Source organism: Lissotriton vulgaris, chromosome 3_1 (assembly GCF_964263255.1).
Source record: "Lissotriton vulgaris chromosome 3_1, aLisVul1.2, whole genome shotgun sequence".
Lineage (NCBI taxonomy): Eukaryota > Metazoa > Chordata > Amphibia > Caudata > Salamandridae > Lissotriton > Lissotriton vulgaris.
In genome coordinates this window covers 1,921,621,926-1,921,746,339 of record NC_141689.1, presented here as the reverse complement: position 1 = coordinate 1,921,746,339, position 124,414 = coordinate 1,921,621,926, and the positions used below count along the sequence as shown (strand labels likewise).

Here is a 124,414-nt window from a genome sequence, read left to right as displayed (position 1 = left end):
GATTAAAACAAGAGCGGCAGGGAAACTGAAAGTACGGCCGGCCACCGGCCAGCCATGAATAATTAGGGGAGGAGAAGCCGCAGAGCACACGCTGGGAGAAGCCCTTTGATGTGGTGGCGGCCGTGAAAAAATACAATTAGGAGGGAGGGAGGGAGGCTGATGCGCGTTTGGCAAACAAGTATGTCACAAATCGTCGCTTAAAAAAAATTACAGGAAGGAGTTTGTAGAGTCCCATGTATTATATTTTTCTAATGATTTTGATCTGCAATAAATTCTTATAAAGGTCTCTTTCCAATTCATTGATGCCTTTGAAAAGGCATGTATCTGCGTGCGTGACCATATCTGTTCTCACACATTCCTGACCCAACTCATGCTTAATGAAGAACTGTTGTATCTGTACCACGAGTACGACATATATGAAGCATGTCCCTGAACAACATCCACTAAGCCCAATGCTTCTTGCAAAGACCATACAATGACACCACAACTTTCCAACCCTACATTCGAAATGGCTTCACGGTTAGCCAGTCACCATCAAAGTGCGTTCTGGCCTCGTCAGGAGTAGGAAGCGCTATGTAAAAGCTGAAACACAGTATCAGTGGTTGGCCTTATTGTTAGGATGTCTCGGCTAGAATGAAAACACTCTAGCTGAAGTCACCGCTGAAGCTCTGCAGAATCTTTACAAAGACAGCCTTTGACATGCAATGGGAACGCGGTAGCAGTAAAGGGGCCTCTGTGGGAAGACAGCCCACAGTGCTTAGAAGACGAGGGAAATCCACTGCGCTGCACGCAACAGCTTCTGATTCAAACCATATGTTGCCTATTGAAAAAATGCGTGATTTAACAAACTGTTTCCAAAATATCACAATCACAGCACTAAGAAGCAAACGTTTGCAAATTCAAAAGTAAGGGGAAATGAAATTCCAATTCATTCTGCATCGTCGTGCGTGGCGTGGGCGAGTGTGCACGCCTTATCCTGCAACTGCATATTTTGTTTACATTATATTGACCCACAATATGCACACTCAAACACACTACATACAAATGAAGGGAATCGCCTCTGGGGAGGCCAAATGTGCAGATAAGGACCGAGGCAAAAGGAGATAAAGGGATGTATCCAGTGATTTGACCCCGCATCTTTGATGTAAGAGGTCAGCATGATTGCTTCTACAGCGCTTCTCAGTCACACAGCACATATAGACACACCCACCGTGCACACACACAAACATACATCGTCACACCTAACCCCGTGGCCTAGTCAACGTGCCGACATGCACGTCGTTGCTCGATATGGTATCTCAAAACACGGATTTAACTCCGGAAACTCTAGGTATGCTAATTAATGACCAATCAGCAGCAATGTTAGTGCATGCAACCAGCAACACAAAAACGTGTTTTTCTTAAACATCTTAAACAGGCACAGGCACAAATATGCATAAGTACACTAGCATACTAATTCAAGCATGAAGGGGTACACAGATTTACACACAGGGATGTGAGCTCCATTACCTTACACACACACACGCCCTGGTTAAATCTAGCACACATCCCTCCCTCTCCTATTCCTCGACGTCACTAAGAACCCTGGGGTGGCAGCAGCTATGCTGGATGAGAGGCGCCCAGGGTCTCCTCATCAGCAAGTGACGTGCCCAGCTGACATCGGAGTCTGGCTGGCCCAGGGGTGCTAACCACTATCTGATAGGACGGTCTGCACAGAGCCTGATCCTTTCTGACAGGAATCCAAGCTGCACGCCCTGTGGAATAAAGTGTTTACGAGTGGGTTTCTACATTTTTTTTCAAGTTTATCCAGTCTATGGGGTGCTAAGATGTCGGCTGCATAAACTGGATGCTTACGGTTTTATCCTAGCTTGCCAATTTGAGAACAGTGTGTGATCGTGAGCAAATCGTTGTGTCAGTTTCCATATCTGCAAAAAGCGCGTGCAAACAAACAGACCCTCGGTATGAATAGCTGCCTTAAAAACGTGATGTACCTCCTATTAAGTATACCGACTCGCCTAAGTACTTCTAAAACTTGAAGGGTATTAAAATGAGAGGGTCTTGACTTTGATTAAAACAAGAGCGGCAGGGAAACTGAAAGTACGGCCGGCCAGCCATGGATAATTAGGGGAGGAGAAGCCGCAGACCGCACGCTGGGAGAAGCCCTTTGATGTGGTGGCGGCCGTGAAAAAATGCAATTAGGAGGGAGGGAGGGAGGCTGATGCGCGTGCTTGTTTGGTCATGTGATTCACGTGAACTCGAAGAAAACCGCACGAAAAAACCCGTGGTTTCACGAGTATTTTGAGCACTTGAATTCTCGCCATTTCCCATTCCTTCGGAATGGAAAAGGCGAGACCTAAAAAACCAGAACAGTGCAAAAGAGACAGTAACAAATATCTGCCTAGAAATGGGCCAACATGTTTCTGCCTGACGGGTATTAAATCCCTTGGCATTCATCAGGGGCTCTGCTCTTCTAATAGTTGCACTCCTAGTAATGGAAAAAACAATCACCACCATCTCCAAAGGGATAAAGTATAATAAAACTAGTTGAATACGGTACAACCTGTAACAACCATGGACATTACCCCTCCATATCACGTTAGCTGCCGTGAATTCTGTGGAGGAAAATGTTACATCATTAATGCTGTGTTAGATGTGTCAGTCACATGTGCAAAGTGTAACACCCAGATACAATTTTATGTGGAAAGGTAAGTGAATAGATTGCTCACCCTTATTGGTAGGGGAAAGGATCTCACCTCACCTGGACCATGCTCAGGTATATAAGAGGCCCCACACTACAAAGACACAAGGAGGAAAACAGAAATGTAGCACAATAAAGCACCAAAATATGAGCTTTTAATAATGCCATTCCTGTAAAAGAATTTCCCTATATCTAGAGGCAAATATATGAGGAAGGTCAACCTAAGATTGAATGGGCTAGACCTCAAAACAACTCAGAAAAATGACTCTGACACCAAACTCTTGGAGGTACAGAATATCCTATGCCACCTAGTTTAGAACACCTTGAAAAAAGCACAAAGGCTAACAAATTAGTACCTATGTAGTATTCATACTATACATGTTCTTGTTAACTCACCTTTCCGTCTGTACCTCTAGCTACCTTCTGAGGCTCGGGGGAGGCACTGACGTCTGTCTGTCTTGTTTTTGTCTGTCAGATTCCTTCTATTTTATAGTCCTGTGGGGGTTTATTAGACTAGTAACCCTCCGCTCAATTAATCTATGCTGCCACCTAGCAATACTGTATCTATATGTTTTAAATCATCCCACTCCTTGTGTTGTGAAAAAAGGAAGGGGGGTATACAAGAAACAGCTCATAAGTATACTAAGAAAGTGTGTTTTGATAGAGAAACCAAGCGCACTACTTTGCGCTCGAAAAAACGCAAAAAAACGCAAGATCCCGCGTTTTAAACTACTAAATGATGTAATCGCTGCCATTTTAGTAGTTCGAAAAACTCTGTATTGTTATTCTACCTGGCAACACACTCCGCTGGTCTTATATGTGAGGCACAGGTTATTTGTAGATTAACACAGAGGTCTGCCTTGCAAACCTCTCCTAGATACTACCGGTCCAAGCGTGTGGTTCCGCGCTCGAAATCGCGCTCAAAATAGCGCGAGACTCGGTGTTTAAAACTACTGTGTGATGTCATATCGGCCATGTTAGTAGTTCAGTCGTCGGCCTATTTATAATAAAGCCCATAGAGCTGACTGCCATTATATTATCGAGGAAGTCAGAAATTTTGTAAAAAGATGTCTCTTGGGGATTGTTAGTATTATGGGGTATCGCGAGATACATTCAGAGCGTGCTGATCAGTGTTCAGAGACAACACTCGAAATAGCGCAAGACCATGATTAAAAAACTACCTAATGAGATCATAACGGCCATATTGGTAGTTCAGCCATCGGTCTGTAGCTAATGTAGCCCGGGGGATTACATACAGATATATTTTAAGAAAGACAGAAGTTTTTATTGAAACGATGTGCCTTAAGTATTGCTCGCATTCTAGGACAGCGCAAGAAACATCCACTGAAAAGCACTCTCTGATTGACAAAAAGGACCCATGCATGTTATACTATAAGTTGGATTAACATCGTTCTCACTGGCTATAATTCGAAGAATCTTGTAGGAACAACACCGTGATATTTGTTATTTACTATGTTATATCATAGTCCCAAGCCTAGCGTGTTCAATAAGTGAAATCGATAACAACAATTTATAAGCACATCCCTTATCGTAGTTGATATACAATAGGGGTAATCTTAATGGAGCATCCTCAGAGCTTGCTATCAGATATTAGTATACACCAGTGGTTCTATCTCCAGTCACAAATATAGTGACCATGTGGAGTAAGACTGTGATGATACACTCAACTGTTAAATGCCTAGCCAGATCGCTTTATAGAAGGGTCCAGGGAATATCATCATTTAATCCCCCCTTGTCAGACTGAAGCTTATAAATCCACTTTTGTTCCTTGGAAAAGAGGTAACCTGACACATCACTGATGTGACCAGGGATGTATGGCTTCTCCAAGACAGTCCATTGAAAATCGGTTTCAAGGTGTGCCTGTTCCAAGAAATGTCTGGTGAGTTTGGTGCGACTTTTTTTGCACCGGAAAGAGCTCTTATGCTCTAACATTCTTGTCCGGACTTTTCGAGTGGTCATACCCACATATCGTATAGAGCAAGGGCATGTCAGCATGTAAATTAAGTTGGTACTATTGCAATTGCTAAAATTGCGCTGTAGCCAAGGTCTATTTGTGCCTATGTCTATCTCCCTAGTGTGTTTAGTCTGTGGACAAATCGAGCAGGTTCCACACGGGTGGTGCCCAACCACAGGAGGAAGATTCCATAGGGTTTCGCCAAGTTTCTTGGGGATCTCTTTTGGCCGTGTATGTACAAGCCGATCTCGGATATTGCTGGACCTTTTGAACGCAAACAAAGGTTGCGCTATTTTTTCTTTAACATGGTTCAGGAGGCGCCAGTGTCTTCTTACAATTTTTTGAATGGCGTTGCTTCTGGTGTTGAAGGTACTCTCGAATGTGAGTCTTTCCAACGGTGGTTTAGAAATGGGGGCTTCAAGGAGAGCCTCCCTGTTATTGTTTAAGGCTCTTTTTCTTGATCTTTTGATAAGTGTGTTGGGGTAATGCCTATCCCTTAACTGTGCACAAAGATTGCTCGCATGCATATCAAAGTCCTCTCTACTGGAACAGTTTCTACGAACACGTAGGAACTGGTCGTAGGGTAGATTTTGGCGCAGAGACTTAGGATGATAACTGTCATACAAGAGGAGCGAGTTACGGGCCATCGGTTTCTTGTATAGCTCACTCTGCAAGCCTACAGGAGTGACATAAATTGATAGATCCAGGAATGCAATTCTATCTTTATGCGCTTCCATGGTGAATCTAAGAAACTGGTTTCTACTATTTAGCCATTGATGGAATTCTTTGACTGAATCTAGCGTGCCTCTCCACACCACCAACACGTCGTCAATATAACGCTTCCACCACCTAATAGAGGTGTGGAAGGGGTTGGTGGGTGTCAGTACGTGTTGTTGTTCGAACTGGTGCACGTATAAATTCGCCAAGCTCTGCGCGAAAACACTGCCCATGCTTGTTCCAGAGATCTGAAGAAACAGCTTGTCTTTGTACCTAAAATAGTTCATCTTCATGGCCATGGTGGCTAAAGCCATTATGAACGGTACTGGAGTGATGGTTTCACCTATATTATCCCTCAGGATGGATGTTACAACTTCCAAAGTCTCATCCTGAGGGATAGAGGTGTACAAAGATTCTACATCGAAAGAGACCAATAGGTCTCTTTCAATATCAAAATCATTTCAGGTAGGACCCGCAGCACATCTGCCATGCAATGAGTCAGCCAAATCCTAATCCAATGCAACACCTGAATGCAGCAGGCCCGGTCTCTCTTTCAGTCCCAGCAATTCTGATATCTGTAATGCCCCATGAAAAAGCCATCCCATTCATAATTTAAAAAAAGCTACCTCCCACACAGAAAAACATCATGTTCAATTGCCCTACAATATAACAGAGCAACGTACCGTATATAGGTCTCCTGTCACAACGAGCACCACCTTCTCTAGCCTTAGTTCCCCCACTACTGCACTAAAAGAATCAATGTAAGAAAGTACTGAACATCTCAAACAAAGAACAAGATACATCCCATAGGTAACAACCTGTCCATGGAATTCTGGTACTCAAACTACAGTCCCAATGAGGAAAAATACTCTGGATGAACAGCCAAAAGACAAAAGGATGACTTAATATCTGATTTCGCCATGTCTGCAAAGACCCCACACGACCGGCCAAAGCTATGGCTTCGTCCACAGAGGCATGCTGCCCAGCTGAATTCTCACCTGCAATAAAGTTATTCACCGGCACACCTAGCGGCCATGACAAATGATGAAATAATCAAAAATCCCCTTGCTGCTTCTTAGGCACCACACCTTATGGGGAAAAGATGAAATCCACCAAAGGCCAATGCTGAAATGGTCTGACAATCCTCCCTTCTTTCACCTCCTTTTGCAGCTTACTCTGAACTACTTCCAGATTATCCAAAGCGGAACGCTAGTTGTTTGCCCAACGCTTAATCCTAGGACCTTGATAGCATAACCAAAAATCTTCCAAAAAACCCCAAAAACAAAGATTTTGACACCTCCCCCTGGGGATAGAATTGCAACCAATAGCTAAGAACCTGAAAATCAATTGGTGTAGGACCCTTTTCCCACCACTTTTTTGCATTTGCCCTCTGCTCCTGTCGCCACCTCTAAATTGGGCCCCTGGCGGTCCCATTTGTATGCCACCAAAACTTTGGACCACTTGGTGTCTCCCCTAGCCATGCTGGAACCTCCACTGACGTTGTGTACAGGCACCTCTATTGAAGGACCAGTAAGCCCCATTCTGCAGCAATTGCCCTCGCCCTGTAGTGCCCACCCCGAACTGGGGTGGTGGGGTGGGGCGACCACCTCGAAAGGACTTATTGTACAGATAGACTACTAGCGGTATCTCCCCACTCCTTAACTGCCAAACATGCTCTAAATTCTTCCTCATATAAAAACCAACTAAATCCATCGTAATTCATTTGCACTCTTCTCACCACATCCATATACTTAAAGAAAGTGATGCATTGCTCCGGAGGGTGCACACAAAAAATACTAGCATAAATCACAAATGTGGAGGTCAAATTCTCAATTTTTGTCTGTTCCTTGGCCTACGTGCCAAATCCCAATCATCCTCCTTGGAGCCTTCTTTGGGCTGCACTTCTCTTTGTAACAATTTAAACACATCCACAAATTCCCACTTCAATTTTTTTCCTTAACATTCTGCTGTATTAGATGTGCCCCCAAAGGCATCGAAATACCCATGTAAGGTAACTTTTTATCATTGACACTGCCCCCAGTCCCACGCTCTGCAGTGGAGCTACCAGCCGTCTCACCTGCTCCAGTAGCTGTATTATCCTTTGAATTCGGTATGACAGTCTTCGCACCCTTTTTGTACCCTGTCCACCATTTCTACCAATTGAACGGTCATGTCCTTGCCTACCCCGCTGCGAGCTTCGTTGCTGCACTTTTGACTGGACTACTCCCATCTTCTACTATCTGGGTACCTGGGTACTACCCAGATACCCCTAAGAGTAACAGTGTTGTGCTTTACAAATGCTATTTGATTGATTGAATGATTAATACCAACCTCACAATGGATCTGTCCTGACCCCTAACTTTAACACCAGCATAGTGACAGAACATCCTACCTGTTGTCAACGCAGGACGTGCCGACAAACATTTCCCCCTGCACTTCTTCTCCACCCCTCTCCCCCCCCCGGTCCCATACTGTCAATTCCTCTGCGCTCTGCAAAACACTAATGCTCCTCCTGCCCCTAGCATTATACCCCTATGCTCCTTCTTTTCCACCATTATGATTGCCACAATCATTTCATCCAGAATCTCACCTTCCTCCAAAGATACATAGTCACCATAATCCAACAGATCACCTTCCACATCCAAACCAAATACCCAATAATCCCCAGCAGTCGTGTTTGGCCATTACACATCCCCAAAACAAGAAAAATCCCAAACCAATATAGAAAAATAAAATACATTTTAATGAAAAAATGATACTAAAATAAATTAAATCCAATCAGTTGAACCGGTGTTATGAAATGTTTATATTTTAGTGCAAACTACCACCTAAAACATTAAAGCGTCAACCGCGGGATCTGTTGTGTGACACCTGGGCAAAGTCCAAAGTAAAGGCCAACAGCGATGGAGCACGGGGCAGATATACAAGGTGGATTGGACCCAGTATTGGCTTACCTTTGGACTTGGAAAACATTTTGGAGAAAAGTTCCTGAGAAGGTGGAGTTTAGCTGGGCAAGTCCTAATACAGTGTCCGAGGAGAAGGCGTCGTCGTCAGGGGGCTGCTGGACAGAGTCCAAGTGAAGATTTTTACTTTTGAACTTAGTCATATTTTTGGTAGCCAAACAACTACAGTGTGACGAAGCTGCAGACAATAACCGACGAGGGCACCACAAGGATTTGCTGAACAGGATAGGATGCGGCAGATAATGTAGCGGGAGCCACTGTTAAGAAAGCCAACCGGCAATGCACCTTGGATGGAACAGCTGGAAAGTAGGCCCCAGTCTTCTGTGGTTCTCAGGGTATTTTTTCGATCTGAAGAGAGACTATTAGTTATAAATTCCTTACCTTTAAATTACTCCCAGGCGTCAAACTGGATCCAGAGAATTTTTTCATCAGCAGTCCCCCTGCGCGTCGGTAGGTGGCGTTGGTCGACTCTGCGCCCGTCTCTGGCGTCGTGGTTGCTGGGATGACGTTGCGGTGCCTACTTAGACACTGCTCCTGCATGCTGACATCTGTTCTTTTTTTTTTTCGCGCCAGCCTCGGCAGAGAGCTTGCCCCTTAGTCACTTTTTGATGAAACTTTTTTTGACTTCTTTTTTCGAGTCTTTAACTCCTGGTGCGCGAGGTATGTCCCATTGTTGGACCGGCTTCTAGCCCTGCTAGATCTGTCACAAACTGATGTCTGTGACGGACCTGGAACTTGTGTGCCTCTGGTACCTGGAGCACGACCATAACCCAAAGTTGTGCTCTGACTGTCGTGCCATGAATCCGAAGTCTTTGCGGGAGCAGTCCCGAAAGCTTTTGGGGGCCCAACAGTCAGCTCTGCATCTCTCCATGTCCCGCTCAAGGGGAAGGCCTCAATACTGGTTGGGGAGCCACCACACCTCGTCCACATCTTCGCACTCCTCAGGTAAGTCGAAGCACAAGAAAAAGGCGAAGAAGCACCGTCGCTCTTCGCCTTCACTCCGTCAGTCTTCTGACGAGACGCAGGATCCTGAGCATCGTCGTGATAAGGCATCTTTACCGGTGCCTGATTCAGGGATGACTCCACACCTCCCCCGTTCCCAGGAGCCAGGCTGTACCCTGCCCAGCGTCATACGTTCTACGAAGCCCTCCACCGTGTATTTGGGCAGCCCAACCCCGCTGGCCCACCTTTGGGCCTCGTGGAGCCATTTGGGGGCCCTGGGCCTTCAATGACCCTTCAGCAGGCCCCTGTGGAACCAGGCCTGGGCCCGGATCAACGCTGGTCGATCTTACTCACCCTTCCCCAGCTCTGATCCGAGTGACGATGCCCCCTGCGTCAGCCATGTCCCCAAGCCGGTGCCGCCCCCATTGTCATCCCAGTGATGGACCCGGAGCAGAACCGACATCGGCCGACGTCAGATCCGACGCCAGAGGGTACTGTTGTTCCCTTTTGCTTCCCATGTGTTCCCTATCACCCTAAGGGTGGTGATGAGGACTGGGAGGGGTCGTTGGACCCTTTGACAGACTAGCTGGAAGAACAGGACTAGAGAGACGAATTGGGTGACACCAGTGGTCTGGAAACCTCCCCAGACCTTGGTATGCTTTCTCCCCCTACTGTGGCTAAGGAGGAGGGAGCGTCCAATGCAGTGGTGGTGCGTAGTGCAGCCGAGGCCTTGGGCCTGGAGCTACCTACAGTGGCAGTCAGGACTAACATTCTGAAGAGATGCTTCAACCAGCGGCAACTTCCTTTGAACCCCTCTTGCCCTTCAATGAAGCCCTCATGGATGTCCTTCTGGGCACTTGGTCCAAGCCCTTCACATGGGTTCCTGTGTAAAGGACGATTTGAGAAGCACATGTTTTCTTCCTGGAGCTTGGCACTGCAGTCCGCAAATACTGCGTGCCTCTTGGGTGATACACCCATACTGTCTGGGATACGGTTGCGCAAGTGCTGCCCCAGTGCCCGGAGGAAGCCCGGACCGTCCTCTCCCAAGCCGTGGCAGATAGGAGAGACATAGCAAAATTCACAATTCGCTATGAACTGTATACCACCGACTCACTAGGCAGAACGATTGCCATGTCAGTAGCCCTTCGGGGCTACGCCTGGTTAAGGACGTCTGGTTTTTCGGGGGATGTTCAGCCAACTTCGATGGACATGCCCTTCGATGGCCTTCGCCTTTTTGATGACAAGGCAGACTTGACGCTGGAGCGGTTTAAGGATTCTCAGGCTACGGCCACATCCTTAGGGCTCGGTGGGTCTTCTTGTCCACCAGTCTGCCTTGCGCCTCTTTCGTGGCTACAGAAGGGGCACTCCACCATGTCCGACCCAGTCCAGCCATCTATTCATGCAAGGTGCCCAGCGGTATGCAGGATCCGGCGCTGCGGTCTGGGAACCAGCTGGTGGGCCAGTCCACCCTTTCCCACTCTGCAGCAGCCTACAAACCCTCCTAGTCTGACCTTTCAGGCCCATCAGCGGCCAGTGAGTGGCAGAATGTGTCATCACCTCCCCCACTGGAAATCCATCACGTCAGACAGCTGGGATTTGCAGATAGTCCGAAGGGGCTACTCCCTCCCCTTCAAAAGTACCCCAACCTCCATGCCACCGTCTTTCGATCACATGTCAGAGGATCATTTGGCGCTTCTCCGCCAGGAAGTTTCAGCTCTCTTGGCCAAGGGAGCTATCAAAAGGGTCCGTGCGCCACTAGTAGATTGTGGTTGCTATTCCCGCTACTTTCTTGTGCCCAAGAAGGTCAAGGGCCTGCGTCCTATGCTAGACCGCTTCAGAGCCCTCAACCGATTCCTCCGGAAGGAGAACTTCAAAATTCTAACCTTGGCTCAGGTCCTAGCTGTCCTCGACCCTGGAGGCTGGAGTGTGGAGTTGGACTTGCAGGATGCCTATTTTCACATCCCGACCTGCCCGCCCACAGACGTTACCTTCGGTTCACGGTAGGCCACGAGCATTTTTTGTTTACTGTGCTCCCCTTCAGCCTAACCAGTGCTCCTCAGGTGAAGTGAAGGTGGTGGTCACAGCTCATCTGCGTCTTCCCCTATCTAGATGACTGGCTGTTAAAAACGGGCTCGCCCCAGACTGTTGTCTCCCACCTCCAGACTATGGCGGATCTCCTGCATACGCTGTGGTTTACTACCAATGTGCCAAAGTCACACCTGACTCACTCTCAGTCACTCCCTTTCATCTGTGCTCTTCTAGACACAGTACAGTGTCAGGCCTATCCTCCCGAGCAGCGAGTCTGTAGTGGTGGTTAACAAGCCAGGATTGGGTCAGAGGCAGTTCCTACTTGCTTCCCCAACCAGACCTCAAGGTGGTGACCAATGCATCACTCCTGGGATGGGGCGGCCACCTGGGAAAGGCGGAGATCAGAGGGGTTTGGTCTCCCTTGGAGTCCGGGCTCCATATCAACCTGTTGGAGCTTTGAGTGATTCGCTTGGAACTGAAGGCATTCCTTTCCCTTCCTCAAGGGGAAAGCAGTGCAGGTATTCACAGACAACACCAACGCCATGTGGTACTGCAACAAACAGGTTGGGGTGGGGTCGTGGACACTTTGTCAAGAGGCTCCTTGCCTTTGGACATGGCTAGAATATCAAGGCATGACCCTGGCAGTGCAACATTAGGCAGGTTCTCTGAATGCCAGAGTGGACAAACTCAGCCGTGGGTGCCTGGTGGATCACAAATGGCATCTTCACTCAGAGGTGGTGCAAGGTCTCTTTAAGCAGTGGGGAGAGCCTTGGTTAGATCCGTTTGCCCCCAAAGCCCAATGTCAGCAGTTTTGCTGGTTGTAGTTTCCAAGGCGGCACTTGCTCTGCAATCCTTTTCATCACGAGTGGAGCTGCGACCTCCTGTGCAACTTTCCGCCTGTACTACTTCTGCCCTGAGTGTTGAAGAAGATCAAGAGCAACCGGGCGTAGGTCATTCTTGTGGCACTGGACTGGGCACGAAGAGTCGATCCTCCGATCAGACTGTCCCTTTGTAAGGATCTTATGTCACAGCAGCAGGGTACAATCCTCTACCTGAACCTGTCCAGCTTCCAGGGCCAGACTAGCAGTAGCGAGCACCAGGCATTGCCCAGTAGGACCACCAGGGTGGGGGCTGGTTTTGGGCCCCTGGGGGCTTTTTTCATTACCGGGGGCCAGCAATATCAGCCCCCTGTAACAAAATTAGCTGGCACACGCCCTAGCAAACAACTCGGCCAAGCAATTTGCCAGGGCCGGTTTCGGTTCCCAGTCCGGCCCTGTCAGCCTCCACATCCTTGTGTGGAGATTGAGCGGCAACAGTTGGCAGCTTTTGACCTTCCTCCCGAAGTGTGTAATGTCATCTTGGCAGCCACGCATCCCTCCACTGAGACGGTATACGCCTGTCAAAGGAACAATTTTATGGCATGGTGCACAGAAAAAGGCTGGAGATCCTCTTGTTGAAGTTCTTTTGTTCCTTCTCTCTTTGGCCCAGTAGGGTTTGGCTCTGGGCACTCTTAAAGGCTATCTGGCAGCCATTTCTGCTTTTCTTCGGCTACCAGATCAGCCCTCTTTGTTCAAGTCCCCTATAGTATGTGGGTTCTTTAAAGGCATTATTCCTCTTTCCTCCATCTCCTTTCTAATGTCTCAGTGGGACTCAAACCTTTTTTTTACTTACCTTATGTGCGCTCCCTTCAAGCCTCTTCACAACTATCCTCTTAGGCTTCTCACTCAGAAGACTGCTTTACTTGTTGCCATCAAGTATGCTCTCAGAGTGAGTGAGCTTCACGCTCTTTCTTCTAAGCCCCTTTTCTTCTCGGTGTATTTGGACAAAGTGGTGCTTCGAACGAGACCCTTGTTACTACCTAAAGTTGTCACTCCCTTTCACATCGGACAGACTATCACTTTCCTGCCTCTGCACCCTTCCAAGGAGGCGGAGAGACTGTGCAAAGTCTTTCTAACATGAACGCACAAAGGATTTCTGAGTGGCTGCCGAACTCTTTATAGGCAATGTCGGGGTGCCAAGAAAGGTCGGGCTGTGCAAAAGCGTACCATCTCTCGATGGGGCTTCCTTTGTAGAAAGATTTTTTACGCTTTAGCTAAAAAAGAACCTCCAATGGGGCTGCAAGCTCATTCCACTAGAACTACTGCAGCACCTACTGTTTTGTCACGTGGCATCCCACTCATTGAAATCTGCCAGGGGCGGCCACTTGGCTTCAATGCACAGGTTCACCAGACATTGCTGCCTGGATAGTCAAGTCTGGAGGGATGGCTACTTTGCCTATTCTGTCCTCCAGGACTTTCTGGTGTGAACTTGGTTTGCAGTCCCTCTTTTGGGGTTGGTATTGCTGAGGTATCTATTCTAAGGTAAGGAATCTATAACTAATAGCCTCTTTCAGATGAACAAGTTACTTACCTTCGGTAAGAGACATATATTAGTTATAATTCCTTACTGCCCCACCTATCCTCCCTTCACTCCAAACTGACTTCTAGGGATAGTGACTCCCTTGCAGGGCCCTAGTGGGGTGCACCAGCGGTCAGTGTCTTTCATGGCTCTGCACTTCTGGCATGGAAATTCCTGTCAGAACTGACACCTCACACTCGTCATGTTGCACAGTGGAGCTGTGCTCATGACAAGCTGAGCTATGTAAACTCCGCCCACTCCTGTAGAACACCCGCACAGGAGGGGAATTAGCCCCGCGTGTCATGAGCACAGCTCCACTGTGCCACTTGACGAGCTGAGCTCGTCATGAGTGTCGAAGGGGTTAATAAGAGGTATGCCAATTCTACCATGTTTCAAGAATTCAGAAAACAGGAGGGGGCAGGCAAAAAGGAAGTCAATTCTAACACCATGTGAAGCTGCATACCATAGTATAATGAATGTCCTGCAAAGTCAAGACATCTCTGCCTTTTTTTTAGAGGAACTGTGCTAGACACTGTAGAGTTTTACCATAATTATTCGAAATTTACCTAGGGATAGAATCAATCAATCAATCAGTGACACTTATAAAGCGCGCTACATACCCGTAGGGTCTCAAGGCGCTGGGGGGGGGGCGAGGGGGGGGAGCCGCTACTGCTCGAACAGCCAGGTCTTCACCTTCTTCCTGAAGGAGAGGTGGTCTTGGGTCAGGCGCAGGTCGGTCGGGAGGGAGTTCCAGGTCTTGGCGGCCAGGTAGGAAAAGGACCTTCCTCCTGTAGTCGCTCTTCGGATGCGGGGGACGGTGGCGAGGGCGTGGTTGGCTGATCGGAGGTGGCGTTTGGGAGCGTAGAAGTTGACTCGGCTGTTGAGGTAGCTCGGGCCTTGGTCGTGTAGGGCTTTGTGTGCGTGGGTGAAGAGGCGGAAGGTGATTCTTTTGTTGACGGGGAGCCAGTGAAGGTCTCTCAGATGTCCGGAGATGTGGCTGGTTCGTGGGATGTCGAGGATGAGTCTGGCTGAGGCGTTCTGGATCCGCTGGAGTCTCTTCTGGAGCTTGGCGGTGGTACCGGCGTAGAGGGCGTTGCCGTAGTCCAGTCGGCTGGTGACGAGGGCCTGGGTGACGGTCTTCCTGGTCTCGGTGGGGATCCACCAGAAGATCTTCCGTAGCATGCGTAGGATGTTGAAGCATGCCGAGGAGACGTTGTTGACTTGCCTGGTCATGGAGAGGGAGGAGTCCAGGATGAAGCCCAGGTTGCGTGCATGGTCTGTCGGTTTGGGTGCGGTGCCCAGGGCGGGAGGCCACCAGGAGTCGTCCCAGGCGGAGGGAGAGGAGCCCAGGATGAGGACCTCCGTCTTGTCCGAGTTCAGTTTCAGGCGGCTGGTCGTCATCCACTCGGCTACCTCTTTCATCCCTTCGTGCAGGTTGGCTCTGGCGGCGGCGGGGTCGTTGGTCAGGGAGAGGATCAGCTGGGTGTCGTCGGCGTAGGAGATTATGCTGAGGTTGTGTTTGCGTACGATGGCCGCGAGGGGGCTCATGTAGACGTTGAAGAGGGTGGGGCTCAGAGATGATCCTTGGGGGACGCCGCAGATGACTTCGGTGGCCTCTGACTTGTACGGTGGTAGGCGGACTCTCTGTGTTCTTCCGTCGAGGAAGGAGATGATCCATTCCAGCGCCTTGTCCTGGATTCCGACGTTGCTGAGGCGCCGTACTAGGGTGCGGTTGCAGACCGTGTCGAATGCCGCGGAGAGGTCTAGGAGGATGAGGGCCGCTGTTTCTCCGTTGTCCATCAGGGCTCGGATGTCATCGGTGGCGGCGATGAGGGCGGTCTCGGTGCTGTGGTTGGCTCGGAAGCCGGACTGTGAGGGGTCGAGGGATCCGTTCGTCTCGAGGAAAGCGGCCATCTGCTTGTTGACGGTCTTCTCGATGACTTTGGCTGGAAACGGGAGGAGCGAGATGGGGCGGTAATTCTTGAGGTCGGTGGGGTCCGCTGTTGGTTTCTTGAGTAGAGCGCTGAGTTCGGCGTGTTTCCAGCTCTCAGGGAAGATGGTGGTGTCGAAGGATGTGTTGATGATGTCTCGCAGGTGGGGTGCGATGACAGCGTCGGCCTTGTTGAAGACGTGGTGAGGGCAGGGGTCGGTCGGTGATCCGGAGTGGATGGAGTTCATCGTGCGGATGGTGTCTTCGGTGCTGATCGGGGTCCAGGCGTGGAGGGTGGTGGTGGGGGGTGGTTGTTCGGTCATGGTGTGCGTTGGTTGGTTGTTGAAGCTGTTGTGTATGTCCGCGATCTTGTTGTGGAAGTATGAAGCGAGGGAGTTGCAGAGGTCTTGCGATGGGGTGATGTCGTTGTTTCCTGCGCTGGGGTTGGAAAGCTCTTTCACGATGTTGAAGAGTTCCTTGCAGTTGTGTGCGTTGTTGTCCAACCGGTCCTTGAATGCTGTTTTCTTGGCGGCGCGGATCAGCTGGTGGTGTTTCCGGGTGGCAAGTTTGAAGGAGGTCCTGTTGTCCGGTGTCGGTTCCCTTCTCCAGACTTTCTCGAGGGCTCGGCAGTTCTTCTTGGAGCTCTTGAGTTCGTCGGTGAACCATGGGGCTTTCTTGCTGCCGGGTCTGCTGGACGGGGTCCTCAGTGGGGCGAGTTCGTCCGCGCAGTTGCTGATCCACTTCGTGAGGTTGTCGGCGGCCTGGCTGGGGTTCGCTGAGCTGGCAGGAGGGTGCTGGCTCAGGGAGGTGGCGAGCTGGTCTGCTGTGATCTTGTTCCAGCTTCTGCGGGCGGCCTGTTGCTGGTGGTGGTGGGTCGTTGTTTTCTTGAAAGTGAAGTGGACGCAGCTGTGGTCCGTCCATTGAAGCTCTGTGGCGTGGCTGAAGTCGATGTCCTTGCTGGATGAGAAGACAGCGTCGAGTGTGTGTCCGGCGAGGTGGGTGGGGGTGGACACCAGTTGCTTGAGTCCCAGGTTGTCGAGGTTGTCGAGCAGGGTGCTGGTGTTGCGGTCGTTGTTGTTCTCCAGATGGAAGTTGAGGTCTCCCAGGAGGATGTAGTCAGCGGAGGGGAGGGCATGTGGGCTGACGAAGTCGGCGATGTCCTCGCTGAATTGTGTGCGTGGTCCAGGGGGTCGGTAGATCAGGGTGCCTCTGAGGGTGGTGTTCGGGTTGGTGTGGATCTGGAAATGCAGGTGTTCGGCGGTGGTCAGGGAGTTGTCGGTGCTGGTCGTGAGACGGATGGTGCTCCTGTGGATGATGGCGATGCCTCCTCCCATCTGGTTGGCGTTTCGGTCCCTCCGGACGATCTTGTAGCCCTCTGGGATGGCGATGGCGATGTCGGGAGCTGAAGAGGCGTTCATCCAGGTCTCCGTGAGGAAGGCAACGTCTGGAGCTGTGGTGTCGAGGAGGTTCCAGAGTTCGATGGCATGTCTGTGGACGGAGCGGGTGTTGAGCAGGATGCACTTGAGGTGGGTGCAGCTGGTGTTCGGCTTGGTGGGTGCTGGTGCGAGGCAGGTCCGGATGCAGGTGAACTTGCAGGTAGAAAGCTCCTACCACCCCTGGGGAAACCCAGACGTGCTTGGCACACACATTATTTCACTATCTCATGACTGGCCCTTCATAACCTACAGCTATTTAGCATATTTAGGTGCATACAGCGCCCTAAGATCCACTCATTTGACCACATGTTTACACAATGTTCTCAGGCAGGGAAATCTCCACCTGGAGCAATTACAGCTCCCATGGTTCCCTCATTTGGTCTGTGCAGTTCGTACTGAGGGTGGAGGTATTCACAAGCTGCCACTCTGCATGGCTGCTTCTATGTCTTCCCCACTGTCCCGTCTGAAATTGAAGCACCCGTGGAGGAGTATATTGACCCTCCAGTACAAAAGTCTTCGCCACTTGTGTGATCCAAGATCTTTTAGTTCAAATGGTATGACCCCAGCTTTGAATTACTCATTGACAAAATGTAGCAAGAAAGGGTACCGTTCTACTTTCTTTGTTTCCTGACTTTCTTTTACCGGGGACCATCTAATGAAGGATGTCACAATTAGCCTCAGGACCAAACTTTTTTTCCTGGAGTGAATGGTTCCTTTGATGGCCTCGCCAGCGCTCAACCCGAATACCGACCTAAAAATGATATTGTGGTCTTTCACAGCACAAATAGTATCAAGGATCAGTCTTTACCAGTATACTTAACCAGAAAATAAGTATTATAAAACTAATTATGAATGAATGAATGAAAATGTACTTGGTATAGCGCATGGCTACCCTAAGGCATCCCAGCACTTTGACCCAGGTAACATCACCATCCCTCATCGGAAAAGAAAGGTTTTTAGTTGTTTCCGGAACATGAGATGGTTCGGTAGGAGTCGGATGCTCTCAGGAAGATTATTCCAGAAATTGGCCGCTTGCAAAGAAAACCGCTGACCCCCCGTACGGGATCTTTTGATCCTAGGGACTGTCAGAAGATTGAGTTCACTAGACCTAAGGGTTCTGGAGGGTCGGTATGGACAGAAGAGAGGGTAAAGAATATCTAGACCGTTGTTTGTGATGGATTTGTGAACCATACACATGGCCTTGAAACCTATCCTCTCCTGAATCGGTAGCCAGTGAAGAGCACGCAGAGCAGGCTTAACCGAGCTGTAACTAGGGACTTTGACCAGAAGTCGAGCAGCGCAGTTCTGGACTGACTGCAGAATTTTGATAGTGCCTATTGGGGCACCAAGATAGAGTGCATTGGAGTAATCCAATCGGGAGATGATCAAAGACTGGACCAGGAGCTGTCTGGAATCGGGAGGAAGGAGGTTAATAACCTTCCTTAATGTCCTAATCAGGCCAAAGCATGTTGCGGCTACCTTCTTTGCCTGCACTTGAAAACCGAGGGAGGGGTCAAGCCAGACTCCCAAACTCTTGATTTGTTTCTTTGGGGTCGGAGGGGAGCCCAGGCAGCTCGGCCACCATGGATTAAGGTTCAGAGGAGCCTTGTAACCCATGATCATGATCTCGGTTTTAGTCCCATTTAGTTTCAAAAATGATGCTTCCATCCATTTACAGACCTTAGTGAGACAGGGGGACAGATTGTTTGGTCCAGAGGTCCCGTCTTCAGACCTCGTGAGTGAGACCACCAGCTGGGTGTCATCGGCGTAGGTGACCAGTTTTATTCCCCAGGGAAGAACCACCTCGGCCAAGGGCCTCATATAGATATTAAATAAGGTGGGGCTTAATGAGGATCCCTGGGGAACACCGTAGTGAAGGGGGAACTGTCTTGAAGTGTGCTCCCCTTCAAAAACAGAGAATGTTATCTCGACTAGAAGGCTAATCGTGCATGTTTCTTGCCAATTAGGAGAAATAGACTTATTTTTCAAACCCTAAATACATGACATATTGAAACAGTGCATTTGCAAGTTTCACAGAGCCCAAGTCTTACCAGGGCCAACTTTTATTTCACCAGCCTAGGAACACACAGTAGCAGGTTGTGCAAATGACACTAAGGTGACCTGGAATACAAATTCAGTGGTACCTAAAAGACGTAGTGTCTAATTTAGTTATTGGCGATTGAACCGCTGCTCTGCCAGGGCGAAGGAGAAAATTCCTTCATTGCCATGGGCAAGGTCCTGACCGCCAGATTTATGAATGGTCACGGCAGTTCCTGTCAATGCATTTTGCTGTTTGTGCAAGGCTGTCAAAATGACAAAGCCTTGCACCACACTGTTTTCTTTTATTATTTTCAAAAAAAAAAATCCGAAACAGGATTTTCTTTTTGAAAAGTAAAAAGATAATGCTCACTTTAGAGGGGGGCCATGATTGTTTTTTAGTGTCCCTCACAGTCATGGTTTGCCTGGCGGCGACTTACAGTTTTGCTGTATGGCCACCCATCCTAATTGGGCGGATGAACATATAGACAATTCTCCGAAAGCCGTAACTTAGTTGGGCCATTGGAGGGGTCTAACCGTTGGTATAACCTCTGCCCGCATACAAATTGGGTGGGCGGCCCTTCATCTTGGCCGTAAAGATACTCTGTTGCTGCAGACAAGGAGTATTCTTACTGCCAGGATATAAATTGGGCCCTAAATGCCAGTTCAAAAGTGGACATTTTATAATACTTTCCAAACACAATAATTAAACTTGTAAATGTTTTATTTACAATGCAATCACAGCATGAATGTTTTAAACAGATAATAACAAGATAAAATAATGCACGTAGAAATGTCTCTATTTACAATGCAAGATATTCTGGACTTTAATGGGTTAACAGTTGGAAGAGTATGATATCTAATCGATAATCATACAATAGTGCCCAACTGTGTGCTTAATTTGTTCGTTTTTTTCATCATGCATGTTTTAAAAATGATGTATTCACACTGTACAACAATCATGCACCACTTATATCTGATAATGTTATTTTCTTGTCAACATTAAACAATGTAACAAAATATAAGCGCATGTGTATAAAACATCATCATGAAGAAACTCCTGCAGTGACATTAGTCCATACGCTTGCAAAATGAAAGTTGTTACTTCAGAGGTAGCATAGATAGCCCCAAAGGAGAATGGCGTAGCCACACTGTGTGCTAGCCTCTGCGAAGTGAGCTGGGTCAGGCCTGGAACACATCTCCATATCAGCTCATAGAAAGCAGCCTACCCACTGACCATGTTGGAATGACTATTCTTGGAATTGCGCTTCGGGCCATTGACAGTCCAGTCCCTCTCATTATAGTCTCATCAGAATAAATTCAGAGTCTGAAAGCAGGAGATGCTGCAGTAGGAGAACAGTAAATTAGTCCAACAAGCACCCGGCATCAAGCGCAACAGTTGACATGCTTCTTTTATTGTGAAGCACACCATCGCTTTAATGTGGGATGGCGAGCGACTTCATTTCTGGAACATTGTATTACTGCATGGACCCCTGTCTCTTGGTACGAGTGAGAGAAGTGCAAACGTCCAGAAAAAGTCACTTTATTCTGCCTTCTTTTCCTTCACCAGTGCCTGGTCCTTCACTTTGTGCTTGTAGGTGTTGTACTGCGAATCTGTTGAAAAGAGTCTGTCCCACCACGTAAAGGTTGAACCATAGTTTCCCACGAAGTTCATATGATGGAAGTCATGGAAGCGAGAACCAGCGTAGAAGGGCAGCAGATGAAGTGGGTTGAGCGGAACGTCATAGCCACTGCAAGAGAATGAGATTTTGTGAAATACTTGTATTATAGGCGGAAAACCCACCAAACAACTTCAGTTTATACGTGCTCAATAGAGGCCGGCACTCATTCAAAACAATGTTTCAATCCAATTTTTATCAAACACAAGGTGTACATTTATATATTTGTTTCTGATTACAAATAGTATTGCAGCCTATGTTCATATGTTGTTTCATTTGAATTTACTGGTTACGTTCAATAGAGATGTAATCAGTGTTCAGCTAAAATTACTCGTGAACTCCAACATTTCCTCTTTACTCTGTCACCAGCATCCTGAACAATGTAATTCTGCACTAAGAGTGATATCCCTCCACTCCAACAAATTCTGACAGGATTAGTGTAAAGGTGTGGGGGGGATGGGTCACTCAAGATTCCATTCATCAAGCTTCTTGACATATAACTAGACTTGTGTATGCATTAGTCGTTAGAAATCTCCAATTCTGGCAACATTCTCACTTCCGTTCACGTATTACTCAAGGTATCAAACTGACAAACTAATTATTTTACTGTTGTGCTGAGTCACAATCGAGACTTCTCTCCAGAGTGACAGTCAGTGAGTGTCCAAGCAGTGCTGCATGGCTACCTTGTTATTTTAGCAAAAATGAGCATTCTCATAAAATGCTTTTTAGCATTCTAATTTAGGGCCCTCAAATGCAACACTTCCTTTGTATTCGAATAATCGGCTCCAGTAACATTTACTGAAGTACGAATTGTGTGTGGGATCATTTTCTACTAACAAGCACACATCCTGAAAGACAATATGGTGACCAATGGAATATCTCTGGTCAGATTATGGAATAGGAAACCCACATCTTACCACACTGAGGCAATTATTTAAAATATAAGTGTTCAATTTGCATAGTAAAACAAGCACTAGCGTTGCCAATAGGTCTCGCAGTAGGAACGTTGGAGCTATTACAATTGCAAATAACAATGCCTTTTATTTTGCATGTTAAAAACATAAAGGGCTTTGTCATTTAAAAAACCAATATCTCCAACTTTCCTACTGCGAGACCTATTGTGCACTGCACAGTGTGTGTGAAAGTGGCACTGCGTGGCTGAGTGGCGTTGCGTGGCTGAGTGGCGTTGCGTGGCTGAGTGGCGTTGCGTGGCTGAGTGGTGTTGCATGGCTGAGTGGCGTTGCGTAGTTGCGCGGCGTTGCGTAGTTGCGTGGCGTTGCGTAGTTGCGTGGCGTCGCGTAGTTGAGTGGCGTTGCGTAGTTGAGTGGCGTTGCGTAGTTGAGTGGTGTTGCGTGGCGTTGCGTAGTTGAGTGGCGTTGCGTAGTTGAGTGGCGTTGCGTAGTTGAGTGGCGTTGCGTAGTTGCGTGGCGTTGCGTAGTTGCGTGGCGTTGCGTAGTTGCGTGGCCTTGCGTAGTTGAGTGGCGTTGCGTAGTTGCGTGGCGTTGCGTAGTTGAGTGGCGTTGCGTAGTTGAGTGGCGTTGCGTAGTTGCATGGCGTTGCGTGGTTGAGTGGCGTTGCATGTGTGCGTAGTTGAGTGGCGTTGCGTAGTTGAGTGGCGTTGCGTAGTTGAGTGGTGTTGCGTGGCGTTGCGTAGTTGAGTGGCGTTGCGTAGTTGAGTGGCGTTGCATGTGTGAGTGGCGTTGCATAGTTGAGTGGCGTTGCGTAGTTGCGTGGCGTTGCGTAGTTGAGTGGCGTTGCGTAGTTGAGTGGCGTTGCGTAGTTGAGTGGTGTTGCGTGGCGTTGCGTAGTTGAGTGGCGTTGCGTAGTTGAGTGGCGTTGCATGTGTGAGTGGCGTTGCATAGTTGAGTGGCGTTGCGTAGTTGCGTGGCGTTGCGTAGTTGAGTGGTGTTGCGTGGCGTTGCGTAGTTGAGTGGCGTTGCGTAGTTGAGTGGCGTTGCGTAGTTGAGTGGCGTTGCGTAGTTGCGTGGCGTTGCGTAGTTGCGTGGCGTTGCGTAGTTGCGTGGCCTTGCGTAGTTGAGTGGCGTTGCGTAGTTGCGTGGCGTTGCGTAGTTGAGTGGCGTTGCGTAGTTGAGTGGCGTTGCGTAGTTGCATGGCGTTGCGTGGTTGAGTGGCGTTGCATGTGTGCGTAGTTGAGTGGCGTTGCGTAGTTGAGTGGCGTTGCGTAGTTGAGTGGCGTTGCGTAGTTGAGTGGTGTTGCGTGGCGTTGCGTAGTTGAGTGGCGTTGCGTAGTTGAGTGGCGTTGCATGTGTGAGTGGCGTTGCATAGTTGAGTGGCGTTGCGTAGTTGCGTGGCGTTGCGTAGTTGAGTGGCGTTGCGTAGTTGAGTGGCGTTGCGTAGTTGAGTGGCGTTGCGTAGTTGAGTGGTGTTGCGTGGCGTTGCGTAGTTGAGTGGCGTTGCGTAGTTGAGTGGCGTTGCGTAGTTGAGTGGCGTTGCGTAGTTGCGTGGCAATGCGTAGTTGCGTGGCGTTGCGTAGTTGCGTGGCCTTGCGTAGTTGAGTGGCGTTGCGTAGTTGCGTGGCGTTGCGTAGTTGAGTGGCGTTGCGTAGTTGAGTGGCGTTGCGTAGTTGCATGGCGTTGCGTGGTTGAGTGGCGTTGCATGTGTGCGTAGTTGAGTGGCGTTGCGTAGTTGAGTGGTGTTGCGTGGCGTTGCGTAGTTGCGTGGGGTTGCGTAGTTGAGTGGCGTTGCGTAGTTGCGTGGCGTTGCGTAGTTGAGTGGCGTTGCGTAGTTGAGTGGCGTTGCGTAGTTGCATGGCGTTGCGTGGTTGAGTGGCGTTGCATGTGTGCGTAGTTGAGTGGCGTTGCGTAGTTGAGTGGCGGTGCGTGGTTGAGTGGCGTTGCATGTGTGAGTGGCGTTGCATGCGTGAGTGGCGTTGCATGTGTGAGTGGCGTTGCATGTGTGAGTGGCGTTGCATGTGTGAGTGTGCGTTGCATGTGTGAGTGTGCGTTGCGTAGTTGCGTGGCGTTGCGTAGTTGAGTGGCGTTGCGTAGTTGAGTGGCGTTGCGTAGTTGCGTGGCGTTGCGTAGTTGCGTGGCGTTGCGTAGTTGCGTGGCGTTGCGTAGTTGCGTGGCGTTGCGTAGTTGCGTGGCGTTGCGTAGTTGCGTGGCGTTGCGTAGTTGAGTGGCGTTGCGTGGTTGAGTGGCGTTGCGTGGTTGAGTGGCGTTGCGTGGTTGAGTGGCGTTGCGTGGTTGAGTGGCGTTGCGTAGTTGAGTGGCGTTGCGTAGTTGCGTGGCGTTGCGTGGTTGCGTGGCGTTGTGTGGTTGAGTGGCGTTGCGTGGTTGAGTGGCGTTGCGTGGTTGAGTGGCGTTGCGTGGTTGAGTGGCGTTGCATGTGTGAGTGGCGTTGCGTGGTTGAGTGGCGTTGCATGTGTGAGTGGCGTTGCATGTGTGCGTAGTTGAGTGGCGTTGAGTGGCGTTGCGTGGTTGAGTGGCGTTGCATGTGCGAGTGGCGTTGCATGTGTGAGTGGCGTTGCATGTGCGAGTGGCGTTGCATGTGTGAGTGGCGTTGCATGTGTGAGTGGCGTTGCATGTGTGAGTGGCGTTGCATGCTTCTAGAGGTGGTGTTGTACACTTCATGGATCTTCAAGAAGGGCACTCAACCTCGGGTGCATCCACACAGCAGTACATGTTGTGTGCGCAGATAGGTCACCTTGACCCCTACCAGTTGAATGTGGTGAAAGTTCACCCAGGCTTACAGCTGCTAACACCCTTCACCACCTCCTCAGCTCCCTTACTCTCACCCATTTCTAAGCAGGGTCTTCTTTCTGCAAACACACCTTCAGTGTCCCTCATCAGTGGATTAGGTCTTTCACTCCACAGTACGGTTCAAAGCAGTTTCTCCTAATGGGCTGTCAAACGTCTCCTGGTTCTGGACTGGCGTTGCGTGGTTGAGTGGCGTTGCATGTGTGAGTGGCGTTGCATGTGCGAGTGGCGTTGCATGTGCGAGTGGCGTTGCATGTGCGAGTGGCGTTGCATGTGCGAGTGGCGTTGCATGTGTGAGTGGCGTTGCATGTGTGAGTGGCGTTGCATGTGTGAGTGGCGTTGCATGTGTGAGTGGCGTTGCATGTGTGAGTGGCGTTGCATGCTTCTAGAGGTGGTGTTGTACACTTCATGGATCTTCAAGAAGGGCACTCAACCTCGGGTGCATCCACACAGCAGTACATGTTGTGTGCGCAGATAGGTCACCTTGACCCCTACCAGTTGAATGTGGTGAAAGTTCACCCAGGCTTACAGCTGCTAACACCCTTCACCACCTCCTCAGCTCCCTTACTCTCACCCATTTCTAAGCAGGGTCTTCTTTCTGCAAACACACCTTCAGTGTCCCTCATCAGTGGATTAGGTCTTTCACTCCACAGTACGGTTCAAAGCAGTTTCTCCTAATGGGCTGTCAAACGTCTCCTGGTTCTGGACTGGCGTTGCGTGGTTGAGTGGCGTTGCATGTGTGAGTGGCGTTGCATGTGCGAGTGGCGTTGCATGTGCGAGTGGCGTTGCATGTGTGAGTGGCGTTGCATGTGTGAGTGGCGTTGCATGTGTGAGTGGCGTTGCATGTGTGAGTGGCGTTGCATGTGTGAGTGGCGTTGCATGTGTGAGTGGCGTTGCATGTGTGGCGTTGCGTAGATGAGTGGCGTTGCGTAGATGAGTGGCGTTGCGTAGATGAGTGGCGTTGCATAGTTGAGTGGAGTGGCGTTGTGTGAGTGGCGTGGCATGTGTGAGTGGCGTTGCATGTGTGAGTGGCGTTGCATGTGTGAGTGGCGTTGCATGTGTGAGTGGCGTTGCATGTGTGAGTAGTTGAGTGGCGTTGAGTGGCGTTGCGTGGTTGAGTGGCGTTGCATGTGTGAGTGGCGTTGCATGTGCGAGTAGCGTTGCATGTGTGAGTGGCGTTGCATGTGCGAGTGGCGTTGCATGTGCGAGTGGCGTTGCATGTGTGAGTGGCGTTGCATGTGCGAGTGGCGTTGCATGTGTGAGTGGCGTTGCATGTGTGAGTGGCGTTGCATGTGTGAGTGGCGTTGCATGCTTCTAGAGGTGGTGTTGTACACTTCATGGATCTTCAAGAAGGGCACTCAACCTCGGGTGCATCCACACAGCAGTACATGTTGTGTGCGCAGATAGGTCACCTTGACCCCTACCAGTTGAATGTGGTGAAAGTTCACCCAGGCTTACAGCTGCTAACACCCTTCACCACCTCCTCAGCTCCCTTACTCTCACCCATTTCTAAGCAGGGTCTTCTTTCTGCAAACACACCTTCAGTGTCCCTCATCAGTGGATTAGGTCTTTCACTCCACAGTACGGTTCAAAGCAGTTTCTCCTAATGGGCTGTCAAACGTCTCCTGGTTCTGGACTGGCGTTGCGTGGTTGAGTGGCGTTGCATGTGTGAGTGGCGTTGCATGTGCGAGTGGCGTTGCATGTGCGAGTGGCGTTGCATGTGCGAGTGGCGTTGCATGTGTGAGTGGCGTTGCATGTGTGAGTGGCGTTGCATGTGTGAGTGGCGTTGCATGTGTGAGTGGCGTTGCATGCTTCTAGAGGTGGTGTTGTACACTTCATGGATCTTCAAGAAGGGCACTCAACCTCGGGTGCATCCACACAGCAGTACATGTTGTGTGTGCAGATAGGTCACCTTGACCCCTACCAGTTGAATGTGGTGAAAGTTCACCCAGGCTTACAGCTGCTAACACCCTTCACCACCTCCTCAGCTCCCTTACTCTCACCCATTTCTAAGCAGGGTCTTCTTTCTGCAAACACACCTTCAGTGTCCCTCATCAGTGGATTAGGTCTTTCACTCCACAGTACGGTTCAAAGCAGTTTCTCCTAATGGGCTGTCAAACGTCTCCTGGTTCTGGACTGGCGTTGCGTGGTTGAGTGGCGTTGCATGTGTGAGTGGCGTTGCATGTGCGAGTGGCGTTGCATGTGCGAGTGGCGTTGCATGTGTGAGTGGCATTGCATGTGTGAGTGGCGTTGCATGTGTGAGTGGCGTTGCATGTGTGAGTGGCGTTGCATGTGTGAGTGGCGTTGCATAGATGAGTGGCGTTGCGTAGATGAGTGGCGTTGCATAGTTGAGTGGCGTTGCATAGTTGAGTGGCGTGGCGTTGTGTGAGTGGCGTGGCATGTGTGAGTGGCGTTGCATGTGTGAGTGGCGTTGCATGTGTGAGTGGCGTTGCATGTGTGAGTGGCGTTGCATGTGTGAGTGGCGTTGCATGTGTGAGTGGCGTTGCGTAGATGAGTGGCGTTGCGTAGATGAGTGGCGTTGCGTAGATGAGTGGCGTTGCGTAGATGAGTGGCGTTGCGTAGATGAGTGGCGTTGCGTAGATGAGTGGCGTTGCGTAGATGAGTGGCGTTGCGTAGATGAGTGGCGTTGCGTAGATGAGTGGCGTTGCGTAGATGAGTGGCGTTGCGTAAATGAGTGGCGTTGCGTAAATGAGTGGCGTTGCATAGATGAGTGGCGTTGCATAGATGAGTGGCGTTGCATAGATGAGTGGCGTTGCATAGATGAGTGGCGTTGCGTAGTTGAGTGGCGTTGCGTAGTTGAGTGGCGTTGCGTAGATGAGTGGCGTTGCGTAGTTGAGTGGCGTTGCGTAGTTGAGTGGCGTTGCGTAGTTGAGTGGCGTTGCGTAGTTGCGTGGCGTTGCGTAGTTGCGTGGCGTTGCGTAGTTGCGTGGCGTTGCGTAGTTGAGTGGCGTTGCGTAGTTGAGTGGCGTTGCGTAGTTGAGTGGCGTTGCGTAGTTGAGTGGCGTTGCGTAGTGGAGTGGTGTTGCGTAGATGAGTGGCGTTGCGTAGATGAGTGGCGTTGCGTAGTTGAGTGGCGTTGCGTAGTTGAGTGGCGTTGCGTAGTTGAGTGGCGTTGCGTAGTTGCGTGGCGTTGCGTGGCGTTGCGTAGTTGAGTGGCGTTGCGTAGTTGCGTGGCGTTGCGTAGTTGCGTTGCGTAGTTGAGTGGCGTTGCATGTGTGAGTGGCGTTGCATGTGTGAGTGGCGTTGCATGTGTGAGTGGCGTTGCATGTGTGAGTGGCGTTGCATGTGTGAGTGGCGTTGCATGTGTGTGTGAGTGGCGTTGCATGTGTGTGTGAGTGGCGTTGCATGGTTGAGTGGCGTTGCATGGTTGAGTGGCGTTGCATGGTTGAGTGGCGTTGCGTGGTTGAGTGGCATTGCGTGGTTGAGTGGCGTTTCATGGTTGAGTGGCGTTGCGTGGTTGAATGGCGTTGCGTGGTTGCGTGGCGTTGCATGTGTCAGAGGCTAAATGTAGCACAGGGAGACCTCCAGCGGTAAGACAATCAAAAACAACTTAGAAAACATTTCACAGTATGAAGAGATCAAACTCATGAACGAGCGTGATACACCTCAGCTAAAAATCATGATAAATAACAACACACATTAGAAGTGAAACTGCAAGTACAGAAGGACCAGCTTTGCTTGTTTAAAACTCCCACTTCAGGCAGATGAGTGTAATGTGTAAAGCTTCTTGTGCACATGAGCAGATCGGAGTCTGGAAGCAAATACAAACAAGAGGAATGACTGAGGCGCATTGGTGTGAAGCACATCAAAGGGCTTCTCCTCCCCTAATTAGGTGAGGAGAAGCCTTCCGGGAAACTGAAAGTACAGCCGGCCTGCTGCCGGCCATGAATAATTAGGGGAGGAGAAGCCCTTTGATGTGCTGGGCTGGCTGGCCCTGAATGCGTGTGCATGTTATCACGTGGTTCACGTGAACAGCATGAAAACCGCGGGGCTGAAAGCCCTTTGGTTTGAAGCTGTTTTTGCCACATGAATTCTCGCTCCGCTCGATGCGCTTGCGCACATCGATAGGTCACGAGACCTAAAAAATAGTAAATAATGTTTAGAACTGAATTTTCTAAAATATCAGTGTAGCAACAGTTAGGTGCACTGTGCATCTATACATTCATTTAGTTAGCAATACGCATTTAATATAAGAAGTCTTTTCAGATCTGGTCTAGAGACCGCTTTAGCCGATTTCCAGCCTCATGCAATAAAAATAACCTAAATAAAAATGCATATATATACAGAGGGGCTTTGGCTCAGCACTCATATGTTGACCTGAATAAATGACATTCAAATGTTGCTTCCACCTTCCACAGCATACAGCATGGCCCAATGGGTCAACCCACTTAAGGCACTGGTTCTCCTGCACTGTTTGTGATGGGCAGTTATTTTTAGGTTTGGAATTAGCCAATACCTTTTGATCCTACTAAAATCCTAGGTATAATGTGTTTAAAAGGCTTTTCAGACAGGCCTTTTCATCTGTTGGTTTGTTACAGTGTCATTCACATTTTGCTTCCACCTACTACAGCATACAGCATGGAGAAATTGATCAGTCACTTCAGTCACTGGCTAACTTCACTTTGAGGAGTATCATTTTGCCCTTTCACTAGGAGAAAGTCCACACAAACGATATCTACCTTTGGTATCAAGGACTACTATGGAATGAAAGTTTTTACCCCCAAAACATGTTTGCATTTAGGCAGTTTTTTTCCCTTTTAGATGGAAGAGGGACCGGCATCTTTCCCCAACAATAAGGTCTTGCAAAAACCATGGCAAAACAAAACGAGCACTGATAAAGACAAAAGGCTGGCAGCCAACACCAGACTCATTGGTTTTGCAAATGCATGTTTTTCTTTCCATTCTTTATCCTTATGTTTTTTTTGTCATCCTTGTATGTTTCAACTATGCCTTCAGGTTACAAATAATTAAAGCGAACAGAATCTTTTCTTAATATCAATAAAAATCACATTTTGCTTTTAAGTGCATTAGGATTTAAATGGGGTTCTATATCAGTTTTGAGTACATCTGCCAACTGGAAAGCACCTGAACCTTTCTAATGAAATCATAAGCAATAATTAATTTATTTTTATCTTTACATTTTTAATTGCAAGAATATAGCCGCCGTGTTTAGGTGGTGGCAGAGTACATCTGCCAACTGGAAAGCACCTGAACCTTTCTAATGAAATCATAAGCAACAATTAATTCAGTTTTATCTTTACATTTTTAATTGCAAGAATATAGCCGCCGGGTTTAGGTGGTGGCATATTTTTTTTTCTTTTATTTTTTTTCTGGAATATGCTTGTTTGGGAACGTTTTCAGAAGTTCCAGGGCAATCAGGGGTTACTTGGCTCAAATTCTAACAATCAGAACCCTTCACCACTGGTGTCCTGGGGCTTAATCTTACTGTTAAACCCCAAACTGATCACTAAATATACTCTTTTAGCACTTGTGCCTCAGGGTAGTGGAGAGGAGCAGTCAAAGAGTTACTTAGGGATGTGGCGCGGCGTAAGAGACACAGCATGCAATCAAACATCCAATAACAAATAATAAGTCACTGTCCAGTCATTACTTTAGTTTGGAAAAGAAAAGCACTTTAATATTAACAGAGCAGTTACTATAAATAATCATCAGAGGACATTGTAAATATACTGCTTCTAATTACGGCATGATAGTCTCAAGTATTCCCTAGGGACATCTTTTGTGAGGTAATACACTAGCTTTTGTCCCTTTGAAGGAAATATCAGGAGAGTTGTCTGTGGGGAAGCTCCAGTGGTTCAGTTCCCTCTTCTGGCTCAATAGTCAGGGTTTCCAGTCCCAAAAAATGTATGATTATTACCACTAACCACCCCTTCAGGATTATAATGCCACCGTACCTTTCGCTCCTTGGCTGCAGTGTATGCAAACCGAGCATACAGTTCGTCACTGATTAGCAGCCTCACTGCTTCAGGTTGCCTGTGTGTTGCACAGCCAGCCAAGTGGACTCGCCTGGTTCTTCTCCCTGGACCAGCCTACGGTTGTGGTCATTGGTTGATCGCCAGCCTGTGCTTGATCAGGGGAATGTATGGAACACTAGTACCAGCAGCAAAGCGGTTGTGAACTTGCAGTCTGGTGACTCCTGCTCTTCAGGTTGTTCCTCAGGTCTGACAACAAACCCTACACCAAACACACCTGGAAACCCCCAACCCTCATGGTTGCAATGGCGATCGGGCAATGTCTGATGTCCTAGTCTGTGTACTGGGACCTCCCTCCCCTTGGCACAGCTCAGCCTATGCAATGTCAGCTGCATTTATAAGTTGACGAACCCTTCTCATTTCAAGGCATTAGCTTCTAGAGGTGGTGTTGTACACTTCATGGATCTTCAAGAAGGGCACTCAACCTCGGGTGCATCCACACAGCAGTACATGTTGTGTGCGCAGATAGGTCACCTTGACCCCTACCAGTTGAATGTGGTGAAAGTTCACCCAGGCTTACAGCTGCTAACACCCTTCACCACCTCCTCAGCTCCCTTACTCTCACCCATTTCTAAGCAGGGTCTTCTTTCTGCAAACACACCTTCAGTGCCCCTCATCAGTGGATTAGGTCTTTCACTCCACAGTACGGTTCAAAGCAGTTTCTCCTAATGGGCTGTCAAACGTCTCCTGGTTCTGGACTTGAACCTTGAAAGGAGAGTGGAAGTGGACACCCCAAACCTGGGACACACAAGAGTTCCTTGGTTGTTACTGGTGTGGGACCTTGTGTACCAGTAGAGAAATCCTGACACTTGCTGCAATTTTCTGGTCCATCTTTATAATTAATCTTCTAGCAGTATTTGTTTAATTCAAATATCAGTTTTGAGCCTGGTTCTAGGCAGTGCTGCCCCATTTTCTTATTTCACTTAGACTTGTCCAGCTAAGGTTTTTGTTACAAGTTGCTAGCAGGAATGTGAGGTGGAATTAGCAGTTTCTAGTCAAGAGAGACACAAATTCAAGGTACAATAGAAAGGTAGGCTATACCACTTAAATACCTGTTAACCTGTGGCAGGTAGTATTCAAGTGAACGATGGGAGAAAAAGGGGAGGAGAATGCCCCTAAGTTTCAAAGAGGCCCTCCGTTTCTGATCTTTCATATCTAACATATGACCCATTACAGAGGATCCCTGGAATGTTCTGGATGAGCCCTGCAATTCACATCTGCTATCTGCTCTCTCCAACTCTCCATCTTAGGTACCACTTTGAGAAAGCAAAAAAACAATATGGATTTTAGTGTGGCTGGGCTTGGAGCGAGATGAAGCGTTGTGCATGAGTGCTCTCCTATGACCTGAGCCCGGAGGCATCCTGTGGCGATGGTTCTGGCTAGGAACTACGCCTGCTCATCGGCGAGACCTGAACGACCAGAGGCAGACAGGAAACTATGGTGAGGATTCACAGTAGATTAACCAGCCGGGTATGGACCGCTCCAACAAGTGAGGAATAGTCTAAGGGATTGGCCCCATAGAAGAATAGCAGAAGAGATGGGGGGGATGAAAGTCGGCTGTGTTCCCGAGGTCTTCATCATCTTGTCTGCCGTCCACCAACTCAACACTGTAGGGTTGATATTTAAGAAGAGGTGATAACTGGCCAGTACTGCCTGGAACTGGAATAAGACTGGGTTATGTTGGTCACTTGTCGATGGAATAGCACGGGAGCTGAACTGGATAAAAGTGGCCATCATCCCTCATTATTAACAGCCAGAAAGGGCATGAAACGGACTCCGCGTTTATTTGGGGCACCAGGGAAGGCACAAGACTGAACGACTGCCCCAAGGTTTTTATGTTAGTGCAGAGATAGACTGCATTATGACAAAACTAAATTGTGTATACAGGGGGATTATTTTGTTGAAAGACCTATTATAACAGTGCAAAGCAAACTAACTTGGGGTAGACCAATTAGAAACTGACACGTTTTAAACCACACTGTACTGGAGAAAAGATGTGGGGCCGCTATTGATGTACTAGTAAGACAGAATTTAAGAAAGATAAGCGCCGATCTGAGACAAAGCGAAGGTGCTGGGAACTTCCACTAGTGAAAAAGAACGATAGATGGAAAAAAATAAAACAATTAAAGCACAGCAACCGCCCAGGCAAATAAATCCGAATCAATGCCATCACAAGTGACTGATACGACAACAGCCCAGATGGAAGCAAGGAAGCACAGCACATGACAAATGTCAAACTGGATAATATACTGGAAACAAGTAAAAACACCCCACCGGAGCATGGAAACAAACCTGATTTAAAGTGCTTGAAGTGAGCATTACCTTACTCCATGACTGAATGTGGTTATTACTGTTTAACTGTTAAACACTTTCCAAGCTGTTTCCTTTATTTCTATTACTGAGGCAGGGAATCTACCCATATATCACTTCTCCTCCTGCAACACTTCCTGTACGTTTTGTTGTGATGTTCAGTTTTCCAAAAAGTGTCTTTCTTCTGTTGACCCTATAATAGTGACACTAAAGAGTCTTGTTTGCTTCAGATCAATCTCTTCTCGCTGTTTTTTCATTTCTACAGGGAACTCTTTTGGAGCTTCAGAACTCTAGGACTGAGGTGTTTGCCATTCTTAAGGGCCTCTTTCTTGTACTCTTGTTCTTTGCCACAGAAAGGCAACAGTTGGGTGTTTGTGTGTCTGCAACCTTGTTTTGGGATCGTATGTTCCTCTCCTTAGGCTCTGGGTCAGTATTGATATCTACAGGAGTTAGGTGATTGTTCTCCCTGGTCTTCAGCCAGACAGCATCAATCTAGTCTGTTTGGTTAACTGTCTGGAGTTGGTCAGAGCAGAAGGGACTGCTTAGGTGGATGTGCATGAGGAGGGCAATTTCCTTAGCCTATCAGAATTTGTAAGTAGGTTCCATTTTGCAAAATATTTCCCTCGACCAGAGGAGTGGCAGTTCTCTGGGCTAATTGGGCTTGAGAATCCATCAGGAAATTTTTTAAGGCCGATTAAAAATGTCCATTAGAGGTTACATGTTGCCCAGGTTTTCCATGGGCTTTTAGGTATTCACATTTTGTTAGCATTCATTACCAGCTAAAAAAGACTTGTTTTTACTTACATAGGTAGGTTAATATTAGGTGGTAGCGTGAATGTGAAATTTGCTTTTTGATTTGATGAAACGAATAATAAGATTATTTTATCCTCTATACAGTCTGATTGTGGTCTCTTGGCTGATGAAGACGTTTTTTACTTGGACAGATATCAAAGAGTAAACAGTGGAACGAGGTAGGAAATGAGGAGCTACTGCTCGGATTACTAAACAAATCAAAATTTAAAAACTCTGGACAACAATTGTTTTACAGAGGTATATCAGGGGGCTGGGATTAGTTGCCTTCATCAGTCTCTAGTCAAAGGCGTGGTATAGAACAGGAAGTGCTGAGCGAGAAGAAATGATTTATGGGTAGATTCCTTACCTCAGTAATAGAAATAAAGGAAACAGCTTGGAAAGCGGTGAAAGTCAAAGGTGAATGGGCACATTCACTCATGGACTAAGTAGAAGGACGAGGAAGAAAGAATTAGTGTTACGATGATTACCGGTGAATAATCAGAGAATTCTACATGTAGACAAGAAAAACAGAAAAAAAAATCTCATGGGGTGGAATACACAGAAGCGATATAGAAGTTGCAGCCAGATACAAGAGGTTAAATTATAAGCACAAAATCTTCTGGAGAGAAAACAGTTCCTTGAATATAAATCAAGGGGTGTAGAAGGATGCCCTAGTAGGAATATGGAACGTTTTGTGGGCCTACCCATAAAACTGGGGAGTACAGTATGGAATCACACCTTTAACCCCTTCCACGCTGATGACGAGCTGGACTCGTCATGGTGTAGCCTCCTCGCACGCTGATGACGAGCCCAGCTCGTCACATAACATGCGTTTTAAAAAATCTCAGCACAGGAGCGGAATTCCGCTAGCGCGCATGAGGTTAACATTGCCTAAGGACAGTGGTGCTCAAATTGTTTGTGGTAGAACAGGTTCCTATGGTATCAGCACACCCCCTCATATGGGTAGCCCTCCAAGGTCAGTAGTAGAGAGACAACCCTTTTAGAGAGCAAACAACCTCAAAGATTAGCAGCAATCAGCTGCCTCAAAGAAAACAGGAACATAGTGTGCCTGTCCCAGACTATACAATTGCACTACAAAGTCACAGAAACTCCTTCCTAGCAGTCAAATGTAAACTCAAGAAACCTGGGTACCCTTTATATGTTCCTTTCCACAGTTATGCTCAAGGGGATGGCTCAAAATGAGACCTCCTTCTTCATAGAAGCCAAGGAGGCATGGGATCTGGCGAACATTGAAGGGTCTCACATGGATTCTCGGTTCAAGATCAATTTGTTATGTTATGTTTTGTTATGTTATGTTAACTAGGTTTATATAGCGAGCAGCTGTCTCAGCGAAGAGGCGTCCCGGCGCTGACAGTAGACACACATGGAGGCTAAGAATTGGACAGGTCGGCGCAGAAGAAAAAATAGAAAAGAGAAGAGGGCTAGGCAGAGGGGAAGAGGAATGTTTTAATAGGTTTTCTGAAGTCCAGCAAGCGGTCCAAGCTACAAATTTGGAAGGGCAGAGAATTCCATAGCTTGGCTACAAGACAGCGGAAGGACCGGGCCCCAGCCCGGAGACGGTTCACTCGGGGGCCACAACCAAATGTTGTCCCAGAGAACGCAGCTGGCGTATCAGAACATAAGGGACCAGCAGATTGGCTAGGCGCCTGGGGGATGCAAGCTTCAAGATTTTAAAGGACAAACAGAGGGCCTTAAATTCGATCCGCTTGGCCTTGGGCAACCAGTGTAACCGCCAGATAGTACCGGAAGAAGAGCAGCTACGCGGGAGCCCCAACAAAGCTCTGGCGGCAGCATTTTGGACACGCTGCAGGAGCATAACCGCAGCTTGATTAGCCCCTAGAAGGAGCGAGCTTGCATAATCCAATCTAGATAGAATGGTCGATTGGACAATCAGCTGACGGGTAGGAGGATCAAAAAACCCCAGCAGGGGCCTAAGTCCCCTAGGAAGGCTGAAGCAAGTGCCGGCCACCTTCTTAGTGTGGTTCTGAAAACTGAGGGTAGAATCCATCCATACCCAAAGGTTCTTAACCATCATCTTAGGGGTGGGAGCACTACCAAGAGTAGTGGGCTACCATTGCTCACTACATAGTCTCCTGTCCTTCCCTACCAGCAACACCTCAGTCTATTTAGCGTTCAGCTGGAGGCAGTTGGTGGTCATCCACTGCGCGACAGCAGCCAGGCCACTCCTAAACCTGGAAGCATCCTGCGTGGAGCCGTTGGAGAGGGCCACCACCATCTGCGTATCATCCGCATAAGAGACCATGGTGAGGCCCTTATTCCTAGCCACCGTAGCAAGAGGGTGGACGTACAGATTAAAAAGTACAGAACTCAGGGCAGAGCCCTGAGGCACATCATGACCAATGGAATGAACACAGGAGAGAAACGGGGGGCAGTCACACGGAATGATCTTCTTAACAGGAAAGATCTAAACCATTCCAGCGCTTTAAACAGCAGACAAGATTTCCTAATGATTTGACAGAGGAAGAGATAATAATGTAAACGTAATGGCAACAGAAGACACTGTAGCACAACAAGATGAAAGAAGATAGCTGAGAGGCTCTGAATCAGACATTCAAGAAACAGTTCCGGATTCATAATTCTCACATTAATCTGGAGATAAACAGCGTGGACTGGCTGTAACCACTACTATGGTGGGTGAGGTGGCCTAGTGGTTGGCTCTAAATGGGGATTAAAGACAAGAACTTGAGCTAAAGTGTCCACTGTGTTATATTTAGTATCACAGGAAATTAGATGAAATATATATACTGATAATGTCAGCCGTGAATTGCACTGGCAGAGAGAAAGCTCATCTCATGGCCCATTCCTAATCTTTGGTACAGGCTAAGGAATGAGCAAATTATTTTTCTTTATTGTCTGGGCGAAAACGTGTTGTGTTATTAAACTGCAGCGGGTAAAATTCAAACGGGTATAGTAATGACATCATAGTGCCAAGGGTATATAAACATGAGTACAATACATAAAGAACTGATGCAGGATAAAAAAGGAGGATAAAGACTGACATTTCATACTACTTTTTGTATAAAACAGGGACTACCGGTTTCAAATCAAAAACACTATAGGAGTGGGAAGCGTTTAAAACTGCTATGGGCCACTGGGTCAAAATAAGATAGAATGCATAAAAAGTGGTCACTGACAGGATGACACGATTAGAAGAACAAATCAGGACATCAGAACTACAAGACTATGGTGTCCCATATAGCCAAGAAGATATACTAGGTAAAAAATAACATGCAGAGTTAATAGGGACGCAGAGGTGTGGACAATAAAGAATACCTGCTAGGGTCGAGGAGGAATCTGATAAGTAAGTCAGACTCCGGGCATGGATAATAAAACAAAACACAAGCCCTATGGTGAACCGACTAGAAAGACCCAATGAAACACTCATCCACACAAAAGAAGGACTTAATAGGGAATTTATGACCTAATATAGGCAGTTACAGAGCGAGCAAAGCTGAGGGTTATTATTACAGAGCAGAGGGAATCAGCTGTTGCTTCTATAGCCATGACTGAAATTATGGAAGCCATTGCAGACTTGACTTGGACAGATGGAATTCCATCTGAGTTCGACACTACATATTCTTATTTTATTGTCAACTAGGTTAGAGGGCCAGAATAGGGGAGCACTGTCTGAAACAACTAACCAAATACTTATTGCACCATTGCAAATTGGGACCATAAGGATAAGAAACTTATGAGACTGATATCAATGCTTAATACGGATTTCAAAATCTAAGGCAAAATGAAACACACCGGCTGCTGCACAAAATACAATGATGGTCCAACTCGACCGCAGTGGGTTTATACTTGCAGGGGTGTGTAAGCCAATCACTTAACATCCAGGACATATTGATTATGGACAATGTCATGTTCGAGTTGCCCTCTGTAAAAATAGGCATAACCCCCTGCATCAAACACACTTTGGCTACCAGTGTACTGTACCTAAATAAGTATATGTAAAAGAGGGCTGTCTGCCACCAACACAAGATTTGCATAAGTTTTTCAAATCTTTATATATGATCTGTTAATGAAAAAGCCTTTATTAGGGCGAGTGCTCCAAGAAAATGCAGTAAGCTAAGCTTGTATTACTGACAGTACTTCTAGTTCAAGAACGTGTACACAATTTGAGTATACTTATAGTGCTCCTAAAATACTCCCTGATTATATCTAAATGCAAGTTTAAGCATGGAAGCAATATTGATAATTATTTCCCTTAAAAATAAAATGGACATAAAAAATATGTAATTTGAAAAAAAAGTTCGGGGAAAAATATTTTGCACTTTAAACAATATTTCTCTGTGTCATCATTTAGCAACATGTGTTTGATGTACTGCTAATATTTTTTTTATAAAAAGGTTAACGGAGAATCAGTGATCGCCAACATGAAAATAAATTAGTTTTCATGAAAGTCACAAAAGTGCACTCACTGGTATATTTCCTTGCACAGGTGCAGATTTACTGCTTTCAGGAATTCACACGATTGCGAGATAGACCTAGAAACTGGATGCCTAGCACACTTTTAAGATAGCCCTTTTAATGAAAAATATACGCATGTTCTTTCAAATTTCTGAGGAGCGACTGCAATTTCTCCTTCTCTATGCCCCTCTTTTTCACACCCTGGAAAAAGCTTCACGCCCTCCTAGCCTGGAGTAAATTTGCAACTTATTCTCATGTGAGAAGAGAGCAGAGTAGAGTTGGAAAATACCCGTAGACATGCACGTTCAAAAGTGTGCAGAGACTCATTGGGCATTTCAACCCTGGAACTACTGCTTCACAACTACTTCGAGCAAAAACAACAGTTGATGGACAGAATGCAGAACAATGTCATACATTCACCCAGTACAGAGATCTGGGCATAAATCCATTGTTTTTTGCACTCCACACCACCCCAGTTTAGACATGGCCATATGCAAATCAGCCTTGACCCTGTGCCTCATGGGAACAGTCCAGCCCGAACTGCCAAGTCGTGCGCCTCTACAAACTCTCTGCTGAGGAAGTCTGCCTTAACATTTAGGGCACCCGGGACGTGGACTGCCTTGATGGTCAGGTGCCAGTAACCACTTCCAAATTGCTTGCGCTTCCTGGGACAGAATTCTGGATCTGGTGCATCCCTGCTTGTTCAGGTAAAACATTGCCGTGGTGTTGTCTGTCTGAACTAAGAGGGAGTTGGATCTCAGAGACGGAAAGAAGGATTTGAGAGCTAACTGGACCGCTCTCAGTTCCAGGAAGTTGATATGGTAACCCTTCTCTGTGTCCGACCACCGACCTTGCACTTGGAGGTGATCCATATGGGCACCCCAGCCCTGCAGTGAGGCGTCTGTCACAATAGTTTGTGTTGGAGTTTCTTGGTGAAAGGGAACCCCTTGCAGAAGTTTCGATCGCTTTGTCCACCACCTGATGGAGTCCTTGGCAGATTGGGGAAGTGCAATTCGATCCTCCCACTTCCCTGAAGCCTGCGCCCACTGGTCCTCCAGAGCCTGCTGAAGAGGACGCATGTGCAATCGAGCATTGGGAACAATGAAGATGCACGAGGCCATGGACTCCTGGAGTGAGGAAACTTGTCTGACCGTAGGGAGGAGAGTCTGAAGAAGCTCCTGAGACTTCTTCCTGATTGATATGAACCTCTCCTCCGAAGGACACACGCTTCCTTCCACGGTGTCCAGCGACGATCCCAGATAGTGAATGTTCTGAGAGGGTTGAGAATCGATTTCTTGAAATTGACTCGTAGACCCAGGTTGCTCAGAATGTGAAGACTGTAAGACAGATGCGACTGAAGCAGAGATGGAGTGAAACTCTTCAGAAGCCAGTCGTCTAGGTATGGGTAAATGAAAATTCCTCGTTTGCGTAGAAAAGCCGCCACCACTGCCATGCACTTTGAAAACGCTCTTGGTGCTGACTTGAGTCCAAATGGCAGAACTCGAAACTGAAAATGATGCGGAGCCACTTGAAAACGGAGAAACGTTCGATGTTTCCTGGATACTGGAATGTGGAAATAAGCGTCCTGCAAATCTATGGAGCACACCCAGTCTCCTTGATGTTAATGGGGGAAGATCTGGTGTAGAGCCAGCATCCGGAACATTTCCTTTCGTATGTATCTGTTTAGGATGCGAAGATCCAGAATAGGCTTGTACTACACAGAAGGACCCTTTTTCTCGACCAGGAAGTAACTAGGGTATATGCCCTGGCGTCTCTGATGAATTGGGACACGTTCTATGGCTTCTTTTACCAGAAGACTGTGTACCTCCTTTTTAAGTATAGGATGACACGAACAGAGTTCCCTCGGAGGAATGGAAGGAGGAGGAGTCTTGAAACGTAGTAGATATCCATTTTCGACAATATTTAGCACCCACTTGCCATTTGTTATATTGCGCCACTCCTCCAGAAAACCAACAATACTTCCTCCTACCGGAGTGGACAACACGTTTAGAGGAAGTAACTGCTTATTGTTTTGCTGGCTGTTTTGAGGTAGAGGCCTGTTGTCTATTGTTGCCTCTTCCCCTCCCTGGACGTCTTTGTTGGAAATGAGACCTTTGCTGCTGCTGTTGACCTTGCGATGACCACTGGTTCGAATGACCTTTTTGTTGGAATTTGCGTTTCTCATTGGAACGAAAACGTTTGCGAAAGTCTTTCTTCTTCTCCAGACCTACAGCCTTAACCGTGTCCATATCCGCTTTCATTGTTGTCATCTCCTCGTCTGCATGAGGACCGAAGAGAGAAGAACCATTAGACGGTAAGTTAGTGATCTTTCGCTGTACTTCCGGTTTAAGGCTTGTTAATCATAGCCATGCAGCACGTCTTGAACAGATACCATGAGCGTATCCGTGAGCAGCTAAATCAGCCCCATCCGCTGAGGATCACTCGGTTAGCGACAAGACCTCCTTCCTGTAAGATTTCTCTAAAATCTTGCTGATCTTCTTTAGGAAGCTTGTCTACAAAACGACCCAGGGAATCCCATAAGGACCTGTCGTACCTTTCCAATAGAGCAGAGGCACTGGAAACTTTCATAAAAGAGGCCGATGTCTTGCACATTTTTCTGCCCATGGAATCCATCTTTATCTGGAGGAGCGGAGGATGAAGACATCGATGACTGAGTTTTCCTAGCCGCTGCCACAATGATGGAATCTATGGCGGATCTGAGCGAAAAAATAATGGATCTTGATCAGGGGCCTTATATGTCTTAGCTGTTCTTGAAGGCACAGACCCCACTGTTGCAGGAGTTAGAAAAGTCTGAAAGGCAAGATCAATAAAACCAGGAACAAGTGGAAGCAATGGTCTGGCTGAGGAAAGGTGATGTAGGGTCTCAAAGATTACCATGATGGATACAGTAGGAACAGACATCGCTATATTTAATTTGCTCGCTCCTCGACATAACACCTTATTGAAGGTAGTGAGATCGTCCACAGGTGAAACACGTGATGGAGGTGTAGAAGTACAAGTAGGAGAGTAATCTCTCCTAGAGGACTTGGTAGACGAGGAAGACCAAGTGCGAGGTCTTCAAGGACTCCTCCTTGAAGAAGAATGAAAAGACCTAGACCTGTCCCTTGAATGTCTCCGACGGGATCGCGGAGAGCATGATCTAGGTGGAGTTCTTCTTCTTGAAGATACCACAGTGGGTGTCCTTGATCTTCGTGGAGATCTACGAGGCGTTTGAATTGGAGATTTTGACAGGTGGGAAGGAGACTAGGTACGGGAATAGTCCGAACCAATACTCCCGATAGACCTAGCTTTCTTCCGCCTAGGTTCTTCACCAACTTCTGGAGAGCCCTCCGGTGAAATCTGCACAATATTAAGTTCAGGTGACGAAGATCTTGAGGGAGAACGAGATGCACCAGCGACCTCCTCTGAGGCCCCAGCATGTACTTTGTCCCTCGACGTCGATGGCCTCGACGTCGACAACTGTCCCTCCCTTGACGTCGAACCACGGTGATGCCCTGTAGGAGTCAAGGGCTGTGCAGATTTCGACGTCTTCACAGGAGACCTCGACATCGACCTGGCATGACGTCGCGGCGATCTTGACCTCGAATGACGTCGAGGTGACTTCGACGTTGAACGACGTCGACGTCGTGGTGATCTCGACGTCGAATGGTGTCTTACTCTCGACGTCGGTAAGCTTCTCGACGTCAACCTACGGTGAGGTGGCGGAGTGTGTCTCGACATCGATGGGGGTCTAGGCGACGATACATGTTTCGACGTCAATATACCCGCATCTTGGCCATACCTCGGTTCCGAAGCAGGAAGCTTCGATGTCGAGGCCTTTCTCGGCGACGGAGACTTACGCCGTCTCGACGTCGGAGACTGTTCAGGCCTTTTCTTCGACTGTGGCTGCGACACCAAACAAGCTGGAATCTTCCTTTTTCTCGACGTTGTAGAGGCAGACTGTAGAAGGTGTTGATGCTTCTGATGAGGAGGGCTCTTGATCCCCAAGGCCACTTTCTGGACGTGTTTTTCCTCTCTCCATCACCCCCTGAAGCTGAATCCTCTCTCTATCACAGAGTGTTCTTGAGGAAAACCTCTGGCAGTGATAACAGGCGTCTACCTTATGAGAAGAAGGAAGACAGGCGATACACACAGAGTGTGGATCTGATCTAGCTATCTTTTTTCCACAAGATGGACACAATCTGAAGAGAGCTGGCATTTTGACAGAAAAAGATGACAAGTTTCTGTCAGAAAAAGAAGGAAAATCTTCTTCCAGCACAGGAGAAATGCTAAACAGCAAGAAAAATAACAATTTCTGACTAAAAAGTAAAAAAACTGTCGAGCTCAAGCTCCAGGATCTTCACAGAAGGAGCCGGAAAAAAGAACTGACCTAACTGTCACCTGTGGTGCATGCTGGGAGCTTAGGGCTCTCTGAGGTTCTTAAAGGCAAAGTACCTAGATTCTTGGAAGTCTTAAAGGCGAGGTGCCAGTTTTCTTTTCCGTCTCAGGACAGTAATTCCTATGCAGCCTATGGGCCAAACTGCCTTCAAATACTTGTGTTTTTTTCCTTGTTCTGAAAAATAAAGAAATTCTTGTATGAAGCCATTTGGGTGTATGGTCTCTATTACAAGTTTTCTTAAGTATTGTATTACTATGCAAGTATGGCGGAGTTATTTTCTGGCTGTTTGTCTCTTTTTTAGTTTGGATTTTATAGGGCTGCATAGTTATTTATCATATGTATATATATATATATATATATATATATATATATATATATATATATATATATATATATATATATATATATATATATATATATATATATATATATTGTTATAAGCTCTGGGGTCCCGCACATGGGCGGGGATAATTCACTGCTTATGACTATTGATGAGTATCCCCTGGAAGAGAACATATAGGCCCGATTTACCCATTTCCAAGAAAGAACAACATTGCTAAGACAAGGGTGACTAGGATACAGCAGGTCTGAAATACTGCGAATGGGAAACACATTTGACAATAGTTTACAGCATACCGGTTTCCGGCGGCAAGGTAGGTCGCACGCAGAGCGCTCATTGAACGCTGGATGAAAATTGGTGTCCTTTATGACCGCCGGATACTGTTGCAGTCCTCATTAGTCAACAGTATAAGTTATTGACCTGAGAACGTAGTATGTAGTTTTCACTTATCACGTTGTGTAGATAGTGTTTGCTTTGGTCCTGAAGAAGTGCCTAGATCCTCCTTACACTTAGGGCATGAAACATGTTGACGGACCAAGAGTAGGGCATATATAGCTAGATACATTGCCTCTCGTTCACCGCCACTCTCTATATTTTTAATCAGGCAGTTTACCTTCTTGAATAAATAATTGCTAGGACTAACTGACCTGTTTTAAACTCACTTCCCTCCCACATCTACACATACTAGGCCCCCCACCCCCACTGCACCCTACGGCAGGAACAAAAGATCCCAGCCAAAGAGCCCCCATACTGGGTGCCCGCAAGGTATTGCAGCGCAAACATGACGAGGGGCAGGCCCATATGATGAAGCATGACATCTAGCTCGCTAGGTGTGTGAGAGCCCTAGTTCCGAAAAGGGGAATCCCCCCCCTTTATCTTCAGTGTGGGTCTATTCCTGGCTACCCTCACCTTTAGCATGTCCTTGTTCTTTCACTTGGACTCAGAGAACTCCATACCTTTCTTGCATACAGTACTGTTGGGGCACGTATGTTGGACCTCTTTAAACCTGTCCCTTTGTCCCCCTTTTTGGAATACTAGTGTACAGGAAGCATTTGAGGAACTGACTTTGAATACAATATTCAGCCAAAACAGAGGTCTTAAAACCAAAACCTCTGGAATCCAAGACACTGGCCATCTGAAATGGGCCCCTTACCCACCCCGTCGCAACAAGTCCTTAATCTTGGTATTACCATCGACAATGACCTAACTATGGAGCCCCAAGTTAACATTCTCACATCCACCTGTTTTACAATTCTGAGGTGGCTCAGAAAAATCATGTGGATGCTTCCCGACGACACACAAAAGACAGTGGTCAACGCACTAATCACCTCCCGTTTAGACTACGGTAATGTCCTCTACCTAGGGGCAACACAGGCAGTCATGCGACGCCTCCAATTGGTGCAAAATGCTGCAGCTAGACTGCTATGCAAATGCCACAGGAGGGAACGCATGTCCGGTCACCTTAAGGCGCTCCACTGGCTACAAATCGAAAATAGGGTCAAATTCAAAACTCTTAGCCTCATGCACAGAATAAAATGGGGCAATGCCTCGTGCAAACCTACACGCCGGCTCGGTGCCTGAGATCCTCCACTCAAGGCCTTTTCTGTGTTCCCAAAACACGCCGAGCGAGGATGGGAGGAAGATCCTTCTCCCTTCTGGGCCCCAAGCTCTGGAACTCCCTCCCGCAACCCCTACGGTTGGAAACCCGCAACACTCATTTCCGCAAAGCCATTAAGACCTGGCTTTTTAACCAGTAACCTGCTCCAGTCTCTTTCCTGAGACTTTCTTCTGCCCACGTGGTTCAGTATCTCCCAGCGCCGGGAAACCCTTTTTGGGTAGCTGTCACGCTTAATAAGCCCAATAAATAAATTAAATAAATAAATAGTTCCTGACCTATGGCCCTAAGGTGAGGTCAATACACTTGACCCGTGACGTGAAATTCAATGAAGTGTTGCACAAATGCTATTAGAGATAGAAAAAGATTAACAACATTACAATATGAGGCACCGGTGGGAATGACCAAATGTGAGTTATTAGGTCTCCGATGTGAATAGGAAGTAAATGTAATCAAAGGGCCCTTGGATGTTGAATGAATCCTAATGACTCTCTATCCTTCAAAAGTATCCTCAAATGTGAGAGTTAAAATATCTGCTATGCAAGTAACTACATAGGACATAACTGACTCAACAAAAAAGATCTAGAATACACAGAGGTGCACCTAGAGTGCGCAACACATACGGGATGGAGGAAGTAGACTTTACACAGTGGCCTGAAGTTGTACGATCATTGCAGCATGCTGGGTAGTGATTACAGTATGAGAACTAACTGTACAAGATGTTCTAATGACCACACGGTCATCAGACTAAACAACAGTATTGTGAATTGGTAGTGCTGGAGGCCCACTGCAGATCAGAAGCTGCACCTGTAAACTGGGAGGACATGAATATTGAAACCGGCATACTGGAGGTTTATTGACACCTTCCATTCCTCTGCATTGAGAGCAGTCAGTACCTGACTGAATAAATAATAATAAGCCATTTTTAAAGCGCCTGGCCCCCAGAAGCTTGTCTCCTTTCTGGTGAAGAATTGGCTTGGTAGTTTAGTCTGCCCTGTTCCCATGATGCACTGGGCCAGGGACAGACTGATTTGCATATAGCCAGGTTCTGAGCTGGGATGGTGCAGTGAGCTAAATAACGGTGATGGATCAAGCCCTGATCTTTGGACTGGGTAAGAGTGGTCTGCTTAATTCAGACACTCTGTTCATCACCACCCCCTTTTCTGAATCGTTTTTGGCCACTATAGGTGTTTCAGGGTATACTCAGACATGAGTCCCTTGCTCACTGCACCATCAGGATTCAAGCAAGCCGGGCCGACGATGGCTGAAATGCCAGAAGCCGGTCCCCGGAAGCTTGTCTCCTTTCTGGTGAAGAATTGGCTTGGTAGTTTAGTCTGCCCTGTTCCCATGATGCACTGGGCCAGGGACAGACTGATTTGCATATAGCCAGGTTCTGAGCTGGGATGGTGCAGTGAGCTAAATAACGGTGATGGATCAAGCCCTGATCTTTGGACTGGGTAAGAGTGGTCTGCTTAATTCAGACACTCTGTTGATCACCACCCCCTTTTCTGAATCGTTTTTGGCCACTATAGGAGTGGCAGGGTATACTCAGACATGAGTCCCTTGCTCACTGCACCATCAGGATTCAAGCAGGCCGGGCCGACGACGGCTGAAATGCCAGAAACCGGTCCCCGGAAGCTTGTCTCCTTTCTGGTGAAGAATTGGCTTGGTAGTTTAGTCTGCCCTGTTCCCATGATGCACTGGGCCAGGGACAGACTGATTTGCATATAGCCAGGTTCTAAGCTGGGATGGTGCAGTGAGCTAAATAACGGTGATGGATCAAGCCCTGATCTTTGGACTGGGTAAGAGTGGTCTGCTTAATTCAGACACTCTGTTCATCACCACCCCCTTTTCTGAATCGTTTTTGGCCACTATAGGTGTGGCAGGGTATACTCAGACATGAGTCCCTTGCTCACTGCACCATCAGGATTCAAGCAAGCCGGGCCGACGACGGCTGAAATGCCAGAAACCGGTCCCCGGAAGCTTGTCTCCTTTCTGGTGAAGAATTGGCTTGGTAGTTTAGTCTGCCCTGTTCCCATGATGCACCGGGCCAGGGACAGACTGATTTGCATATAGCCAGGTTCTGAGCTGGGATGGTGCAGTGAGCTAAATAACGGTGATGGATCAAGCCCTGATCTTTGGACTTGGTAAGAGTGGTCTGCTTAATTCCGACACTCTGTTCATCACCACACCCTTTTCTGAATCGTTTTTGGCCACTATAGGTGTGGCAGGGTATACTCAGACATGAGACCCTTGCTCACTGCACCATCAGGATTCAAGCAAGCTGGGCCGACGACGGCTGAAATGCCAGAAACCGGTCCCCGGAAGCTTGTCTCCTTTCTGGTGAAGAATTGGCTTGGTAGTTTAGTCTGCCCTGTTCCCATGATGCACTGGGCCAGGGACAGACTGATTTGCATATAGCCAGGTTCTGAGCTGGGATGGTGCAGTGAGCTAAATAACGGTGATGGATCAAGCCCTGATCTTTGGACTGGGTAAGAGTGGCCTGCTTAATTCAGACACTCTGTTCATCACCACCCCCTTTTATGAATCGCTAAATCTCAGGAGGCGGAAAATGGGAGGAAAAGCCAGGGACAGAGAGGAACGAGAGCATTAGATAAGGGGAAACAGAAGCGTTTTAAGTTTTACACGGAATCTTGTTTCCGAGGGTTCCATTCGGAGGTCAAGCGGAAGTTCATTCCAGTGTTTGGGGGCAAGATATCTGAAAGAACAGCCACCCATCCTAGCTCTGGTAATGCTGATGGACACCATTTTGACTTGACCCTGCCTAATGAAGAAGTTTAGGAGAGTTAGATTCAGAATGAGTCTGAGGCCCCAACCTTTTAGGGACCAAGAACTATAGGGACCAAAAATACTGTGCCATTATCCTCCAATGCCCTTATAAGCAGTGCAAGAGTTGTGTAGGCTGGTCCAGAGGAAGGAGAGAAAGACTAGGGTGTAGTCAAGCCAATAGATCACCCAATGAACCATTGTCATTGGCTTCCAATTGATGAAATGAGAGATCCTCACCCCTACCAGAAGCCTGTGAGGAAAAGTAGGAATTGGAGTGATTTTGTCAAAGACCGAGGAGAACGAAGCTGCTACTACTGTGTTGGCACCTCTTATATCCACTCTGCCTCGAGAGGACTAGAAACATTGTTTTGGGGTCTGCGAAGACTACCAGTGTTGTAAGACTGTCCTCTGGAGAACCCATAAAAATAATGGTATTGTTGGTGGAAGTGTTTGCTGGGAGAGGCCAGCCCTACAGAGTGTCTGTTTTTGAAGTATTCAAGGGGAAATCGACCTACAACTCGAATTGCAGCCTACTGTTGAAAGGCATACCTATTTAATCCACTTATGCATCTCCCGAAAATCATCTCCAAGACACCAGGAGGGTTGGCACAGTGTAACTGCTGTGGCCAGGGATCACATCATTGCGTTGGCAAACCCCACAATGCACTTCATTACCTGTTTGAAAGTAACCAAATTGTTGCTCACCAAATTACAGAAGTATTTCTTCTAGTGGTCTGATGGAGACTAATGACAACCATCTTAACCAATTCCCACAAGACGTAAATGTACCGCACAAGAACACACCTAGTACTGGCAGTGCACACAATCAAGCTGCCAGAGGTAAATACTTTTCTGCCCAGAGTGAAGACTTTTTGGCTCACAATTCGGAGGAGGAGTGGGAAATGCTTTTGGATTCTGTTTGGCTGATGAAGCTTGGACCACCGTGCTTTTCTGTGATGGAAGTATTGATAAGAACTTGAGATCAGAGGATGTGGGCCAATGGCATGGTGTAATCTGCCTATGAGCTGCCGTGCCTGAAAAGGGTTTATCCCAAGCAGCTCAAAGAGTGGTTTGTTGAAGGGCAGTAATCTTTTGGGAGACAATGAAGATGGCTGTCTGATTTCTGTCAAGATGCGGCACTTTGTCTTTGAAGTTGGTAAAACCTCCACTTCTGTCCATACGAGAGGCAAATTAACATCTTGAGAGAGAGAGGTGTTAAGGCCACTAATGTTTAGCAGGTCTAGACAAAGAGGACAGCATCTGTGTGATGAGGAACCTCAATGGCTAAAAGGGTGCCAAGAATGGCTTCGGAGGTGGTGGTGGCACAAAAGGGTGGAGCCTTTATCGGCAAAGACTTCTTCAGAAGTGGAATCAGAGCATATGCAGGATCAGGCCAGCCTTTGGGCTCAGAGGGGTGTGAGGCTGAACTAACATGGCCTATTGAAAGAAAAAGGTTCAGTGGCAGCAGTTGAGAATGTCGTCTTCATCTTTATCAAAACCAGAATGGGGTCCAGTGATAAGGAAGAGACCGCAGTTGAGGAATAGTGCTGCCGAGTCTCCAAATGATCCCATGATAAAGGCTTTTTTCCTCCATGAATTACAGGACTTCACCCTTCTATGGCATTTTTTGTGTTTTCGTGGGACTTCTAATCGTTAGGGGATTTATAAGAAGTGGAGAGGGAAGTCTTTGGAGTATCTTTACAAGACCTTTCCAAGAAATAATTTGTCCGCTCTCTAGGTGACACACACCAGTCACATCCAGGATTCTGCCACAACCTATCAGGACATCACATACAGATGCTATGGGGATCCAATGGAGGACATGTATATTACAGCATAGCTGGTAGAGTGTAAAAGGACTACAGGAGGTCACTAGTATTAACTATGTTTAGGAAGGATAATGGATCATCTGGAGAGGGCTGCTTGAAAAAAGGCACAATCAACATCCTCCCAGTAGTCCACATAACTATTAATAAAGTGAAACACCCTACAAATCCTTCCACTAGTCCCCGTAAATCAGATTGAAAGTAAAGCCCAGGACAGATAAGACTGGAGAGTCCAGGTTGAAGGCCTATAACACAGGAAGGGCAGTAGGCATAAATAAGTGTTCAGAAAATCATTTGCATTGTTTTTCCCCCTCTAATCTAGCAGATGATAATTCAATCGCTAATCTTGTTTTGCCTGGATTACTGCCACGTTCGGTGTTTGGGTATAAGTAAATCAGTTCTAAAAGGCTCCAGATTGTATAAAATGCTGTGGCCAGAGTGCTTTTTCTCTCTTCCGAAATTCTGTCCAGCCTCTGGGCTCCTCCATAAAATTCGTTGGCTGTTCCTGGAGAAACGTGTACACTTTAAAGCCATGCGCACAACACATATGATCATGTATTCCCAAGGGGCTACCATTCTCTCTGACCTTTTTTTTTTTACAACACTCTCCAACTTGGTCGCTCCGTTCGGCTGATATCAATCCACGGATCAAAAGACAGACATTAGAAGGGAACTCCTTTTGAACAAGGGCCCCAATCTTATGGAATAAAGTGCTCTTTTATCTAAGGAAAACCTGGTTATTTACAGTTTAGATCGTGCTTCTTTTTTATGTATTGTGAAACCTCTCTTGTGGTTGTATTGTGTGTGTGGTATATCGTGTTTATGGTATAGTGCTGGGAAACGCCGTTTCTGCGGCCACTATGCGCTTTGCAAGTCTTTTTAACGTAACATATTTCATACATTTTTGTTAAGCAAGAAGAAAATTGCTTTGGACATCAGAAGTGACTTACCTGTGGACATCTATGGTTTCTGCCAGGCGAAATGTTACCCAGGCCCAAAGGAGAATCACATGATTACAGAAAGTCATAATTCCAATGAAAAATCCAGCTCCGAGAATGAGGGTTTCTAGTGGATGTGCGTACTCAGCTTGCATTCCAAAAGGTGACTAAAAGAAATGAATTAATTAATACGCAGTAATTTACTGAGATCCAACATTCTCTTTTGCTTCTGCCCACCTTCTAGGGTTGCAGCAATGAAGAGGTAGAAGTAAAAATACAAACAATGTAAACGTAAAGTGTGCTTACCTATGGTGAGGCGTATAAAATGCAAACCTAATCGGATTATGGCTTCAATTTTAAAATAGGTCACATTTTTTAAAACACCGGATTGATACAAAAGTATACATATCAGGAAGATCGAACAAAACATTTTGGAGGGAGTGTATCACTGTTTGAACAGGTGCGTTTTCTCAATCCTGGCTGGATAAAATAATTTTAGATGGCAAATAATACCTAAAAAAGAAAGTATAAGAGACAGCGATGTCCTTTAACTGTGAGGAATGTCAAAGTATTTTAAAATATAATGTTTTTACTTTTTACGTTTACTGGCTTTTAAAATGTTCAGAATTCTAATTATCTTTTAACAATAAACATTTTTGATATGATGAAACATCAGAAGGAACATGCAGAGGAAATATGTAATTTAGGTGAGTTCCAATAAGCTCCTCATAAATAACTGGGTTGATATAATTTAATGTTCTCGAAGACCGAAGAGTAGACTTTAAAACTGTTCCTGGTACATAAGATCACACCTATTGCTGATATTCATTGCAGTGCTGAAATAGTTCTACTGCATGACTTCATCTCATGAAAAAAGAGGTCTCCATGATATCTGTAGCATGGGCGTATGCAAACTGCAGAAGGTAAGAGACTCTAGCTGGTGTTAAAAATAAAATCTAGAGGGCCGTGGTCAAGATGGCGGCTGTCTGAGACGCCCACCGCTGTACAGGTGCCTGGAGTCGGGCCCCTAGCATTGACCTGTCGCTCATCAAAGGGCCATCCCCAGGGCACCAATTTGGAGCTGTACAGGCCGGCTGTAGGCCCCTCAACCCGGTGATCTGGTGAAAAACACGGCCACCAAGCCGCACAACACAAGATGGCGGAGGTGGCAACAGGGCCAGTGGACCTGTGTGAGAACAGGGATCGCAGTAGTGAAGGGGAGACGCGTGGAAGACAATGGGCCTCTGGTGGTCGTACGGAAAAGTTGCTGGCAGAGGGCATGGACCATGCCCGGGACTGTTGCCGGGGTCCCCACACCTATTGGTGGGGTTGCAACCGGAACTGCAGAGGAGGGCCCAACAGGATTGAAGGTGAGGAGCTGCCTTCCCCGCCCTCCAGTTCTCCTGCCCAGAGTTGCAGTCAGCTCCCCTCTCCCAGTAACAGAAACCGCAGGGTGAGAGGGTGCACTTGCTGCCACAGTCATGAGAGATCGGGCCATAAAGCATTGGGGTCCCCGTTCACCCTCATGGGATCGCCGCAACGCCATGGGCCTTCGCACTTGAGTTATGGCTTGCCTGCAATGGACCCTATTGATCTCCGAGTATGCCTCCTCAACCTTTAGAATTCTTTTAGATGGGTACAAAGGCTCCAGCCTTTAGCACATGGAGTTTCTGCTCCACAGTGGCAGACGACTCATCGGATTTGAGGTTCAGAGATGACCAGGCCCTTGGACCAGCTACAGCCCCAACAGATGCCCAAGTCCTAAGGCTTGAGATCAACAGCACACCACTAACCAGCACTCTCATCACACCAGTGTAGACAAAGACCACGGGACTTCTGACACCGGACACAGACACTGCCACTCCTTCAAATCTAACACCTCTGCCCAGAGGTGGGCGCCTGCACACACCCTCATACATTCCAGATACACTGATATCGAGATTATCTTCCTAAATGTCGAGGGCTCAACAATCCTGTCAAATGCAAAACTGCATTGTCCTACATTGAGCACAGCGAGAGAGGATATATGCCTTATCCAGGAAAAGCACCTACTGACATGCGATTGGCATAGACTGCAATCATGTGATTTCCAGAGTCAATACCTCTCCTCCTGGCCCACTAAAACCAGTGGGGGATAGCCATTCTGTTCCCCTGTGCGCCTTCTGATGGACTATAGGGGGAAAGTGGCCGAAATAAGGCGTAGAATACTTGCATACCACATACACATGGCCATCTATATCCGCCTCGAACAATAACCAAGAACATTTTTTGAAGCTGGCACTATTGGAGACACTAGACTCTCCTAATAAGGCAGCTTCGGTAGGAGACGACCTGAACCTTGAAATAAATAGTGAATGGGACAAGTCTGGCCTACGCTATTGCCATATAAGGACCCTCTCTTGTGGAGAAGCTACTGGCTATGGGAGGTGAGGCTATGTCAGCTGTGCGGAATGGTCCACCCACAGACACACATTTACAACTTCTATTCAGCGGCACACAAAACTCAAGCCAGAACAGACTACTTACTAGGGTTATCGGTCCTGCAGTCATGGGTCACAGGGGTCGCAAACGCACCTCAGTCCCTATCAGACCATGCTGCTCTTGAACTCACACTACAGATCAACACACTAAAGTGGCAGGCTGCTCACTGCAGCTTTGGGACAGCCTACTCCACAGACAGGACGCAGTCCAAAAACTTGCGTACACTATCACAGACTTCCTATGACACTGCAGACACGATAACAGCTTCACCCTGGGACACTTTAATGGCAGTGGGGAGAGGGGAGATCATTACCAAACAATGCTTTGGTAGCGCTCGACGACCGACTGCATTCCCTGCCTGCCGGGCCTTCTAGAGGAACTGGACCGTTTAAGCAAGGCAGCAGGCTTTAGCATACACCTACAGAAATCCTAGGCCCTTAAGCTCTCAGTGACCTCCCCGCTTGTAGGAATAGTTTGCAGCCTGTTACCCTCTGGCATGGACAACATCCTCGGTCTTGTATATGGGGATCCAGATTGCCCCCACGTGTCAGGACACAGTCTGTCTTAACTACAGTGCCCTGCTCAATCAGATTAAGACAGACCTTGCCAAATGGAGGCAATACTGCCTCTCATGGCTCAAATGTATAGCTGCCTTAAACATGACAATTCTTCTTAGAGTCCTGTTTTTGTTCCAGGCCCTTCCAGTGGCTAATCAGCTGGACTGCTCAAATCCATGCAAGAGGAGCTAAGCCGCTTTGTCTGGGGAAGCAAATGCCAACGAATGTGCCACAATTTGATCTATCGTCCTGGAAGAGAGGGAGTCCTGGAGGTTCCTAGCCTTTTGCACTACTACCTTGAGGCTCAGATACGCTTCCTGGTGGAGTGGAGCCGTCTAGAATCCAAGAAGTGCTGGTGCATCATGGATTGAGCAGTGAAGGGGGTGTACCTGTGGAAGATATCCTGGCAGCAACAGAAGCAGGGCAGTGGGAGCTCTAGTCTTCAACAATCACCAGGGCTAGCCTGCGGGCTGGGATAGTGTGGCTACAGAACAAGGCCTAACTACCTTTCCCTCGCCACTCACATCCATCGGTGGTAACCCAGACTTTAACCCGGGTCTCCATCCCACGGTCTCCCGGCTTGGAAACATGCTGGCTTTAGGTCCTTTGGGCACTTTTTTTCATTGCGGAAAGTCCCATTCCCTTTCAGCAATTGTAAACAGAGTGTGGCATCCTGAGACAGAAAGCTTTCATCACCTTCAGATCAGACATTGGGTCACCCACCCCGAGATCCGAGATGGAAGCCAGAAAAATACTAACTGTGTTCGAGAAATGGCACCTACTTAAAATGATTACAAAATATAACCACTGAAGTTTACGCCAACCAGATTTGACCGCCCCCCACCCCCAGGCACAGGAGAAATCCACAGGACAATAGAGCTAGGAACAAGAGCTTGGATGGTCATGTATGCAAAAAGTGTGGGGAAACAAATATTACCGAGCTCACCATATGGCTAGTAACATCACAAGCATAGAAGCCGCCACTAAGATTGCGACGTACTGGTATCTCACGCCGGCCAGGCTAGAGAGAGGCCACCCTGCCCATAGCGAGGATTACTAAAGGGCATACGAGGCAACGGGAACTCCCCTACACTTGCTTTGGGCCTGCCCGAAGTGGACATCATACTGGGATGCGGTCTTAAAGGATATAGATTCATACTTTGACACACAGCTACCACGCTTCCCCGCCTACACCATATTAGGGCTTCCCAATGTTCTGACCTTTCCCTTAAGATCAATACGGAGAGGCACATTGGTCTCGCACTCGGCGCTGCATTACAGGCCATTCTCTCAAACTTTAGCACAGAAAAAGTGCCTGTACACACGACCTGGCTGCATTGAATATAGACCATACAAGGCATGGAGAAGCTATACCTCTCTTTGACCCATCAACTAGACGTGTACTGTGAAGGAGGGGATGGGGGACTTTGGGGAAAGTTTGTTTATACTTTTCTGTCACTCATGCAATTGGCATCACTTGACTGTCCTGCTTAACCCCTTAAGCGCTGCAGTCGGCCAACGGTCGTCGCGAGCACTACCTTGCCAGTGCTGCGCACGACCGTTGGCCGACGGGCCAGCGCTCGTTATTCGAACGTTCAGCACTGGGTGCTGAACGTTCGACGCAGCTAAGAGGTTAAGATAGGCCCTGTTGGCTTGTTGTTTGCCACTTCACTCTGTAAATTTAATAGAACAGATTTGAACCATAAACATATAATCGAGATTGCTGCCTTCACATGACTGGGCTTGTTTATCGGCTCACAATCTTGCAACATGGTGAAATAGGACATCTAGTGAGGTAGTTGTGGGGGCAGAGCCAGTGTTAAATATACCCTCCCTCCCCAGCCCGCAGAGATACCAAGATGGCAGCTGGAAGAATGGAGGTGCGTACTGGGGAGTGGTGCCACACCCTATTGTGCACCACAGGTGAAGGCAGGGAATCACTTTCTCTGAAGTGTGAGCCATAAGAGGTGGCTGGGGAAAAGAATCTTGCCCGTGGTGAATCTTGGTGAACTGGCACAGGCGTCTTTTCTCTGTACCTTTTTTTTCTAGGTATCTGTAATGGGTGAGCTTGATAGAACATGGGCAGAAGGGAAGAGAGCTCTGAGAGAGGGGCAACCTATGGGTCTCAGAGATGGGCCGGTATCACTAAATGACGGTGGAGCTGACTGCAGGTGCAAGATGGCTGGTAAGGCGCAAAACAAAAAGGGAAAAGATTACTTTTTAAATCCAGAAAGAAAGAAATTGCCGAAGAGAAGACAGCAAAAATGGTTTATGCTAGAGATCTTGCTAAGGGATGGGTGCCGCTAGCACAATTTTTAAGAAACTTGATAAGATGGACAAATCAGTATCTGCTATGGAAGCAAAACGACTTGGGAAAATGAGAACCATGTCTACTAGTGTTGTGGCAGCTGTGAAAATAGTGGGCCAGAAAATGCTGTAGCTTGACAATAGGATGTCCAGATGTCAGGTGAAAGAACAAGGAACTTTTAGAAACGTGGTGGAAGAAGTTGTGGTCTTTGTAAACAAGCAGAGATTGACCACTGTTTGCACCTTAGGATTCCTTGTGGTGCCCACTGGCTTCTCTGTAACTGAAGCGATTTCCTCTTCCCTCTGTGAGCATCTGGGTTTGGCCCAAGCTGTGGACAGTGAGGTGATTTGTAAGGCTTGGATCACTTTAGCAATGGGATAATAGCAGTGTTTCAGGACCCAGATGTTGGGGAACCCATTCAGCAGGTGGCTGCCTCGTTGTGGGACTCTACAAAAAGATGCCAGGAAAGTGCGTCTTTGCTCAGATTTTAGATATTTAACTCAGCAGCAGAGAAGTCAGATGCAAGCCCTCTGTAAAGAACTGAAAGCTTGGCATACTGAATAGGAGTAGAACTTCTCTAATGCCAAATGCTCTTTTATTGATTGCACTACATCTGGTAATTTGATTTATGGCTTCTAAGTCAATAGCTTGGACATTGACGTAATGCAATTTATTATTGCTTGATTTTCTCCCTAACATTACTAGTTCGGTGACAAGACCTAGAGGGAGCTATCTTCCTGGTGGTTATGTTCATATTGTACACAGCTCCCCTTTCTTCCTGCATTCCCCCCATTTCTATACTATTTCTCTTCAAACTCCTTCCCTCCGTTCCTATTCCCTTGCTTTCAATTCCCAAATCAGTAAACTATGACAGAGTTAGCAATAGTAATAATATCAAAAGAAATCTCTGCTACTTGCATTTTTTAATTTTTCTATGAGGAGTATCCTGGACTAAACAGATAGCATATGCAAATGTATGTTAGCTGGGCTTACCTCAATAAAAAAATTATTGAATCCCAAACTAAGATTTACATTGCAAATTTCAGGAAACAAACAGTACAGGCACATGTAAAGGCCTGAATGAGGTCGGTCTTTGACAACATCAGCAATGAGATCTGATAGGAGACGGAAGAAACATACGTCCTAAGGGCTTCTGTTTACATATGCTGAAAAGATCTTCTGGAGGCCACAGGCATGGTAGAGGTGACACCTGGGATGGGTGTACCTGATAGCAGGCATCTATTACTTCATGACTTTGATGACAATAAAGATCTGTAGGGTAGAGCATCTTTTTAGTGTTGCATGTGCAAGAAAAGCCGCCTGGTCAAACGGTGTCGACTGGGAACAGTAGCAGTCTAAGAGAGAACCTGGTAATTATTTGATGAAGTCCTGGCAGGGGCCAAGCCTTGGTGCAAACAGGAAAATTAGGTTTCTCTCTAGCTTCCTTCCTTCACCTGTTACCAGTGACATGTTTGTAAGCCGATGTCCGGCCTAGAAGCCCATACGTCTATCCTGACTGCAACAAACTATATTCTCTTTCATGCAAAAGCGGAAAAGGAATTCTGTAAGTTTCATCATTCTTCTCAACTTGTTGCCACACTTGGAAACATTTTATAAAATCCTTGTTCTAAAATTCATCTAAAATTCTGATCAATAAGCATCTCTTGAAAAATGTGTTCAATGCCAAACAGCCTCTGCCTTCTTGTTGTGTAAAGACACGTAGTCATAGTATAATCATTGGAGCTTACATTATGAGGTGATTTTTTTGGCTTCACTGAACCGTTCTATCTCTTCGTATAAACCCCTCACAATAGAGGATATTCTATCTTTGTAATGGAAGGCTTAGTTTACTGTTTTACAGTAAACTAAGACTTCCATTACAAAGATAGAATCGCCTCCATTGTGAGGGGTTTATACGAAGAGATAGAACGGTTCAGTAAAGCCAAAAAAATCACTTACTTAAATTTGGTAACAATGTTTCTGGGAATAGTCTAGCTACCTGCAGATTGTACACCGGATTCTTCACGGGTGCCTGAATGGATCTTGAAAAGTTAAAATAGCTCTCCTACGCAGGCATGTGGTGCCACAGTCCCAACTTTACTTTGGCACCTCTTAGGATGCAAATCACAGAGACTTACAGGGTACCTCCAGTAAAAAGCCTAAACTAGACAGGGGAGATTAACCTTTACAACATAATGCAAGACATTGAAATGTGTAAAGCAGCCAGAGTTAGCATAAGTACTTCCGATCACATCGGCAGGAAACTCTTAATAAATCTGGTGCTGCGCTATTTTCTTTCCTTATTGAAACACAGCACTGCAATTTTTCATATAGCGCTCCACTGTGTGAAATCTGGATTAAAGGCCTCTCTTGAAGAACTGCCAAGGGGAAATCAAGAAGAACCTCAGCATAAGTGCTGAACTCATGAATGTGCTGAAATCTTACACGAGAAGTCTTTTCAGGGTTCAGCCTCGATCTTTTGAAAATTAAATCGCTGAAGTGAGGCCTTAACAACTCAAAATAGGATTGCCCAAAAACAACATTGAAGCTGGTGCTGCAAATCTTGTCAGTATCAGTGCCAACATCAAAATGAGAAACAATGTATTAGGTGGCAAAAAGACAGCCACGAATACCAAAACAAAAGGTTTAGATGAAAGCCGCCACCTAAAAGAAGAAGCCAATCAATAGGATTTAATTTGACATTACCCATCAGCACAGGAACTGACCTCACTGGACATGACCTTCTTAGTGGAATTAACCCCAATTTTTCCTCCTAGTCTTTGCTGAATCTCTCCGCACAAATCAGTAATATGGGCACTTTCCCACTGACTGCAGAATGAAGGTGCATGCGCCTGCCTCACCCAGATTGGGCAGGGGTTGCGTACACAATGGGTTTAGGTGCCGTACCTCTGTGTGCCCTGTTAACAGGTACACCACAAACCCAGGATGGGTACAGCACTGGTTACTATTGGGACGTCGCACTGAGTGTACCACCCACCGGATTTTATTGTACATGAGAGGTGTTAAATATGCGCTTGGGTACGTCCTGACCCTTACGTTGTTTCAAATACGAGTCCAGCCTGCTGTCACAAGCTGGGTGTGTGCGATCTCACCCATAAGGGGGTCAACCCGAGTCAGGCTGGCCCAAGCAGGGTGGTGAGTGTGCACTTGCACTTAAGGTGCTAGGGCTTGGGTAAGCCAATGGCCTGGTCTGCCATTGCAGACCAGTGGGTACGCACTGGCATCTATTGTGAGTGAACTCATAAGCAGCTTGCCATTGTAGGCCGCTGTATGTGCACACCCGCACCTATGGTGCCTGTGAATGTATATGCTGCATGCCATCGCAGGTTTGTGCGTTAGCTCAGAGATATGTAATAGTTAAACCTGTGTCCAGTCTGCTGTGCAGACTCAGGCGGGCGCGCTTGCATCCGTGGTGCTGGGGACTATGTGTTCAACCTGACAACATGGGTCTGTCTGGACAATAGAGTATGTGAGGTAGTAAAGAATACCTGTGCGCTTTCACTACCTATGAGACCTGCTCTTCCCATCGGTTAACAAGTGGTTGACATTACTTTGGGCTGCAATAAAAGATTACAGTTGAGCAGCCTCATGATGTTTCCTATCAATGAATTCGCCATTCCATTGGTAAAGGGGGTTTTGGCATGACTTGCTTAGAAATGTCACTTCTAGAATATGAACATTTCTAAGCTCTAAGAGTGTCATGTGTGCGGTGCCTGTCTGGCTCCAGTGGACACCAAGGTCGGGGGAGCATATCTGTACATTCTCCAAGTGGCAGCCATAAACCATGGATATCTCATGAGAAAGGCAGACCTCTGCCATTTGAGGGCTGATTGGGAGAGACTGGAGACAGAGGTTTTGACACGTAGCCTCTAGGGGCCGGATCATGGCCTCACAAAAAATTAAGATCTGCATTCCATGGGTTCAAAGCAGACAGGCCTATATCACTTAAACCACCCCTAACTTCAAAGACACACAATAGTTCTGCAAAGGGGGAGATAAACGTGTGGGGACGTGGGACCGAAGAACCCAGACTGTGTGGTGCAGACTGCCGGAGGACTCCGTTGTGCACAGGGAGGATAATTGTCTAAATAGCGACTGGCCTGGGCCGAGGACCTGCTGAAGTGCGGCGGCCTAAAGTGTGCTCTCAAAGGTCCCGTCATGGGCCTCCTGTTCTCTCAGAGATCTCAGGGACATCAAAGGTTTCCCGTGAGGGACCTACACCATCTACCTGTGACATCTGGAGGGTGGTGCCCTCTCAAGTGCCCACATCCGCTATTGAACCCCAGCGTGATGTGAGCATGGAATTAAGACTTGTGTCTGAAGACCGGATTGTCTAGTGTGCATCTCCAGAAATCTTGCGTGCATCAAAGGCGTGTGGTTCCTGTACTGTGGGGACCCAGATACGCATAAGCACCTGGTTGGTGGTCAGTGGATTCACAGGTTGTGGGGACCCTCCCCCTTACATCCCCCCCCACCCCCACCCCCACATGTGCCCCTTTCAATCGTGCTGCATTCCTCTCGCGTGACACGCCAGCTGGATGCTCATTGCGTGTGGTGTCCGATTCACAGGGTGTGACCCTTGGAGGTGGGGGATGTATCCCGTAGTAGTGCCTCATTCTACCGCATGTGACTCTGCTAAACTTGTACCTGTGTCTGTGACCAAACTGGTCTGGTGCGACTCGTATCATTGTGCACAGGACGTTGTGTTTCATTTCCAGGGAGGTTGGAATGATAACACTTTGCTGGTTGTGACCGGAATTGTCTAGTGCAACCCATCTCAACATGCACTGGTCATTGGACCTCATTTCCAGGGAGATGCGGAATTTGCAACTCATCGTATTTGAAATCTGAAGTGCCTGGTGCGACTCATACCAATGCACACTAGATGCTGTGCCTGGATTGCCCTCGCACAACCCAGATCATTGTGTGCCGATCCGGACACCTCCACCTATCGACAGGCTCCCTGTGGTACTCAACATTCATCGCGTGCTGCATTTGGACCCTCTTTGCAGCAGACCAACAGCCCAGCCCTCTCCACATCTGGCCCCTCCCGAAGGCATCTTGGCACAAGGTTGTAGCGGGAGAATGGGTTTAAGGAACGCCTCACAGACAGTTCGGAGGCAGGTCAAGAAACTGCGTGACTACTTTGTGTATTGGGACCGATGGGTGAACTTCCCAAGTGACTGTTAAACTCCCCTTGTTTATGTCTAACTCGTAATTAAAACTGCTACATACTTCCACCAACTTCCGAGGAACCGAGACTAAGTGTGACTTCGGCCGCATGCGGCCCAGTGTGCAGGACGCAGGGTTTCTTATCTTCCATCTAGGGTATACGACAATTGGCTGAACTAGAGGGTGGAGGGAGGTATGTACCACGGAGTCTGCAGAGTGTGAACAACTGACCTGCTGGGTACCAGTAGCACGGTATTAGGGTGCTGAGGGCTTATGTGTGTAAGAACATGGCTTGGCGCAATGGCCAATGTATCTGTGGAAGAGGGGTGGGTAAATCAGTAGAGAGCAGGACTGGTAGCAGATGGAAAGCACTAAGTGAGGGGCTTCTAGGCATTAGAAAATACTCGGGTGGTGCACACAGGATGTTGGATGAGTGGTGAACATCTAACCTCACATCAAAGGCTACCGTGCTTAGGAAACCAGAATTACATCTACATTCACCGCATTGCTGTCCTGATGCTCTTGTCGGGCTCCAATTTCATCCCGATTGAATACCCAGCCATGGGCGCATGCGGTATAATTGGGTGCGTGCATCCACGTAGAAGTGAGCGGGCGGTGGGTTGTGTAAACCTCGCTCCCTCCAAGAGGTGAAAGGATGCCCGACTATATGTGGAAATTAACCCCGTGGCTAATGGGGGAGCCGATTAAAATGCCTAAGCAATACTTAACGGACAGGAAAATTAAATTAGACCGCATCAGTGAATACTTTATTTATAACCTGTGCGCTAGCTCGAAATGTGCATGCGGTGTATTTAAAGGAGTGCATACAAGAAGAAGTGAGCGGGAGGTGGCTTGAACTTCCGTGGTGTAAATGGTGCCCAATTGCGTGTGACAATGTTTCACGTTGCTTGGAGGTGAAGAGGCACAGGGACCGCTACTCGCCGTTACATTGCCAATACATTGGCCATTGCGCCGCTCTGATTCAGGCTGAGAGTCCCAGCCCGAAACATAAGTCAGTACTCAAGCATCACTTTAATTTAGGGGCAACCAAAGTGCTCTCACAGCCTCTCTGTTTCACAGCCTTTCATTATAATTTCAGACTCTCAACACCCACCTACATCTCTGTCTTGAGAAAGACCCGCCGTGACCACCCATTGGGGCACCCTGGGGTCAAAATGTCGACGCTTGTCATAGGTCCTGTACCACCAGGATTCCAATAGGAAGAATAGGAATCCTCGGCTATAAGTCAGTATCTGGCCAATGAAACACCTGTATATATGAAACTGTCCCCCACTGTATATAATTTTCACCTGTTGAGCACTATACACAAATGTCACTGGATTGCACTTTAACACTAATTCTGACGGTCTACCCATGCATTGTATGTTATAATTGAATGAAGTAATTCTGATATAAATTACATAGCATAATCGCTTGATCCCACGACCTTTTTATTTTAGCAATCATTCCTTAAATACTGTGTATAATGGAGAGCGCTTATCCCGGACTGCATCAATAGCAGCTTCAAAGTAATTTATTTTACCCAACAGAACCACACCTTTCTTTAACCATTAATTACCCAGGTTCTGAGGGACACAGGGTCACCCCTTTTCTTTAACTACTGGTACAGAACACGCCAACGCTGATGGTCTGTTCAGATTTTTCGACTTTAGAGAAGAGACCTCCCTAGGGGAAGGGTAGTTCTCCCCACCTTTCAAATGGAGGGGACACGTGTTAGACCTGACATCATTGGCGTGAGTCTCCCTTCCATTTTGACGAATTGCCTCCTCTGTTTTGATATGTTTTGGCGGGATTTATGCTTTGGGCACTGTGCCACTGATAATCAGTGCCACAGTGCAAGTGCTCCCTATGTTAAATTATTGTACTAATTGGTTATTCCATGATTGGGTTCTTTGATTTATCTGTCAGCCCCTAGTAAAGTGCACCATGTGTGCCCAGGGCTTGTAAATCAAATGTTGCTGGTGGGCTTGCAGCACTGGTTGTGCCACTCACAGAAGCAGCTTGTAAAGCGTGTCTCAGGCCTGCCATTGCAAAGCCTATGTGCACTCTAGCACTGCCATGTCGACTTGGCCAAGTGCACCCACTTGCCAGTCCCTAAACCTTCTCTTTGCTTCATATGAGACACCCCTATGGTAGGCCCATGGGTAGGGTGCATTGTAAGTATAATGTAGGACATGCTCGGATGTGTGTAGCATGTTCTATTAGTGAATTACAGCCATTTTCGTTTTTCACTATTAAAGGCTACCTGTTCTCATAGGCCAGAATGGGCAGTTAGATTATTACATTCTTATAATCCTAACTGACTCAGGGAACATGGTACAAATTCGAATTCAGAATGCCTGAACTCAGAATAATAAAATACATCTTTTAGTAAAGTTGGTTTTAATATTCTGTGTTTGAAAATACCACTTTTAGAAAGTATGTATTTTCTTGCCTAACTATCCAGGCCTGCGTCTGCTGGGTTGTGTATCCTTGTCTGGGTTTGTGAGTGACAGGCCTGGGGAATTCCAGGAGACAGGCTGGGGCAGCCCAGTGGTGAATAGAGAGATCTGCATCTAGATGGGAGGGAGGAGCTTCACCTGTGACCTGAATAGGGCTGGGCCTTCCCTCTACAATGCTGGCTCCACCCCTGTGGCGTGTCTGATGTCTCTGCCCTGCACTGTGATAGGAGAGAAGGAATCATATCAACAGAGTGCTCCAGAGCAGTATCTTCCACCCCTGTGCTGGCTCCACCTCCTGTGGAGCAGCTGATGTCTCTGCCCTGCACAGTGAAAAGAAGAAGAGAGTCGTGTAAACAAAGTGCTCAGGAACTAGTTTGGACTAGGCAGAGGCCTCTCTGCATTCAGAGAACAAAGGATTTTGGGGTATAAATATTGGGACCCTGATCCCAAGAGATTAGATCACTTCTGGACAAGAAACCTTCTGCCAAGGAGAATAACCAAGGAAGCTGTAGGAGTTTGGACTGTCCCTCTGCCAGTGTGCTGTTTGCTGGGTTGGCCTGCAGTGGTTGCTTCATTGCCAAGGGAAAGGAAAAGGAACTTTGTAAGGACTTTCATCTACAGAATATTCTCCAAGGGCTTGCACTGTGCTTGCCCCCCGCTGAAGTCTCAGGGACAAAAGACTTTACCTCCAGCTCCCTCCTTTCCTTGCTGGGAATTCTGACTCCAGTTACTTGCGTGCTGCTGGGAGCTGGAAGCGCGATGCATCGAGAAGAAGCGTGTCGCCGCCGCAGCTGAAATCATCGCAACGCCGGAGAAGCGAGCCTTCATCAAAGCTTTCATCAAAGCTGTCTGCTGTCGCTTCACCAGAGAAGCGTGACGCCATCGAGAGAGTCGCCATCGCATCCCCGGAGAAGCGTGTCGCTGGGCCTATTGCGGCTCCAAAGTACAGAGTCGCCGCAAGGCCGCCAGGACCTCATCGCATTGTCATCGCATTGCCGCATCAAGGGCGCCATATTCTCGCATCGCAACCGGATCATCGCATCGTACCAAGGCACCATCTTGCGCACCGCAACGGGCCCGCAGGCCAAGAATCTATGCAACACCTCCGAAACGGTAAGGCTCACAACGAGTCCCGTACTATGCGCAATCATTGAGGAAGGACGCACCGTTCCACCGGGTTACGGAACCGACGCATCTCCCTGTCTGCGAGCCTTTAGTTCACTTTGCGTTACGCATCCATGTACTTTGTTGAGAACTTTGTCACATTTACCAACAACTTGGACTAAGAAACTTTAATCATCTTTTAAGTAATCTTAAGTGTAGTATTGTGGATTTTTGTCGTTTGTGGTCTTGTGTTTAAGTCTATATAAAATCTGTATTGTGTCTATCTGTAGTGTTTTCACAGTATTACTGTGAATATTCACAAATGCTTAACACGCTGCCTCTGAGATAAGCCTGTCTGCTCGTGCCAAGCTCCCAAGGGGGTGAGTAGGGGTTATTAAGGAGTGCAATCCCCTTATCCTGACTTAGAAGTAAGGGTCCCTATTTGGACAAAAGGTGAATACCATTGCCAACTAGAGACCCCCAGATCTAACACTAATCAAAACAGGCACGGTCGACAACCAATCTGGAAGGTTGCAGAGAATTTAGAACTCATAGTCAAGCTTAAAGAAAACCCGAAAAGCAGCCCAACGAGCAGCAGAAGAGTGCATGCGGACCTTTCATAAAGCACTGCACAACAGATTAGTGTCTGAAGGTTTTGGAGCAGAGAGCAACTCTGTAAACGTGTTGAAAGTCACAATAAACAAAGAAATGGCAGGGGGCCAGGATGGCTACATCTCTGGCATATCGAGAGACGTACAAGATTTGAGTTGGAGCTGTAGTGCCACGTGCCAGTGCAGGAGAGCTGTTTCTAACTTCTCAAAATCCAGTTTGAGGTTTGCTGAGATTTAAGAGATGAGGAATTTGCAGGTAGAAGCATCCTTCAAAATGTTACAGATTGACAGAAGTGTTAAGACAAGTGAGAAGGAAAAGGCAAAAGAAAAAGGAAGAAGATTCTAACATTCTTCTCAGTGTGTATAAGTTAGATAATAATAGATACAAAACACGGCCAGTGATTTGATGATGCATGATAGAGCTGTTCGCGTAGAAAAGCAGGACTGGGACATATGTACCCTGGAGAAGCTGACAGTTATCCGGACGGATAGAATGCCTTACTTCGAAAACATTCGGAAGCTGTTTAAGACATGCATACAAGGGTCATGTAGAAGGTTGGAGGAAGGCCCATGAACTGCAAGGGTGGGCTGCACCGAATTTCAGGCTCTTCATCAGAGGATATGGGGGAACATCAGGAGGAAGGAAAGTCCCCTTTCAGTTAGCTCAAATTCCTACTTAGGTGTGCACGAACGGCTCCTAAATGATCTATATACTAGGTCAAATTTGGACACCCCCCCCCCCCCCCACACACACACACTTTGTTTAATTTCCAACCAGCTACCTTTCCTATGCCTCAACTCTTGTCAATTTAACAATCAATAAGATACAGAATAATGGTTCTTGACTTTACAATATGTACAAAGCAACCTCTGTAGCAAACTTTGACCATGCCTGCCTAGTCTAACCCATACTTGGTTTATCATTTAGATCTTTTTCTAACTCACCCCCCCAAAAAGAAAATCCTTTGTCTTGGTATGTTACATTAGGTGTACTGTTAAAATAATTCAAGAAATACCATTTAAAAAATAGAATGTAGAGAAGAAGAAAAAAAATCAGATTACCATACAAGCAAGAATTAGAAAAGTTAATATGTTAGTATGGACTAGGGGTATGTATAGATTCATATCATATGCCAGAATACATTTTTTATAACTTTTAGATCCTTAATGAATTTACGTAACATTTTTTTCCATAACAACGTAGTCACAACATTCTTGAAGCCAACTGAGAACATGGATAACTGAGGGAGAAAAGTCAATGTATTTTTAGAATAAACAAAACTATTTCCCTTTGAAAACCAGAGTCATGTGTGACATACGCAAAAATGTTCTAAGGGAAAAATAAGGGCTTGGATTACATAGTCTACCCACTGAAGATGGTTCTGGAGGTTCACTTCAATGAACAAAAACTAGAACTGAGGCGACTGGGTTGTCATTCGTGGAGGAAGCATTAAAGGTGCAGGATCTCTCCTACACAGCCGTATTTTGTATGTTCATTAGTTGATAAAAAAGGCAATATGTTTTCTTTTTTATTTAAGAAAATGGCATTGCAAAGCCCAACTTGTTCTACAGAGATGTTTAAGAAGGGATGCAATACAATGTGGATGAACATTGGTCTATGACAATGGATAAATGCATTCAATATCGTAGCAAATTGCTATGGTGACGCTTGAGATAGATGGAGAAATGCCATGAACTGTAAAGTGAATATGTTTCTTACTTTACATGGAGCAGTAGCCTTAGGAACTAGAAAATTCATTCATCAGAAATGTCTCCTTGGTATATATGATAGAAGTGTACAGCTGACACTTGACTATACAATTTCAAATAAATATCAGTTAAGCTTGCAATACAGAGGAACATGCAAATCCATCATTGCTTCAATTTAAAAGTTTTGAAATACACCACATATTTAAAGTGAAGTATATGGACTGATCTGCTTGTGGAGAAGGACTTTTTTTTAAAGTTGGGAAATATACAAAGCGTTACAAATAAATAGACAAGTGTTAAAGGCAAAAGATCTAAAGCCTGGTTTAAATTTAAGTGGTAACAGAAGATTTCTACTAGAACTGCTAAGCCTAGGGGATACTCAATCAACTGAACACTGTGCCGCACGAAATTCCTATTGTTTATTTTACTGAAAATTTCGCTGTTTGTCCAAGCATCTGAAGATTTTTTATCACCTTCCAATTTTATATTGTGTTGTTATCTTGAAGCACACGTTTGTTACATAGTCCTATGTAGATGCAATGCCTCCCATTATGAGTATTTCATCTCACCAGATAAGAACAGTTATAGGCTTAAAGATGTTCCAGTTTCCTCACTGTTTCCTCAGGAGGGTACTATGACTGCAAGAATCGATTTTGAATTTTGTTTATTTAAAAAGCTTATGTGGCTTAGGTTCATATTATTTTAAACAAAACTTCAGGTGGTTTGTCAAGATGATTCCACATCAATTTGTCGTATGACCTGGATGAAGTGTGGGTCACAGACTGTTTTCCTATGAGACACCCAACTTGTGAAACAAGCTTCCACTAAATTTGTGAGAAGTTGCTTCCTTTTTGGCAACTTCTGAAAGTTCTGAAGTCTTTTCTTCGGTTCTACACCTCAGTCCCTGCTCTGTTCATTACTGTTTTGAGATCCTGGCATGAAGCCAGGGACCCTTTTATTGATAGCTGGATCTTTGTATGCATATCTATATTTGTCTTTACAGGCTGATATTTTATTTGTGGTCATGTTGGCATGAATCAATATGTTCAACAGTGCATGGGCACTTTGTAACTGTAAGCCTGAACGTCAGTACCTGCTAAAGGTGTACATAGAACTTTGTGTTGTTTTTGTTACCTATTTTAGTAGAATCAATAAATCGAACATTATTCGGTTAAAATACAATAACCATAAAAGTAAAGCTACATAAAACATTACTAAAAATATAATCAAATACATTTTGTACATCAATCATGCTTAGATTACCAGGAATAAATTAAAAAGCTGAGAATTACGGAAACACACTGCAGATTTTAAATATGATCCCAACACAAAGTATACTTTACTGCCTATTTCAGTTAAAAATATACTACCCAAGAGCTAGCAGTAGCTGCCTTATCTCCTGGAATGTGCAAAACATTTAGAGCCTTATATCTAGTTGGGAGGATGCAGGATGTACATTTAAAAGTGGCAGATGCCCTGTCTGGTATATTAAGAGTGCATTGATGTCATGATGCCAAACAGGGCATCAGGCACGTTTGAAGGATGTACTTCTCTTAAAAACCTTAAATAGCCTCCTTAATATTTTGTCTGCTTCTCCTTCTAAAGGGTACTTATGGGAAGAACCAGGCAAAAGCAGCAACACTACAACTTTAAATATTTTAAATCAACTTACTGTGAAATCATGATGTACTTTGTGGATGTGCTTGTAGATACTCTTGTGGTGCAAGAGTCTATGGAGGAAATAGTGCCACGTGTCTTCAATAACTGCACAGCCAAAACACTGTGCACAAATGATGTACCTGCAGCAAAACACAGATTGTTAGTTAGAGCAAGCACACAGACAATACATATCCACATTCAAAAACCCTTACAGAAAGCACTTGCAAGCTCATTTAATGTTTCAACAAATTTGCAACCTATTTGGAATAGGGCTTTGTCAAGAGACAGAAAAATAAAGACATTAAGAGGTGCACGTTTGATGAGATGGCTAGGGTGTTCCACCATGATATTGAATCAAATATACTGTGGGACACAAATAGTGTGTCACAAATATTATGGGCCATAATACAGAGTTCAAGTTCAAGTTCAAGAATTTATATAGCGCACTACTCACCCAGAGGGTCTCAAGGCGCTTGGGGGGGGGGGGGGGGGATTATTATTTATCGAATAGCCAGGTTTTAAGTTCTTTTCTGAAGGAGATGTGGTTCTGTGTAAGGCGGAGGTGAGTGGGGAGTGAGTTCCAGGTCTTGGCCGCCAAGTGGGAGAAGGATCTACCTCCCACCGTGGATCTTTGGATACGCGGAACTGCGGCGAGGCCTTGATTGGAGGATCTTAGTTGGCGGGTGGGTGTGTAGAAGGATAGTCGAGTGTTGAGGCATTCGGGCCCTAGTTTGTAGAGGGCCTTGTGTGCGTGGGTGAGGAGACAAAATGTTATTCTCTTGTTGACGAGAAGCCAGTAGAGGTCTTTCAGGTGGCCGGTAATGTGATCTTGGCGAGGGATGTCCAAAATGAGTCTCGCTGATGCGTTTTGGATGCGTTGGAGTTTTTTCTGTAATTTGGCTGTAATTCCGGCGTAGAGGGTGTTTCCGTAGTCTAGTCGACTCGTAACCAGTGCGTGGGTGACAGTCTTTCTTGTTTCGGCGGGGATCCAATGGAAGATTTTTTTGAGCATACGAAGTACGTTGAAGCAGGAGGATGAGACAGCGTTGACTTGTTTGGTCATCGAGAGTGAGGAGTCTAGGATGAAGCCAAGGTTACGTGCGTGGTCTGTGGGTATGGGTGCTGAGCCCAAATCCGAAGGCCACCATGAGTCGTCCCAGGCAGATGGGGATGAACCTAGGATGAGCACTTCCGTTTTGTCTGAGTTAAGTTTTAGGCGGCTGTTTTTCATCCATGCGGCTACTTCTTTCATGCCTTCGTGAAGATTCCTTTTGGCGGTGTTGGGGTCTTTGGTGAGGGAAAGGATCAGCTGGGTGTCGTCAGCGTAGGAGATGATGTTAAGGTTGTGTTGGCGTGCGATGGAAGCCAGTGGACTCATGTAAACGTTGAAGAGGGTGGGGCTGAGTGATGATCCTTGTGGTACACCGCAGATGACTTCGGTGGCTTCTGATTTGAACGGGGGAAGTTGGACTCTCTGAGTTCTCCCAGCTAGGAACGAAATGATCCAGTCCAAGGCTTTGTCTTTTATGCCGATGTTGCTGAAGCGTTGTATGAGGATGCTGTGACAGACAGTGTCGAAGGCGGCGGAGAGGTCGAGTAGAATGAGGGCCACAGTTTCTACGCTGTCCAGTAGTGTTCGGATGTCGTCTGTTGCTGCGATGAGGGCGGTTTCGGTGCTGTGTTTGGCTCGAAAGCCAGACTGAGGGATCGAGGGAGTTGTTGGATTCAAGGAAGGCGGCGAGCTGGCTATTGATGGCTTTCTCAATGACTTTGGCCGGGAATGGGAGGAGGGATATGGGGCGGTAGTTTTTGAGTTCAGAGGGGTCTGCAGTGGGTTTCTTCAGGAGGGCGCTGACTTCAGCATGCTTCCAGCTTTCTGGGAAGGTAGCAGAGTTGAAGGAGCAGTTGATGACATCATGGAGATGGGGTGCGATGATGGAGTCAGCTTTGTTGAAGATGTGGTGCGGGCATGGGTCTGTTGGCGAGCCAGAATGGATGGAGTTCATTAAGCGGATGGTGTCTTCAGTGGTGATTGGGTTCCAGGCGCTGAGGTTGTTAGAGGGTGGTTTGGGTTCTGAGGGGGGTGGAGAGGATTGTTCGTTGGAGCTGTTTTCGAAACCGTTATGTATGTCTGCGATTTTGTTGTAGAAGGAGGATAGCGAATCGCAGAGGTCTTGGGAGGGAGTGATGTCGTTTGAGGCTGCGGTGGGGTTGGTGAATTCTTTGACGATGTTGAATAGTTCCTTGCTGTTGTGGGTGTTGTTGTCGAGTCGGTTCTTGAATGCTGATTTCTTGGTGGAACGAATCAGCTGGTGGTGTTTGCGAGTGGCTGCCTTGAAGGTGGTCATGTTGTCAGTGGTTGGGTTTTTTCTCCATGTTTTCTCGAGGGTACGGCATAGCTTCTTGGATTTCTTAAGGTCATCGTTGAACCAGGGGGCCTTTTTGCTGTCTTGTTTGGTGCAATGGTTTTTCAGGGGTGCTAATTCGTCAGCGCTATGAGTGATCCATTGTTTGAATTTGATGGCCGCTTGGTTTGGGTCCGAAGAGAGGGCGGGTGGGTTTAGGTTGAGCGATGTGAGGAGTTGGTCGGTGGTGACTTTGTTCCATTTTCTTCGGGGAATAGGTTGTGGGGGTTGTGGGTCGAGGTGGTTTTGTAGTTGAAGTGAACACAACTGTGGTCCGTCCAGTGGAGAGCTGTGGTGTGATCAAAGGAGATGTGTTTGCTGGAGGTGAAGATTGGGTCGAGCGTATGTCCGGCTACATGGGTGGGGGTGTCAACAAGTTGTTTGAGGCCGAGATTGGCCAGGTTGTCCAGAAGGGTGGTGGTGTTGCTGTCGTTTTTCTTTTCCAGGTGGAAGTTGAGGTCTCCCAGTAGAATGTAGTTCTCGGAGGCGAGGGCATGTGGAGTGGTGAAGTCGGTGATGGATTCGCTGAATTGTTTACGGGTTCCTGGGGGCCTGTAGATGAGGGTGCCTCTGAGTGTGGTCCTAGGGTCGGTGTGGATCTGGAAGTGGAGGTGTTCGGCGGTTGTAAGGATATCGTCGGAGCTGGTCGTGATTTTGATGGTGTTCTTATGGACGATGGCGATGCCTCCTCCTGTTTGGACGGTGCGGTCTTTTCGAATGATCTTGTAGTTGTCCGGGATGGCTATGGCGATGTCGGGTGTTGAAGATGCGTTCATCCATGTTTCAGTAAGGAAGGCGACGTCTGGTGATGTAGTGTCCAGTAGATCCCAGAGTTCAGAGGCGGGTCTGTGGACCGAGCGAGTGTTTAGCAGGATGCACTTCAGGTGGTTCGAGTCAGAGCTGTTTTTGGGGTTAGTGGATGTGGTATGGGTCTTGATGCTGGTAAATATGCAGGAGTGGCAGGTGAAGGGACCGTGGGTACGTCCCGGGGCAGCTTCGTAGCAGTGCGGTGTGCGTCCGGGGTTAAGGGCTAGGAGGGTGGCGGCGTCGTACGTTATGTGGGTGGAGTGGGGTTTGCGTGGACCAGGGGGTCTGGCGCTGGGCATGGTCCAGGCGCAGACGGGCGTAGACGGGCTTACGCAAGGGGCGCGACCGCTGCGCGTGAACGCTGCGCGGAAAGACATCTGTCATATGTAGGTATTGGAGGGGGAGGGGCGAGGCAGGGTCAGCTGGGAGGCGGGCGCGGGGTGGAGAGAGGGGCTGGGAGGCAGAACAACAAAATGGTGGCAGCAGAAAGCGACGACGAAAAAACACAAGCAGGGATTAGCTAATGTACACAATGCTAAATTTGCAGTCAGCGCTACGAGCAATACAATCACCGATCACAATATGCAAAGTGGGCAGCCAGGAGCAGTGAAGCGCTACGATGTTACCAGAGTGCAATCACTATTTTAAAATCACTAGCAGAGAAGCGCTACGATACTAATGCCAGGGGAGCGAGCGCTGCGATGTTAGCAGAGTGCAAACACTGATTACAAATCACAAGCAGAGAAGCGCTACGATACCAATGCCAGGGGAGCGACCGCTTCTGAGCCAGCCAGGACGGATTGTTTAAATCTTTTTTTAATACAGTAGTATATAACATCCTTATTATTATATTGTTAAGTGTGGGTATTTTTCTAAGTATAGCTTATTTTATTTTAGATTTTGTTGAATAGTTAAAGAATTTTTTATATTTATTTGAACGTATTTATTGGCATGTTGTTGAGTTTGTAGGGGAATAGGGTAGGAAAGTTTAATTATAACTTGTAATTGCTTATAAATCATAAGTAATTTTTTATTTAGTTAATCTGATTGATTTTATGAATTATGTATTTGATTCAATAATTTTATTTTTAATTGATTGTAATTCGTTTTTATATTAATTATTTTGGTATTATTTATTAAATGAATCTGTATTTGTAATTTGTCTCAAGTATTACTTTATTTATTATTACATACTTTTTATTTTCAGGTATGGAATCATATAAGAAGTGTTTCTTTTATGTCTCCCTCTTGTTTGAAAATACACGATTTTTTGAATTTCTGTTACATAGATCAATTTCAGGATGTACTGATGATTTAGTTTTTCTTGTTTGTGTTTTTTACAGTTTTTAAAGGCGATTGAGCACCGTGTAACATTAGGCTGTGATAAAAGCGATTTGCTTGCCATACGTTGCCACAAATAAATCCACTTTTGTAGCAGATCTTGGAGGGCAATCATTTTATGTTTCACCAAAACATGCTGGAAAACGTGACCTTTGGAAAAACATATAGAAATATATATATATATTTAATTTAGGAGTGGGAATAGTAAATTTAAGCTTTCCAATGTCTAACACTTTCCCTACTGTTGCTTATATTGAAGTCGAAATAGTAATTCTGACCTCTTCAAAGTCCAACACTTTCCCTACTGTTGCTACAGTTGAAGTGGGAACAGTAAATCCGATCCCTCCTAAGTCCAACAATTTCCCTACTTTTGCTTACATTGGAGTGGGAATAGTAACTCTGACCCATCTAAAATCCAAAAAGTTTGCTAAGGATGCTCAGGTTGGAGTGGGAATCTGACCCCTTCAAAGTACATCACTTTCCCTACTGCTAGTTACATTGGAGAAAAGTAATAAACTTTGCCCCTTTAATCCCTTCTCCACTAGGCCACCCCAGCCCCTGTGCTAAGCTTTTTTTGGCTATTTGGGACAGTTTGCGTTTAGGCCCCTGTAACTTTTTGTCTACATAAGGTATCCACGCCAAATTTGCGTCTTTTTCTTCAAACATCATGGAGAATTTAAAGGTACCGAGGGTTTGTTGATTCCCCTGGAGGGGACCCAGAAAGTAGCCAAAATACAGCAACATTTTTTCATGGGGGGGGGGGGGGAGTGCTCCAGAAGAAAGCGTCTGTTTTTTTCCCTGCAAATGGTATCAACAAAGGGTTTGTGGTGCAAAAATCACTATCTTCCCAGCTTTCACAGACAGACTTTTGTCAGAAAACCAAAATTGTTTACACAGTTTTGCCATTTTACTGAGCCATGGCCTATTTGTGTGCTTTCAATCTCCTTCCAGTTAGTGGTAGAAATGGGTATGAAAGTAATAATTGATCCTGGAAAGCTATACATTTCAGAAAGGTAGACAAAATTCTGAATTCAGCAAGGGGTAATTTCTGTAGATCCTTCAAGGTTTTTTCTTATAGAAATTTAGGGGGTCATTAGGATGGCGGACCACCTCCGAGTAAGAGGGACCGTCCGCATGGGCAGCGGCGGTCCCTCCATGCCACCCTGGCGGTCAAATCCCCTACATTTAACATTGCGGCGGATGCTGCTTCAAGCAGCACCCGCCGCAAGGTTAAAAAGTGCATGTTTACCTTTGCATGCACGAAGCGGCACGCACCGCGTGGTGCCTGCCGCTTCGTGCACGCAAAGGCAGGGGGGTACCGTAGGTACCCCCCATGTGCACCCCCCACCCCCTCTTCACCCCAAAGAAAAGACGTATGCCTTTCCACGGCAGAAAGGCCGCCGTGGAAAGGCATAGGAGCGCCGCCATCCTAATATGCCTGGCAGTGTCTGATAGACACCGCCAGCCATGTTAGAGCTTTTCCGCCGCGGTCGGAAGGCAACCGCGGCGGAAAAGCTGCAGACGGAAAAAATATGCCCCAGCCATCCTAATCTGACGGGGGGTCTTTTTCCAGTCCGCAGCGGTTATTCCGGATCCTCCGGGCCGGTGGTGGCTTCCGCCGGCCCGGAGAATGCATATTATCCGCGATCATAATCGGCCACAAACAGTTGAAAATAAGAAAAATTTAAAATGAGTTGGAAAAAATCCACAATTTGTGGCAACGTTTTCACCTGTAACTTCTTCTAAGTATGACATATTTTTAAAGCAATATACTGTTACATTTGCTGGACTGTTCTGGTTGTGGGGATATATAGGACTTGTACGTTCACCAAGAACCCGAGGAACCCTGAGCCAATAACTGAGCTATGTCTTTCAATGGTTTTTCATTGTGTACCGAGTATATAGCAATTCAGTTGGTAAAATATAGAGTGAAAAATAGGTATCAAGGACACCTATGTATTTCAAAATGCGAACAAAATATAGAGTTTAGAAGCAGTAGCTATTTGCACATCTATGGGTGCCCATATTAGCATGTGAATTATAGGACATTCTTCAAGGTGACTTCTTTTTTACACATTGTCTTACATTTGGAAGACAGAAATGTATAGAAAGTCAAAAGGTTATCACGGTTGCTCTACAATTCTGTGTTCCCCTAAGTCTCCTGATAAATGCTACCTCACTTGTGTGGGTAGGCCTAGTATCATTTTACTCGGGAGAACAAGGGGAAAGCTGGGTGGAAGGACATTTGTGTAAACACAGTGATTCCACACAGAAAAGTGAGGAAGATGTGATTTGTTTATCTAAATTTAAGGTGTGCAGCAGATTCTGGGTAGGAAAATGTTGGGCGATCCACACAAGCCACACCTCTCTGGACTCCCCTGGGTGTCTAGTTTTCAGAAATGACTGGGTTTGGTAGGTTTCCCTAGATGGCTGCTGAGCCTGGGACCAAAACCGCAGGGGACCCCCTTGAAAAACCAGGTTATTTTTTTATAGATAGGTGAGCACCTGTATTTTTGGTCCCGGGTTTGCAGACATCTAGGAAAACCTAAAAAACCCAGACATTTCTGAAAAGTAGACACCTGTGGGAGTCCAGTGAGGTGTAGCTTGCATTAATCCTCCAACATTTAACAACCCAGAATCCCCTGCAAACCTCAAATTTAGCTGAAAAAATCACATGTTCTCAAATTTCTGTGAGGGAAAGTTGTGGGATCACTGGGCTGACACGAATTTCCTACCACCCACCGTTTCCCCAGGTCTCGCGATAAAAATGGTACCTCACTTCTGTGGGTGGGACAAGCATGTGTGACAGGCACAGGGGCAGAAAGACAATAGCATTTTTTTTAGGGGTGGGACCATTGGCGAGCCCATTCTGGGAAGCCCCAAACCCTACGTATTAAAAAAATCCCTGCTGTCTAGTGGACTTTCTGCCCCCCCCCCCGCCCTGCAGATGGGGGCGAATGTCTCCACCTGCCTCCTGGGGGGCAGGGAGGGGCAGAAAGTCTTTTGACTTATTTGAACGGAAGAGTGTGGGTATTGGCATGCCCATTCTGGGTAGCCCACACCCATGGCCTATAAAAAATAATCCCTGGTGACTAGGGTGCTATCTGCCCCGTGGGGCAGAAAGACTGGTTGTGGCAGAATAAAATGGGGGGAGCAAAGTCCTTGACCAAGGGGCCGTTCTCCCCTCCCTGATGGCTAGTGGGTGGATCCCTGCTTGGGGATCCACCTTATGGGGTGATCCCCAAGCAGATATCCGCTAGGGAAGGGTACTATTGGAAAGGGGAGATTCTCCCCTTTCCAACGAAACTTCTCCCATGTGTTTCGGTGCTCAGGGGCTGAGATAGCCCCATGAGCAACGACACTGTAAAACTGAAACTAAGTTTCAGTTTCGTTTTCGTTGTAATGCCAACAGCACGCCATGCAAGCGATCCTCATTACAAGGAATGCAGGGGAAACCCAATAAACCCTTGTAGGCTTGGACAATAGATCATTCACGTCAAAAGGTGCTACAAGGGACTTGATTTTGGGAAGATAACTTTTTTGATGAATATACTTTTAACTCTCTCCGTGTATCTTTTTCCTTCCAATGATTGATTCTTGTTCTTTTTGAACTTTCTGCACATGTGATATCCTGTTGGTACACTGGAGTGTGATATTCTTAATACGACTCCCAACTGAGTAATTTAAATACGGCGGTCGGTAGTCAAACTAGGGATGTTGGTCGGAGAGCCTCCAACCAGCGGTCAGAGGTTTTCCAGCCAACATCCTAATTAGCCCCCTAATGTTTGAGGTTTCGGAAGCTGAAGAATGGATTTATTGTTCCACATGTAACTGGCCATAATCAATGTTACATATACTAAACCACAATTTCAGCAGTTTGCAATAAATAGGTTAAATAGTCCGTCCAGAAAGGGCAGCAATGTAAGCCTGCAGCTAAATATTACAAATCGACCCGCTATCTAGAGGGCAAGGACCTAATATGGTGCAGTGATGAAAGGTAAACAGGAACAAGATCATACAGCCTCACAAAAGAGTGTAATCTATATTTTGAATATCGATTGGAATGTACAGATGTATCATTTAAACCAGCTTTCTATCTCACTATACAAACATAAACTCAGAACACAAAGGAAAGGAATTGCTCATATTCCCTACTAATTCAAGAATATGGATTGTAAAAAAATGACAAAAGGGATCAAGTCACATTACAATATTTTGGAGCATTGCAATTACATTTATAATGAAAATTGATTTGTTATGGGATAACATTAAAAAAACAGCATCAAAAAACTGCTTTTTTACCATCTCGGCATTGAGTCCCAGTCATAAGGAATATTAAAAAATTCTGTAAAATAGTAGGTGCCACAAATCAAAGGCAGTTGAATGCAAAAGTGGTTGAAGAGGATCACTTTGAAACACCTCCATTGCTTTTCCCAAGTTTCTGGCTTATCCTAAGAAAAAAAGAACCCAGAGGTATTGATTACAGGGACTGTTTACACAACATTCCAATTGTTTCAACATAAAATGTGAATCAATCAACGAAAAATGGTGCCTGCCTAAAGAACAGGTGTTGATCTGTGAAGCAGCAAATTCTAAGACTGGAAGCTTAGAATGTTCTGCAAAGTCACAAGCCTTGAGCATGCATGAACACATTGGTTAACCTAACAACCAACATGAGTAGTTAGTTAGATGATTCCGTAAACCAACAATGAGTGATTTACAAGTTAACTCTAACGCATTCTCCCCTCTTCTCTAAGTCAATGAAGCATACAATCGCAAAGTTCGTAAATGTTTACACACCACAAACACGATCTATTTGCACAGAAGAGGTAATATTAATTGGAGACTGCTGACTCGTTTGGCTTGAACGGTTTGCTTTATTGCTCGAGTTACCTCCAGTTTCCCTGTCAGATGTGAGTAGTTCATCTACACCGGTTTAATTCTAAACTTAGTAAAGGTAATTTTGATTTTCCAATTATTAATGCAATACCACAAATAAAAAGAGACAGTCACCGCTAACAAAAGACAAACCGAGTTATATATAGATGCGGATGTTTGAACACAATCCTAGGTTTCCCAGCATGCAGACTACCCCAAACCTGTCTTTGTGTTATTTTTCACACCAGCATATTGCACAGACTGAAGCTGCACCCGAATAGACATAAACATCCCTTACTTTCTGACAACTACTCAAATAAATGTATGCTTCTATACATGGAGCAAAGCTCTCACATGAGTGCATGAACATCTTGAGATCAACTACTCAATCAGAGCATGTGTTTTACAAATTCTAGAAAAGAGGAAACTGAACTTTCATACGATACTGATCTTCCTGTTTGAAGGCATAAACCAGCAGATTAGGTTTCGTTGCAACACATATAAATCCAGTACAGTGGTTTAGCCTACTTGCCAGCTGCAAACTAAATGTAGAGTGGCTGACAGTGACACTTGAGCAAAACAGCACCTGTGTATGCGTGGAACCAGGTGAAAGTGTGTGACAATTGAGATCCTGGTGCCCATTTTTTTTATAAAAAATATGAAATTGCGCACTTACTTGCTGGATCTTATACTTCTGCATGAAAGGTAAAAACTGGAATATGAATCCTGGAAGGCAGAACAGGAAGTAGATGAGTTCGTGGACTACAAGGGAGCCCCAGGTGGCGATCTGAAACTTTGTGTAATTGTCCAGCATGTAGGTCCAGGCATTTTTAAATGGCTGCTGCAGCGGATTGTCAGGTAACAGCGAGTCAATGTACTCAACGGCCAGGTAGGCCGAGGTCAAGATGTCAGCACTATCATTGGCAGCCATGGTCCACACAGATGTCACTTCTCTGCTACTGATTTTAATTCGGTATTATAATGTGCACTGCAAAAAATATTATAAAACATATTAATTTTATAGACTGGTATGAGAAGATAAATGGTTCACTGAAGCATGTAAACAGGGGTGTTGGTACTGCTGTGCCATTAGATGACTGGGATCACTAAGCAGGTCATCTTAACATTACATGACATAGTTACAGGGAGCGTTGAGCACTCTGCCATACAGAAATGCCAAGCAAAAACAGGGTTCAGGGTAACATTTTAATTGGTGACTTGAAATGTATTTTCTGTTTACATTTTACTAGTGTAGATTTTAGCAGCAGCAATATTATTAGAAGCAGAATGAATACACGTATGCAGGTCAGTAGAGCTATGGTTTATTGTAAACAAACTGAACTGAAATTGTAATTATATAGTACCTACTACTCGACGAGGCATTGAAGCACTTATTGCGAGTAGCACGCTACCCGTAAGCCTAAAATTAGAAGTCAGTCCGTTCGTTATTGTAGTAGTCTTGCATGCCAAGGAAACCATTACATGCATACACTTTCTTTATGGCAATTGGTAGCCTGGGTGTGATCTTTAGAGGGGGCTATGTGAAAAGCAACTGGGTATGGTTAAAAAGGGAGCTCAAGACAGACAGCCATGAGATTTAAAGTGGTCTATATACAGAAGAGTTATGCAGAATGTAAGCAGAGGTGCATTCAAAATAAACAAGGGAGAGCAAAGTAAGTAAAAGTTTCATTCAAGGTCCAATTTTTCATGCAGGATTTTATGGAATATAGCAGCAGGATATATTATTATATGCAATCTGTGGATGTAAACCTGTTGAAAGAAACAGTTTTAAAGGCTGCTCTAAACGGATTGCTAAAGGTAAAGAGGAGGCACAGAAACTTTTAGAAGTGCGAAAAGGTAGCCCAGAGCTTGGTGAGACCCCCTGACGAACATCTGTCTAGTAGTGCACATTCAATTACCCGCAACTCCAGTTTGACCACACCACCATCGCCCCACTGTATGCAACACAACCAATACTTTCATAACCCCTATGAGACCCCTATTGTACACCTTTTACAGCAGTATATTTAATACTATAAAGTATTACTTCAGTTTATGCAAATTATTTTATACCATACATAAACTAAACATACAATATAAAATAGGTTATTTACACACCACCAACTTAAAAATATACCAAGACGGTTGGCAAACACATTGCAGCAATCACATCAGTACATCTTGCGCATGTTCATGTGATCCCTTCACTATCTTGTTTGGAAGGGGCCATCTCGCCACATGAAGAGCACTGGGTTCCACAGAACACACACCATGTCCAGCAAATGGATGTGTCTGAGGCCGCCCTGACGCGCTAGCATTCGTCGTGCCTGCTGTGGCATGGCAATTCGCGAGCAAGGCGGGAAAGGTGAAATGTAGATGTTAGGTGTGAAAATATGCATAATGTAAAAGAGGTAGGCAGCAAAAATAGATTTTAAAAACTAGATGACACAGAGTCCATGAGGAGTAAGGAACAGGCGAAGCCTCGATATCACTGCAACTGGGAGGAAAATGTGTGTATTTTGTGAGCCATTTGGATTTTTCGCTGTCACTTTCTATGAATTCTATGATTCAGGGGAATGTTTCAGGGCACCGTGATCCCATTTCTGTTTGGTGCAACCATCATTTTTTAAATGTTTCTCAACAGTTTCTGTTTTAATTTCTATATGTTTATAATGTGTCAAAGTGCCCCCAACAGTCAGAAAGGCACAGGGGAGCAACACCCGCAGTTTATGTATTTTGTGGCTATTAACAAGAAAGAGAGAGACAACACTTGTCAACTGAGTCAAGCTGAACAGTGTGCATATGCATACAAGGGGGGGCGTGACCTGACGCAGATGGAGACGGGAGCCTGAATCCGAGCTCCTGCCGGTGACCTCCTTCCCAATCCGATCCTGACCGATATGGAGACCCCCCTAAGTGACAAAATCGACCCCCCCAGCATCAGGACCCCGAGGGAACCTGTGCTTTGTGCTGGGACTTGCCAGGGAGCAGCCGCAACGGGCGAGATACTGCAAGACTGGGAATCGGCCCAAGATGGCGGCCGCAACTTTTTGGTGCAGGCCGGGGAGAGCCAAGGCGGAGATGGGCTTGTAGGCAGGTCGCCAGAGCCTGATCTACATAGCCACAAGGCAGTGACCTCCCCACACGAGCGACCCCGCAGCTACCTGCACGGAGGCTCCGTCCACACTGTGACCGACCAGAGGGGGCCGAGCGGTAAAGCGCGGTGAGTGCGCGGCCGCAAATGTAGGGTACTGGCTCGGCGAGCGGTGAAAGCCACGAATGACTGCTTGACCTCCCCTGAACCCACCGGACGGCAGAATAGACATAGCGGGGGCAGCACACGCTCGCAGACGGCAGACAGAGCTGAGGAGCCGGGTGATTACAGCGGATTGAGAGAGGCCTCCCTACGCTGCAGGGGGCGCTGTATGGCCCCCACTGCCACAGAACAACAGTGCATATAGACCGCGCCCCCCCCCCCCCACAGGCTGGGGAGAGGGGGTGCATACTTAAGGCATGGAGAAGCTGGGGCCCAACATTACGCCGCAGGGAAGAGACAGGGAGGCATAAGTGAGAGGAAGGCCGCAGAGTAACACAGCAACCATTTTGCAAGCTGGCAACCTGGCAACCACGAGGCCCAACTCCCCCCATAAAATGGCGGCAGAGAGCATTGTAGACTAAGAGAGGAGGTACAGACGCCTGGGGCCAGGATCACCAAGCTGTTCAGGAGAACTACACCTGGGGCACTAAAGGGCACACCTGACACGGAGACAGCTCTGTTGGACAGCAGCGCAGGGCCACCAAAGGTACCCAGGAGACGCCAGCGGAAGATGAGGAGTGGGAACTTGAGGGTCGCGAGGCCATCGCTTAGGAGGGGAGGGAGCACCCCCCACGTCCTTTGATCACGAGGAGCACGGAGGTGCGCCCTAAACCCACCGTAGACCCCAGTCCCCAGCCAGAGAATATCGGCAGATAGCAGCGTGAAAGGACGAGTTCAGAGCTGTGCCATAGATCAAAGCTGGAACCAGTGGGCTAACTAGAGGAGCAGGAATACCGTATCGCTAGACCAGCTGCCTACAGGACCTGGGGGTTTGGGGAGAACCCGGGGAGATATCACTCCAAGATATCCTACAGGCTATAGAAAAATCGCAGGCTGCAGTGGAGACAAAAATTGACATGATTCGAGAAGATTCGAGCCTACTGCATGCGGATCATAGAAAGCTGACGGATCGTGTTACAACTGTGGAGGCTGAAGTAGACAATCTGAGAACACCGGCCCAAGCGACTGCGCCCAAAGTCACCGACATAGAAAAGGGCGTTCTGGTACTGGAGCAGCAGGCGGAGGATGCCGAAAATAAAGCACGCCGGAATAACATAAGGGTCACGGGTCTACCTGAAAAAGTAAAAGGAGCAAATATGGTGGCTTACCTTAAACACTGGTTGCGCACAGCTGTGGCGGAGGAGGGCCTATCGACGTTCTTTGCCCTGGAGAGGGCGCACAGAGTCCCAGCTCGGACACCACTGCCTGGCAGATCACCACGACCGGTAGTGGCCCGTCTCCTTTCCTATAAGGACAGAGATCATATTCTGAATCAGGCTCGCCTCAAAGGGCAACTCAAGGTAGACAACAGCATTGTTAGAATTTTCCCCGACTTCTCCCGGGAAGTGCAGCACCAGCAAGAATCCTTCGTCACGGCCAAGAGGAAATTGCGCCACATGGGAGTATCCTACTTAATGGTATTCCTAGCCCGGCTCCGTGTAGTACGGGGGGGGAACCACATTCTTCACTACGCCTCATGAGGTCTGGGAATGGATCGAGGAACAGGACCCCAAGGACTGAAGAAGAGAAGACAAGGACCCCACGGCACAGAACCCTGCACGCTCCCCTGACAAAGGGCAGAAACCAAAGGGCCACCCGACGATGGAGGAGGCACACAGACACAGAGCAAGTGTGATTGCTGCGGTGGCCTCCATTAGCACGGCAAACACCCGGGACAATGGGAGAAGCTGAGCAGGCCATGCCTCGCATTACCCCCAGATCGGCTGACAATCTGATGTGAAGCAGATAGAGCATGCAAGTACAGTCAGGACTATATTGTTGCTGGGCAGTGGGAAATGACACCAGGGTCGCCCTGCACTAAGACAGGGGGGGCCTCTGTACACTGATATGTGACCTGTACACGGGGAGGAGGAACCGGGGGGATGGTGGAGAGGACGGCTGTCCTCCAGGCGAACACTGGCTTAGTCACCACTATTGGACTACTACTGTTGAGGCACTAGAGTGCTACGTTTGGATGGGAGAGATGTTCTCACTTGTCCTGGGGAGGGGAAGTTGGGATGTTTATCTAGTATTACCAATAAAAGGGGGGGGGGCGCTGCTGTCGTCAGGGAGAAGGGCTATGGCATGACATTCCGCATGGGATTTCTGCGAGAGACACAAAGTGGGTCTGGGTATAGAGGCACGACCAGGAGAGATCATGAGAACTCATGCAACCGACAAAGGCAACCTATAGCATAATATCATGGAATGTTAGGGGCATGCACTCCATGTGCAAACAATATAAAATATTCTCTCAGTTGACCAGGCGGGGAGTGCAAATAGCTATGCTCCAAGAAACCCACACATTTGCCTTACATAGGCAAGAGGAAATTAATAACTGCTTCAGCGCCTATTACGCCCACTTATATAAAAGTACTGACAGTTGCGAAATAGATAGGGTTACAGACTGTCACCCCTCCCGCTTCACACCCTCGAGGCGTGGGAAGCAGAGTTACTGGGGGCCGCAATAACAAAACAGGAAATTAGGGGGGCCGTCAAGGCCATGGCATGAGGGAAAGCCCCAGGCACCGTCGGACTACCCCAGGAATTCTATGCCACATACCTAGCAGAACTGGCACCTAGATTAGTGGAACTACACACAGAAACATGGGACGGTGGGAGGCTACCACAGACAACACGAGAGGCGGTAATGAACCCCCTGCTCAAGCCCGACAAGATCCCAACAGAGTGCACAGCATACCGACCGCTGTCGATGATAAACTTAGATTTTAAAATCCTAAGTAAGATATTGGCCACCAGACTGTTACCACATATGACCTCCTTGGACCATCCCAACCAAGCAGTATTCATCCCTAGCAGAAATACAACCCACAACATTAGGCGTCTTTTCGCAGCCCTACAACAGGGTACAGAGGAGGCCCCGGAAGGGGTGATCTTTGCTATCGACATTGAGAAAGCATTCAATAGTCTCGAATAGGAATTGTTGTATTCTGTGCTCACACAAATGGGGCTTGGACAGGGGTTTGTCCAGTGGGTTAAAATAATATACCCAGTGGCGAGGGTCCGTACCGGCCACACCATTTAAACACAATACTGGGTGTAGAGGGGCATGAGCACGGGGTGCTCCCTCTCCCCCCTTTTATTCGCTCTTTCCATAGAGCCACTTGCGTGCATAGCACGCTCTGGGACACCCTATGAGGGTATTCGACTAGCTGATCAGGCACATCACATTGCATTATATACAGACGATCTCCTGTTATTTCTAAAAGACACAGTTGCAGCTTTAAGGGGGGCCCGGTGCATGATGGATGAGTTTGGAACCCTTTCGGGACTACGAGTTAACTGGCAGAAGTCACGACTCTTTCCAGTGACAAGGGATACCCCGCCGCCTATGGGACTGGGAGACCTGCAGTGGGAGCCGCACTGTTTTAGGTACCTAGGTGTGAAAGGATATCACAACCTCAATGATGTTCAGGAGGGGAATGTGGGGGGCCCTACGATAGCAGAAAAGTTGTATGACTTTCTGGGGAACGCTGCCCCTGTCGGTGGCGGGGCCAATTTCCCTACTGAGAATGATAGCTCTGTCCCGATTGCTATATTTCTTCACCATCCTGCCGGTGTGGATCCACAGTGCATGGTTTCGCTCGCTCGACTCTCTCATTGTGGCCTTCATCTGGGGGCCTGGCAGAAACAGAGTGGCTTTGACCACGTTGAGAAGGGCGCGGGGGGGGGGGAGGATTAGCGGTGCCAGATATTGAGAGCTATTACCTGGGAGGACATCTCCAACGCTTTACACAATGAGTGGCAGGCAGTCTAGATCTGGAACGGAGGAAGCCTCCATTCACTCTGAATAGAGCAGATGTCATGAGCACATAAATGGGCACCATTAAACAGTGAAAGATAAGCTCCTCAGAACACAGAGTGATGAGGAACTGCTGGGGCAGATGTCTCAAGAAGATCAAAACCAAACGTCCTTACTCCACAGAGATGTCGGTGGCATTACTAGAGGCGCTCCTACAAGGGGGCCACTGGGGAAAATTAGAGGAGTGGACACAAGCGGGAGTCACTAAAATAGGGGCCATATATGGCAACGGGGGACTACTTACATTCGTGGCCTTTCGAGGAAACTGGGACATTCCGCAGGGGCACTTTTTAGGTCTCGGACTGCGAACCGATTGCGAAGCGATCGTCGCTCCGAGACTCTATTGCAATCATTTCTGCTTTCAAGGAGTCAAGGGAGATACGCGATAATTGATGTGCACTCGCGCGTAAACAGACCAGGTCACGCGCACTTCCTGTCTCCCATGGCTCCTTGGAAGCAGACACACACGCACGCGCACACACACATAGAGACAGACCCCCCAGCCGCGCATACACACACACACACACATACAGACAGAACCCCCCGCCGCCGCGCATACACACACACACACGCGCACACATAGAGACCCTCCCTAGAAGGAGCCCCTAAGTCCAGACAGCACATCTTGTACCCCTGACCCCACTGCGCCCCCTCAGTACCCGGGTCCGGGTCGTCGTCATTCAGCTCCAACACCTTGATGATCTCCTCGTCACCATGAAAGTCTCCGACCTGCGCCCCTGCCACAGCCCCCTTGGCGTCCTCCATAGGTACAAGTGCCCAGCCTGACACACACAGGTCTGTTCCACTCCCACGGCCGGATCTTACGGTGCAGCCTACCCAGAGGGGCGTCAGGCAGCTGCCGCCAATAGAAGCGAGGTATAAACAGCAGTGGACCAATCACGACTTTGATACATTCTGCTGTCCCGCACTCCCCGTGAGCTGGGGAAGCTTGCATGGACAACGAAACTAGAGAAATCCGGGAAATGTAGTTTTGGGTATTGATACACTTTATTGTGGCATTAATCCTACTTGACTGTTTTAGTTGCGCGATTACACTCTATGTGAAGCAGAAAGAGGATAGAACAGAAGCAACTGTATACATAGCCTAATTTGCTACCGTTTGGAACATTCGAAGGGCGTTTTATTCAGCGAAATGTACCTTACATGACACGAAGGTAGATATTTTAATTTACGGTACGGGCAAAAGTAAAAATACATAACTCATCTAATGCTTGCATTTTTCCTTTCATGTAAGAAATATCTTTCAAATTGGGTAAGGTTATTCCGGAACATATTAAAGCAGATACTCGTGAAGATTCCTGACTTTTCCTTACATAGCTGCTTGAATAAAGAAATTTATTTCACTAGCGAACAAAAGTTAGTCCATTTTTTTAGTGTGGCCGTGTGACGCCTGATGGATTGGATGCCAGACCTTTCATGTGTGTTTGGGTGTATGGAGAATGTTAGAGGGTGTCCTTTAGAAGTACTCGGGTGTCATGCATGAATGCCAGAGATGTGCTCTCCCCATGTCGCGGAGAGCATGAAGTAACAAGGTGTCAGTAAAAGTTACATTTTGTTTCTAAGTCGTCACACATTGATACTCACCTGAACACACGGCCGCATGTGTGTCTTATTTATGGACTTGTAGATTTCATGGGCGTCAATTCACCAACATTCCTGGGGTAGCAGAAGCGACATCTCTATCTAATTTCTTTCTCAAATAATACATTTCCATTAAGAAGCCATAAAAGCAAGCCAGCAGCATCCATACTAGTATCTACATTACTTCGCAATATTATTAAAACACCTTAAATATACAATTACCAGTTCATTTAAAATTAGCCATGCTATTTAATAAAATGCTACGCTAACATTGTTTTACAACATATTTGCCTGCTTGTATTCCTGAACTCAAAAACATCTATTCTACCTTCCTAGGACCGTTAATGAAACCAGACAATTAGCTTTTCCAGGCTCCTTTTATCTGCAATTTACGATTTTCACAGGCTCTTTAATGACACATGTTCACGTGTTTTATTAGTCCTAAAAGATAAGATAGCTATCTTCTGTTCCTGCTCCTCTACTTAAACTCAGGAAGAAAAGCATTTCCAAACTTCCTTCCCATTCCAAACGGAGCTGTTGCTATACATTGTAGGAGCCCGACGCATCGCTATCTACTGCGCCTTAGGAGTCTCAAGGCGAGAGCGGCATGTCCTGTGCCCTGCCCCAGCACATTCTGTGTGTGTGTTTGTGTGTATGTGATGTTAGAGTGTGTTCATATGGGTGTGTGTATGGGTGTGTGAGAGCACAAGACAGTATGTGTCTGTGTGTATACCCAGAGGCGCACACTGCACCAGTGCACGCGCCTCTCCTTTTATTTAAAAGGATTCCCAGCTTGAGGCGCACACACACGCACACACACAACCACACACACAACCACACACACAACCACACACACAGCCATACACACAGCCATACACACAACCACACACACCACAACAGCCACACACATACCACACACATACAACCATACACATACAACCACACACACACACAACCACAACTACACATAAAACCACACACACACAACCACACCGTCAGTGCGCACTTTCACCAGGCACAGCATCAGTGGTCGGTGCACGCTTTCACCGGGCACAAACACCACCAGCCGTCAGTGCACGCTTTTACCAGGCCCAAAACACCACCAGCCGTCAGTGCACGCTTCCACCAGGCACACACCACCAGACATCAGTGCATGCTGTCACCAGGCACACACACACACCACCAGATGTCAGTGCACACTTTCATCAGACACACCAACAGCCGTCAGTGCACGCTTTCACCAAGCACACACACCACCAGCTGTCAGTGCACGCTTCCGCCAGGCACACACACCACCAGCCAGCAGTGCACACTTCCACCAGGCACACACACCACCAGCCATCAGTGCAGAATTTCTACAGGCACACACACTACCAGCTATCAGGGCATACATCAATTGTTAACGCATCCACAATTAACTATTGTAGCAATCGCAGTATGGCGCACTTTACTTTTAAACATATTCATCTAAAGCGCAGCAAAACACAGAGATATGCTCGTGAAGTACTTATATGCCAAGCAATTCATGGTCAGTGTTTGTAACATCAATCAAACGTATGAGCCAGGTGCATACATCCTGGGCATGAATCAAGTTTTTTTCACTCACCCAAGTTCTGGGGAATGCACTTTCCACCTCACCCGGCAACAGCTCAGGTACAAATGGAGCACCGCTCTATTAGATGTGAACAAAAACAGGAAACATGAAAGAGGAAGAGTTCACTGGAACTCAATCCGACAACACATTGACTCTGTTATTGGGTGTTTCTTAACAGAAGTAGAAGTGAGTTACTGATATTTATGTCACCCTGTGATCTTCTAACTTGGGCAAATGTAATCTCATACTTCCGTTTACACTGTCTACATTGTTAAGTCCAAATCCGCCTTTTAAAAGCTGCTGTAAAGACGCTTTGCTCGGAGCGGCAGAAGGGAGACATGTGGCTCAATACATGTAGTAAGCAACCAAGCTCTGACACGGTATACTGAGTGTTCTTAGAATACCATAATGTCACCTAAGTTCTGTAGTGACTATTCATATAAGGCACAGGACGCTAAAAAAACGATCGTGTTTACAAAAGTAATCGGCTCCTGCGTCTGTATTGCCGGTACATTGAAAATCCGGAAAACAACTATTCTATTTATGTTTGCCCCGGTGCCTATGCGGTCCCCTCCTTCGAGTTATCCCGCCTCACAGAGTAGAAATCAACAACCCCAACGCGGTCTTTAGAAGGGAAGAACCGGAAGCCACGGAGAATTCCTCCATTACACCCCATTGCGCTTACCTGTCCGTCGGTACTCCTCGCCTTCCTCTAGGCTGACTAGTGGGAGGTACCGACTGGACAGGAAGCGAGATACTTATCCCTGCGCTGATTGGTCAGGCGTACGGCACGTGTGCTCCGTGTTGACGCGCGTCACCAAGCGCGTATACCGGAAATGTAGTCTGGGAGCGCCCGTTGGGTAGTCTCTGTGCTAACTATCTGCTGAAGTGGCAAACTAAGCCTCGCGATAGCGTGCATGCTTGGTTGCTAGACAGTGTATGTAACAATTAGTGTACAATCTGCGCTGGAACTACAAAATTAATGGGATTTGTAGTTCAGGCAAAGTGTATATAGCAAACAGCGCGTAATCAGTACTTGAACTACGGAATAGATGGGATTTGTAGTTCGATTATGGCGCTTGATCCCCGTGTTGTTTTAAATAAACCGAGGTGTGTCTAGTTTGAAAAAGTTTGGTATTACCATATAGAATTGAGGATCAAGGAGTTAAATTGCAGCCCTAATCCCCTTTTCTTGTTTAGAAAAAGTCTATAATGCGTTCTGAGACAAACCAATTTTTTATACTTTGTTTCTCACTAGATTCAGGATGGTGACTGGGAATATAAAACCCGACGGACTGGCATGTCTGTAGTTTTGAGCCGATTAAGTCCTTTCCTAAAGGGAAATTCGGCACAGAATAGAATGGCCAAACACTGGTATGCGTAAATTACACTCTCTTGAATGGAGACTGATGAGGAGCAGTATGGAAATAAATATGTTGCTACTCTCAACTGGTATTTGGAAGTGAACACTATGGGTACTATACACTTGGTGTCTTGATTTATAGGGACATCCACGGAATGTCTTCATTTAAACCCGTGATGTCGGTTTGGAGTTTGTACACCCATCTCTGTTCTCTGTGGTGTAGAAATGTACTGATGTCAGTGATATGTTTAGGGATCATCGGCTGTTCGAGCACAGTCCATTGGAGGTCTGTTGGTGCATGGTGTGCCTCCAGAAAGTGTTTTGTCATACGAGTTGTTTGTTTGTTACAACGTATTGAGCTCTTGTGCTCAGAGATCCTTGTCTTCACTTTTCTCATGGTCATACCCACGTACCTTTTTCCGCAGGGGCAGCTAATTAAATAGATGAGGTTGGAACTGTTACAGTTCGTGAACCTCCGCTGTTCCCAGGGGTGTTCTGTGCCAATATCGAGCGTTGTGGATTTGCGGGTCTGAGGGCATGCTGCACATTGTCCGCACGGGTGGTGTCCAGTTACAGCTGGCATATCCCACAGGGTGCCTGTGTTCCTGGGGATTTCAGTTTTGGGTCTTGTATGGACCAATTTGTCCCTAAGACTGGGTCCCCGTTTAAAGGCAAATAGGGGAACTGGTAGTGTGTCATTCCCCGTGTTCAAAATGCCCCAGTGTTTTTGGTTAGACATTGTGCCAAATGTTGTTACACATGTCATTCTTTCTGTTTTCTCTTTTGGTGTTGAGGTCTCCAGAAGACTCGCTCGGTTGTTGTTTTGTGCTCTTTTCTTGGAGCGGTTTATTAATTGTTTGGGGTAGTCTTTCTCAAGGAGGTCTTTTCTTAAGTTGTTAGCACGATTTTCGAAAGAACCCTTGTCCGAGCAGTTTCTGTGTATACGAAGAAACTGCCCATATGGCAAATTGTCTCGAAGGGCCTTGGGGTGGCAGCTGTGATAGTTCAATAGGGAGTTGCGGGCCATGGGTGGCTTCCGGTTCTTCCCTTCTAAAGACCGCGTTGGGGTTGTTGATTTCTACTCTGTGAGGCGGGATAACTCGAAGGAGGGGACCGCATAGGCACCGGGGCAAACATAAATAGAATAGTTGTTTTCCGGATTTTCAATGTACCGGCAATACAGACGCAGGAGCCGATTACTTTTGTAAACACGATCGGTTTTTTTAGCGTCCTGTGCCTAATATGAATAGTCACTACAGAACTTAGGTGACATTATGGTATTCTAAGAACACTCAGTATACCGTGTCAGAGCTTGGTTGCTTACTACATGTATTGAGCCACATGTCTCCCTTCTGCCGCTCCGAGCAAAGCGTCTTTACAGCAGCTTTTAAAAGGCGGATTTGGACTTAACAATGTAGACAGTGCAAACGGAAGTATGAGATTACATTTGCCCAAGTTAGAAGATCACAGGGTGACATAAATATCAGTAACTCACTTCTACTTCTGTTAAGAAACACCCAATAACAGAGTCAATGTGTTGTCGGATTGAGTTCCAGTGAACTCTTCCTCTTTCATGTTTCCTGTTTTTGTTCACATCTAATAGAGCGGTGCTCCATTTGTACCTGAGCTGTTGCCGGGTGAGGTGGAGAGTGCATTCCCCAGAACTTGGGTGAGTGAAAAAAACTTGATTCAAGCCCAGGATGTATGCACCTGGCTCATACGTTTGATTGATGTTACAAACACTGACCATGAATTGCTTGGCATATAAGTACTTCACGAGCATATCTCTGTGTTTTGCAGCTTTCGTCCTTAATTGTGTGCATTTTATTGTCTTTTATGTGTGTTTGTCCATTGCTTATTGACTGGACCATATCCACTGGCGCTTGCAGGTGATATGATTCTTTTTTACACATTTCACATTTGATAACAGCAGTTGCACTTTAGTAATAAGAAGGTCCTGATGAAGCAGACTGGTATCTTTTGAACCAACTTATACTGCAGAAACATGTCGACCTAGTTAAAATCTGAGTAGTTATTTGTTACCACTACTTGCACTGTTTTTTAGCCTTGGGTGTGGGTAGGACCTCATTAAATTCTATTTCCACTCCCACAACCCAATATTAATTCCTTCACTTTCACTTGCCACATTGAGCACTTTATGCACTGCTTTTTGTTAATTCTTTGTGCCCCCTGATACCTTCATAAAGTCTAAACCCACACACTTTACATTCCTTCACACTTTGATTAGGCTACACTCTACCTAATCCTAAGTGGTTCTTTCCACTTCCTTCGGGTGAAGGATCCCAAGTGATGTAGGGCGGTACAGGACGGGTATCTGATGGGAACATATTTTTCACCAAGGATACTTGGGATTCAGGGATTGTGTCCCTTTCTTACACACAGTCACGTAGTTAGCTGCATTTTTCTGTTGACCCATTGTTACACATTGTTTGTGATATTGTTATAGGGACTGTAACAATGCAAGGTCATTAAACATTTTCCCACCCATGCCCCCCTTAGTGTATTATTACAAAAATCAATACTCATTTTTTTGGTCTACAATTTATAGACTTTTGTTGCAGTTGGTGTTGCAATATTTAGCAATGCCAATAGCTCAAACTTAATTAACCCGAGACCTACTGCATTGTAAATGCTTGTTACTATTTGGGGTGGTTACTATGGCCATGCGCAGACACTGGGGACAGGGGACGACCAAACCACCCACACTTTCCACATGCGAATACATAAGCCTAGCCGGATGCGCCATTAAGGCGGTATTCTGCCTTTTATCGAGCCATTCGGCGAGATTCCACGAGACCACTGGAGGGACTGAGCGATAAGTGGGAGTCAGACCTTGGGACTCATATGGAGAATAAGGATTGGGACAATGCACTCCTCCGGGCCACTAAGGTATCCCGTAATGCGCGATTCCAGTTAATTCGTTTATATACCCTGCATAGAGCATACATCACACCTGACAGAATTAATTGCTATTTCCATCGACATGATGCGAGTTGCCCACGCTGTCAGGAGATAGGAGCTAGCTACATCCACATGATGTGGAGCTGCCCACAGCTGGAAGGGTACTGGCAAGAAGTGGTTCGGGAGACAGCGCGCATCACAGGGATGGAGATACCATGCACCCCAAGCCATGTGCTGCTCAACCTGTTCCCCCACTCCGCCAGGACCAAGATCACGGCGAGATTCCAGGACCTAGCATACATATTAGCAAAGCTTGAACTAACAAGCAAATGTAAGACCCCAGCGGGCCCTGGGGTGCTGAGCTGGAAAAAGGAATTGGAGAAGTGGGTGGGCTGCGAGATAGAATACTGATTCGGAATGCACAATGAGGCACAGGCAGATTGGAGAGAGCACAGGCTTGGGGAGATTTAGTAGATGACCTGAAGAATTTAGACCAAGAGTCCACTCCGAGCACCCCGCAGGCCAGGTCTCGACCGGTTAGCCCTAATAACGAGGAGCAGGAGGGGGGTGATGAGGCATCATAAGCTGACCATAGCACCCTAACATTTACAGATCTGAAGGTATACATGAGACTGGCCTCATGTGGGGCATTCGAAGAGTGGGACCCAGACCACACGTGCGACGGGAGTCAAAGTGACAGGTTAGTCGACAGCAGCGAGGGGTGGGGGGTGGCGGGGGGGACAGTTGAGGAGGAAATGTTAGACCGTTATATTGTATGGAAGCTCATTACAACTGGTGCTGCATAGTACGGTGGAGAGTAACACGGCAAGAAGGAATGTAGACAAGATGCCAACTAATCAGCTAGGAGTGACACTTTGAACTGTTAACCAGAGATGTATATGCACATGAAATGACATGTATGTATATTGATGATACATAAAAGCCAATAAATTATGTTTTTAAAAAAACTAAAAACAGTGTGCATACAAGAAAAGGCTCATCTCATGTGTTCGGACTGCAAATGCAAATACTTAAAAGTAAGACTCAAACAACAACAAAAGCTCAGAGGAAGCTAAACATGGTTAGAGAACTGTTCACAGAGACGATCCAAGAATATGTATTAAAGCATGGGAGCTGAACAGATGATGCTTAAACTGAACATAAACAAAGATATCGAATAGGCACTGCATAGCGGCATAGCGATGATGCAGAGATTAAAAGATACTGCACAACTAAACGGGCAGCAAAGAACGCCAGCATAGGTCTCTGGGACACTGTAAGGCGTGGGGGTGAGGACAAAAGTTCACACAAGACCTGTTAAAACCTTTAACTAAATGTGCATGGCTTGCAGTGAAATTGGTTTTATGACTCAAAAGTAGGGGTGGGTGGAATTTGCGTAGTCGCGCTACGCACATCTCCGCGAAATGGTAAAAATTCTCCGCGAGCATGCAGCGTTCCGCAAACACGCAGAATTGCTTGTTCCACCCGTTCAAGATGCTTTTTTCCTGTTCGCGAACGTTGTTTGCGTGTTCTGGGGGAAATATCTTGCGAACATGCATTTTGAAAGCGTGAACAAGCAAAAAATTCTGCGAAGCCACGGAATTTTTGGCAATTCCTCGTTCTCCGCAGAACGCGAAATTACTCAAATTACGTAAATTCCGCAAGTGGAACGGAATTTACCGCCCCGGCCTACTCAAAAGTATGTCAGCCAAGCAGACCGCAGTGGTTACTGCATGTCAGGTATTATTGCTTATTTATAAATGAATGCATTTTTTAATGTAGGCTCATGCATGCATGCAATCATGCATGACAGACATACATTTGATATATATGAATGTGTAACCTATATTTGAACAGGTATGTTACATACTGTACATGTATTTACATACGTATGAGTATATAGCTACGTTTGTAATTGGATTTGCCTAGAAAATAGACCCTTTTCCATTCAAGTGAAGGGTAGATAGGGTTGGGACATCTCTGCTTATCCAGAATCTATATTACAGCACAGTCTAGACCAGTTATTTCCCTAGCTATTTTTAGGGCTTTATTACCACCGCCCCAGCTCCAGTTATGGCAGCAGTGCTGGCTAATTGGTGCTAGCGAGAACTGAAAATGTAGTTGTTTATGCATGTTTCTTTTGGCTATGGAGAAGTGTGGTCATTCCTGGATCTCTTTATCTGGAAATCAAGCAAATAGATCAGAGCATTCAACAGATGTGAATGGTATTTCACCTCAATGTAGTTCGTATGACTTGGCCGGGGTCTATCACTATTTTAGTGAAACTGGTCCCAATGTGGCTATGCCAATAATAACTTTTAAAAATAGTGTATATAAATTGGCATTAGGAGATACGTATGTAATAATAGCCTTTTATATATAATAGAAACTTTACATTTCACAGGAGATCTGAGCCATCAGGCCTTCTCCCCCATTGCCTGTCTCTTCACTTTAATCTCTTATCTAAGATGCATCTTGGCCTCTAGCTTTATCAGCATTCACCCAGTACTGATATTTTCCTGCGAGAATTCAGGCATTTTTAATTGTTTACTATATTCAACTCTCCATCAGCTGTAGCAATAGCCTTCACCTTAAATGTGTACTACGTTTATTACTTCCGTAATTGCGTCGACTGTCAAGAACTTCCGGCCCATCTCCCTGCTCCCGTTCCCGGCAAAGGTCATCGAGAAAATCGTCAACATGCAATTGGCCCGCCACCTGGAAGACAACAACATCTTGGAACCGTCCCAGTCCGGATTCAGACGCAACCACAGCATCGAGACATCCCTCATCGCCGCCACAGACGACATCAGGCGCCAACTAGACAACGGCGAAACATCAGCCCTCACCCTCCTGGACCGGTCAACCGCCTTCAACACGGTTTGCCATCGCACTCTAAAGACACGCCTCCTAGAAGCCGGAATCCAAGAGAAAGCCCTTGACTGGACCACGTCCTTCCTCTACGGCAGAACCCAGAGAGTCCGCCTCCCACCCTTCCAATCCGAAGCCACCAACATCATCTGCGGCGTCCCCCAGGGCTCATCCCTCAGCCTGACGCTGTTCAACGTCTACATGGCCCCCCTCACACAAGTGGCCCGCCACCATGACCTCAGCATCATCTCCTATGCCGACGACACCCAGCTCATCCTCTCCCTCACCAAGGACGCACACACCGCCAAAACCAACCTCCACGATGGAATGAAGGCCGTCGCCGACTGGATGAGGAGCCGCCGCCTGAAGCTGAACTCGGACAACACGGAGGTCCTCATCCTCGGACCCACCCCCTCAGCCTGGGACGACTCCTGGTGGCCGACCACAATGGGAACAGCACCAACACCCACCGACCATGCACGCTACCTAGGATTTAATCTCGACTCCTCCCTCTCCATGTCTAAACAGGTCAACGCCGTCTTTTCCTCCTGCTACAACACCCTCCACAGGATCTACAGGTGGATCCCGACCGAAACAAGAAGAACGGTGACACAGGCCCTCGTCAGCAGCAGACTGGACTACGGCAACGCACTCTATGCAGGAATCCCAGCCAAACACCTACGACGACTACATCGCATCCAAACCGCCTCCGCCCGACTGATTGTCAACGTCCCCCGACCCAGCCACATCACCCCCCACCTGAGAGACCTACACTGGCTCCCAGTCAACAAGAGGATCACCTTCAAGCTCATCACCCACGCACACAAAGCACTCCACAACGCCGGACCAGCCTACCTGCCAGAAACCGGTCCCCGGTAGCTTGTCTCCTTTCTGGTGAAGAATTGGCTTGGTAGTTTAGTCTGCCCTGTTCCCATGATGCACTGGGCCAGAGACAGACTGATTTGCATATAGCCAGGTTCTGAGCTGGGATGGTGCAGTGAGATAAATAACGGTGATGGATCAAGCCCTGATCTTTGGACTTGGTAAGAGTGGTCTGCTTGATTCAGACACTCTGTTCATCACCACCCCCTTTTCTGAATCAGCCTACCTGAACAGCAGACTCAGCTTCCACACCCCCACCCATCAGCTCCGGTCCGCCAGCCTCGCCCTCGCCCCTGTCCCCCGCATCAAACGTACGACCTCCGGCGGAAGATACTTTTCCTACCTCGCCGCCAAGACCTGGAACACCCTCCCTACCCACAAACGGCAAACCCAAGACCTACTTGCCTTCAGAAGCCTCCTCAAGACCTGGCTCTTCAAACAGTAGCAGCGACCCTCCCCCCCCTCAGCGCCTTGAGACCCTCACAGGTAAGTAGCATGCTTTACAAGTACTCTGATTGATTGATTGTCATATCCATCTAAACGCTCACTTGGTCCACATCCTTTCTTTCTTCCAGCTATCCCCTTGTGGTTTAAATCCTGCACCATTGTAATAACCCATTTCTCTCCAATTGACTTATTCTTCTAGATACTGGCTCCACCACTGAACACAATTCTTAACAAGTCATTTATTACCTGTAAGAATTTACAACCACACACAAAATATTAAACAGGCCAAATGTATAATACCAAAACTGCTCTATCCTAGTTAAAAAGCGTCAGCGTACAACATATGGACTGCGGAAAACATTGGGCTCATGAATTTTAACATTGAATCTATACTATGAAGAGCTGATCAATTATGAGCTCACACTGGAGGCCATGCTGTGTAAAACTGGGTCTATGACCTGGCTCTACAAGCTTTGGAATCCCAACCCATGGGTAAAGGGACACTGAGTTCAGTGCACAGAGAATGCGCAGTGAACTCCTAAATATAGTGCACACAATATTGTTTGGTAACATCACAGAAGATCAGAATTAAAAAGCAGCTAAGCTTTTCAACACCAGTGAACATTTTTAACATCACCATATGTAGTCTTTCTATCTTTGGGTGCTATGCTTGTTTTATATGATGGATAAATAATAGGCTTATTTCTCAAGTTTCAGTGGTGGTGCACATACCTAGGACAACAGGATGCGTTGTGTTTTTTGGAATAGCTTGCCAGCTATTTCAAGCACAAGGGCAAGGAGGTTAGGTATGTGCAAGAACACAATCCTGGCACCAGTCAGTGAAGGCAGAATGTTTTCACACAAACCAGGAGAGCCTTCCTGAAGCCCTCTTCATAAAAGGTGGAATCTGGTACTGTGCGTGTCCGTTTCAGGGTCTGCCTCCTGGGGGAATGTCCTCTCTGCCTTAGTGGATACTTCATGTGGGTTTTATAGTATTGGCAACTGGCCTTTATGCTACAATGGGGAATTTCTACTTAATTCCGAACATCAGTGAATTACACCAGTATGACAGTTCAAGACAAACTGGTATAAACCAGTATGACAAAAGTATGTCAATTGGACTACATTGTTGACATTATACATTTACTGTCTGACCTTGAAACATAGATAACAGGATACGAAATAAATGGGTAGTAGCCGTTAAGCATATCGCACCTCGTTTACGAAAAAGCAAAAAACTATATACTGTGGTAGAAATTATAATCAGAAAAGAGCCAAATTCCTGTTGGGGTGGTTTGTTTCATCCTACTACCAAAGGTGCATAAACACGTGGGAAAAACTGTGCGTGTTACAACATATCATATAAGAGAAACCAAAGCACTCAGGAGCGAGTCCAGCACGAAATATGAGGTCTGAACAACAAGGTCTTGTTTTAGAAACCACACTTTGTTATTACAATGCAAAGACAAAAATATTCTTCAAATACAAATAATAGTCAGGCTTGCAATCTTCAGATATGAAGAGCCTACATGTCTTTTGTCACGTCGTGACTTTTTCATGGCTATGAAACATTTGCAAATGAAAAAAAAAAAAAAACAAGTTTATAGGGAACAGAGCGTGGACGAGAACAAAGTAATACCAGCAAAGAAAATGATGGCACATAGTAGCAAAAAAGAACTCCATAGCATTGTAAGAAAGAGAAAAAAAGAGTGGAGATAAAATGCCTAGAAAGTGCATATGTGATAGGTGGATTAGAAAAGTCCAAGTAAAGATCCAGGGACAAAGTATATATATATATATATATATATATATATATATATATATATATATATATATATATATATATATATATATATATATATATATATATATATATATAACGCTCCAATTCCTTCCAAACTTGTAGAAGAACCAAACAGCACTCGAAAGGTAGAGTATTTCAACACGCTAGGTTTTATTCAGCGAGGGGGTGCACACAGACGCGTTTCGGCGTTCTGCCTTCGTCAGTGTGTGTTACACATATAGTGAGCTGTTACAGATTTACGGCTTTCATTAATTCACAAGAATTTACAGAATTAGGCCAGGAAATCATATTAGAAAATATTTGTGAACTGCTTTTTTGCACAAGCAAATATACAGGTATACATGTGTTCATCTGAAAATCTGTTGAACATTTACATGTTCACTTCTCCTCCAACCACTTTTTTCTCAAGCCTGGAAGAAGTTTTCCTTCTGCGCCCGTCAGGATTAAAGTTCCAACCTTTCTCGGTATGGAAAAAATTATTAAAGAGCTGGCAAAACCCCTAAAACATGCAATTTAGTAGGTTTGAAGTGACTCAAAAGGGCCTTCCAACCCTGTAACTATTGCTTAACGCTAGCTCCAGCTCCAGTATGTAGAACTGCTGAAAGGTGGCAAAATAATGAAATTGCTAGAATTCAAACCCTACTATAATTTGAGCCCTGGCATAATCAGAAAGGCTAAGATCAGAGCTTTTATATAATGAGATTGCTGCCATAACTTGTCACTGCACTAGATGGCACCAAAGGGACTAGTGGATTTTTTTACAGAACAAGGATATTTTTGAAGCAACCAGTCGCAGGGCCAAGTAGATATTTAATTGAATTCCACCAACCTGCATGCATGCGCCACTTGGTTTTTCTACAGCCCATTGGAGTGGAAAAGAGTTACTCTTTCTCGTTTCATCAAGGGTGGTATTTTATAGAAGGAAAATCAAAATCGGGTGCCAAAAAGCATCTGGTTCTTGCAGACAAGTTATATTTTTGGTGGGACAGAACTTGAAAACAATTGGGCTGGTATGAAGATACTCAAAAAGGAAAATATATTTCCATAATTGTGCAAGCACAGGCCAGAGACACTGCTCAAACCAGATTACCCTATAAAATTGTAAGAATGAGGGTAACCAGCGTACATGATGAAACAAGATGTAAGCTTATTCTTCAGTTTCAAGTAGGAGTCTAAGGTTACAGGTAATGTAAGTTGTAAGGTAGAAGCCCCACAGGGAGCAGCATCCCAGCTGCTCAGCCCACATACTCCAACTGACATTCCCTCAACCAGGCACCCATGAACATTCTATGACATCATACACACTATATATAGCTGAGCAGCGGCGCAAAGATACAAAGTAAGAATTACATAGCGAGAAGAGCAAGATACCACACATCCCATTTAAAAGGCAGTAATGTAAAAGTACCTGAAGCACAGCTGATTAAATATGGGTACAAAGACATCAGGCAGTGAAAAAAGCAACCCCTGGGGTTTTATCACAGATTTACCCAAACTAGGATTACAAAATGAGGGCTGAGATTTTTTTTTATAGCACATGAAAGGGCCCCGATAACATAAATACCATAAGGATGCTTTACAAACACTCATAGAGTAACAAACAGTGGGCTGTAATGCCCATGAAACACTCCCTAGATATCACTTTGTGGTCTGTTTCTCCATACATCCATATATTTTCAGTACACAATAAGCCCATCTGAGCTTGGAGGAATCATCTGACACATTTTACTCACAAGCTCTCTCACACCTCCCATCCCTCTTTCCCTAAATACAACCACACCAGGTACTCTGCAGTGCAACAAACACAATGTATCCATGCTCCACTCTTTAAAACAAACATTCGAAATGCAATAGGTATAGCATTTTTAGGTCTCGCCTGTCGATGCGCATGCGCATCGAGCAAGGCGAGAGTATTGCGAGTTATCCACTCTTTATCCACACTGCAAGGAATCGTGGCGATTCCTTGCAGTGCCCGTGACTTTTAAGGTCAATGCGCATGCGCATTAAGCTTATGCGCATGCGCATTGACCTTAAAAGTCACGGGCGCGTGCATGTCCGTCTTTGTTTACCCGCTCCGCCCCCTCCCGCCGTGTCGCCTTGCCTACTCTCTTCCACAGCCTCCCCCAGCTCCGCCCCCTCACTACTTGATTGCACGGCCGCTAGGCTGTGCCTCCCCTACTCTCCTCCCCCCTCCTCCTCTCCTCCCCTGCCTGCCGCTAGGCCGTGCCTCACCTACTCTCCTCCCCCCTCCTCCTCCTACTCTCCTCCCCTGCCTGCCTGCCGTGTCGCACCTCTCCCCTCTCCGCCCCCTCCCCTGCCCGCCCCCTCCCCTGCCCGCCGTGTTACGGTGAAAGGCTTGTTTCCGTTTGTCTCTCTCCTTTCAGGTATTCCCTTCCTGTATTCTTTTTCCTCGTTTTTTAGGCGATGCACGGTGCTAGGAGTAGATTGTCACATCCTGTGGATCGCCTCGCCCCCGGACATCATGGGCCAGCCTTGCTCTGCACAAATGTTTCCCAGCACCAGTCCCAGCATCTCTCAGCAGCTCCGCTCTTCCTGCACTGCTAGAACGCAGAGTCTCCCACCACTGAGGGTAAGACAAGGAAGCGATCCCTGAAGACTGCGTCCAAGGGCCTCCAAGGCAGCCTGCCCCCAGCCATTTGGTTTCCGCACTGGTCTCTGCTCACAGAGGGGGTGCAGCTTCCAGGGCAGAAGGATCTGTGGCTTCCGCGTTGTCCTAACATGAGTGGCATCCAACACGACGAGGCCCCGGTCGCCGTACCCACCTCAGAGCCTACGTGCAGCCTCACGGAAGCGAAATCACCACCGCTGGTCGGTTCCGCCTCACCTCAGACCCTGGTCTTTGCAGACTGATCCAATCTGCTCCAGGGGACAGCAGGGCCAGGCTTGAATATGCCACTTTTTCGTTTGAGTTTTGAGTTTCACTATATATTTAAAATAATCATACTTTTAAAGATATAACCGTAATTTTGACTGAAGTCTAAATTGATTATAAGGCTACGAATCCAGGTCATCCTTCAGTCTCACAGATTGCTTGGTATGTTATTAATCACAGTGATAAACCTTCTACTGCATGCCCTTTTCAACGTTGTTTGAGAGCAGGTTTGAAATGTTCGCTATAGCCCACTAATGAGCTATTGCTTGTGGCCTAGGTTTCTTGGAAGCAGATTATATAATTATATATGATATGTGGTTCAGTGCTTCTGAAGTTAAGGTGATTCTTGTAATACCCCTGATGTTTCATGAAAAGATTATCATTGAGTGGTCTTGAAATGCTCTTTTGCTACGAGTAGTGATTTGATTACACTAATTCCTAGCTCTGTTCTTTATCTGGGTTTACACTTTTCTTTCGTGTTTTGGCCTTTTATATTTTATTCATTTTGTTTCAAAATTGCCATCACATTCCAGAGCTCAATTTAAAAGGGAGACTATATTATTATTGGTTCGCAACTGCAGTAATTGTGGGGCCAGATTACATTCAGATAAATGAATATATCTGACCGGTTCCCGGAACAGGATCCTCCTTCACCAATTAAGGGGATGTTGTTTGATTAAAAGTTTCGTTCCTCGCAAGCGTAACGGTGGTGAGTTTGCTTTGCACTCCAAACTTTAATGGTTTAAAAGTTATTGCCATGGTGTCTTTAAATTCCTTACCTTAAAGTGCTAGCAAAACCGCTAGGCGCCCTATAATATTGCCATGATTCCGAATTTCGCTACCGAGATTTGTATTCTGGTTGAGAGAGCTGCTTAATGTTTTCACTCATTATTTCTTCTCTATAGTGGCAAAGGAGGGAATTTCATGCTTAATATGTCAAGGAGCCAGCAGTCTCTGCCTCGCGCCCGCCATTGCCCCCTCCCCTTCAAGGGGACTGAGCACGTGCTCTCATTATCTCACCTCCCTTTATAATTAATTTACGGTCTTTGCAACTCCCCAGCCATATGTTGCTTTGTTTTCGCTGCTTCTTTGTTGTTGTGTCGCCACACACCCGCCTCTCACCGCACCGACGCCACTCACCCTCACTCACCCTCAACCCCTCACCCTCAACCCCTCACCCTCACTCACCCTCAACCCCTCAAACTCACCCTCACTCACCCTCACTCACCCTCAACCCCTCACCCCCTCACCCTCAACCCCTCACTCACTCACTCTCACTCACCCTCAACCCCTCAGCCTCACCCTCACCCATACTCACCCTCACTCACCCTCAACCCCTCACCCACCCTCAACCCCTCACTCACCCTCAACCCCTCACCCTCACTCACCCTCAACCCCTCACCCTCAACCCCTCACCCTCACTCACCCTCAACCCCTCCCCCTCAACCCCTCCCCCTCAACCCCTCACCCTCACTCACCCTCACTCACCCTCACTCACCCTCACTCACCCTCAACCCCTCACCCTCACCCTCACTCACCCTCAACCCCTCACCCTCAACCCCTCCCCCTCAACCCCTCACCCTCACTCACCCTCAACCCCTCACCCTCACTCACCCTCAACCCCTCACCCTCACTCACCCTCACCCTCACTCACTCTCACCCTCACTCACCCTCACTCACCCTCACTCTCACTCACCCTCAACCCCTCACCCACCCTCAACCCCTCACTCACCCTCACCCACCCTCACCCTCACTCACCCTCAACCCCTCACCCTCACACAGTGCAATAGGTCTCGGAGCATTTGAGTTAGAGCTTTTAGAAATGTTTATGGCTTTTTTTTTAATTCTTTAGCATTGGCTACAGGAAACAAAAATGCTAAAGATTTACAAAAAAACCCATAAACAATTCTAAAAGCACTAACTCTAATGCTGCGAGACCTATTGCATTTCCAATGCTTGTTTTGAGTTAGAGCTATTGGCATATCTCAACAGCTAGGGGACAGAGGGCAGATATTGCCACTTTGCAGCATTGCTCCGAGAAACGGCCTGAAATCCTAAAACTATGTTGATAGCCTGCAAAATAAAAAGGCAGATCGGAATGACCAGGAGGAACAGCGGATGTATTATCATGGGCAACACAAATAAACAATTAATGAAATCGCCTGGACGTGACCCAAGCACACAAAGGTGGGAGAACCAGACCCAATGCACCAATAAAAACCCCGGATTTCTAAATGGCACAACAATGAACAAATGGCCTAGGCTTGACCTAAAAAATACAAATTTGAAAAGTGCACAAGTTCCAGCTTGAGAGGCAGAGAGCTGTAGTGCTGCGTCAGTCCACCCGGGTGAAGAAGAGCATGCTGGCTGAAAAAAGTAAACTTACAGATCAGTCACCATGCTTAAAGTAGTATCACAGAAGCTGACCACAGATGTTTGCAACAAGTCAAACAAATAAAAGAGACAGGATCGAACGGTGAAAGAAAACTTTTCACTCACCAATTAAGCCTCCTACCAGAAATGTCAGCACTTGAAAAACAAGTTGTCCCATCTTTTGATTTACAGTTTGTCAAGCATAAGGAGAGCATTTTCTGGAGTGGGAGCCTAGCTGGGTGATGAGTGAACTCAAAAGACTTTGTAAAACGTCTCTAGCTAATGAAAAAGTAATTAAATAGCAGAGCCCAACCATTGCACGAGTTCACTCCAGCTTTATCCTATATTTTAAATACCTCGGGAGAACAAGAAATGGGGATGAACGGATGGGGGAGATGGGACAGGCTGGGTGGGGGCTAAGATCAAACAGGGGTGAAGGAAGAGAAGTAATGGACGGAGGAAGGTGGTTGGAAGGGAAAATGGACGGGATGTTAAAGTGTCTAAAAACACAAGCACTCATGTGGAGCGCTCTAAACAAATAAAAAAGCTGCTCCAGAAACAGGAAGGAAACAGTAATTAGTCCATTCTACAGGGGAGGGAAATTGATATGACACAAACGTCATGTGTAATAGAAAACAAGCAAATGCGAGCCACGCAGAAGCTAACCTATAGGGCAGGATGTAGCCCACTAGCTGTAAACAAAATGTCTTGAAGAGACAGAGCATGAGCTCTCTATGCCACACCTAAAAGTTACAGGGAAGTACAAACCCCTTCTGATCAACAGAAAAATCAACTTAAAAGTCCACTTCCAACAAGCAAAGTCAAAAGCACACATAAACTCACAAGTCACATTCCTAAAGAAACCATGAAGAACATGCTATGCATTTGTCCTATGAATCACACTAGACACACGCTCACTCAAACACAGAACAAAAATTAGGTGAGCCACACATATATGCCACTTTAGCATAGTGCATTCCTACACCCAAAGTGAAAAGTACTTGTAGTAACTGGGCTTTTAGTGGTATTGTAGAATGCTTAGAATTTTGAGTGTCAATAGGTCATATGGAATCTGTATAAATGTTAGAACTTGGAATATATGTATTCATTCTGTGTTTTCCCTGCTTACTCATGCATGCGCCCTTTTACTGCTATACTGGCAGGATAACTACAAGACAGAAGAATAACCACAACTTTGTCTGCGTCGTTACTACATGAATTTTGGTTAAGGGTTTATGATCAGAGCGAAGAACATTGACACTCTAAATTCTAAGCATTCTACAACACCACTAAAAGCCCAGTTACTACAGTACTTCAACACACGTAACAGCTCCCTGAAAATCTACTCAAACTCTGCATTGTGCTTTAGGCATAGCTACATCAATACATACAACAATATGAACTTCTTAGCTGTGGAATAAGAAAAACCTATCAAGAGTAACAGAGTAGAAAAGATTCTCCCAATGTCCGATTTGATGTCCGACCTGCCTGTAAAGGGGGGGACTTTAAGAATCTGCACACGCAGAAATGCATCATAGCACGACAATGCATTTATTGCAGTCATAAATACAACACAGAACATGGGGAAGATACACTTAAGTACTTTGAGCACCGTGACACCCTCAATTAAATGCAAATATTTATCTAGGTAAACACGTAAATACCAAACTAAACAACAATAACAGAGCAGATCCACAAGATATATTGCCCATGATATGCCCACATGATATACAGCGGTATCATAATACGACGCTCAGACCCCGAGGACGCTGGTCTGGCAACAACATTCCAGGCCGGACATGTCAGTAGCCCCATTGATTTAATTAAAGCTCACAAATGCTATTAAAGTTCCAAAACTCAGCATCACTAGTCGCCAAATAGTAGTATTCACTCACTGTCCAACGAACGTTCCCTTAAATGTATGTATAAGTTCCATATCAACGAAACCCCACCAAGGGCTAGATGTTACTATAAGCGCAGTCCGAATTACCGCTCACGCTCTGCAAACACCTCGTACCAAGATGTGACACGGCGGTAGTGAACTGTATTTCGAAAGAGGCAAGTAGTGGGAAAGGAAAGTTGATACAAGTTGTAGAGTTGGTGTGTTAGATCAGATATAACTAAGGCGTTTTGAGGAAGAGGGACGGCGATAGAAGCTGCAATGAACGCGCAAAAACTCACCTAGGTTGCCTGTCTGTGTACCACACCTGTACGAGCGGGTCTATATAAGAGCCCACTGTGCGCACTCTTCCCCTTCAGCACCTGGACAGAGCCGCCCAATAGAGGACACAGCCCTCTCTGATGGTGGAGCGTTCTCCCCCAGGCACGCGCTCATTGGATATCAGGCCGCAAGATGCGTAACGTCACAGAGTCATACCAAGGCGTCGATTGGCCGGGCGTATGGAGTGAGGATCGTCAGACAGACCACCCCCGGCCAATTACGAGCGGTAACTGACTGAATGACTAACAGAATCAATCTGTAAGGAAAATAGAGTTCCTTTGGTCAACGTTACGTTTGTGCTCGATGTTTCCTACATCTAAGATGGCGCTCGTGTAGACTCGGTCTAGTGTTAAAAAATGTCAATGCTTCCGTGTCGCTCGGTGTACATATGGAGTGTGCCGAGGATGGTGCTGGGAGAATGTGCGCGTTTTGTTTTTTACCGCTTGATTGACGTTTGATCGTTCAATGGGCGTTGGGATAGACAGGCGGTAACCCTTCGATAAATTGACGTTAACGAAGTTTCAATATCAGGTTACAGTCTACGTGTTTTTTTTTCTCTCAGGCATTTCGTCTTCTGAACATCATGTTCAAAAGAGTACAACATGTAAAGTAATCTCGAAGCAAGGTAGGATCCGCACTATAACGATGGTGTATTAAATAAAGACACCCTTCATAGATTGCTTCTCAAAAAGCGTAAATAGGCCAGGCTTTTTTTTTAAAAAAACTGCTTCTTTATTGATTATGTGAGTCATAGCTGCCAAGGTTTCAGATGGCTTATGTGTGACATTTGCATAATAATTTCAGTCTTTTAAGTGACAGTCAACAACTAGGAGTGGCGGTTTCTCGCGAGCTAAATCAGGCACTGAAGACAAGGTAAACATAAATACCAGAGATTACCCCAGTTTAAGTAACGAGAAGCTCTAAGAAGGTATTTAAACTGTTGTAAAGCACCAGAAATGGAAGGGCAGTGTGACCCGACTATATAATATACAAAACAAGAAGTGAGAACCCACACTGCATGAAAATGTGTTTCATTTTCCATTACCCCCGTCCACCCCACCCCCCTGTAAAGTTTCTGGGCGCTAGGCCCACATACTTGAAAATAACACACACTGACACAGTAGTGAGGTGCTGGTCACTGGTCTGGAGCACGTGCACTCCGGCCCCTTTTATTAACAGGGGGTGACCCCTGTGGTGGGTGGGTGTAAAGTGTGTTACATCAAGGGCAGACCACTAGAATTTATCCAGCCGGATACTAAATCTCTCCCAAATTTTAATGAGGCAAAACAAACAAAAGTCCAACCTGTAGAAAAACAACTAAACAAGAATCACCACCAAAGGAGTCTCTTCAGGAGTCTGCTGGGCAGTGTTAAGAGTTCTGGACCGCAAGGTGAAGATGCTTGACTCCACCTCATTGGTGTAGGTCCGACCGGCCTGGTCTCGCGGTGTTGACGTCTATGTACAGAGTTTCAGTGCTGGTGCATCTGGAGCTGCTGTGAAATCTACTTGGGTGTCGGAGACGATCTCTGTGAGTGAGGCCTTCCTGTGAGGGTGTTGTGCTTGGTGACTCTCCTTACTTCTGACGGCTGAGCGGCGTTCAACTGCCTCTCTCGCCTGGACCCCTCTGCCACAAGATTCTCTTGGAGGGCTTTTCCGGCTGACTGCCATTGGACCGTGTGGACCATGCGGGGCTTCGTGTGAACCGCATGATGGGGGCACTGGCGACCTGCCAACTGAATCACAGCCAAGTCACTCATGTAGCCTCCGAGGGTGGTGTCATAGTCTGAACGTCCTCGCCGTCTGGGCTCGGGTGCTGCGTATTCCTCTGCCGATCTTGTGGGTGACCAGTCTTCAGCCGTAACCTTCGTGCTTTCTGCGCCTGACGTGGAGCGGCAGCCGAGACAGCTCTCCCACTCGTGACTGCGTGGGCTGTGCAGGATGTTGCGTAGGCCATGCTTAGGGTTGCTTCAGAACTCTCGACAGGGCCACGGTCAAATCTTGTTAAATCCCCAAGGGCAGATCTCCCAGTGGCCGGGTGTGCTCGACTTCGGCAGGCTTTGGGTGAACTGGGGGTACAGACTGTTCCTGGGTGATTCGCCTCTCTGAGCTCCGGTTGTTCTGGGTGTGGATTAACTCGGGTGGTGTGAGGCTCCTTGGTGGTGATGCACCTGGACGGTGGGAACAAGATGGTAGTTTTCTTCAGTGGGATCTTCTGTCGGGGTGACTTGAGAAGGTGAGAAGGACTTGAGGGACTTCGTGGGACTGCTCCATTGTCTGAAGGCAGATGCACTGCGAAGTGTGATGCTATTGATGCCAAGCAGCAGGTGACAGGTGAGAGGATGGTCGAACTGCGAAGCGTGGAGCTGGGACGCAGACTGCGCTGCTAGCGGCTTAAAGTACGTCCTCCCACAGAGCTGTCTCCAATGACGTCTCTGCACCACGGTGGCTGGCTTATGTGGATGAACACCTTCCTCAGTGCTGATGCGAGTCCTTGGTTCTGTCGCCCTTCTCTGTTCCGTCTTGTGCGCCTGTGTTGGTTGTCTGCCCTGTGGTGTCATGCCACTGTTCTTTCCTCCTTTGCGGAATGGCATCGTGCCACGCTCTTCTTCTTCCAACCAGGCTCTTTTTTGGATGTGGCGTCCTGCCACCTGTCTCATGTTGCTCCACATTGACATTTTCACTGGTCGCATCTCTCTTGTGACGGTCTTCCTTTTCTGTTGCGGCCCATTGCAGGCCTGTCCTGTTGGTAGGACTTGTGTGTACCTCTTGGGGACTTCCTGTGTCACCATCCCCTCCTCAGGGATTTCTCAGTGTCCCTCTTCTCTTTGATCGAGGAGCTTCGTGCTTGCTCCGTCTTGGCGGATGCTCCTTTCTGTCTTTCGGTGCGCTCGTCCAAACTGTTCACTCTGCGTGAAGGGCTCCTTGCTTGCTGAGCGCTGTGACGTCCAGTCACGTGTCGCTGTGCTGTTGGAGTATCTGTGGCTGCCTGCCACGCGAGGTTTGAGACTCCTCTCTTGCCTGTCGCGGGTCACCGCCGACTCCGTCTTGAGGCAGTGTGAGGGAGGACACTCTGGGATGCCTTTGGCCCACTGCTGGGTTTCTCTGGAGCGGTGGAGACGTGGATGCTCTCCTACCTGCGTTCAGCAGTGCTGTTTTGTGGCAATATCTATCTCCTGGGTGCTTGCTCGTGCGCCAGGACCACTGGCGATGCCTTCTGCACGCATCTAGAGCCGTGGGCTCCATCTTCTACTGGACGCTTTCTTTCTGGCACTTGGGGTGCCAGTGGTGCCGGTTGCGGTTGTGCCTGTTCACTAGTTGGAGCGGGTAGTGCGATCTCTTCTCCGGATCTTGCGTTGGGCAGCCACGTGTGGTGCGTGCTCTGCACCAGTCTTTTCTTTTCCCTTTTGTAGGGATAGCCCCCTTTAGACGTTGGTGTCTTGTGGACCTTCTATCTTTGATGGTGGTAGCAGTTGTTGGAGTTGATGCTTGTGTTTGGGTTTACTTGTAGTGGGGGCTGTTTGCCACTCGGGGCATGTGACACATTTTCCTTGCTGGCGGTGACGTCAGACACTTTATAAACAAATGGAATCCACAAGTGGGTTTGTGTGGTCCCTACAATGGTGGGGAGCACGTAGTGTTCTTTAAATACCCCTCACACACCAAAAGGACCCTTGGTGTCATGCTTCATCATAGATGTCTTCGCACCCCTCTATGGGATGCGGCGTGCTGCTACCTATGTCTACGCGGGAGCACTTTTTGCAATGACTATGTGAGGTGTGTGAGGTTATTTGTAGTAGTGAGTGAGTGGTGGGGTTTGAAGGCATTTTAGTGATGGTTAAAAAGTACCTGGCTCGTGGGGTGGACAGCTGGTACTGTTAAAAGGGTGTATTTAGAGGTTTCTATGTAATGCAATGTACATCATCTCTTGTGTGCGTCAACATGTTTCGGAGTGGAACTCCTTCAGGACAGGGTGCACAAATCCCCACCTTACTCACGTTTTCCTACACAAAGTGTACTTTACAGAAAAGTGAAAATCTAAATAAAGGCTAATATGTACCTAAAACAATTATCAAGAAGGTTTCTGCGATTAGCGAACCTAGGAAAAAACACAAGTAAAGAAACATTAATATTTCATTCTTATAGCCATTTGCTGTTTGTATTACTCCAGGTTCAGTGACCTAGAAAACAAGCATTGGAAATGCAATAGGGCCCGCATTAGGAAAGTTTGAGCTATTGGTCTTATAAATGATTTTTTTTTTATTTATGTGTTTTTTTTTAAATAGCTAAATTAATAGCTTTGTCATTTACAATGCCAATAGTTATAACTTTCGCAAATGTGACACCTATAGCATTTGTAATGCAATATGTTTTGTATTTACGTGACTTAGATGTATTGATATTACAAATAACAATGGCTTTTAATTTTTAAAAATAATTAATACTTAAATAATTTATTTATTTTTGTAATGGCAATAGCTTAAACTTTTGTAAATAACTTTTGTGAAGATTATGTTCAGTGTTTTTTATTGTGACGAAAATTCAAGAACAGAAGTGAAATATTAACATCTTTTTGTGATTTGTAATAAAGCGTGAAAGCTTGAAAACAGCTTGAAACATTGAAAGAACATATTTGAACCAGTGATGCTGTGGTTGCGCTGAGTGATGCTGTGGTTGCGCTGAGAGATGCTGTGGTTGCGCTGAGTGATGCTGTGGTTGCGCTGAGTGGTGTGCGCATCGGTGGAGCTTAGCGGGTGCATCAGTGGAGCTGTTTGGGGGGTGCATTGGTGGAGCTTAGTTGGAGCATCGGCGGAGCTGTGTGGTGGGTGCATCGGTGGAGCTGTGGTGGGTGCCTCGGCGGAGCTGTGTGGTGGGTGCATCCGCGGAGCTGTGTGGTGGGTGCATCGGCGGAGCTGTGTGGTGGGTGCATCGGCGGAGCTGTGTGGTGGGTGCATCGGCGGAGCTGTGTGGTGGGTGCATCGGTGGAGCTGTGTGGTGGGTGCATCGGTGGAGCTGTGTGGTGGGTGCATCGGTGGAGCTGTGTGGTGGGTGCATCGGTGGAGCTGTGTGCTGGGTGTCTCGGTGGAGCTGTGTGGTGGGTGCCTCGGTGGAGCTGTGTGGTGGGTGCCTTGGTGGAGCTGTATGGTGGGTGCCTCGGTGGAGCTGTGTGGTGGGTGCATCGGTGGAGCTGTGTGGTGGGTGCATCGGTGGAGCTGTGTCGGTGGAGCTGTGTGGTGGGTGCATCGGTGGAGCTGGGTGGTGGGTGCATTGGTGGAGCTGTGTCGGTGGAGCTGTGTGGTGGCTGCATCGGTGGAGCTGTGTGGTGGGTGCATTGGTGGAGCTGTGTGGTGGGTGCATCGGTGGAGCTGGGTGGTGGGTGCATCGGTGGAGCTGTGTCGGTGGAGCTGTGTGGTGGGTGCATCGGTGGAGCTGTGTGGTGGGTGCATCGGTGGAGCTGTGTGGTGGGTGCATCGGTGAAGCTGTGTGGTGTGCATCGGTGAAGCTGTGTGGTGGGTGCATCGGTGGAGCTGTGTGGTGGGGGCATCTGTGGAGCTCTGTGGTGGGTGCATCTGTGGAGCTGTGTGGTGGGTGCATCTGTGGAGCTGTGTGGTGGGTGCCTCGGTGGAGCTGTGTGGTGGGTGCTTCAGTGGAGCTGTGTGGTGGGTGCATCGGTGGAGCTGTGTGGTGGGTGGCTCTGTGGAGCTGTGTGGTGGGTGCCTCGGTGGAGCTGTGTGGTGGGTGCATAGGTGGAGCTGTGTGGTGGGTGCATCGGTGGAGCTGTGTGGTGGGTGCCTCAGTGGAACTGTGTGGTGGGTGCATCGGTGGAGCTGTGTAGGTGGAGCTGTGTGGTGGGTGCCTTGGTGGAGCTGTATGGTGGGTGCCTTGGTGGAGCTGTGTGGTGGGTGCATTGGTGGAGCTGTGTGGTGGGTGCCTCTGTGGAGCTGTGTGGTGGGTGCATTGGTGGAGTTGTGTCAGTGGAGCTGTGTGGTGGGTGCATCGGTGGAGCTGTGTGGTGGGTGCCTCGGTGGAGCTGTGTGGTGGGTGCATCGGTGGAGCTGTGTGGTTGGTGCCTCAGTGGAGCTGTGTGGTGGGTGCCTCGGTGGAGCTGTGTGGTGGGTGCATAGGTGGAGCTGTGTGGTGGGTGCATCGGTGGAGCTGTGTGGTGGGTGCCTCGGTGGAGCTGTGTGGTGGGTGCCTCGGTGGAGCTGTGTCTTGGGTGCATCAGTGGAGTTGTGTGGTGGGGTCATCTGTGGAGCTCTGTGGTGGGTGCATCGGTGGAGCTGTGTTGGTGGAGCTGTGTGGTGGTTGCATCAGTGGAGCTGTGTGGTGGGTGCATCAGTGGAGCTGTGTCGGTGGAGCTGTGTGGTGGGTGCATCGGTGGAGGTGGGTGCATCAGTGGAGCTGTGTGGTGGGTGCCTCTGTGGAGCTGTGTGGTGGGTGCCTCTGTGGAGCTGTGTGGTGGGTGCCTCGGTGGAGCTGTGTGGTGGGTGCCTCGGTGGAGCTGTGTGGTGGGTGCATCTGTGGAGCTGTGTGGTGGGTGCCTCGGTGGAGCTGTGTGGTGGGTGCTTCGGTGGAGCTGTGTGGTGGGTGCATCGGTGGAGCTGTGTGGTGGGTGGCGCTGTGGAGCTGTGTGGTGGGTGCCTCGGTGGAGCTGTGTGGTGGGTGCATAGGTGGAGCTGTGTGGTGGGTGCCTCGGTGGAGCTGTGTGGTGGGTGCCTCGGTGGAGCTGTGTGGTGGGTGCCTCGGTAGAGCTGTGTGGTGGGTGCATCGGTAGAACTGTGTGGTGGGTGCATTGGTGGAGCTGTGTAGGTGGAGCTGTGTGGTGGGTGCCTTGGTGGAGCTGTATGGTGGGTGCCTTGGTGGAGCTGTGTGGTGGGTGCATCGGTGGAGCTGTATGGTGGGTGCATCGGTGGAGCTGTGTGGTGGGTGCATTGGTGGAGCTGTGTCAGTGGAGCTGTGTGGTGGGTGCATTGGTGGAGCTGTGTGGTGGGTGCCTCGGTGGAGCTGTGTGGTGGGTGCATCGGTGGAGCTGTGTGGTTGGTGCCTCGGTGGAGCTGTGTGGTTGGTGCCTCGGTGGAGCTGTGTGGTGGGTGCCTCGGTGGAGCTGTGTGGTGGGTGCATCGGTGGAGCTGTGTGGTGGGTGGCTCTGTGGAGCTGTGTGGTGGGTGCCTCGGTGGAGCTGTGTGGTGGGTGCATAGGTGGAGCTGTGTGGTTGGTGCATCGGTGGAGTTGTGTGGTGGGGTCATCTGTGGAGCTCTGTGGTGGGTGCATCGGTGGAGCTGTGTTGGTGGAGCTGTATGGTGGTTGCATCAGTGGAGCTGTGTGGTGGGTGCATCGGTGGAGCTGTGTCGGTGGAGCTGTGTGGTGGGTGCATCGGTGGAGGTGGGTGCATCAGTGGAGCTGTGTGGTGGGTGCCTCTGTGGAGCTGTGTGGTGGGTGCCTCGGTGGAGCTGTGTGGTGGGTGCCTCGGTGGAGCTGTGTGGTGGGTGCATCTGTGGAGCTGTGTGGTGGGTGCATCTGTGGAGCTGTGTGGTGGGTGCCTCGGTGGAGCTGTGTGGTGGGTGCTTCGGTGGAGCTGTGTGGTGGGTGCATCGGTGGAGCTGTGTGGTGGGTGGCGCTGTGGAGCTGTGTGGTGGGTGCCTCGGTGGAGCTGTGTGGTGGGTGCATAGGTGGAGCTGTGTGGTGGGTGCCTCGGTGGAGCTGTGTGGTGGGTGCCTCGGTGGAGCTGTGTGGTGGGTGCCTCGGTAGAGCTGTGTGGTGGGTGCATCGGTAGAACTGTGTGGTGGGTGCATCGGTAGAACTGTGTGGTGGGTGCATTGGTGGAACTGTGTAGGTGGAGCTGTGTGGTGGGTGCCTTGGTGGAGCTGTATGGTGGGTGCCTTGGTGGAGCTGTGTGGTGGGTGCATCGGTGGAGCTGTATGGTGGGTGCATCGGTGGAGCTGTGTGGTGGGTGCATTGGTGGAGCTGTGTCAGTGGAGCTGTGTGGTGGGTGCATTGGTGGAGCTGTGTGGTGGGTGCCTCGGTGGAGCTGTGTGGTGGGTGCATCGGTGGAGCTGTGTGGTTGGTGCCTCGGTGGAGCTGTGTGGTTAGTGCCTCGGTGGAGCTGTGTGGTGGGTGCCTCGGTGGAGCTGTGTGGTGGGTGCATCGGTGGAGCTGTGTGGTGGGTGGCTCTGTGGAGCTGTGTGGTGGGTGCCTCGGTGGAGCTGTGTGGTGGGTGCATAGGTGGAGCTGTGTGGTGGGTGCATCGGTGGAGCTGTGTGGTGGGTGCCTCGGTCGAGCTGTGTGGTGGGTGCCTCGGTCGAGCTGTGTGGTGGGTGCCTCGGTGGAGCTGTGTCTTGGGTGCATCAGTGGAGCTGTGTGGTGGGGTCATCTGTGGAGCTCTGTGGTGGGTGCATCGGTGGAGCTGTGTCGGTGTAGCTGTGTGGTGGTTGCATCAGTGGAGCTGTGTGGTGGGCGCATCGGTGGAGGTGGGTGCATCAGTGGAGCTGTGTGGTGGGTGCATCTGTGGAGCTGTGTGGTGGGTGCATCGGTGGAGCTGTGTGGTGGGTGCATCGGTGGAGCTGGGTGGTGGGTGCATCTGTGGAGCTGTGTGGTGGGTGCATCTGTGGAGCTGTGTGGTGGGTGCATCTGTGGAGCTGGGTGGTGGGTGCATCTGTGGAGCTGGGTGGTGGGTGCATCTGTGGAGCTGGGTGGTGGGTGCATCTGTGGAGCTGGGTGGTGGGTGTATCTGTGGAGCTGGGTGGTGGGTGCATCTGTGGAGCTGTGTGGTGGGTGCCTCGGTGGAGCTGTGTGGTGGGTGCTTCAGTGGAGCTGTGTGGTGGGTGGCTCTGTGGAGCTGTGTGGTGGGTGGCTCTGTGGAGCTGTGTGGTGGGTGCCTCGGTGGAGCTGTGTGGTGGGTGCATAGGTGGAGCTGTGTGGTGGGTGCCTTGGTGGAGCTGTGTGGTGGGTGCATAGGTGGAGCTGTGTGGTGGGTGCCTCGGTGGAACTGTGTGGTGGGTGCATCGGTGGAGCTGTGTAGGTGGAGCTGTGTGGTGGGTGCCTTGGTGGAGCTGTATGGTGGGTGCCTTGGTGGAGCTGTGTGGTGGGTGCATCGGTGGAGCTGTGTGGTGGGTGCCTCTGTGGAGCTGTGTGGTGGGTGCATTGGTGGAGCTGTGTCAGTGGAGCTGTGTGGTGGGTGCATCGGTGGAGCTGTGTGGTGGGTGCCTTGGTGGAGCTGTGTGGTTGGTGCCTCGGTGGAGCTGTGTGGTGGGTGCATTGGTGGAGCTGTGTGGTGGGTGCATCGGTGGAGCTGTGTGGTGGGTGCATCAGTGGAGCAGTGTGGTGGGTGCCTCGGTGGAGCTGTGTGGTGGGTGCATCGGTGTAGCTGTGTGGTGGGTGGCTCTGTGGAGCTGTGTGGTGGGTGTCTCGGTGGAGCTGTATGGTGGGTGCCTTGGTGGAGCTGTGTGGTGGGTGCATCGGTGGAGCTGTGTGGTGGGTGCCTCTGTGGAGCTGTGTGGTGGGTGCATTGGTGGAGCTGTGTCAGTGGAGCTGTGTGGTGGGTGTCTCGGTGGAGCTGTGTGGTGGGTGCATAGGTGGAGCTGTGTGGTGGGTGCATCGGTGGAGCTGTGTGGTGGGTGCCTCGGTGGAGCTGTGTCTTGGGTGCATCAGTGGAGCTGTGTGGTGGGGTCATCTGTGGAGCTCTGTGGTGGGTGCAATGGTGGAGCTGTGTCGGTGGAGCTGTGTGGTGGTTGCATCAGTGGAGCTGTGTGGTGGGTGCATCGGTGGAGCTGTGTCGGTGGTGCTGTGTGGTGGGTGCATCGGTGGAGGTGGGTGCATCAGTGGAGCTGTGTGGTGGGTGCCTCGGTGGAGCTGTGTGGTGGGTGCCTCGGTGGAGCTGTGTGGTGGATGCCTCGGTGGAGCTGTGTGGTGGGTGCATCTGTGGAGCTGTGTGCTGGGTGCATCTGTGGAGCTGTGTGGTGGGTGCATCTGTGGAGATGTGTGGTGGGTGCATTTGTGGAGCTGTGTGGTGGGTGCATCTGTGGAGCTGTGTGGTGGGTGCCTCGGTGGAGCTGTGTGGTGGGTGCTTCGGTGGAGCTGTGTGGTGAGTGCATCGTTGGAGCTGTGTGGTGGGTGCATAGGTGGAGCTGTGTGGTGGGTGCCTCGGTGGGGCTGTGTGGTGGGTGCCTCGGTGGAGCTGTGTGGTGGGTGCCTCGGTGGAGCAGTGTGGTGGGTGCCTCGATGGAGCTGTGTGGTGGGTGCATCGGTGGAACTGTGTGGTGGGTGCATCGGTGGAGCTGTGTAGGTGGAGCTGTGTGGTGGGTGCCTTGGTGGAGCTGTATGGTGGGTGCCTTGGTGAAGCTGTATGGTGGGTGCCTTGGTGGAGCTGTGTGGTGGGTGCATCGGTGGAGCTGTGTGGTGGGTGCCTCTGTGGAGCTGTGTGGTGGGTGCATTGGTGGAGCTGTGTCAGTGGAGCTGTGTGGTGGGTGCATCGGTGGAGCTGTGTGGTGGTTGCATCGGTGGAGCTGTGTGGTTGGTGCCTCGGTGGAGCTGTGTGGTGGGTGCATCGGTGGAGCTGTATGGTGGGTGCCTTGGTGGAGCTGTGTGGTGGGTGCATCGGTGGAGCTGTGTGGTGGGTGCCTCTGTGGAGCTGTGTGGTGGGTGCATTGGTGGAGCTGTGTCAGTGGAGCTGTGTGGTGGGTGCATCGGTGGAGCTGTGTGGTGGGTGCATCGGTGGAGCTGTGTGGTTGGTGCCTCGGTGGAGCTGTGTGGTGGGTGCATCGGTGGAGCTGTGTGGTGGGTGCATCGGTGGAGCTGTGTGGTGGGTGCCTTGGTAGGGCTGTGTGGTGGGTGCATCGGTGGAGCTGTGTAGGTGGAGCTGTGTGGTGGGTGCCTTGGTGGAGCTGTATGGTGGGTGCCTTGGTGGAGCTGTATGGTGGGTGCCTTGGTGGAGCTGTGTGGTGGGTGCATCAGTGGAGCTGTGTGGTGGGTGCCTCTGTGGAGCTGTGTGGTGGGTGCATTGGTGGAGCTGTGTCAGTGGAGCTGTGTGGTGGGTGCATCGGTGGAGCTGTGTGGTGGGTGCATCGGTGGAGCTGTGTGGTTGGTGCCTCGGTGGAGCTGTGTGGTGGGTGCATCGGTGGAGCTGTGTGGTGGGTGCATCGGTGGAGCTGTGTGGTGGGTGCCTTGGTGGAGCTGTGTGGTGGGTGCATAGGCGGAGCTGTGTGGTGGGTGCATAGGTGGAGCTGTGTGGTGGGTGCATCGGTGGAGCTGTGTGGTGGGTGCCTCGGTCGAGCTGCGTGGTGGGTGCCTCGGTGGAGCTGTGTCTTGGGTGCATCAGTGGAGCTGTGTGGTGGGGTCATCTGTGGAGCTCTGTGGTGGGTGCATCGGTGGAGCTGTGTCGGTGGAGCTGTGTGGTGGTTGCATCAGTGGAGCTGTGTGGTGGGTGCATCGGTGGAGCTGTGTCGGTGGAGCTGTGTGGTGGGTGCATCGGTGGAGGTGGGTGCATCAGTGGAGCTGTGTGGTGGGTGCATCTGTGGAGCTGTGTGGTGGGTGCATCGGTGGAGCTGTGTGGTGGGTGCCTCGGTCGAGCTGTGTGGTGGGTGCATCTGTAGAGCTGTGTGCTGGGTGCATCTGTGGAGCTGTGTGGTGGGTGCATCTGTGGAGATGTGTGGTGGGTGCATTTGTGGAGCTGTGTGGTGGGTGCATCTGTGGAGCTGTGTGGTGGGTGCCTCGGTGGAGCTGTGTGGTGGGTGCTTCGGTGGAGCTGTGTGGTGGGTGCATCGGTGGAGCTGTGTGGTGGGTGCATAGGTGGAGCTGTGTGGTGGGTGCCTCGGTGGGGCTGTGTGGTGGGTGCCTCGGTGGAGCTGTGTGGTGGGTGCCTCGGTGGAGCAGTGTGGTGGGTGCCTCGGTGGAGCTGTGTGGTGGGTGCATCGGTGGAACTGTGTGGTGGGTGCATCGGTGGAGCTGTGTAGGTGGCGCTGTGTGGTGGGTGCCTTGGTGGAGCTGTATGGTGGGTGCCTTGGTGGAGCTGTATGGTGGGTGCCTTGGTGGAGCTGTGTGGTGGGTGCATCGGTGGAGCTGTGTGGTGGGTGCCTCTGTGGAGCTGTGTGGTGGGTGCATTGGTGGAGCTGTGTCAGTGGAGCTGTGTGGTGGGTGCATCGGTGGAGCTGTGTGGTGGTTGCATTGGTGGAGCTGTGTGGTTGGTGCCTCGGTGGAGCTGTGTGGTGGGTGCATCGGTGGAGCTGTATGGTGGGTGCCTTGGTGGAGCTGTGTGGTGGGTGCATCGGTGGAGCTGTGTGGTGGGTGCCTCTGTGGAGCTGTGTGGTGGGTGCATTGGTGGAGCTGTGTCAGTGGAGCTGTGTGGTGGGTGCATCGGTGGAGCTGTGTGGTGGGTGCATCGGTGGAGCTGTGTGGTTGGTGCCTCGGTGGAGCTGTGTGGTGGGTGCATCGGTGGAGCTGTGTGGTGGGTGCATCGGTGGAGCTGTGTGGTGGGTGCCTTGGTAGGGCTGTGTGGTGGGTGCATCGGTGGAGCTGTGTAGGTGGAGCTGTGTGGTGGGTGCCTTGGTGGAGCTGTATGGAGGGTGCCTTGGTGGAGCTGTATGGTGGGTGCCTTGGTGGAGCTGTGTGTTGGGTGCATCAGTGGAGCTGTGTGGTGGGTGCCTCTGTGGAGCTGTGTGGTGGGTGCATTGGTGAAGCTGTGTCAGTGGAGCTGTGTGGTGGGTGCATCGGTGGAGCTGTGTGGTGGGTGCATCGGTGGAGCTGTGTGGTTGGTGCCTCGGTGGAGCTGTGTGGTGGGTGCATCGGTGGAGCTGTGTGGTGGGTGCATCGGTGGAGCTGTGTGGTGGGTGCCTTGGTGGAGCTGTGTGGTGGGTGCATAGGCGGAGCTGTGTGGTGGGTGCATAGGTGGAGCTGTGTGGTGGGTGCATCGGTGGAGCTGTGTGGTGGGTGCCTCGGTCGAGCTGCGTGGTGGGTGCCTCGGTGGAGCTGTGTCTTGGGTGCATCAGTGGAGCTGTGTGGTGGGGTCATCTGTGGAGCTCTGTGGTGGGTGCATCGGTGGAGCTGTGTCGGTGGAGCTGTGTGGTGGTTGCATCAGTGGAGCTGTGTGGTGGGTGCATCGGTGGAGCTGTGTCGGTGGAGCTGTGTGGTGGGTGCATCGGTGGAGGTGGGTGCATCAGTGGAGCTGTGTGGTGGGTGCATCTGTGGAGCTGTGTGGTGGGTGCATCGGTGGAGCTGTGTGGTGGGTGCATCTGTGGAGCTGTGTGGTGGGTGCATCTGTGGAGCTGGGTGGTGGGTGCATCTGTGGAGCTGGGTGGTGGGTGCATCTGTGGAGCTGGTTGGTGGGTGCATCTGTGGAGCTGGGTGGTGGGTGCATCTGTGGAGCTGGGTGGTGAGTGCATCTCTGGAACTGTGTGGTGAGTGCATCGGTGGAACTGTGTGGTGGGTGCATCGGTGGAACTGTGTGGTGGGTGCATCGGTGGAGCTGTGTGGTGGGTGCATCGGTGGAGCTGTGTGGTGGGTGCATCGGTGGAGCTATGTGGTGGGTGGCTCTGTGGAGCTGTGTGGTGGGTGCCTCGGTGGAGCTGTGTGGTGGGTGCATAGGTGGAGCTGTGTGGTGGGTGCATCGGTGGAGCTGTGTGGTGGGTGCCTCGGTGGAACTGTGTGGTGGGTGCATCGGTGGAGCTGTGTAGGTGGAGCTGTGTGGTGGGTGCCTTGGTGGAGCTGTATGGTGGGTGCCTTGGTGGAGCTGTGTGGTGGGTGCATCGGTGGAGCTGTGTGGTGGGTGCCTCTGTGGAGCTGTGTGGTGGGTGCATTGGTGGAGCTGTGTCAGTGGAGCTGTGTGGTGGGTGCATCGGTGGAGCTGTGTGGTGGGTGCATCGGTGGAGCTGTGTGGTGGGTGCCTCGGTGGAGCTGTGTGGTCGGTGCATCGGTGGAGCTGTGTGGTTGGTGCCTCGGTGGAGCTGTGTGGTGGGTGCATCGGTGGAGCTGTGTGGTGGGTGCATCGGTGGAGCTGTGTGGTGGGTGCATCCGTGGAGCAGTGTAGTGGGTGCTTCAGTGGAGCTGTGTGGTGGGTGCATCGGTGGAGCTGTGTGGTGGGTGGCTCTGTGGAGCTGTGTGGTGGGTGCCTTGGTGGAGCTGTGTGGTGGGTGCATAGGTGGAGCTGTGTGGTGGGTGCATCGGTGGAGCTGTGTGGTGGGTGCCTCGGTGGAACTGTGTGGTGGGTGCATCGGTGGAGCTGTGTAGGTGGAGCTGTGTGGTGGGTGCCTTGGTGGAGCTGTGTGGTGGGTGCATCGGTGGAGCTGTGTGGTGGGTGCCTCTGTGGAGCTGTGTGGTGGGTGCATTGGTGGAGCTGTGTCAGTGGAGCTGTGTGGTGGGTGCATCGGTGGAGCTGTGTGGTGGGTGCCTCGGTGGAGCTGTGTGGTGGGTGCATCGGTGGAGCTGTGTGGTTGGTGCCTCAGTGGAGCTGTGTGGTGGGTGCCTCGTGGAGCTGTGTGGTGGGTGCCTCAGTGGAGCTGTGTCTTGGGTGCATCAGTGGAGCTGTGTGGTGGGGTCATCTGGAGCTCTGTGGTGGGTGCATCGGTGGAGCTGTGTCGGTGGAGCTGTGTGGTGGTTGCATCAGTGGAGCTGTGTGGTGGGTGCATCGGTGGAGCTGTGTCGGTGGAGCAGTGTGGTGGGTGCATCGGTGGAGGTGGGTGCATCAGTGGAGCTGTGTGGTGGGTGCCTCGGTGGAGCTGTGTGGTGGGTGCCTCGGTGGAGCTGTGTGGTGGGTGCCTCGGTGGAGCTGTGTGGTGGGTGCATCTGTGGAGCTGTGTGCTGGGTGCATCTGTGGAGCTGTGTGGTGGGTGCATCTGTGGAGATGTGTGGTGGGTGCATCTGTGGAGCTGTGTGGTGGGTGCATCTGTGGAGCTGTGTGGTGGGTGCCTCGTGGAGCTGTGTGGTGGGTGCTTCGGTGGAGCTGTGTGGTGGGTGCATCGGTGGAGCTGTGTGGTGGGTGGCTCTGTGGAGCTGTGTTGTGGGTGCCTCGGTGGAGCTGTGTGGTGGGTGCATAGGTGGAGCTGTGTGGTGGGTGCCTCGGTGGGGCTGTGTGGTGGGTGCCTCGGTGGAGCTGTGTGGTGGGTGCCTCGGTGGAGCAGTGTGGTGGGTGCCTCGGTGGAGCTGTGTGGTGGGTGCATCAGTGGAACTGTGTGGTGGGTGTATCGGTGGAGCTGTGTAGGTGGAGCTGTGTGGTGGGTGCCTTGGTGGAGCTGTATGGTGGGTGCCTTGGTGGAGCTGTATGGTGGGTATCTTGGTGGAGCTGTGTGGTGGGTGCATCGGTGGAGCTGTGTGGTGGGTGCCTCTGTGGAGCTGTGTGGTGGGTGCATTGGTGGAGCTGTGTCAGTGGAGCTGTGTGGTGGGTGCATCGGTGGAGCTGTGTGGTGGGTGCATCGGTGGAGCTGTGTGGTTGGTGCCTCGGTGGAGCTGTGTGGTGGGTGCATCGGTGGAGCTGTGTGGTGGGTGCATCGGTGGAGCTGTGTGGTGGGTGCCTTGGTGGAGCTGTGTGGTGGGTGCATAGGTGGAGCTGTGTGGTGGGTGCATCGGTGGAGCTGTGTGGTGGGTGCCTCGGTCGAGCTGTGTGGTGGGTGCCTCGGTGGAGCTGTGTCTTGGGTGCATCAGTGGAGCTGTGTGGTGGGGTCATCTGTGGAGCTCTGTGGTGGGTGCATCGGTGGAGCTGTGTCGGTGGAGCTGTGTGGTGGTTGCATCAGTGGAGCTGTGTGGTGGGTGCATCGGTGGAGCTGTGTCGGTGGAGCTGTGTGGTGGGTGCATCGGTGGAGGTGGGTGCATCAGTGGAGCTGTGTGGTGGGTGCATCTGTGGAGCTGTGTGGTGGGTGCATCGGTGGAGCTGGGTAGTGGGTGCATCTGTGGAGCTGTGTGGTGGGTGCATCTGTGGAGCTGGGTGGTGGGTGCATCTGTGGAGCTGGGTGGTGGGTGCATCTGTGGAGCTGGTTGGTGGGTGCATCTGTGGAGCTGGGTGGTGGGTGCATCTGTGGAGCTGGGTGGTGGGTGCATCTCTGGAACTGTGTGGTGAGTGCATCGGTGGAACTGTGTGGTGGGTGCATCGGTGGAACTGTGTGGTGGGTGCATCGGTGGAGCTGTGTGGTGGGTGCATCGGTGGAGCTGTGTAGGTGGAGCTGTGTGGTGGGTGGCACTTTTTATAAATCATTAGTAAAAGAGATCAATGAAATTCAACTAAAACCCATATATAGCAGAAGAGGAGAAAGCTCTAGTAACGGGATTCATGATGAATGTATATCTTTGAAGCAAATCGCCAGCATGTGAAAGGTGTAAAATAGCAATCAGCATAAAACGAAAATGCCAGCAAAAGACTTTATAAAATTCTGTGTGGCCCTGATAAAATAATTAGAGCGTTTATTATATCATGACCAACAATGGTTATTGTTTCAAGAGCAGCATGCGAGATGGTTAGGGGCTGCAATATAAACAAGCCCTCTGCATTGCTGTGGTGGGAAGGGGGGCGGGGAGAGGCAAGAAGGGAAGAATAGGGACCGGGAGCAGCAGCCTTTGATGTGCTGACCGGCCGGCCGTGCATGACTAATTAGGGGAGGAGAAATGCCGGCTGAGGGAAGCTTGAGATGCCCGAGGAGGCTGGTGGCTTTGATGTGCACGCGCTCTCGGGCACTCAAAGAAATCGCCGAGTTGTTTTAACTCTGTTTAAGCTGCAATATAGCTCGCCAGCTATGCGCAAGCGCACAGCAGGCGAGCCCTAAAAAGTGTGTGGGCAGCAGCTACTAGACCAATATTGTCCTTCTAATAGTGAAGGTGCTCCCTGTAAAAAAGGGGACAAGGACAAGACATACAAAACACAAAACATAAAATACACGCTCTATTTGCTTTAACCTATGTGGCTCTGGTGACCTGGTACTGTGAGGAGGATAATAAAGTTGTTTTAAATGCATACTTGGTGTCACAATATGGTGTGCCTCATGAGCCTCCTTACGTTGGGGGATTATCGTGCCAATCTGCATCCTGTAAGGTAAGAGACAACTCAGATTGCTTACTTACAGAGTTGAAGTATCTGCTTCTTGTTACCCGCTATGGTACTCGCGATTGCGAGGGAAAAATCTATGCCTTGCTACCCAATGCAGCTCCGCTGTGAATGAGGGCTAGACTGGAATTTGCGCCTTTTATATCCGGGTGTCTGGTCAATTAAGCACTAATTGTCCTAAAAACCGGAAGGGAAAGTGGTGCTCATATTTGGTTAATCCGGTCCATGTGTTCGTTAAAGTTGCCGGGCCCGGTTCATGCCAGGTAGTGTATGAGCAGCGAGGTGTCTTTGCGCCTGTGCAGATCCCTGTAGGTAGCGTCTGTGCCAACCCACTTGTGCTGATGCGAGGACCACGTATCTCTCACTCCGCACATGCGCGTCGGCCGGATGGCCTTTCTGCAGCGTTTGTGTTTGGCCCCGTGATTTCTTTAATGTCTAAATGCGGGTGCTGAGTATTCTCATTGGTGACACTAGTTAATGACAATTAAATGCACCAGCATATATTGCTATTCAATTGTTCAGGGGAAATAAATTAGAATTCATCAGTTAAATGCTTATGCCTAAGGATACAAACTGATCATAAACAACCCGGGGTTGATGGCCTTTCTGCAGAGTTTGTGTTTGGCCCCGTGGTTTCTTTTATGTCTAACCGTGCAGTGCGGGTGCTAAGTATTCTCATTGGTGGCACTAGTCAGTGATAATTGAATGCCCCGGCGGGTGCTGCTCCTCAGTTATTCTGGAGGAATTGATTAAAATTCATCAGTTAGATGCTTGTGCCTAAGGATGGAAAACTGATCACAAGTATCCCGGGTTTAATGGCACTGCCCACGTTGTGAGTGTTATTAATTGAGAGGCCAGAGTGATATAGGGTGACTAATTGGGTGCTGGTGGTGCTGCTCTGTACCCAGGGAGTAGGTAAGTCTCTCTTGCACCAGGGGACTTTATTAGTAGGTTCACTTGGATGTGAAAGAAAGGAGTTCATTGTAACGTAACCCCCATTGCATTTCCTGTGTTAAAAGATGCCTAAGGGAGGGTTGCCACTTGTTGTCAATGCAGTTGCACCCATGGCATATCATCATTGAGACCGATGATATGGGTACCCAGACGGAACACCCAGCGCTGTTCCTTTTCAAACAGACCATTCTCTGACTGTAGTTGTTCTATTACAGTCCAGTTCAAGTCATTTAAACAATGTTATTCATTCAAAAAAGGGGTGGCCATTTTGGTAGTACTTTTCTTCCAACTCACATTACTCTTGTGCTCATTGATTCTAATTTTGACTGCTCGTGTGGTCATCCCGACGTACTCGAGGCCGCAGGGACAGGTGATCAAGTAAACCACGTATTTGCTGTTATAGTTCGTAAATTTTCTTTGGTCCCATTTGGTCCTTTTCTAAAAGTTAGATGTTTGCTTTTCTTGGTCAAATGGCAGCTACTGCAATTACCACAAGGGTGGTGCCCTTGTATGCCATGTAGTGTTAGTTGTTCTGATTGTTTGCTTCGCGGACGGGTATGGACTAAAATGTCATTCAGGTTCTTCCCTCGCCTGTGTGCAAAAAGAGGTTTATCAAAATCTAGTTCACCACAGACCAATGTGCGCCAGTGCTTATTGATGATTTTGGAGACCTCATTAGAGTGAGTACTGTATGTTGTCACACAGATTGGTCTCTTCTGGTCAATTTCTCTGTGAACCTTGTCTTCTAAAAGGGCCTCTCTGTTATTGTTCCGGGCTCGTTTCATTGCTGTGTTGATCACCCGGTCCGGGTATTGTCTC

At 48.1% G+C, this 124,414-nt stretch overlaps 1 protein-coding gene across 1 annotated transcript; it reads right to left on the bottom strand.

The window, feature by feature from the left end:
- Positions 1-19,829: 19,829 nt before the first annotated feature.
- On the bottom strand, positions 19,830-105,721 carry MSMO1 (methylsterol monooxygenase 1). Its single transcript, XM_086962395.1, has 6 exons — positions 105,588-105,721; positions 78,193-78,504; positions 76,941-77,089; positions 68,099-68,225; positions 50,013-50,167; positions 19,830-20,874 (listed from the first exon to the last, which is right to left on the bottom strand). Exons 2-6 carry the CDS (start codon positions 78,445-78,447, stop codon positions 20,667-20,669), a joined length of 894 nt encoding a protein of 297 aa, XP_086818521.1. The 5' UTR covers positions 78,448-78,504; positions 105,588-105,721; the 3' UTR covers positions 19,830-20,666.
- Positions 105,722-124,414: the final 18,693 nt, after the last annotated feature.

What these genes read in the sequence shown, in the direction of transcription:
- MSMO1 (XM_086962395.1), bottom strand. Translation starts at nt 78,447, where the DNA reads ATGGCTGCCAATGATAGTGCTGACATCTTGACCTCGGCCTACCTGGCC. An exon ending in TGGGACTCAATGCCGAGATG is followed by an intron (nt 68,226 to 76,940) that starts GTAAAAAAGCAG and finishes GTTTTGCTGCAG; the next exon opens with GTACATCATTTGTGCACAGT. An exon ending in AAGTACATCATGATTTCACA is followed by an intron (nt 50,168 to 68,098) that starts GTAAGTTGATTT and finishes CATTTCTTTTAG; the next exon opens with TCACCTTTTGGAATGCAAGC.